This window comes from Chamaea fasciata, unplaced genomic scaffold, assembly GCF_029207755.1.
Source record: "Chamaea fasciata isolate MVZ Bird 193981 ecotype frontalis unplaced genomic scaffold, bChaFas1.0.hap1 SCAF_7, whole genome shotgun sequence".
Lineage (NCBI taxonomy): Eukaryota > Metazoa > Chordata > Aves > Passeriformes > Sylviidae > Chamaea > Chamaea fasciata.
Window position 1 is genome coordinate 55,009,743 of NW_027094092.1, and position 135,189 is coordinate 55,144,931.

Here is a 135,189-nt window from a genome sequence, read left to right on the forward strand (position 1 = left end):
TGAGATAGCTTGGAAAGCTCCTTCTTGTGGGCTTTGCTAAATGCCATGGTCTAACGAGCTCTTGTGTCTTCCTTTGTCCTGGGTGCACGTGCTGCATGCGCACTCTGACATGACATGGTGCTGTTTGCCCAGGCTGAAGGTTGGGCACCCACATTAAATCAGCACAGACTCGCTGAGCCTGTGAAAACAAGAGGTTCATAAACCACTTTCAGCTGTGCACCGAGTCACACGGGCATGGGTCCTCTTTGGGCTGCATTTGCCTTGGTTTCATAAAGTCATACAATCATTAAAGTTGGGAAAAACTTTTAAGATCACCAGGTCCAACCATTAATCCAGCACTGCCAAGGCCACCACTAAAATGTCCCCAACTGCCACATCTGCATGTCTTTTAAATTCCTTCAGGATGGTTACTCCACTGCTTCCCTGGGCAGCCTGTTCCAGTGCTTGACTGCCTTTTAAGTGAAGAAATTTTCCCTAATATCCAATCTAAACCTCCCGTGTGCAACTTGAGGCCGTGTCTTCTCATCCTACCACTTGTTAAATGGGAGAGGAGACTCTCTCCCCATCTACAACCTTTAAGGAACTGTAGACAGCAATAAGGTCCCCCTTTAGCCCTCTTTTCTCCAGGTTGAACCCCAGGTTCCTCAGCTGCTCCTCATCGGACTGGTGCTCCAACAGGTACAGTCTAGAGCTAAGCGTGCTATGAAGTACCAGAAAACCCTGTGATCACTGAAAAGGAGAGTGCTGATTTCCTTCAATAACTCAAGGAAAATCAGGCAGGTGAAACCCTATGATGAGATCCTAATTCATTAAAGTCCTATGGGTCCCACAGGTCACTATATGGTCTACCCTAAAATACCAATATCAGCCTGATAATGTGTCTAATGCTGTGTAAGAGCATTTTCCCAGCTCAGTGCCCATGCAAATGGACAGTCCCATGAGAAAACATCACTGAGATCTCTCCAGCCTTTCTTGTCCTGAGACAGGAGGGACTGCAGTGACAGAGCTTGATCCAGTTTGCCTGACAGGCTTTTTCATCCCTGGCAGCCAAGACAACAAAGCCCACAGCACACATGGAAACCTGCAGAGAGGTTTTCTGGACTAGGTGGTCAGGCCATAGTGGTTTGGAGCTACTCGGGATGGCTGGACCACCCCAATGGTGCACTCATGGCATCCCTGGTGGAACTGGGGAGAGCTGATGGAGTGAAGAACATTTGTGTTGCTGTGAGCCTCAACTCCCCTATGGCACCCAACTGCAAACCGCCTCTAGGCAAAGAGAAAGTGCTGCTGTGTAATCTTGGTTGCTTTTTGTCATACTTTCCACACTGGTTCACATCCTGTTCTCTTTTCACTGTAGCTCTCGTCTCCCTATCTCTTCCAAGCCTGATGCCTTGCCAGGATATTTCCACTGGAAATCTCCCTGCCTGAGTCCCTGAGTCTGCACCCTGCCCGGGATGAGGGTACTCAGTGACGTTTATTTGCCCCAGGGCAGCAGGGCTCTCGGCTCTGGTTTGCTCCTGCTTGCCTGCACATTCCCGCCTGGGATAACAGTATTGTCTCAAGGAGCGGCTGGCTGGCGTAGGTAGGGGATCAGGAAACTTGTTTGGTCATGCTGTAATCAGAGCAGGAACTCTGTTATCTGCCCTTATCATGCAGTGCTGCAGTGCAGCTTCCCCAGCACAGCGGATCCTCCGGCACCCAGCACAGCACTGCTACCCAGAAATGGACCAGGCTGTCCTCCCTGTGCTGACAGCCCAGTGTTCTGGTCCCCTGAGGATCCCACAAAACCATGGAGAGAAGGGAAAAGTGCAGGGGAAAACCTGTGCATTTGTTGCAACTCCAAATCTGAGGTCAGATACTCCCTTCAAACAGCGCTGCATACAAAAATTGGACCTGGTCATGTTGCAAACCCCAGAGAAGGGGGCTTTGACTACCCAGGAGCCTGCCCAGGGAGCATCAAAATGCCCTGGTATGGGACACTTTGGAGAGCACCCATCAGCCATGATCTGCCAGTGTTGCCTTATCCTACAGCCGGCCTTCCTGTGCTCATGTCATTTGCTTAGGAGTGATTTTGGAGAAAGCTGAGCCCAAGTTTTGGACTGCTTGAGGGATCCAAGATAAGATACAAACTTCCCCACAGTGTTTTCTACCCATCCAAATCCTGCCTGGTGCTGCTTGCCCAGTTTCTGATCAGGAGTGAAGACAAGTGCCAGGTCTGCTCTGTACTGCAGCCCTTGGCACAGAGGGTGGCCTGTTCCAGGCAGTGGCAACCAGGAGAGGCTAATTAACCCTGGCCATATTTGAAATAATTGCTGGGCAAAGTAGAGGCACACCAGGCTGGGCAATGCATGCCCCATTCTGTGGTCAGTTGTGTCCTGGTGCTCCTGTGCAGCCAGGGTTTGGTGGTTCTTCGTTTGGACCTCTCCTTTTCCATATGGAAGTGTGGTGAAGGTGAAAACTCCCACTCTGAGATATGCCCAGTGCTTCCCTGCTGTCAGCTCTGTGCACATGTGACATGATGAGGCAAGAAAATGAAACAGGTTGGGAATTTCTGATGACATTTGAGCAGAAGGAGAGGTTGGTCTTTAGAAACTTTGGGTTCAGGCTTGTTTCTGCACTGCCTCTTCAAAGGAAATGTTCCCAGATTTTTCCAAGCCTCTTAGAAAAAAAAACTGTTGAGCTCAGCAAATGTATTTCAGTGTTTTGCCTCAGACCTTTCTCACTGTGAAAATACTGTGATATTCAAAAATACAGGGACAAGTCAGCTGCTGCAAGCTTTGTGCTGGGTCCAAGTACAGGCAAACTGATGTGGGACTGTTGCTGTCATAGTACCAATTGTATCCTCCTCCCTTTGGCACCCCTGGGGCTGCTGTGGCTGACAGCATCCTTATGGACCTCCCCCAAACCCAAGAACAAACAGAGTTTTCCATCATGTGAGGACTGCTGTGATTCATTGCAGAATAATCTATTGAAAACGAGTGGAAGTACTGTCAGGATGGGGAGAGGGGGTCACAGTGTCCTGGGCAGGGACGGAAAACAAATGGGGCAGGAGGCTTTACTGCAGAGCTAGGACATGGAAACAGAACAGATGCAAGGAATAAACCTTAGGTTTAGCAAAGCAAGCTGCTGGCTTCAGGTTTGGGCTGCAGGATTGAACCCAGTAAGGCAAGTAAAACATTGCAGAGGAGCAAGTAAAGACTGTCATGGGAAGGAAAGCACCACTGCTTGTTTGCCTTCCCCTCAGTGTTCTCTAAGGAGCATCAACAGCTAAGCTGCATCTCATGGGCTGGTCCTGCATCTGAGGCATTGCCAGCATCCACAGGTCCATCCTGTCTACTATTTTACAAGAAATCACAGCACCTCTTCCCCTGATGGGAACTCCCTGTTTGCTCTTGGATTTAGGGGCAGAGGAAGGCTGGGGGCTGGCTGGGACAAGATTGAATGTGTTTGCACATTCCCTCCCCTTGTGGGATTGAATCCCTGTCAGCGCAGTGATGGATGCACTGCTGAGCCAGTGTATCTGATAACCACAATCATTAACTAAATTGTTGGAGGGTCAGGGGTTGGGGGACCAAACACCATCCCTGCTCCAGCTTTTGTAAGTCTCCTTTGTGGCATTGTGTGTGAGCACAAGCCATGTGGGCAGGGAAAGCCACTGCCAGGCCCTGCCATCGTGGCTGAGCCACAGGGGGACATGGTGAGCAAGGGACGAGCTGTTTGCGCAAGGATGGGGAGAAAATGGCAGGACTTGGGTCTCTCAGGCACTGGACCTGCCCTGTCTTTGGGAATGAATTCCCCACACTCACATCTTAGTTTGCCTTTCCTTTCTGCAGAAGGAGGAAGGGGACTGTGGTTGAACTGGCTTCCACTTCTCTTCTTAGCTGCCCTCCCCCTCCTCCGTCTCTGGAAAAGGTCATTCATGGGCCTCTCTCCTCACTTCATCAGGGCCTCCCTGCAATCTCTTTCTCTCACACACATGCCCAGGATCTTTTCTGGAGAATTGCCCTCCATTGACTTACATCTGATGCACAAACACGTGCAGATCCCAGGGAGGCAGTTACTTTCCCAGGCAGATGTCTCCAAGTGTTAAAAAAATAATCAGCTGCAAGCTGGGATGCTCCTATTCATCCTGGAGGGCAAACTGCAGCGGAAAGAAAGGGATGTGACTGTCCCCTGGCTCTTTATGGAGGGTCTGTTTCTTAAGAGGCTATTGAACCAGATTCAATGCACCACTGAGGCATCTAAGAGGGGATTTAGGGACTTAAAATTTGCCTGTGGGCACCAATACACACTTTCTGAACAAATGGCTGGGATCCTGAAAAGGTTATCAGGCTGACAAAAGAGGGGGAAGAAGCAATCAACTCACATTGGGGCAGAAAAGAGAGAATGAGAATAGGACAATATGGCAGCAGGATGCTCAGGTGGGCCCAAGACTGAGTGAAAAAAACTCTGTGATGAAATTCCAGAGCAGAGACATGTGCTGCCCAGCAGCTTTGGGAAATACACTGGAAAAAGTGTAGAGGGAAAATGTGTGATATTAAGTCCATCCACTTCAGTGACTAAAAATACTTTTGCTCATTCTTCAGTGTCACAAGAAGACATTTTTGTCATAGCTTATTTAGACAGCTGCCTGCAAATAATCAGGTTGAGTCCTATTCTGTCAGTACCATAAAAAAAAAAAAAAAAGCCATTCCTTAAATAAATTCAAACTTTCTGTGGGAACATGAAGCTTTCAACCAAAAGTGACTTTGCCAGGAGTTGCACTGGCACTTTCTTGCGAAGGTCAAGATATTCTCTCAGCCTTCCTAAGAGCCTTCTTCTTCTTCTTTTTTTTTTTTAACAACTTTTCATTAATTTTTAATGCATATTCTATTACAAACAGCAGTGTACTTCAGAAAACACTAAGTCTGGAATAAGAAGCATTGATTGTATTGATGGAAAATGTTCTTCTGACATCTGAAGTCCCACTTGTGCCTTTCCAAGGAGATTTCAAACTTTTTTTTTAATTATGTTTTGGTTTGGAAACAACATTTCAAACTCAGATAGGTTTCAAAATCATGTAAATTTGTGTTCCTCTACAGAGCCAGCCGAGGAAATTCTCATCCTGTGTAATTTTACTAATTTCTACCTGAGACCTGTGTAATTTTACTCATTTCTCTCCACAGAACTGTCATCACCAGCACTGCTGCCAGGCAGAGGGACAAGGAGTGGCAGAGCTGGCAGAAAGCCACTTATGAGCCATGAGGAATGGGAAATCCTGCAAGAAAAAAATATCACCCACCACCAACCATGAACATTCTTAAACTAAAAAGCCACAGGTATCCAAACTGAGGACACAGGGCCCTGCTGCAAATATATCAATGTCCATGTGACTTATCATCAATATGATTGCAGAGACAATTCCTCAGGGAACATGTGTGAGAAGAGTGGGAGGCGGCAGGGTGGGTGCAGAGACCCTGTGAGCATCCCTTGGTGAGGGGCCTGCTGCAGGCAGCACCTTCTCCAAGTTCTCTCCAAACAGTGCCGCAGGCTGTTTGTGGTCTGGGCTGTGGCTCAGGAGGGCTGTGCTACAGATCTGTGGCTGTATTAACCCTGCTGCTTGGTGACCTTTGACAGGAGACAACCTGGCTGCAGTCCCTGGGGAGGTGCAGGCAGAAATGGAAGCAGAAGATGGCTAGAGAGGGACCCAGGGGATATCAATTTTCATGGCACAACACAGCAGGGAGAAAAAAAAAAACTGCTGAAAAGCAGAATATTCAGAGGGACTTTTCTTCAGCTGCTCCTGGAGTGACTCCACTCCCAGAAATGTCAGACTGGCACTGGGAAGCCTCGCTGCAGGCAGTCCAGCACAGTCACAAACTGGAAGGAAGGAGACTCTGCAGAGAGGATAACAGCTGAAGAACTAGTACAGGCACACAGAGAAGACCAGATTAGAGGTGATCCAAATTCCTGGGCTGTGGAACACTTGCCAGACAAGTTCTCTCATTTGCACCTCCAAAATTTGGGGGCTTTCCATGAAGACAGCGTCTGCACACCACAATGTTTGTGGAGAGCGATGCCCGTGCCCAGAGCTGGTCCTCAGCAGCAGAGCTGGGGTGCTGGGCATGCTCTGAGGCCAAAGGCAGGCTGGCCATCCATCCCTGACAGCTGTCGCCAGACCCAAACATGAGCCCAGGCCTAGGGAACAAGCCCGGGAACGTTCCTGTGTATGGGCAGAAGCCAAGCAGGTGCTCTCAGAAGTTCTCATTAACACTCCATCAAGAACTCAGCTTCTGGATAAAATGGGGAAGGCAGAAGAAAGAGGCTGAACTAAAAGCTGGCCTTATGTGGTAACTTTTTAACACATGTTCCTCTCCTGTGCCTTTCTGTCCTGCACAAGGAGCCCTTCAGCCCTTACTCAGCAGCTGGATGGTGTCCCAGTCCCACTGCCGATGTGTGGGCTCCAGGTCCTCTGCACTTGACTCCTCATTTGGGAGACCACTCTGAGGTCACTTGGGAAGTTTGGTACCTGGAGGTTTCAAAACTGTGACTGACTCAGAGGTGCAGGAACTGCTGCCGTGAGCTTGGTTTGTGAGATGACTACACACAACATCTCTGACATGAGAGCTGATTAATGCCACCCAAGCCATTGCTGAAGTGTTTGCTGAATCACCTCTCTCCTTTTCCCAAGAAGGTTATTTTTCTTATTATTTATTACTCATAAGGAGAACAAGTTTGTCATGTTTGTAAGCCTTGGGCTGCTCTGTGGCATCCAAAGAGCTTTGCAGGAGAAGGCTTCTTGGTCACCTGTCCAGATCAAAAGCAACAAATATTAAATGTTTCTTCTTCTGAAGAACAAAGTATTCACAGCAAGGTAAGTGTGAGTATTCCTGTGCAAAGACTTTAAATTTTAAAGGAGAAATGATTTGACAACCCAGCAGACCTTACACAATGCCCCCTTTCAATGACATTATTTTGTGGATTGGTGGATGAAATGTTCCTCACTGGAGTCAGCCAGCTGTGGGCAGAAGATTCTTAAATTGTCACATGAGACCCAACACTGCGCAGAGGGCAACAAAACACTTCCAACCAAGCTAATAATTCCCAGGAAGGAATTTGTTTGGTGAATGTGAGCAAGGTGCCCAAGAATTCCTTGTAGTTATTGATTACGACCTTGGCTTTTTCTTGGCAAGTTGTGAGTGAAGAGTTTTGTTGGGGCTGGTTTTGGTGGTGTTTTTTTGTTTTGTTTTGTTTTGTTTTGTTTCTGTTTCTGTTTTGTTTTGTTTTGTTTTGTTTTTGTTAGTGTCAGAATTTCGGGTGCATTCTGATGAGAAATGCAGGATGTGGCCTAAGTTTGAAATGCATAAAACTTCACAAAGGACCTGCATTGAGACAGGACTTTCTGTAGCAGGAAGGACAATTCAGTGAGGATCAATAATTGTGTCCAGGGAATAGAAATGGGGGATGAGCTGAGCTGCTAATTTTTCTGTCCTAGCAGATACCAGGCCAGGCACTAGCTGGCCAGGGAGCAAGGGAGTTTTCTCCCTGTCCCTGGTGCAAACCACAAGTGTTCCTGGCTCTTCTCCACCCCGGGCAAAGCAAAAGGCACAGTGAGCTGAGTGTAGCATTTGGGTTTTCTTGGGAAGGAGGGGAGCTGGAAGGTGTCCCCTCACCCTGCACACCACACTGAACACAGAATGGAGGCTGCATGGGGAGCTTCCTTTTGGTGTTCAGCTAAGAAACTCATGGAAAGGAGACCTCTTTCTCCAGTGAGCAGTGCTGGCTGTCAAATCCTACACCTTGAACTTTCTCACCCCAGTCTTCTCTCAGAGATTTAGGCCCTAAAAGCACTGAGATAGCTATGCACAAATAGCCAGATTCTAGATGGCTAAACATTGTTCCTCCAGCATTCAAGTGCTGTTGGTGGTTTTGTTTTTTTCCTTTTAAATGGCATTAGAACAGCCCCTACCCTAATCTTAGAGCCTGCTCCACCTTCAGTGTTGAGGCAATACCCCTCCTTCCAGCATGGACTCAAAACACCACAGATTTCTCCCCACAGCACTGTCATCAGACCTGTCCTGGCTGGTCAGGGATAACGTCTGAGATGCCAACACCCATATCCAGTGCAGTACGTGGCCCTGAGTTGTTTCTCTGCCCCCATGTTGTATTTTCATCACATTTATCAACTCATGCCATCTCTGAACAGCACATGGGTGTTTTGTCAGGTTCCACATAGATAAAAAACTATCTTTTCTTTCCATCTTTTAAAATCTGCTGTTTGTTCTTTACTCATTTCCTTTTGCTGATTACATCTGCTGCAGAAATGAGCCGTTGCATGGTGGCTCCTCTGAGCTCCTGGAGGAACCCTGCACTTTGGCACCATCCCATAGAAACCATCAGCTCCTTATCCAGGGTGGCCACCTCCCCTGGAGATGCTTGCCCAGCACCTGCTGCCCATAGGATCTCAGCCACAGGAGGGTCTTATCCCAAAGTTTGGTCACAGGCCCTTTCCAGAACCTGAGGAAAGGATGAAACATCCTGAGTTTTGGAAATAATTTATGGGAGGCCAGGTTTCTGATGCTGATTGGCAGGGACATAAGCTATCCATCATGGAGGTAAGAGGCAGGGGAGAAAGGCGGACCTTAGAGGCTTAGAACCTCCTTAATTTTAGCAAAGAGGATTGAGAGACAGCCTGATACATATGATTTGAATATATTCAGCTCTTCTGGGATCTGCAGCATTACCAAGGCACAGATGGAAAAGGATTTTTGAACCAGAAGGAAAGCACATGAGTGAACAGTGATGGTGACCAGTTTCTGGGACAAAAAGAGTTGCCCCATCTCCCAGTGTCTGCAGAGCAACATGAGCTTCCAGTGAAACAAGATACTGGTTTCGAGGGACTGAGCTCAGTGATCTGTGTAAATCCAGATTTAGCAATTCCTCCTGGCCATAAACACTACGACCCTGCTGGTTCTCACAGTTTACCAGTGGGAAAGGGCCGAATTTGGTAAACTCAGACATAAATGTCACGTGCTATATTTATACAAACCAGTGCAGCTCTCTCCTTGTAGGGGAGCAGCCCTGTCCCCATGTGGCAGCAGTCACTCATCAAAGGCTAGCAGCAAGTCTGGGATGGGGGGGACAATCCCTGGGAGGGTGGCTGGAAGCTGTCCACAGCTGTCTGGTTGTAGTGGTGGTGCTGGCATCCCAGACTGGCCTCTCCACTCCCAAGGAAGCTCAGAGGCACAGAGGGAGGATTCTGTGCCCCCAGAAAGGCGCTTGCAAGAGGTCCAGTGTTGGCAGCAACCTGAAGCACCTGGCCAGGAGCCTAACACAGAGGGCAATGCTGTTTCTGAAGACAGTCAATAAACAGCATTCCCATGGCTGTGACCTGATTTGATGTTGCTCTGCTTCATCTCACATTTATATAAATGCAGTTCTTAGAAAGCCCAGAGAGACCTAAGCTTTACCAACCCACTGATCCCTGAAATAACAGAAAAATCCAAATGATGTAAAACCCTGCAAGAAATATAAACTTTGTAACTCCCTAAACCCACTTTGGTTCCAGACTGTTGCTCTTGCAAGACAGAAGAGAATTTCCAGCTTTTATCTGGAATTCACCTTCTGTGCAGAAACCCCAGGCACCAGCCCTCTCTCTGTTCCCTGCAGGTAACATACGTGCAGCCAGAAATGCTGCTAACCCACCTGAGTTTCAGCACTATTTTTTTTTTTTTTGTGAGACTTATGGTATTAACTAGGCCTCCTCTGAAAGGATCTGGAGCGTGGAGGGTAATGCAGGAGCAGTGTGAAACCCGTCGGGGGGGAGTAACCCGAGCAGCAGCATCGCTATGGAGATGGAGATAAGGGGCAGCTCTCACACCACAGCTGATGAGTGACATGGTTCCTAGCCCTTTCAATGCCTTGAAGTGTTTTCCTCCTTGACTCAGACTAGAAGTGCCACAGCTTAAAAACAATTAATGTCCTCTTGGAGGAAAAAACAAAAAGAAAAAGCGGCAATTTTTCCTTCTATTTTTAAGTCTCACTTCACCACAATAGCTCCAATATTTCACTCCTGACTCAAAGGCAAAGTCCGAGGGAGCAGGATATGCTGTAGGGTATCTCTCCAGCCACACTATTCGTGTTATTTTCAAGTTCCTCTCTCCAGGGTTGATCTTGGCAGCAGATCACAGTGCTGCTGCAGCACAATGTAAACTGGAGCCATTGTTACTCCATCTCCCACTCCTCATCGCTGCAACAACATTTCCCCACACGCCTCCCTGCAAATTGTTGCATGTCCCGTCCTGCTTCCCACCCCCCTCCAAAATCCATTAGGCTGCTGCAGTTCAGCTATTCATCCAGCCCCCTCGGAGGCACCAAAATAAAGTGGTTTCTCTCTGCTGGCTGACATTGCGCAGGGTTTTGAGAACGGGTCTCAGTGGCAGCAGTGGGTGACTGTGCTGCTGGCCTGCCCAATGTTTCATGTCATGTGCACCAAGCAGGCAGAGGAGGGTAGTAGGGAAGTGGGCAGCTGTCAAAATGGCCTTAAATTGCTTCATTTTGTTCCATCACATGATGAAGGCACAGTAGTGGGTCTGGTATGGGGCCGAGGAGGTGGCCCCTGCACATGGGATCGGCCTGTTGTGCTGTCCGAGGAGCGTGCCAGGGCTTGGATCAATACAGCCAGGGGGCTTTGGGGGATGGAGCCAGAACTCAGGATGAGCTGCAATGTCAACAGAGAGCTCAGGGCCTCAACCTTCATCACTGGGGACTGGTAAATGGCAGCTGTTGCTGGGGCTTTTCCTTATAACTTTGAGGCCCTGATTTACATAAATATGATGTCTATATGTGTGTGCTCACACTGCCAACAGCACAAAGCCAAAGGGCGCTGCAGAGAATCAGCACGGTGCTGAACCTCAGCTGACCCACGTGGCTTCACGTGGGTACTTGATACGCTGGCCCCAGCAGCTGCAGCAGGAGGAGGCTCCACCAGCAAACCCAGCCCCATCCCCACAGAACTCCTCACTGCCGCATTCTGCCCAGGCTGCTGGTGGATGGCACCCAAGATGGGCTGGAAGCAGCAATAAAAGTGACGTCTGTGGGAGTTCACCGCCAACTTCTGTGAAACAGGATCAAGTCTTTGGTCACTTGGCAACCTGCTTTATCAACTTGAACTTGTATCTCTCTCTGCTGCTGTTTTTCCAAGGGCTATTCATGGTTCAAAGCTGTAGACAATGCTGTTCCTTTCTTCACTCACTGCCACCTAGTTATCTCTGGCAGAGTGTGACTCTGGAGAGAAGCAATTCGAGAGAGGAAATACATTGGAGATGGAAATAGCATGGATGATACAACAAGGACTTGACTTTCTTGTTTCTATCTTATTCAAGATTATGTTTCTTGACTGAATCCCTGAAGACATTTGAGGTGTTCTAAAAATTATAAAAGGAACAAAAGAATTTTTTTCACGCACATTGCAGAGAATCCAGAATGAATCTGCTGATTTCCAAAGTGTAGAAGTGGGAAAGAAATGGGGGTTGGCACTTGGCCCTTGGCTAAAGCATGAAATATAGGGAAGGCCCAGGGGCCTGGAGGAAACAAATGTGTGTCCCAATCAGATATATACATGGGAACATTTGTGTCAGCATCCCAGTCTATAACCCTTTGGAAAATTCATCTTGGTCTCTGCAAACATTCCACTTCATAAAAATTCAGTCGGTGGACAGAAAGTTGTAGAAACGGATAATTCTACAAATAACACCATGACAGGACAGGGTTTTGTTGAAAGAAATGACTGATGAAACCCAAAGCCACAGGTTTCAAACCCTGGGTGTGCTCCTGTTCCTTGGAAGCTTGCTGGATCAGCTCATCTGCATTGTCAGGGCATTTGTCTTCTTGTCCTGGGCTTACCCTGAGTTTCCTACACCAGAATTTGGCTCAGGAGCTCTCACACGCTTCATTCATGGAAAGGTGCAGTAAAACAAGTGCACACAAACCCAACACAATCTTTTATAGCAAGGGTTTTGCAATCCTGGAAAAACTTTTCTTGAAAAACTAAAGTCACCCTCCCATGGGTGAATCTGATCAGATTGATTTGATATTCTGAAAAAAGGTATACACAGACATCAGTTATATGATGAGTTTGCAATGAATTAACAAAATTAATGAAGAATGAACAGAAAAAAAAATACAGGAAAGTTTTAAAAACAATAACCTTGAAAAAAAAATTCCTACTTTTCCCTACTTAGCTGACCTGCAGAAATTAAGGCTAAAAGGCCACATACACCCCAGTGGGATGGTCCAGTGGCTCTGTCTGGAGCAGTTCCCTGAGGATGGAGGGTGCTCAGGGAAACATCTCATGGACAGAGCTCCTGCCCTGCCTTACCTCCTGGGACACTTTCACTGGCCAGGACACTGGGGTACAAAGTGGAACCAGGACATGAACTTATCCCCTCCATGCCACCGGGGCTGTGTGTTGGAAAGCCTCGCTGAGAGTAGCTCTGAAGAGATCCAGAGCTGCCAAAATGCCCAAAGTGAAACTTTCTGTCTATTTTAATCTAATCCAGCATGATTGCAAAGCTTTTTCCTGCCTGATCCCAAATAGATTTTCAGGCAGGGAAATTTATGAGAAGTAAACAGCTAGAGTTAAATAAACACTTGCTGGCCTCTGGCTATCCTGGCAGGGGACAAACAAAAGAAACAACCCCAAAAAACAAAAAAAAAAAAAAAAAAAAAAAAGAAAAAAAAACCTGACAGCAAATATTAGCAACAGATTTTTAACAGGTGGAGGAACTATCGTATGTATCTAGGAAAGAAAACAAAACAGGCACTCCTAAATCACCAGCGCTGATTTAAACATGAGGTTTTAAATATAGTGTGTGAGCAGCAAATGAGTTCTAATTGAGGAAAGCTTGTAAACAAACAACAGCTTTCATCTGCAGCATCACACACGATAAGGGCTCTGTGCTGGGGCTGGACTATGCTGCCACAGCCCAGGCCTGGCAGTGGAGATGGGAATGAGCTCTGAGCTCCTTAAGGAATGTCAAGGCATCCAGGAGCAATGAGGAACAACAAATCTGGACTCATGCTTCTCAAGGTCTGGATGAGCAAGAGGAGCAGTGCCAGGTCAGTGGACCAGGCATGCACCAGGATCCTGGAGCTGCTCCTCATCCAGGTGCTGCAGGGACTCCGAACAACATTTGGGAACAGTCAGCCTACCATGAGGGTCACTTTTTAAAGCCACCTTTGAGAGACCAAATTTCTCTTGAAATAAGAGAGGTGAGGGCCCTTTCCAGCACCTGTGTGGGCATCTGCTCCATGCCACAGTCACTCGTCATCTCCTGCTCTGGAGTAAGACCTGCTCCAAGGTCTATCAAGCACCATGAAGTGTCTGAGGAGCAATCTGGGAGTCAGACAAAGGAGGGAACGTGGCTGGGGAGCAAGCCAAGGTGAAAGACAGCTGGGGCTGTGGTCAGAAAGGAAAGGTCTGCAGCAGCAAAGCATGCACAGTTAATGCTCAGCCTGTGATGCAAGAGTGGGGGAGATACAGCATGTCAGGAAACATCTACGCAGTGCAGATACAATCAGGCTGAAAACACACAGAGCATGCCAAGGAAGTAACCTTGAATGTCTGCTGGTATTTTTCTCTGGGAAGCAACAACAGGATATTACAAAAGGACAGAAGCATGGACATGGTTGCCAGTTTCTTACCAAGATACATAAATTACCTGCCCTGGAAATGAGCATGAAAGGGAAAAGTGTTTATGCCCAGTTACAGACCAGGGCTCCTTAAAAGGCCAGCCCCGGCTCCACTTGTAGCAGTGCCCCACTGAGCTGTCACAGTCGGCTGGAGGTTTTGGCAGCAGGTTGGTCACATTCAGCCTCAGAGCTCAGCCTTTCCACAGGGTGTGCAGGGAGCAGGCCCTGGAAAACGCTCCCCCTGCAAGAGGGATGTCCTGCACCAGCCACACTCTGTGTGTCAAGCATCTGCTGCTGGGAAGAAGCAGCCAGCCTGTACTCAGATTTTATTTCTAGAAGTTTTAATCTCTCTCTTCTCTGATAAACGATTAATCTCTCAGATGAGTCGAACCAGAAACTGGCAAATCAAAGCCAGTCTTGTTTTGAAAACACATTGCCCACAAACCCCAGCTTAGCACCATGCCCCACAGCAGGAGAAACACAAACCCCAGCAGAATATAGCACCCGCAGCTCCCAACCTTTAGTACCCAAATTTAGGCATGAAAGATAGAGCAGCTTAACCCCGAGGATTGCTGGGACCCATATAGACCACCAGAGTCAATGGAGGCAGCAGGTGCTTGGAAACACAGCGAATCAAAGCACCCGTTTAGGGCACTAAATATAGAGCAAAATTCAAACACCCAGGCTGGAAAATGTCGTCCATGTGCTCCCTCCACTGCCCTGTGGGTCCCACACACCCAGGCTGCTGCCACACAATGCCCCTAGAAGGTGCTGGGTCTCTGCTCCCACCACCACTGCCCATTAACAGGTTTTTATCCAGGCTGACACGCTGCAAAGAGGGTTCTCCCCCTCACTTTTTTGGAGGATATTGCTGCACTTGAGATAACCTCACTGGTTTATCTGCACTGAAAGCCATGTCAGCAGACTGTCAGAACTCCTCCCTGGGGTCCTGCCCTGTCCGTGGGGCCTTGGGACCATGCACGAGGGCTGTCTCTGTGCCACCAAACAGGGAGCCTCACCAGGGTGAGGGTGGCATTTGGGGACATCCCAGAGGCCCAGGAAGCCCTGGCAGCCCCCTTGTACTTCCCAGCGCATACTTCAAGAACGTCTTGACAGAGCAGAGCTCTTCACTGTTGAATTTTTTCCCTTCTTTCTTTTTTTGGTTATCAATTAATTTAAAAAAAAGGTTGAAGAGAAATAGGGAGGAGAGCCTGCTGATCCACACTCACATTTTAACTTGCCCAAGTGTTCAACTCCAGCAGTTTTACCTCCCATTGAGACGCTGCTGCGCTCACCATTTCCATTTTCTTTTGGGAAGCGGGGATGAGAAAATGCTGTGGCAGTTGAGCCTGTGGTGGCCTGTGGAGGGAACAGCCCAGTCTGGGGTTGTCCAACCCTACAGAAGGCAGAGCAGGTCAGGGATATCACCTCAGCCAGAAAAAGAGCTGGTTGGCACATTTCCTGCACAGGCCGACTGGGGGATTCAGCACTGAACAGCCCTTTCTCTCACCCCTCTGCACCTCCTTGTAAGTAACACATGGAGGGTTTTGGAGTGGAGCCCAGTCATGCAGACATACATCAGTGAGGAGACCACCAAAGAGGGAAGCACTTAGATAAGCCACATGGCAAAAGGAGAAACAGCTACAAATTGTCCCATAATTTCTAACCCATGGAGGGGTCAGGCCCAGGGTTCACAGCTGAAAAGGGTACATAAGGAGGGACAACTCCTTCTCCCCCACAGCTATCATAAACTATTGTGAAATGATGCTACACCTACATGTTTATTTAGCACTATAACTCCTAGATACACAAAACTGATTTTGAGCTGCTTTTTCCAGCATTTGCAGGTATCAGGACCTAGAAAACCCCTGCCAGAGGATTTCTTCTGCTCCTAAAACAACGGGCTGTCTGAAACAGTTGTCAGACACGGGTAAACTTTCCATAAGGGGCAGCCTGGTGATGAACCAGAGCTGATGCTGTCTGATAGATAATGGTGGGGAGAAGCCTCCTGGGCTGTTCTCCTCACAGTCTGAGCAGCCACACGTCTGCCCAGGACTGGGCACAGGGCAACGGCCACCAGCCACCCACTCCTTCCTCCTTCTCCCTTCTGCCTCTCCAGCAGCAAACCACAAGTGGTGGTGGTGAAGCATTAACGTGGCCGTTTCGGCCTCACCTGGAAGAGTGCAGGGCTGTGGATACACCAGTTTTGAGACAGACTGTTCCAGCTGGGACTTGTGGCACAGCTCTTCAGCAGCAGAGAAATCGAAGAGGGATGAACCAATGCAATGTGGTACCTACATAACCCTCCCCTCTAGATCTTACTGATGTACCATTCCCCAAAACAGAGTCTTCTTCCACACTCACTGATGCCCACATCCTTTTCAGCCTCCTCACTGCTGGGAAGGCTGCAGGGCTCGTTCCTGTACTGCCTGGTGTGCACAAAACCTTTTCATTGGCATATCCACCCACTCCAATCCTGCCCCAAATAAACGGGATCACAATGCTCAGGCCCACTGTGGACCCCCACACACCAGTGCTGCTCCTTGCAGACACTCATGGTAGAGTGAGCTTCTCAAGGGATCCCAGCACTCAGACAGTGGGATTCAGTCAGCTTTGCTCTAACAAGAACCAGGAGCGTGTACAGCCAACACATGAAGCCACCACCTCTTCTTTCTCATCAGTCTTGAAGCCAACAAAGAGAAAAGAGAAACCAGTGCACCAGGGATGGTCAAGAAAGAATCTGAACAGAGTATAGAACAGTGCTGGCATTGTTCATCCAGATGCTGTTCAGTTTGGTCAACCTGACTCCAAAGGGAGAGAATAATTTGGAAGGACACAGAAGTCATGTAGGAAAAACAGCTGGAGACCTGGAACGGGTCTGCAAGTGGAAAGAGAAGAGACTGTGACTTTGAACTCCAAGGCTTAGGGAGAAAATGGTGTCTGCACAGTAAATCCCAAATGTTGTGGAGATGGAGAGGGAACAACTGCTTGCTGTTTTTACATCACCATACTGAGGGGCAGGTTCACAACAAACAGAATGGCTTTCCCACCCAATCCATGGTGCAGTTGTGGAACTCATTGCCACATGATGTTGTGGTGGTCTAAAGCGTAAAAAGGATGATATGATGCTACAGAGGAGAGGTGCCTATCAAATATGACCCTAAACTGCTGACTGAAAGAGCTGGGTGGGTGTGAGAAGGGCTCATGCTGCAATTTGCTGCTGTCTTGCACTTTCTGTAAGCATCTTCCACCGGCCACTGCAGGACAGAGGATGCTGCAGTAGATGGACCTTTGATCTGCACCAGTACAGCTGTTGGCTGAGCAACTTCCACCCACAGGTGGGGCTTCATTAATGCATAGGTGGGGTTATGCCCAGAGTTATGCCTGCAGGCAGATGGCCAAGCCTTCAAAGGGCCTTCTGTAGGCCGCTGCCACAGCAGTTTCCAAACCTGCTCCACAGCTCCCTGCCCAATCTCCTTTCACAGCCTATCAGCACAGCAAATCTGCCACAGGGAGAAGTCCCCTCCAACCCAAGCCTCCTTCAGATGGGTGGGAGAAAAGATAGGATAGCAGCTGAGAAAGACCCACATGTTAACAAGTCTCTCCCTACCCAGCAGGGCTGAAGGATTTGCATTTGGTTGGGTGTGTGGTTCTTTTTTTTTTTTTTTTTTTTTTTTTTTTTGCCAGAACATTCTCATGTCTCTTGGGAACCCAAAGGTTAGGAAACATTGTCCCTCCCTAATCGTGGTGTTGCATCCTTAGAGAATGTCACATTTACACCTGCAAAGTGATCCTTCTGCCTTATCCACCACTGGAAACCAAGAATTCTTAGTTTGACTTCAGCAAAGCACATTAATTCCATGTGTCTCAGTGGTTATAAAGAGTAATACGGATGGAGTACAATAATATGAGCAAAAACACGACATCTCCTCAATATTGCAGAAGTTTTTGGTGACTTTCTTCCCATCTAGAAAAAAACTGAAGCAGCTTTGTTACCAGGAAAAAAAAAAGAAGTGGAGATTTTCTTCTGAGCTTCTAAAGACTGTCTCATTGGTCCCTAAAGGCAGTTGATTTATGTACTCCTTTCATACGGATAGTGCAAAGTATCCTTTGAGAAGGATTTCTACAAAATCATGCTGATTGTCTGCAGAAAACTCCAGATTATTAACTTTGAAGCAGGACAGGTGGGTCTCTGTTCATCTCATTTGTAATGTACACTGCCCTGTACATTATCTGTTTCTTCTTGCTCTAGAAATGGTAAACACAATATAAAAATGGGATCTGTATAAACCATCCAGATTTCCTAGACAGATGCAATCTAGCTTTTCCAAGGGAAAAGGTGACCCAATGAACCGTGAAACTTAATGATTCTCATAAAAAACCCCAAAACTTCCTACTTAGGAAAATTACCTCTGACATTCATTTATAAACCTTTGCAGGCACATGTTTACTATCAAGTGGTTGAAGAAGAGAAATTTTTGCACTTAGACTAAGTCCTTGTCACACTGAAAAAATATAGAGAGCATAACATATATACAGAGCAAAAGCAAAAAGTTCCACATATTCATACAGAAACAAGGATGGACTTGGGAAGGATTTAGTCATCCCTCATTGTCAAGGGGACCTTTAGCTCCTTTACTGTTTTATAAGCACATTCTTTATCCCACCACCTGTGATGCAATGAGAACACAGGGCTAATCAGGGACTGCTTTGCAGCACTGAACAGAGCAAATCAGAGAGTCACAATTTTTTCACAGCAAGAGCAATATTCTAAGCTTGATACAAGTACCAGCCTTAGTGTTGAGAATGGAGGAAGAGCAAAAACAACTTCTACTCCCCTCACCCACAAGAAACCTCCTAAAGGTTTGAAATGCCTTTCAACCCTTAGCTTGCTCTTGAAAAGGTATGGGCAGAGTGACTTATTTTGCTGGACACATTACCTTTCCATCCAAGCACAGTCTGATCTGAAGAGGAATAATTACGTGGCCTGCTGGAGAACAAACCAGACAACAGCAAATGGCCAAAAAACAACTGAGCTCAGCAGGTGTTTCAGGTTAAGATCAGGTCTTGGAAAGAGCATCAGGGAAGAAAAATTAACCCAGAACTACTCATTGCTTAGAAAAACCACAAGAGTCCATTTATTAGTTTGCCTCATCATGCAGTTCTTATAACAGAGAGGATTCTGGCAGCACCATAATGCTTAGCACATGTGCATCAGCAAGAAGTCAAGATGCAAGAGTTCATCATCTCCTGCAAAAATAAATCAAGAGGAAACAAAACTACTGAATAAGGTGAGATGAGGCATGTGGAGGCACACAAGTGTAAGAGTAGCATAGAAATAAGAGCTGCATAAAATCGATCAAGGTTAATTTGTGCAAGTCAAAAAGTTTATGTTTATGCTCCTAACCGTATTCATCTTGCTTCACGTATCTCAGTGCACATAACTCCCTCATCACATGAAGGAGGCATCAAATAATTCTTGGTTTTGGCAGGGAAAGAGCACTACAAAATTGAACATTTGCCTGTGGTGGATTTGTGAATCCACAGGGGAACAACTCCCAGACACAGGATCAGTCCCTTTGTTTAGAACAGAGGATGATGACCACTAGTATGCCCCCTTTACTTTCTATGCTACTTCCGTCCTGGGAAGAAGCAGAATTGGCACCTTTGGAAGCAGTGAGCCAGCTCAGGACTACTCTACTGAACAGCAGTGACCTTATTCCAAACATATATAAACCTATTATTTCTCCTTTTGAGAAAGGTAACAGAATTGGCTCAGTTGAGAGTTGCTTCTTTCACAATGAAGACAAGCAGAGTCCAAGAAAAGCAATAAAAAGTAGCTGTATGATGACTGGAATAAAAGCTCTGCTAGAACCTAGAACTCTGCCTCAGATGCTGATAGCTACCAGGAAAAATCCAACTTTGACAGGAATACGTTTTTTACTAGGTAAAATACCATCTACAAAAGAACTGTTACAGAAACAGCAATAGACCTCAACTGAGATTGGAGCATGACATGTAAAAGCTCTGAATGGCTGCAGAGCAGAGAAAGGTATTACCTCAAAATACAACTCAATTGGGAAAGGACATCTCCTCAGGCCCCTGCACGCTCAGCCAGCCCTCTTCTCACCCCAGGAAGACAAACTCAGCTCAGACAAGGCTTCCCTGAGCAGCCAGGAGGAGAACCACTGCAAAACAGGCACGTGGAACACAGAACATCCCTGGATGGGACCCACAGGGATCATCCACAGTCCAACTTCTGGCAGCTATACACAGCCCTGGTGCTTTGCAGGGAGAGCCCCAGAGCTTGGGACCTGGAGGTGTCTGTAAGGCACCTGTGGACAGCACCTCCTCTGCCAGTGCTGCATGCTCAGGGTCATGGGAAACACCAGGAATTAATCCTGGGCTTCCACTGCTCCTCTGCTCAGCCTGGCCACATCCCAGCTCCAGGCACTGAGAAAGCAAACAACAATCTGAAATATCTTACACACAATGAGGGAATCATTTTATTAGATTATGGAAGACAGCAGCATTACAGTACAAAAAGTTACAAGAGTAGCAGAAAAAAAGTGGTTTTGGTTTAAATACTCAGGATTATACTGGGGAACATGAGAAGGATAGTACCCTTTTCTAAACTAACTCCTAACCAGGTTATCAAAATAAGTTTTGAATATTTAGCACAAGTAAAAAAGTTACAACAAACATCATTATAAAATGCTTTAATAAATAGTTTCTTTTCTGAAAGGTTTCTTTTTTTTTTAAGAACATGTCAAAAAAATGTACTAAAACAGATGATCCTGCAAAGCAAATCCTGCATTCCTGTATAAAATAACTGGTTTCAAAACATTCATGTTTACATTGTTCATGGGCCAGAGTTTACACTCTCAGACATCTGTTCCTCTCAGTGGTAGGGTAACTAGGTGTATGTAGTGTTATGCTTCTTCAGTAATTAAAATAAACTGATAGTCTGCCCAGTTAACAGCAATAATAAAAGCCTTAAAAAAAAAAAAGCATAAGCCTTCCATAATATTTAACCATTTCTGCTGAGGTACTCCCATCCTCTGAGCTTGCCAGCCTTTTTCCTTTAGAGCGAAAGATGAATAAAGCACAACAGAAACAAGACTGAGGAAAATATTGTTCCCTTCATTAGGCCTGTATTTAAACGCAAAAAAAGTAATACCACATGTAATTAACATATTCACAAAAGAAAAAACAATGCCTCTCTATGTTGGTACTGTACAGTAGATGCACCCGTTAGTGTTCTTGAGATGGGCTGAACATGGGGATAAACAAACATTTCTGGATCTATTTACACATAAGTGGTTATGTTCCTATGTAAATACAAATGACCAACAGATTCCTAACATTGATTGTATTAACATTTTCTAATCTGGACATAATACCAAAAAAAGGTCTTATAAACTGCCATAGAACCTCCTTTTCTGCAACATAAATTAAAAGGAATGACATGTAAAAAAAAAAAAAAAAAGAACAAAATATTTAACTTATTAAATCAAATATACAGAGTGATTCATTTAATATGTACATATTTACAAAAAAGCACTTTCACTATTAGAAAATAAACTGTGTCAGTTGGGGAACCTAGAGTTCTCACAATTTTACTATATTGATATGGCAGTCTTTGACAGTTGCTATAGAAAAAGTTTAATCTCAAGGCACTTGTCACATGCTTCAATACTGCAATTCTAAAGTAATCAAACAGAAATAAAAAGGCCACTTTTAAACCACAGTTGAAAGATCTCTATATTTTTTTTTTTGTTCCTATTACAAAGTGTGTAAGGCAAATTTGGAAAAAATCTTACAGAAGCTACTAACGTAACAAGTGCAGTGAGCTGCCATTAATAGAGATTCAAAGTCAAGAAAGCAGTTTAAAGTTCACACAATTTCCTCAACCAGGAGGTTTTAAAGCCACCATTAAATTAGAGCAAGTAATAAAAAGAAATACATTCTGTAAACAGTGTACAGTCTTTTGTAATAAACTTTACACATATTGAAAATACAACCTCTCCTCTGCCACACAGCGAGTGTATTATAAGTAAACTTTACAAAAATAGCAACTATCAAAGATTACTCATTTTTTTTCATCTGACAGTCATTGAATAATTTATACAAGGCTAAAGAAACAAAATAAATTTTATTTATTATTTTTATTTATTTTTTTTACGCAAAATAAAGAAACTATGAACATTTGACTCCAGATATTTTTAGTCCTTGATGCAAAGTGGAGATGTCAATTTTTCCCCTCCCCAGCAAGCGCAGGCGCAGTCTGCCTACATCCCAAATACAGGTTAGTCTCTACTGCCTTCAAAGTTTGATGCATTCACATTTTTTACAGATCTGTTGTCCATTTTGCCTATTTGATGGGATTTCTTTACTGGACTGCTCTCTGACGTGTCAGACACCTTTGTCGGCAAAGGCTTTGTGAGTTTGTGAGATAGGAATTTGTCCATTTCCTCATCTCTTTCCTCCTCTTCATCCTCCTCTTCCTCATACTCAACGTACTCCTCTACTGCATCACAAGTTCTCTTTTGAGGAGATATGAAGTTTTTGCATTCGTAACGAATGTCTTTGTTACTGTAAGATCTGTCTATAGGATTTCTTATGGGATTTAAAGGCGCCCACTGGTTATTGGCACCCTCTTCTCTGGGAGGACGGCTTCTCTCTCTCTCTTTTCTTCTCTTCCGAGTCCACCACACGCAGATGATGATACAAGTCAGCCACACAATGCTAAATACCGCACAAAGAATTGGGACCAAATAATCTGGAGGGCAAATGGAAAGAAAGTCTCACGTTAACAGAACAAAATACATAGATAGCACTGGACATTTGCAAGAGAAGTATCCATATTTAGCTACAGGTGGATCCCCTGCACCATTTTCAGGAGAAAGTAAGATGTCTTTACAGCACAATAACAACTGCCTGAATGCACCAGGTTCATCTGAAAGTGCTCTTTGCTAGTTTAGTTTAACATGATTAATGATGAGGGAGGAAAGCTCCATTTGAGATCTTTTGTCCACTTCAACAGACAAACTGGTTTTGTTAAGTAGCATCTTTCTCAAGCATCTATGCAAAGTTGGCCCAGAAAACCTGAGTAGTCCTGCTAGGATAAGGTTTTTCTTAGGAGAAAAACCTTATCCTAGCAGGAGGGAGGCAGTGGAGTACTGTGCCTCTAAGTTGCTCTAGAAGTACTGGCATTTGCACCACAAATACGTCCTTCATTTATCATCAGAAAGAACAGTCCTTTACCATTAGTGCCTACAGACATTTATGTATCAATGATCACCAAAAACATTCAGGTTGGGGCTATATAACCAAATTGGTGGTGCAGTCTTCATCAAGTTCCTGTTCTACCTCAGGATGAAATACCAGAATTTGGCCCTAGAGAGAGGAGTCTTCACTGCACAATGAACAAACAAAAGTTGTTGAGGCAATTGCTTTTCTCCACTGTCCCAATCCAAACCACACTACAGTTTTCTCCCAGCCACAGAGACACAGATTATTTCTCTAGGAAAATACTTCTGAAAAATGTATTTATATTTGGATTTCTTCTGCCCCCTTCCTCAAGAGCTGTACAGCTAGGAAAGAATAACAACTTCTTTTTTTTATTTTTCTTGATAAGCAAAAACTCTCACATGGTAAGGGGCAACAAGAGATGAGGTGTTTTTATAGAGAGCAATGGGATTGTTCAACAGCTCTGAAGATAAATGCTGTCAAACCCACCACTCTAATGCCTGATCCAAACATGAATTGCCTCAGCAGTTTTACAACATCTGCTGACAGAATAACCTGGAAATGACTACACAAAAACAACCAATGTTTCAACACCACGGTTGTTCAAGTGCCTCCTGAGCACATTCTTATGCGGAATGTGACACATTCTCAAACATTTCCTTTTGGTAAAAGGAGGGTGAGTAAACTGCCAACATGGTTGGCCTCAAGGGATCTCAAAATTGTATTTTAACAGTTATGGAAGGATTGCACTCACATGAGTAACTGCTATTATCTCCTGGTTTTTCATAAGCAACCTAACATTAAATCATGAATGGCAGAAATACTTCAAAGAAAAAGGAGTTCTTCACAACACCTTCTCCAAGATTAGAATACAAAGCTTCCATTCTCACTGCTATCACATCTATTACTTCATCATATGACCAATGGATCCAAGTTTACTTAGTAACAGATTCTTTATACAGAATTTTTGGCATAGAGATTCCAAATTCAGACTACTTTCTCTTAAAGCTAGAGGAAGCCAGTGAAGCATCTGAATGATCATCTCTACCCAGACACTTCAGCATCCCACCAAAATGAGATTCTCAACACAAAGGGCTTTACATCACATTTTCTGAGACGTTTTCACCCACCTTAACCAATTAAAGGGCAGCAAATAAAATAAAAAAACCAGGTTACAGTTTGCTTCATAACAGCTCCTCTTAAAAAACTAAGGGCCAGTGGTCAACACTGAGCACACAAACTAAAATGAGGAGTCTGGAAACCATTTTGCAAAAGAACCCAAATTAATCTACTATTTTGGGAGAATCTTTAAATCTTACTGAGATGAGAGGCAAAGTAACCTGCAGCCCTTTAGCTCTAGAATTTAATATGAAATCAGAAAAGCCAGAGGCTGAGGTATGTCAAAATCCCAGCTAGATTCCTTATCTTCTACACAACTGCTGTTTAAGGCAAGCACAAAGCAGGCACACTCCTTCAGGAGAGCTTAGGAAACAGCACATTTGCCAAGACTTTAACAGATGAAAGGCATTTCCTAAAAGGAAAATGCATGGGAAGTAGAACCAGGCAATCTCCTAATTGTTTGGACTATGGATGGAAGATCTTCCAGCAGATTATGCTGGGGAGGTCCAGGAAAAAGTTGGGAGAGCCTCCTACCATTGTAAGATTTTCACTCTGGGGCTTAGTTGAACTTGAGCCTACCAGTGGTCTTCCACAAGCCCATCTCCTGCCTCCCCCAGGCAGGAACACAGGCATGCAAAACCTCCAATCACTTATTTTGGCACAGCTCTTGGAGAGCCAGCATTCAGAGATAAAGGTCTCCAATCACACTATATCCTCTTAAAGAGGAACAAATGCTACATTTTTAGCCAGCTGTGCACTAGTGAGAAACACATGTTGAAAGAGAGTGAAGTTTTACATCATGGCCAAGTATTGGAAGAAATCTTTAATTCTTGTTAAGGTAAATAAACAGCACATGAGCACTTCAGAAGAGATTGCTATCACACCACACCTTCCCTCTTCCCCATATTTTCATTTCCTTATAGCCTCAGTGCAGTAGCATCAAGGGCTGAGGTTGATTTAAGGTTAATGTAGGAGAATTGGACAGGATTGGAACTGCACACAAGAACAGCTCCTGATCTTTTGAAAGGTGTGCTTGTACTGGAGACCTGGGCTGGAAGTCAGAGCCAAACTGTGGCAAGAGTACCCGGGCATATCATGTTAGGAATGAGGTTGAGTTTAAACTAGCACGCAAGCACAGAATCTTGATCTCAAAGCTGCTTTCTCTTCAGTTAGTAACAGCAACTAAAGACACAATCTGGTGAATCATTTTCTCCAATGTGTAAAGAAAGATAAGAAGCCTGATATCAGGGGAACAGAAAACACACCACAGAGGAGGTATGCACTGGAACCTTACCTGATGATGAATTCCCAACGACGATGGTCTCGACTTTGACTTCAGTTACTGCCAACATAACCGTGCTGTTCTGTCGCTTGGTGATGGCATTTACTATTGTATTAGCAGCATTCTGAATGAGGCTGTTATCTTGTTCATCTCGGTGTGGGACAAAGGACTAAAGGGAGTGAAGAGGGAAAGCAAGAAATTATTGTAGTTACCTAACCATGGAAATGTTCTTTTTAAATCCAGCAACATCTTAATTGAGTTCACTCAGTTGCATTTGCCTGACAGTAGCTACAAACAGTTCACTAAAAGCTTACCACAGCAACAGCTCTCCCCAAACTGCAGATGCGGTGCCAGACTCGGTGGGTAGCACACCTACTTGTTAATTTAACATACCTCAAAGGAAAGGCAGTGACTTCCACGTTACTTAAACTGATGAACTAAACTTAGTCATAGTTTGGAGCAATTCAAGACATGTGGATTATCTAGATAGAAGCTTGAACTAATAACAGTCTGCTCTATTAATACCATACACTTTGCTCCCTGCATGGTGGCTCAGCATGCTCTTTACAGTACGAGCAGAGACAGACAGTCCAGCTTCTGCCTGGATAAATATTTACCATGAAAATTAACTCTTTCTTGAAAACTAAGCTATACACAGCGATTCAGCTGTAAATGCATCTAAAAAAAGTCTTTAGTTCATCCGGGCAACAGTCACCTTCATCTACTCAATTTGCACCTTCTTCCACTTCTCACTTGGTACCTTGCGTTTAAAGAACATGCCTGAAGCAGTCATGCACTAAATGCACAGCAGAATCCTCTTCACAAGAACAATCCAGCACCTGTAACCATATCTCCCTACTGAGGTCAAGAGCCCAAGATTTCTGACAGAACAAGTAGGCACCTGTTCACTTATTTGGGCTGAACTAGTCTTTAGAGTAATTTATCATGAGTTTGTAGTAGCCATCTGTCATTAACAAAACCTGCAGTTTCAGCTCTCTGACAGTGTTGGAAATCGTGAGATCACAAAATTGCTTTGCAGACAAGACTAAGCCACAGATTGCTCCACCTGCATTCAAGCGAAACAAGCTTGAACAACTTCTTCCCCAGAAAAACTAATAATAAAACACATTTGTATATATATATATATACACACATGTCTCATACTTACAATAGCAACTTCCACTGCGTTCTCTGTGGAGTAAGATGGATCACACAATATTATCAGAGTTCTGTCCCTAGAAACAGTCCTAGTAGCTGGTAAATACCGGATTTCAGAACAGATATTTTCTGTTGTAGTGCCCTGTTAGAAGCAAGGGAGACCCTGTCATTTTAGCTCAAGTGAAAAAAACAGCATGTAAAAATAAGGCTCTTCAGAGTTCTTGAAGCTGCTAAGAACTGATGAAGGCAGCAAAGAGTGGAGCAAGAAAGGGCAGAAATGTGAAGAATAGGGTTTTGGAATGAAGGGCAAAAAACTGAGCTTGCATGATTATGTTAGTACAGTCTGAGCCCATCTTGAAATGTAAATAGTTCTCCAAGACTCAAGAAGATAAAATACTCAGTACAAACCCAAATTTTGCCTCACTCTTTAGACAAAGAACAATTAAAAGAGACAAGGGAGTCTAGTAATAAAATTTGCAAGCTTATAAGACCAAGAAGTCATACTAGAAACCTTAATCTTGCATGCTGTGACATAGAATAGACCCCTACACATATTGCCACACTTCATTAAGAATTCCATTCTCACCTGGGGGACTTTGTCTCCATTAAAAATTAAAGTAATTCTAGCACAGTCATTGTCCAAGTACCCAGAATTAGGCAGACACTTGATATTGATAGGCAGAGGTTCAGAGGCACTGCATTCTCCCCAGTCTGTGCACGGTGGCTGAAAGCATTTCATATACTTCTCCTGGCATTCTTGACCCATTGGACACTGGTTATTGGAATTATCCCAGTATTTGTGTAACAGACAAGGCTTTTTTCCACACCAAACCTAGAAATTAAAAAGAACAAAGCACTGTTACAGGTAGTTGCTCTCATGCATCAATTCCAAATAACAATTCACATAGAAAAATATCTGTCTTTTGATACTGCTGTAGTCCTAGTAGCAGGTGGATCTGCTCTTCCACAAAATTAAGACATTTAGTACAGACACAAGAATAAAAATCTGTGCAAAGATAATCTGAGAAACCACTGACTGGGCATATCTCCTTAGAAGTTAATGGATTTGTTCCACTTAACTGAGTTATACAGAAATTTAAGTGTTTATTTTAATCTAGTCCTCTAGGCTTCTACAATATAGAAAGAGAAATATCACCACAAAGATTAATTTCTTCAGTATTCATACTGAGACCCCTGCCAGAGAATGCTGAATATGTTAAGAGCTGATGCACATTGGTGATAAGCACAACCACTCCAACCATGCTCCTAAAAGGTAACAGCTTGCTGGTACCCACAAATTACTGGGGTGCAGCAAATTTCCAAACACAGCTCCATTCCAGGAACTGGGCTTGGGTGATCCTTGTGGTTCCCTTCCAACTCAGGATATTCTATTATTCCACATAGCCTTTAAGATCCTACATAGCACTGTACAGCTATTAGGAACTCAGGGATTTCTTAAAGCACAATCGTCAGCAAGAAACTGCAAGTGTTCCATCACACATGGAAGAAGCCTAATACCACCCATGGACGAGTTGAATTTAAGGCAACATGTTTAATCTGTATTTAGGTCTTAGTTTTCCTCAGTCACAAAACCACCAGAATCTAGGCCATAATAAATACACAACGGTTGAAAGCTGTCAATTCATAAAGCTACTGAAGGACAATACAAAAAGGCAGTCAATGCCCAGTGAAAAATCTCTTCCTACATGTCCTCCACCTTGGAACTCACATTTCACAAAATTAGGAGTTCTAAAGCTGTGTTCGCAAAGCTTCAGCAGTGTGATTTATTTATCCCTTATTTCAGCTCATATTTCATTTTCTGCAACAAGTGGTCTAGACAGCCTCTTTTAGCAGGTAGACAGTAGGACAGTAACTCATGATACTAAAGACAACCCTTAACTACTTTTACAGGAAACCACTTTTTTTTTTTTTTTAACAAAGGAAATATAGAGGAGACAAAGACTAACTTGTGCATGAACAATGAATTTGATTCAGCCACAGGAATTTAAGGAAATAGGCCAAAATGCCTACCTTGGTGCAGTCAATACGTCCATCCAAACAGTGGCAGCTGTTGCACTCCTGTTCCCAGCGGCTGCCATGGGGAAAGGTCATTCCTTTAAGCCAGCAAGGCTTTCCAATTCCAATCACTAAAGAAAAAAAAGCGAACTCAAAAAGCACATTCAGACACTTCACCTCTTCAAGTTATAAATACTATACAAATTTAAATTAAAAAAAAATTAGCTACTGTTCCTTACATATCAGACTACTGCATATAAACTTTATACTGGCTACATTGTTCCCTGTTGTGTTTTGGGTAAAGGTTGATAGCAGATATAGGAATACCTTCTTGGCATCTAGGACCAATTCTTCCAGGGGGACAAGTGCATCGGTATCCATTTATTTCATCTATACAGGTGGCACCATATCCACAAGGAGAAGACTGGCATTCATCAATATCTGGACAGAAAATAGGTAAAACTCAGTGACAAGGACACAGGACATTGTAATTAATAATTTACTGAGGTGTAATCTAACAGTACCTCTTTTCTTTAAAGCAAAAGACAGCGTGGCTACAGAATGAATCTTGTAATTAAACAGTTCTGCCATTTCAGCAATAACCTGTAGCAGATTTCTCATAATTGCACCCTAATTGAAGTTCTGGTAATCAAAGCAGCAGTCATATGCTGACTCATCTCACAGAGCAGAGGTGTTGGACAGCTGAAAGTGTTAATGCCTTGTCCACATTCGGCTACAGAACAAATCGCACATCCTGTTCTGGCACTAATCTCAGTCATTTAGGCTTCATACAAAAGCATGGGCTTTCATAAAGTTATCAGAGTGCACAGGTTGAACAATGATCTTGCTCAACAACGCCCAAAGAAATGATTTGCTGCAATACAAGTGTCCATAAGGCAGAAGAGTAACACTTTAGTTTGTAACACACATTTGATGAACATGAATAACCTTGAAATTGTAAGTAGACTAATTTAATACATAGACACTTAGCATTAAAGCCTCTTTAAAAAAACCTTCAAAGATTCAGAGGCTTAGCCACAGAAACCAATGGAAAAAGGCAGGGAAGCATGGTCCATTTAGATGGACAGCAATGTGTCATCTGTTATCCTGGGAAAGAGATCAATACTGATTTATGCAACAGAAACCAACTTGGCAAGTTGTGAGCCACAGCCACCAACTGCTTCATTTTCACCCAGAACCTCTGTCTTCCAAAGCATCTTTTGAAAGGTTTCCCTCCACTGAGTATGAATGCCCTTTACAATCCCAGAGGAAACTGTCTGAACTCCAGTTCTTGTCCAATATACAGTATCAGCTCCTTTAAAGGACAAGACTTTGAAAGTAATGGCAGTAGTGAGAGTGTTACACTTGCAGGCAAAGCAAAACAATCCAATGGATATGGAAGGGCTTTTGGTTCTATTTTAGTTTCCTTCAAAAGTGCACTAAGATCTAAACTTCAACAGGGTTTAACTACTCTTTCCTCCTGTCTTCACACTATATAGGTTTGAGATTCTCCAGCTTCTCTATGCTGAAAAAGGTGACTTTGTTTCTGTATCAGCCATAAAAGGCATTTTTTTCAGACCTATTCCTTCCATCTATACCAGTCTAAACAAGTAAAAAAATGTCTGTATCTCCATTACAAATGAACACTATTTGTATTTGTGACATCTTAGCCTCAAGGGGAAGAACAGCAGGCAAGGAGAATTCAATATCCCTTTCTGGGAATCTGGATCCAGACACACAGTGATCAGCCATGCCTGGTTCTGCATTGAGACACCACCAAGCTGATGCTTCCACAAGTGCTGCAGCTGCCCTCCAACCAGAAGTGCTGGTTTGTTTTCTCTATGCCAGAATGAGGATGAAGTCTCAACTTGAAAAGCACATCACCACACTGATGGAGTGGAAGGACCAAGCCCAGAAGCCTTGAGGCTACAGAAGATTCAAAGCCTGATCTTCCAAAGCAGAAAGTAAAAATAAGGTATATATCCATTCAAGTCAAAATGGCAAAATTCCTTCAAAAAGACAAAAGCAAAGCAACCCAAAAACCAAACTAAACAACAAAAACCCCCTACACACACTTTTAGGATCTGTTTTCCTCCCTTCTTGGCCTCTACCCTTCAGAATAATTGTAGTGTAACAGCTTTGTTTTCTAGCTTTGAGGAACCTTTATCATACTTCTGTTATTCACGTGCCAGCATTCCACTCAAGGTTTTTGTTTCCATTTGGAATGTCTCAGTGCATTTTGGTTTCTTACATTAAGTGGAACACATTCAGATATATGTCATCTTTACCAACAAGATGTTTATCATCAGAGAATTATTTAAAATTTAAGCTTCTATGAAGCCAGCACCCCCAAAACGTCAGAATTATCCAAGAAAATCCAGCAATCAAGTCTTTAAGCATGATTTTAGTCAACTCATTTCAGTGCTATTTAATGAAATAAGTAACACAGACCACAACCTGCTACTGATTACAAGGTATCGGAACCTGGCTAACAGGTGGCTTCTGCTTCATTATTTGGAATTCAGCTGAGCTAATGCAAAAAGGGTCACCAGGTGTTCTTTCCAGTGTGTGCAGATTGGTACAACCACTCAGGTCTTTACCCATGCAGGTACTTACTGATTCTGCAGTCAGGACCAGCAAAGCCGGGGGCGCATTCACATCGGAACCAGTTCACTCCATCAACGCAGATCCCTCCGTTGTAACTGTAAATTAAAAAGTGTAGTTAACACCTCATCTACATTGTTTCATTGGTCAATTAAAGCTTTGTTAATTAAAGCTTCTGCTGCTCTTTAGGGGGACAATTTATTTCTATCAAGAACAAAAATATAATGCTAGATAAACAATACTGCTTAGCAAGTCAGCAGTTAAACAGCAACATCCTAGAGATGCATGAGGAAGCACATCCACAGAACTCAAGGAGGTGGAACAGCACTTCCCAGTGAATACAAAGAAAGCCCAAGATTTTTCCAATTTGGTTGTTTCTTTAATAAATGAAGCATGGATTATGGCATCAGCGTGGACAAATGAGAAAGGTAAGGTAGATTGCTTCATCCACACATCAATTTTTCCCCCTTCAACCATAAATATCAGCCCTCGTATTTAAAAAATTCCCATTTTATCTCCTAAAAATTCAGGGTTTTTTTAAACACGTTTTTGCATAGTAATTGGTTCAACAGGACATTTTTATATTACTTAAAATTATTTTCTGTAAACTAACAGGTTTTGATTTCTCATTTTTTACTCTATCCAATTACAAATGCTTCTTACGTGATTCACTTCATATCACTGTAATTTACTGGTCAGTTCCACCATGGAGACTACACTGAAATACTTTTATTTGTTCATACAAGAATCAACTAAAGATTGTTTTGTGGTCTTTGGTGCTGCCAAGGAATAGATATGGCATAGCAAAAAAAATGGTTGTAAGATATTTTACAGAGGCTGGCTTCAATTATTTTAGAGTAAAATTAGTTCTAATCTGTAATGTAAATCTATACTACTGTGCTCTATTTTATTTTCATAATAGGCACAGGACTGGAGTTTATGTACTTACCATGGATGAGGGTTGCAGTCATTGGTGTCTAGAAAGAAGAATATTGGCTAGTGTAAGTAGTTGCACAATTTATTTTCTAAAATATAAAACAGTAGTTCAGAAGCCACTATATTTGATAAGTAAAGAAAAATACACAGAACTGAATTTTTTCTTCCACTCTTGCAAAAAAAAGATTAATTATCATGTATATCAACAGTAGGCAGGGTAAAAACAAAACTCAAATATAGAGTTTCCCTCCCACTCCCAATGTTGCACCTTGGGGGAAAAAATAAAAATCCAAGTTGCAAGCTTTACTCCACCTAACCAATTCATTGTCTTGGTATGTCAAAGTAGTTAAACTGCTGTCCTCAGAGAAAATGGCTTATATGCTACTGCCTGCCTTTCCAAATACTCTTCATTATTAAAATTATTATTTCTGTGAGTATGTTTTCCTGCTCTACATACGTTTCCAAAAAATTAGTATTTTTATAGAAGGCCAAGAGTCTTATTTTGGCAGAGACTGGATGCAAAAAGCAGCATGACAAACTCCTCATTCATTACTCGAGCATCGTCTTCTTTACCTACCTCCCACTCTGAATGATTCAGATATTTTGGCACATGAACCCCATAAACTTGCTTTGTTTCAGTTAACAGCTCTCTGCCAGACACTCCCAATATCCCAGGGGGATGCAGGGGAAGAAAGGAGAAAAGCCTTACTCTGTGTGCATGTGCGTCCTTCCCATCCTTCTTTGCAGATGCACGAGAAGGAATCTCCGCTGCCAACACATGTTCCACCATTCATGCAAGGGTTTAGAATACAGCTGCTGTTTTTAGCTTTGAAAACAGAAAGAGTGTCTGTTAGCCCGGAAAACAAAAAGTCCCTATCGTCTGGATATGTCAGTATCACAGTCCTAAACGGTATTTAAATCAACAGTTAAAAACTTAGAAAAAGATCAAAAAACCTCCAGAAATACTCAATCACATGACAGACTCTCACCCACCTTCATCATCATCCCAATTTAATTGCTTAACTGAACCACGAAATTTTATTAAAAAAGAATTATCTCCTTTCTGCCCCATTTGTGTAAGCATTCTTCAAGTACTGCTAAATTATTACTTTGGCAGTGAGTTACCCAGGCCGTAAGGTGTTCTTTGCAATAAAATACTAGTATTTAAAGCTCAGGTTCTGATTAAAAGCTGCAATTGTATCTAAAAAGTAGAAAACCTGTACTAAATTATCTTCATTCAACTTCCTGATCATCATGGAAGCTTCGTTTTCAGAAAGATTTACCACAGATAGTACATACTCAGTCTCCAAAGGAGAAAAAAAAAAAAACCAAGTAGTGTCCTATAGCTGGCATCACTCTGCAAATCCCCCAGGAACAACCTCTTAATTTCCTTTTTCCTGGGTATGCCTGCTCATACACCTCATGATCACAAACCTTGTCACTCTGCAAGCTAAGCAGAGGACTAAGTTCCCAGGAAAACTTTTACACAGGGCCTCTAAAAACCAACAGAAAAGTCAAGACACAAGTCCAAGTTTCCTAAAACTCCTTAGGAGGGAAGCTATGAAAAAGACCATATAAGCAGTCAGAGCAGAACAGCTTCCTAAAAATCACTATCATATCAGGTGAGCGGAAGAAATTACTTAAATTTCAGTCACCACCCAACTGGAACAGCTTTGAACCAGCCAGCCAGAACAGTGTGTCTGTTTACTAAGCAGTTGATTATTTAAACACTTCTCTGCTTCTTCTGGCTTCATCTGGAGACAATTTTAAAAGCTTACCAGTGTTGCAAGTGCTTCCTATCCACTCTGGAGGACATGAGCAGCGGAACGTGTCTCCATCATCATAGCATGTCCCACCATTACTGCAAGTGTTTGCATCACACTGGTATTCACCTGCACACCACAAACAAAGCAGTCTTAATTTCCATTGGCCTTGCTGAATGCTAGAAACAGGTACTTGTTAATCACAAAATTAAAGAGATTTTGTATTTAAGTGTACCAGTATCAGAAACACATTTTTCCACTTGCTGTATTACAATAAGCAACCCAAAGAATGGAATCAAAGGACATCTCTCACGAAACTGTTTCATTACATCAAGGAATACATTTTTTAAAAGTTCCATTTTGTGACTGGGAAACTGGAAGGGGCAATGAAAGTGCACCTATTTTTTCACTGTGATTGTTTTACTTTAAATTTCAGGAACTCCAGTCCCACGAGAAGAAAATAAATCTTTGGGTAATCTAAAGATCAAAGCAAGGAACACTTACGTGAGTGACAAGTTTTGCCTTTCCAGTCATTCTTACACTCACAATAGAAGTCATTTACCAAATCAATGCATCGGCCACCATTGTGACATGGGTTAGGAGAACAGTCATTGAAATCTAAAAAACACAGTTATTCAAATTAGATGATCTAGCCCAGCCAAGGCCATGAGAAAACAAAAGATCTCTTTATAAAGAAAATAAATTCTGTACTACTTAGGAAGACAGCAATCCTAATTATTATGAGGTTATATTTATACAAGCAAGGAAAACACACTGATTTAATACAGAACAACATGAAGTATGACTTTCTGACAGCTTTGAAGGACCATTCATTATGACTTCTCAGTAAAGCATCAAAGTAGCTTTGTTTTCACAAACAGCTGTATTCTGAACTTCAGAAAGAGCTTTTTAGTAAGGACCACAATATCCTGAAAAGGAGCCCCAGCCCAGGACACCCTAGGAGATGAGAGAGACAGTTAAGGCTATCTTTTTCTGATCTGTTTTAAAACATACAGTTACAGCCATTAGAGGTGGCTTAACCACATACATATATATGTGCACACATTAAATATACTCACACAATCATGGATTTTAGAGAAAGCTCCTTTCACTTGAGACCAACATTTTAATAGGTGGAATGTAAGTATTCCAGAACAAACTTCATCTAGACCACACAAAAGACTCTTTTTAAAGCAATAGCTGCCAAAAGCTGCTTAGTCAGATGTATTTCACATCTTAATTGATGCATGTCCTGTAATAAGTCTCAGCAAGTCCTTGCCATCATGTTTCAGAAGGGGCTTCATTCAGAGCAGAAAAAGAAACAATTGCAGTTTCCTCTGAGGTGTCTTAACCATGAACTGGCCTAGTTCAGTTCCTGGCCAACACTTTTGCCTATCCCCAGGAGAAAAAGTTTTCTCCTCCTGAGATAAATGCTGAACTATACCAAAGAATCAAATTCTGCTCCTATTAAAGGAGCTGAGGCTTTTAGAGCAGCTACCTGAAATTATTTCTGAAAATACTTTTGCAAACAAGACTTAATTATAGAACAGAGAGACCACCCCATTATTAAGCACATACCCACCATCTCTGTTACTAACAAAGCTGCATCATTTGGCCCTGCAACACTGAGCAGTACTCACTTGTGTCACACAGCTCTCCTTCCCAGCCACTTGAACAGAAACATCTAAATGAATCAACTTCATCGATACATGTCCCACCGTTCTTGCAAGGTTTCCCAAGACAGTCATTGATATCTACAACAAAAAGCAGACAATTATTGCTCAAGGCTGTTTTCACCTACTCAGAGGAGTGATCTACACTTCTTTCTCTAGGAAAAGAAGCACAAAGTTATTACTGCATTTGTCCATGCAAAAGAAAAGCTCAAACATCTGTTTTCAAGTCTGTTTCTGGCTGTATTGTCTCTCATGTATCAAGTCCAACCAGAGCATTACGCTTACCTGGCAAGAATATCCAGGGGTTTAAAAACACCCAGACCAGCAATACAAGTTCTAGTCCCTCCTTTGTCATTCTCATGTTGGAGAAATCTGTGGCTCGTAAGATGTACATGAAGGTGGTGGGGTACAGACACATTTACACTGAAGCTGGACTAAAACCAGTTTTCTTTCACAGAGGAAGTGTAAACCACTACAAAGACTGCTACCAGGAGAAACAATTTCAAGCAGTACATCTAAAACAGCGCCTCATGCAACTTTACTGAAATCTAAGTGTTTTGTTTTATGTTGTAAAGCTTCATAACATCAACTTTAAAATAAATTCAGAGCAGAAAGAATAATCTTTTACAAGCTCCTACTTACTTTCATGACAGTATGTTCCAGTAAAACCTCTGTCACAGGCACAAGTGAAATTCCCTCCTGGCTGGCTAATACACCGTCCATGAGGCCCACAAACATTGGATGAAATGAAACGGATTCCTTCTTGTGTAGTGTTAGTGAAGACTTCTATTGTACAGCTGTCTATTACTGAAAAAGAAGTATAGTCTTTAGACCAATGATCTGTATCACCAATCAGATCTTGGTTTTAAAACAAGCTTTATAAAAATTAAAACTAATCACAATTTTGTGTTAGCTATACATCTACCTTTTCATAAATGAGGAGCATTTCCTTTCACTGCCTCACTATTTTATGAAGTCCAAGTGAGAAAAATAAAAACATTTCTGCGTTATATTATTCCCCAAAATTCCTTTTTTTTTTCTTTTTTTTTAAATATGTACCACCATCAAGACAGATTTATGGGCAACAGCAGGTATACCTTTACAAGAATTGTTCTTGCAGTGGTCCTTGAGATGAGAACAATTTTTTCCATCATAGTCATCAGGACAGGCACAGTAATAATCTCCTCCCAGATCATAACATTTAGCCCCATTCTGGCAAGGGTTAGGTTCGCAGAAATCAATATCCATCTGTAAGAGAGACCACAGTTAGCAGCAGCTGCTTCATTTCCCAGGAGTAAGCAGCATTATCTGCTTTGCCAGAGACACAGATGAAGCTAATGTACAAGGAACCTCAAGTTTTAAGAAGGTTTATGAATCATAAATATTGCATTCCACCCTGCAAGACAGAGAAACTTCAGCTTACTTTAGTCTATCCTACAAAGCATTTCTGAAACTGCTAAAAAAATACTCCTTTGGAGGAGGGTGAATAAGCACATTTGCAGTAACTCAGTAAATAATTACTTAAGCCATTGGGAGACATCTTACTGCAACTTCTCTGGATCATTTTAAGTCACTTCCCTGTCCTTCACACCCACGTACCAAGTGCCACAAGGCAAGTTAAATACTAGTGCACTTGTCAGCTTTGTGTCTGCAAGAGACTTAAAATACACAGAACCTGAACAAAATCTTATCCCCTAGAGCAAATTCTCTTCCCATCTCAATTAGCACATAGAATTTATTATAAAACCACACAGCTTGGAAGGCACCTCTAGAGGTCAGCTACTCCCCACCTCCTGCTCAAAGTAGGTCTAGTTAGACCCAGCTGCTCGGGGCCTTATTTTAACAAACACCATCACCATGCCAACTTAGACACAATTACACGAGATGCATTTTGAACTCTGACCATCCGATCCAGAGAGCATCATTTATACCTTGCCCTCATAGTACAAACTTTATTATAGACATTTCTGCAGCAAAAGAATTCTGCTGCTTTCTGCTTTGTTCTGATATGCAAGATCACTGATTCATGATGCCCTAAATTGGTTTCAAAATCCATAAAGCAGCATCAAAAGGGTTATTTTTACATCACAGTATCTTTCCTCCAAATTGTTTTTCTTAAGGATTGCTTTTCTCCCCTCAAGTCAGTTTTTCCTTCTTCAGATCTCTCTTGGGAGAAAGATAGCTTTCAGCTTTACAGACATGAAATTAAGTTCAATAGTGGTTTTGATCCCTATTTTTAGCAGTTCAGTAGCTAAATAGGAGAAAAAAGCAAAATTAGCCAAAGGAGAAGGAACACTAATGGTGTTAAGTATTTAATTCAGAGGAGAACATACAATTCCAGCTGCAACAGAAAATTTTTCAGCAAACCATTTCGTGCTCTCACACAGAACATTCATAGCAAGCTATAAAAAAATAGCTATGGTCTGAGAAAGATTCTCAGATCTCCTCTATCAGATGTCTCCATTTGTTTCCTTCCATTAGTGTAAATTTCCCCTTCCCAATGCAAGTTCAGTAGCTGGTACTTTAGCATCTGGAATCAATGGTAGATATTTCCTGCAGCACACAAGGCAAGCAGCCAACTCCCCCCCTATTATTCAAGCATATCTGCTAAAACTTTAATTACACAGTATTGTATGAATCAGCCCAGAGCAGAGCACTGAAGTTATGATCCTTATGCAGAAACAGTTCATGAGCTATTAGGTGCTACACCAGTTCTATTAAACTGGTTGATATCTGCAGTCCTTTTAAATTTTGAATAAAATGAGGGCACTACTTCTTTAATGATGCAAATAACATAGAATAAAATTACTTCAGTGTTTAAGAGAGATCACTCCAATATCCTCCACAAAAAACTTCTGGAGCAAATCCAACAAAATTCTAGCCTAATGCCTCCCGTTGATACTAAGCATAACACCCAGATGAATTTGACTATCAGCAAAAGCCAGAAAGCAAATACTTAATGCAAAATAATTTTACACAGAAAAGCCTAATGTCCTCCCTAGAAAAGAGGAATATCTTCTTTACCACGAAATACTTTAAGAATTACCACTATGACTTCAGTATTTCAGACCCGAATCCTTAAGCACTAGAACTCCATGTTCCTAGAATGATCTCAGACAAAGTTCTGAGAGCCAATACTCGCCTATCTGCCTGCCTTTAGCAATTATGTTAATTATCACCATAATATATTATAAATAACTGATACATAATTATTCTACTCCTACCAGTAGCAGTAGGATTACTTGGACGGTAATTCAATTATGTACCTCAGAGTTATTAGGATGAGAACCTAAAGCACTCCAGTGTTACAAAAGGACACAGGTCCTGAAAATTGCAAAGGAAAACATTTCAAGCTTAAGGAATACTTGCAACCTTAAAACCTCTAGGAAGGCCAACACCCATATACAACAACTTGCAGTTTATCAGGCTGCAAATTCAAGTGTTACAGCTACTATGACAGCACTGCACAACAAATTTGCTTATTCAGAGTATCAGGTAACAGCTATGATAGGCAGTGACGCTCCAGCCTTGGGTTACTCCCATTTAAACCCAGAGATATATTTCTTTCAAGAATTCAGTCCATGACAAGCATTGCAGTAATGTCTGTGCTGCCCTCACCTCACAGAAGACTCCTGAGAATCCCTGGGAACACAGGCAAGTGAATCCATTCACCAGGTCTTTGCAGCGGCCCCCATTCTGGCAGGGATTGCTCTCACACTCGTTGGTTTCTATCTCACAGTTTTTTCCTGTGAAACCACGAGGGCATAAGCAGTGGTAACCGTTCACTTCATCCTTTGCAGAGCAGGGAAAAGAAGAAAAAGTAGGAGGATTTGTTTATTGTCAAAACTTGTACACAAAAATTCAAGTTACTTCTGTATTCTGGATTTGCGGACAGCAGTAGCACCACAGAATTTAATTTTGTCAAATGGGTGCAAGAGTCTGCAAGTACAGTGTCACATTTTTAATATCTGAACTCATTTAACCAAACTGTAAGTGCAAACTATAAAACTCATAAGCAAGCAGAGAAAGATTAATTTTCAACATGGAATGTAATGAACAAGAGTTACCTTACAAGTCCCTCCATGCTGGCACTGTCCATGACAGTCATTTATATCTATGGATAAAATATGCAAAGCATTAGAACTTACACTGGAAGGCTAAGCTGTAAAGTATACGTTTAGCATAAAAACAGAGAACAAGTGATTTTCAAAAAGGTTCTTTTCCTAGATGTTTCAATGGAAAGGAAGGATTCTTGATGTCTTAAAAAAATCCCTATTCTTTAAAAATATCCAATGAAAAATTATTTCTGTATTTCTACTATAGAGTACTAAAAATGAGAAATCAATAGCAGTTGATTCCATATCTAACATTTTAACTTAAAAGTATTTTAAATTGAATCAGTATACATCATTCAGAAACACTTAAGAGTCAAGAGATTTATTAGTTATTTAAGTGTATATCTAAGCTCACTGTAATACCAATTACCTTTCAAAATAAATTTTTGAACAGTATTTTCAATTTACATTGCTAGAAGTTAGAAAAATCCGGACAACAGGTTGGTTTTTTTCTTATAAAAGTATGTATACTATCACTCATCATAATTATTTTTAAAGAACAAAGCATCCTACTGTCAACATATATACTAAAGAAATACTAACTGATATGACAATTTACTCCTGTCCATCCTGGAATGCAGTCACAGTAATATCCACCAATGAGATTTTTGCAAGAGTAAGCATTAACACAGGGTTTCCCCTCACACTCATTAGCATCTGTGAAAGAAGAGAAAATAAAGAATAGAATAAAGAACAAACCCAGAAACAGATTACCACAGCCCCAAGCAAAGTGTCCATGCAATCCAAGCATCAGAAGCCCATATTAAACATTGGTAGGGCACTGAAACCATTTACATACCACAGGATTTTAATGCACACTTGCCTATAGTAGCACATGCATGTTATCTTACTGTTTCCCTTGACCAAAACTCAAAAAGGCAATTTGTTAGTCAGGGCAAATCCCTCCCTGGCCTCCACAAAGCTCAGTCACTCTTCTGCCACCATGGAGGAGAAGTTACCATCACCAACACAGAAAAGTTACGGGGCATTCTAAAAGAACTATTATAAATAAGCTTAAGTTGGGGCTTGAATAGTTACAGATCCACTTGAAATGTCTGGCTTTGAGATCTACTCTCCTAAAGAGGAGCTAAAATACCAATACCAACACACATATTTCCATATTTTCTTCAATAAACACCATGCCAGAAACACAGAGTTATTCAGTGTTTAGGAATTATCTCCAGCGGTCTCCAAAGCTTTACAATTACTTACCAAGCTGGCAAGTTGCTCCAATCCACTGTTGTGGACAAATACACTCGAATGCATTGACACCATCAATGCAGGTCCCTCCTTGAGCACAGGGGTTTGATGCGCACTCGTCAATATCTGCAAAAGCAAAGGGGGACCTTCCATCATTTAGGACCTTCCTAAAGCTTGGCTTAACAGGTTCCACTTCAAAGTTAGTTTGAGATGAAGGGGGAGAATGTACAAACAAACAAGCTTAGGCACAGGCTAACATTTCTAACCTAGTTTTTACTTAGGCTTTTCTCACATCTTTGAGACAGAGTAGATAAGCTCAGCAAACAGCAAAGAAGAATCAGATGACCAGCTATGATTTGCATGTTCATTGAAATTCATGTCCCTAGATCATTACACAAATTTAGCCAGTTTTAGTTCTGTGGTTAGCAATTTTCAGGGTTTTGTGGTTTTGTTTTTGGGTTTTTTTTTTTTGAGGACAGTTGCTGTTTGAAGACAAGCCACCTGAGTTCCAAATCACAGCAACATGCAAATCAGTTACAATCCCACAATACATTTCAACCACTTCTCTGTCCTCTGAATCAGACACTTAAGCATTTAAGTGTGCAAATCTACTTTTCTACTTTTAAAGAAGGGGAGAACCTTTGACCTTCACATTTATATTTCTCAAAATGAAACTATTCTGCATTTTGCTTCAGGGTGGTTAAGGAGTCAGGAACTGTCAAACAAGCTTTGTTTGACAAACAAGGACATTTCTTTGGATATGGTCCAGCTATGTTTTTGATAACTTTTTGATAACCGAGCTCAACTTCATTGAGTCAATACTGTGGGCTGCACAGAGCCCTCCTCTTTTTACTCTGCCAATACTCAGCTGTTAAAAGACAGAAAAAGTAAAAGACTACCACCAAATTTCCAAACTCCAGATATTACCAGGTAAGCTGCATCAACCCTTCCAACCCAACAGGTCAGTCACCAGCAAAACCATACCCACCAATAGCACATGTTGGTCCACTCCACCCCGACGGGCAGTGACACTTGAAGCCTGATGAAATTTCGTGACAAATTCCACCATTAGCACAAGGATTAGATACACAAGCATGCTCAGCTGGGGAGAAAGAAGGAAAGAAATTCTTGCTAAATACTCTTCCAGTACCACATAAGGAGAACTTGCAGTTAAAAGTTGCACTGGCTAAAAAGTAACCAAGAGAAATAGAAGCACTGAAGTTTGGAGCCTCTCTCTCCCACCTGCAGAGAATTAAGATTTCCAGAAGGAAAATGAAGCAGGATTTCACTGATGATGTATCATCCTTCCCACCTAATGACTAGAAAGCCTAAGCACAGACAGCTTGCTCTATTTCAGTATCCCAGCAAAGTTCCCCATTAACACTCTGCTTCCAGCCATGCACTTCCACCTCCAGAGTGCTCCAGCACTTCTTTCAAACTCAGTGAGACAAAACAGATACACTGTATGCAGAGGTCTGAACAGTTATAGTAGTTTAAGTATCAAAGGTCTGTTTAGCTTCATTCTAGCACTGTTCCTTGGAAACAGCAGGGAACAGAGGTGCTTACAGACAGTGATGCTCCTTGTCACTCCATGTAGGGCTGTAGCAGTGGCAGAGGCTGCACTAAACAATCATCAGGTTGAGGAAGGACAAGCTTTTTATAGCTTCTTTTTGGTAACTTCCTCTCTCAGAAGACAAGGAAGTTTTTTAGTCCCAGTACCTAAAGCAGCTCACACACCAGCCTACTGTTAAAAATCACCATAGATCTCAGCATGTATATGGCTCCCTTTTTCACTGCCTCCTCACCTGAAAAGGCAAGCTACTTCCCCTCCCACAAATTTCCGGGCAAGCTGTGGCAAGATTTCATCCATTTTAGCCTAAACTTTACATCATGTTCTACCAGCTGAAGCAAAATTCAAGTTTTGATGGTATCTTTAATACCACAGAGAGCTTTATGAAGTTCAAAGATCTACATCCTTATTAACTCTGAAAACCTTCTGTTGATAATAGTTTAGTGAACTTAAAGCCAAGCACTGAAGTGGAAAAAAAAAAGGGTTTCTTTCCACCTAAAATTTTAACTATCAAGGAACAGCAAAATTCATAGTGAGAAGCTGTGAATATCAGATTTCAAAAAAGGATTTAACAGCGCATCACAACAAAGAAACAGAACACCCAACTAACCACTATATGAAGCAAATTATGAAAGAACTAGAAACTACACACTGCCATTTGCCTCCAAAGTGAGAATAACCAAGAAAAGTCTCCAGAGACCAAATCTGTCCCCAGAACACAAACGCTTTGATCTTTGTGTAACACACAGACAGAAAAAAGCAACGTGCTATCTTTGTACTGTGGTTGAGGTAGGAAGCAGTTTTTCAAGACACAGATCTGTTGAAGATTCAAGTCAAAGCCATGCTTCATCACAAATGTGGTTTAAACGCTCTCCTTCATTTTCCCAATAGGCACAAGGAAGACAGCTTTTTACAGATTGCTCAAGGTGACTCTGTAAGAGGGTTTGAGCACTTTTCCATAGTAGTTAACATTTCATTATTAATCCAATTATATTAGAAATCCCACATTAAAAGATGAAGCTACAGTTGATAAAAAAGGCTAGTCAACACAGTCAGCCAACTAAAAATTGGGCCAAAGCCCCACATCAGAGTAGAAACTGAAGTGCTCATCACTTCCACCTCTCTTAGTCCCCAGCTTGGAAAAGACGCATGCTTGCCAGCAAGCCAGAAGACAAGAAAATGGCCACCAGGGAATAAGGTAACAGGGAAAGCCACATGTGGAACCTATTTCATAAGACTGCAGCCCAACTGCAGATTTGGATTAAGGAAGAGAAGTCAAAGAGAAGAAAGAGTCTTATCTAAAGGGAAACTAGTGCAGCATTTCTGTTGTCTTTGGTGATGTTTTGAACAGCTCTAGGCTCAGGCAGTAGAAAGGAGAGCTGGAGCATATCCCCAGTGAAGTGCAGAAGGGCCTAAGGCAGGTGCAGATCCCCAAGGAGAGGTGCAGCATCCCCACATACCGATTTCGCAGTTCTTTCCCGAGTAGCCGTCGGGGCAGGCACAGCGATACTCGTCCGGCTCCGTGTTCATGCAGGTGCCGCCGTTCAGGCACGGGTGGTGATTCCCACAGTAGTTCAGATCTGCACAGAGAAAAGGCTCAGTCAGCAGGGAACACACATCCCACCATCTCAATCCCTAGTAAGACACACAGATGCCTTTCTGGCTTGAACATCCTTCACCCACATCATCCCCATATTCCAGTGGCTAGCCTGTGATTGGGTAACTATCCACAGAACAGGGAAGAACGGACAAGAGACAACTGCAGGAGTTAGAAGAGTCAGGACAATTCCAAGCCTTTTGTCTTGAACTTCCTACACTTCTGATGCCTAGGCACCATCTGCCACACAAGAATTAAGGCACAGAAACACTCTGGTAGTTGCACACTAGCAGAAAAAAAAGGGTTAGTGAGTTATCAGTTAATCATGCAACTTAACTTATTTTTCCTGTACATTAATGTTAAGTACCTTTGTTACAGAGCAGGCCACCCCAGTTGGTTTCACAATTACACTGCCATGGTTCATTACAGCTCCCATGAGCACAGCCTGGGTAGCGGACACACTCATCACAGAACTGTCCTTGCCAACCATAATGACACCTAAGATGTAAGTTCACATGTTAAAAGTTAGCAACATGACGCTTCATTATCAGCATTACATGTATTTACAACACTACACTTACCATTCTCAAGAACAAGGTCAACTGTTCAATGTGCAACAGATAACAAAACTTTATCCTGTTTAGAAGGGACACAACTAGTCCTGTTGAACATCCTTACAGGAACTCATCCTGCTCGAATGTGTTACACACCATGGCAACAAACACCACCAAGCACTACACGTTATGAGAACTGCACATGAATTAGTTGTTCCTTCACAAGAAGTCCCATCTTCACATAATCATCTCCCACTAGGACAAAACTTGTGATTGATACAAGAAAGCTGAAATTGATTTTCAGAAAGAGACTGCTGGCTAGCAGCATTGAGCACTATAGTGTTTTTCTGTGAAGAGAGATTTCAAGGTAACAGCCAATTTGCTTTAGAGTGCTACAACCTTAAAAGACCAGGGCAGCCAGAAAGGCAGCAGTCCTGACAATTTTCTCAAGAAAATCTTTTTTCACAGATTTATTCCATTATCTCCTCAGCATTCTCTACTGGCACTATGGAAAAAGTACTCTTTGGAGAGAGGAGCAAGAACAGAAACAAAAGCCATCAATAATTCATTTGGTTTAGAGTTGAAATTTTTCCCCAAGACTTCTTCTGAGACCAGTATCTTTATGCTAATCTGCAACAGAACTCTGCTGAAAGAAGCAACTGTTTATGGTACAGGAAAGTATTAAAACCTGAATTTATAAGGGGGAGGAAGGGCATGGGCTAATGATTTTTTAAAACATATATTTATTTTTCACACACATTTTAAGTACCAAGAAATAGGAGAAATAGAAACCTTGCTCTTTTGGGCCAACAAAAGAAATGTTCTGTCTGTTAAGAGCGTATTTCTTATATAGAATTCAAGAGACATACTAGCAACAAAGAGATGCATAAAATCACAGTGAATGAGAGTTGGGCACATGCACAATGGTGCAACCCTATTGCCTAGAAGAAAAAAACATTAGAAATGAAACTACCATTCTATAATCCACATAATCTGAATAGTATAAAAGAGCTGAAAATAATTTAAGTCTTTGGGGGGGTAGCAAGAGAAGACAAGGAAGAGAAGTATAAACGAGAAACCTTGGTTCCCTGTGAATCAATCCTCTTCCACTGTTTCAGTAAGCTGGATCAATCCCCAGAGGAACAGAACATGCTGTGCTGGCAGCACAGCATTTAAAACCTTACTATTTACATTGGCAGCAAGGAATCTAGATGCAGATCTCTGCAAGACCATTCTTTTCATAGGAAGTTCTAGAACTGCTTTGAGCTCCTGTCCCAGTATATGCTCCTGCTCTGAAAAGCTCCCAGCTGCAGATCTCCAAGGAGAGCCTCAGCTGAGTACCCAGCCCAGAGGCCTTCACTGCTCCTCTGAGCAGGGCTGGCAGAAGCCTGGAGAACACTCATATTTTAGAAGCCTCTTTCTTTGGCTACAGCAGCAGCAAGAGGAAACAAATACTGCTCCTGCTAAATTTGATCTCTTCCTTCCTCCTCAAGGACAGAAAAATCTTTTCAGAGGATGGTAATAAACAATAAAAAAAGCACTGCAACTCACTTTACTGGCCCCGACCCAAATCTTCATCCATGCCAAACCTGGCACTACTGCCAGTGATTCACCATGACTATCCCAGCCAGAGCCAACTCCCCACCCACATACAACAAGCATTTTCAAGAGCTGAAAGTCTGCATCACAAAGCAAATAATCACAGTAACTCAATTTATTCTCCATAGCCAATGGATAACATGTTTCTTTGTTTAACACTGCCGTGGTGCTTAAGAGAGCAAAGAAAAATACAGCCACCTTCTAGAACTTGAAGGCATCTTAAAGCACCTACTTGAGTTTGTAGGTATGCTTGGTGACATTAAAATTACTTCAGCAGAAAAAAAAGGTTGCTGCTTTTTCATGATACTCAACACAGTCAAAGTTGACTGTTAAAGTTACCACTAAGCCTGAGGGAAATAATTTCTAGAAGCTAAAAGCAGTCCAAAGGAACACAATGTTTACAAGTCAAAAGGTTACTATGTGGTAAGCTGATCAGCCTCCAGTTTACAAGGAAGAGTAAATTAGGATTTCCTCTTGAACAGGAAGTCTGGTTGCATCCTACATTAACAGGTGCTAGAGCAGTGTTAATTCCACTTCCTTCTAAAAAGAAAATGCTTACATGCATCTCAGCCCACCCTGAGAGCAAGATGGGATCAATAAGAGTAAACCAACCCAGAAATGGGTATGCCGTATGTCATTTATGGGTATGGGTATGTCGTTTATGACAAAAATATCAAGACAAAAAACAAAGATGAAAATGATTATGATTCACTATGAGAAGCCTAAATGGTACAAACACAAATTCAACATCATTTAGGAATAAAAAACCCCCCAAAACCAAACCAGAATTCCTTTCCAAGTACCAACCATTTGTGCAAAAGCCAAAAGGAAACTGCCAGTGCAGCTAATAGTGGGCTAAAGTTACTTGTTCCCTGCCCTCCCATCCTAGTCAAGAATCAACTAAATTGCAATTCTAAATTTTTCACATCTGACAAAATAAGAAAGCCAAATATAGAGAATCTATAAGGATTCTCATTGTTCAACAGACAAAGAAAATTCTTATTGGAATCAAGATTCTACTTCCTTTGTCCTTCCCCTCTGCTGACTTCATCAGCTCAAACTTGTCTTCACAATCCAGCACATGCAAAACAAAATCAGACCTGGCTTAATCTTAGCCCTTGCTGGGTTATTAGCATTACAAAGAACCATAAATAGATTGTTACAGTTTAGTAACTTCCTGATGGAAGGCTGAAGCACAGGCATCTGCTCCCAGACTAAAGCAACCCTTTGGGTCACAGTTAACACAGAGTGCAATAGGGACACAAGAACAACTGTTGGTTATCTTGAAACCAACAACTTGGAGAACAGATCTGTTAATTCTACAAGGCACACTTCGCAGCTTCCATTTTTCTTAGATGAGAGTCTGGTGGCAGTAAAAAAGTGAGAGTTCAAACAAAAGGCTAGAGGTGGGGGTGGCAGGAGTTGACATTAGCAAGAATTCTAGACAACCCTTCAATCGTCAGATTAGAAAAACTGCAACTGTGCAGAAAAAACACTGCTGTCACTGACAAGCAGAAAAAGCCACAATATTTCAGCTCAGTGGGGCTTCAAACAGCTAAATTTCAGGATCAATGACTTTCTACAGTAAATCTCAGTAGTAACTTTAACATCAGGGAACCCTACAAAAGCACTCATCACTACACACAGTTCAAAGGAACATATATACTCAGAGGCAGGGGAAAGTGAGAAAAAAAGCATGAAACAGAACATTTGGGGTTTTTATTTTTCCTGGGGTCATCCAAAAACTGAATTTATCAAGTCCAATAAAAGATTTTTCTACAGAAATATTCTTTCCTTATGTTCTTCTAAAAGAGATATAATGAAGGAGAAAGCTGACAGTGGCCTTTGCTTTCCTCTGAGGAAGTTTGTTACAATTATTAGTAAGAGCTAGGTTGAAACGAAACATTTCCAAATCAGATGGAACTAACTAGATGGGTCTAACTATCTTTGCCCCTTGGGCAAAAAGGGGACTAGATGACCCTGGAAATGTGGTCCAGATTCCATTAAGTTTATGTCAAATCCTACAGTGACAATTACAGAAGTGATGTGGAAAGGTGAAGAGATGTACCCAGATCCTGATGGCCGGTAAGCCACGGCCCCTCAGCATCTTGAATGACTAACTCCTGCTTATCCAAAAAGAGGATGCCTCTCCCAACACAGCAGAAAGTCAGGGGGCCCTCGATGGTCAGCTTGAACTCAGCTCTTTTGTACCATCTTTACACATTGTTTATTCTCCTGGTTCAATCACTTCTGGTTATTTGAGAGTCCTGATCCTTCTGTGCAGAAAGTTCAGCTGAGAAACTTCATATCCATATTCATCTCATCCAATCACTAATCTGTGCTGGTTAACCTTCAGAAAAAGCTCTATAATTCTTGAGAATGAGAGGATACCTAAATAAATTCTGTTCTACACCTACTTACAGAGCTTTGTCAGCACCTCATGCATAAATACACCTAAACCATCAAACTGAAGTCTATTCCTGAAGTTAATGCAAGAATATGGGGCCTAAAAATAAATATTAAAAAAAAAATCTTAGGGAGGATGTAGGCAATGTGGTATGATCCTTTAAATAGCACAGCTTACACCTTACTGATTTATTGCACATCATACAAAGAGTGAAGAGAACATCACTGTGAGATATTCATACACCTTTTTATAAGCAGACTTTTTGGAAGGAGCCTCTCCCAATCATGCTTCAAGTGGAAGATGGGGCCAAAGCACTCAATACAGGAAAACAAAGCAAAACAGTGACATTAAGAGCAGAAGCAAAATGCATCATCCAGGGGTGGGGGAGAAATAACCCTCTTAAAGAGAAAACCACTAAATTTTCTAGTGACGTGAACAGGATGGTGTTGCATAGGCCAGAACAATAGCTTTATATTAGTTATTTACTTAAAATAACCATAAGAAAGCCTGTTTAAACTTTTAGGAGATTACTTGTTACACAGCAGGCAGCAATATTGTCCAGCTGTTAGATCCTACAATTCTGAGCATCTGGAGTCAATGTTAACAAGCAGTACAGTACTCATTCACTAATACTTGTCACAGAAACACTTTGCTCACGGTCCTACCTTCGAAATAGGCAAGATAATTTTGTGAATAGCAAAGGAAAACATACTCCTTAATAAGCTCAAATAATTTAATTACCTGAAAGCTTGTTATCTTTACCTCTCACCCCTAGTACTGTTATCACACCAAAAATTACAAACCTTTCCCTACAAACTTTTTTTTCCTCTAATAAAGGAAGTTATTGAAAGCTCACAGTCTCACTCCAGTACTAAGCAGAGTTTTGAGAACAACTTAAAAGAGGGGATGGTTCAAAAGTTTTTAGGCAAAACCTTGCTCAGTTAACTTACATAAGGGGCTCTAAGGGCGTGCCTGTACTTGCATTAGTTCACATCAGGAACATGCTTTTTAAGTGAACTGCCTGATCATTCCTGTTGATGGTGTGTTAGTTCACATCACAGAGCTGTTTTGGAACAAAGGAATTGGATTTCTCTTAGGTTAAACTAAGGTAACATCAGACAATGTACGCCAGGAGCACACCCAGTGCGTTCCAGCTGCAAACAGGCGTTCAGGCCACAAGAACAGACTGGAGAGTCTAAAATTTAAAGTCCTGAAGTGTTTGGAGTATGATATTGAGTTCTCTGTGCTGCTTTGATCTCCTGTTCTAGTTCAGCTGCACTCCCCACACTGCTGTAGACACAAGTTCAAGCACTACACGTTTTTACTTCCTGCACACCCACTCACATCTCCTGGATGCAGATCCACCTTTAGGACATGTTCTATACCCTCTAACTCGCTCATGCAGAACATGCCTCAGTTCCTTGACCAATCAAGACACAAAATATGAGATTCTTTGTCTAACTTGTCTACTTGTGAAACGCTTGCCAACATTCCCTAAGGGCTCACCACTAGGACATTAAAAAAAAAAAAAAAAAGCACACTCGTTATAACAACAGGCAAGAGAATTCAACATGATGAAAGACACAGCAATGGTAAGAATTTTACAAGACCTTTGAGACCTGAAACTGTAATAAGATCTCTTACACCAAAGAGGAGACAGGAGATGTCCCAGTCCCGGTACCAAGTGCATTCCTGCGGGGCCAAACAGAAGCCTCACACTTTTTAGGGACCATGGGCAGTCCAGTGTTGCTGGAATTGAACTGGACAGATGCCAAAGCAGCTAAGCACACTGCCCAAACTAGAGTTTTTTCTAGTTTACTGCTCAGAGCAGCCTATGAGATTTCTCATAATTCTGTTCTGGAACACCCATGGAAGATCCCCACCTCTTACCTTCTCCCAGGTTTTAGACGCAGGAATTTTATTTCTTTCTTTTTTTCGGTTGTCTATGACTTTTGCTAGTCCTCTACAGTCTTTCAATAACAACCTGTTTTGAAAAGCCTTACCAGATCACCTTATACCCAAGAATGAGTTCATAAGAATCCAGCTGGTGGATTTTTTTTTTTTTTTTAAGTTTAGACAGAGTTCCTCAGTGCTGATGTTAAACATGTTATCCACCCAACCATCACAAAACCACAACTGAGATATCAGTGATATTGGATAGTCTCTGAGAAGTCTCATATTTAACAAAGACTCTCTAGGACACTTTTTACGCCACAAATACTCCAGGTTGGTTGCAGCTCATTTTGCAGCTCCGGCTTTTTCTGCATCTCTAATAAAAGTACTGGATAACAGTTGAGCAGGGGTCTGGCCTGTAAAGTGACAGATGAAGGGAACAAAATCACTTGGGAGATGCCCATAGAGCTTGCAGGCACTGCATGACTGCTGAAGGGGAACACAGTGATTACAAAAGGCATGGCACTGGACAGAGAGCTTGAGAAAGCTTTTTCAATGGGGCAAAGATAAGGTACATGTTTAAACAACACCAAACAAACATAAAATCACCAAAACTGTAAAACTAAAACTGTCGTGAATAGTTCTAGAACAAGTCACTTCAAAGCACGCAAACCTTAATTTATTTTAAAAATTCTTCAAAAGAAGTATGTTTGCTTTTTCCACCTTGCACAGAATTCACATTAGAGTGCTATTAATGATTCCACTTCTAATTCATTTCAGTTAGTCTGCACATTCTAAAGAGATTTTTGTATCAGTTGTGGAAAGTAAGACTGGCATTTCCCAGGACAAAACCTGGCTCTTACCATGGCTCCAGAATGCAAGACGAGCAGTGTTAGGGATTCAACTCCTTTTGTTTAGCTTTAGATGAGAAAGAAACATTCAAAGGCAATGGGAAAAGTAGAAAGACTTCTGAAAATACCATCATCCTGGCAGGGCTATGACAATGTAAGCCAGATATGAGGCATATCTGGACCTCAACCAAAGCCATACCACTCTGGATAACAAGGAAGTGAAAGATTGAGCTGTTAAGCCTAGTGACAGTTTATGAGTAGTACCAAACATACCCAGGGTCAGCAGTTTTAATCAAGGAAAGAAACTTTCACTGGTGGTTTCTCTATATTCAACTTCGCTAATTCCATGAGGTCATTGAACCCAAGCCAGATACGAGCCATTAGATCAAACTTCATTCTCCTCTAGACAGCTTAATGGAATTTAACAAAGTACTTGAAGTGATGTAAAAACACACAAAGTACCAGCATCAAGGCTCTGCAATGTTGTGTCTTTGATAATCCCTCCTACTACTTTGGCCTGGTGAAGTCAATAAAAAAAGACCACTTAGCCTGCTACTACAGACCAAAGTTTATTGTCTTTCTCTATGCACTGTGGATAAAGACTGGATCGTTTTCTCTTTAGGATGGTGGCATGTTTCCATCCTTGCAATACTTAGCTAAGTTGCTTTTGCTTTCCTCAAGGATGTATTTTTCATCTTTATTCATGAAATTTTTATTTTTGCTGAATTGCCTCCACAATGACAAAACACATCACCTAGACTCAGCCAAACCGCAAAACCATTTCCTACATCAGGTTATTTTGACATATCTGGTCATCCCTACATGTTTTTCATTTTGATGGAAACTCAGAAGAAATGGAAAAACATCTCAATACTGTAGCTTTTTCAAAGCAAATGTATGCATGAACTTGACCAACAGATGATGCACATTCAGAGCCAATGACATAACCTTTATTTACAGTTGGAGGTAATTTTAGCGTTACTTTTAATCCAAGAACTGCTCTAAATTACATTGGAACATAAAAAATGGAGGATAGATTTTTTTTCTTGAGACCTTGGTTGAAGTCTTGGAGCCTCTGCCTAAGTTACCTCCACGTTCATGCAACTTGAAGATGGAAACCATTTTCCAGCTTTTCTATTTACTAACAGCACTGCAAGTTTTGGCAATTAAGTAGCTTTTGGCACCAGCTGGTTCCCAATTACCTCACACCCATATTTTTTCTCACATTTTCATTTTCTTTCTGAATTAAAAAAGGACATTGTTTTCACCTGTTAAATTGCAGTGGCAGCTGTCCAGAAACCAGGATGAAGGAATCTAGATTAAAATTCAATAGCACCAAACATAGCAGTTTCTTTTAAATAACAGCTTCCTTTGTACTGCTGAAGATAAAGGTCATGTCTGTAAGCCTTGATTATTTTTAGGCCAGCATAATTTTTCTACAGAAGGTATTATCCATTTTGGTTAAAAGCAACATTTCCAATATAGTCTAATAACTATGACAGAATACAATTTAAAGACACAATTTAAAGTTTGTGTGTGAACACACTCAAGCTACCAAATCATCATTGAAGAGATAGCTAAGAGCTTTCTGCAATACTACAGTGGCCACACAGAGAAAAGCCACTGTTCCCCTTCAGCTTGCTGATGACAGATCTGACTCGAGCAGACAGGCATCAAGAAACAAGGTAAACTGCACACAGTCCATCATTCCTTCCCTCAGTGCTTTCTTCAAAGTGAGAGAATCCACTCATCACAACAGTGAGATACCTGGACAGAGTCCTTCAGTAGACTCAGGATTATTTTTGAGGGCTCAGTTTAGCTGGGTAGGTTGCAAGGGAACACCTGGATTTACAACCCCAGATGCTTCTTCACATTATCTCCAGGCTGCAAGGAAAGGCTTTGCCAGGCGAGATCACCTGTGGACAGCCACCTTGAAAAAGGTAACAGCACCCAGCCTCTCAGATTGAAAGGTTTTATATTCCCTTCTTGAAACTTCCCTCCCCCTCTTCAGCTTCTGCCTTCTCAGATACAGCTGGTATCACAGAGAAAGGGAAGCTGAAAAGGAAACTGCACCAACCCCTCTCACCCACCCACTCCCAACCAGAAAAAAAACCCCAAAAAAACCAAAAAAACCCACAAATAAACAAAAAAAAACCCACAAAAAACAAACAAAAAACCCAGCCAAAAGGTACTGCTTTGTATTTTCTTAAATCTGTTTCTTTTATACATTTAGTTAAAGATTTCTTGCATTCAAAAAGCAAATATTCACAGGCTCCTAGGATGCTGCTTTGACATCTACAGGACACCAGAAACCCTCACATGAATCAAAATTCATTGAAATAGGCTCTCAAGGGGAACAAATGTATTCTTGAAAGGCTCAAGCGAAGGAATGTTTCCTCTTCAGGCAGAAATGATACTGGCCCAGCTCCCAACCACAACCTCTACTTATAACAAAAAATGCCCAACAGCAGTACGAGTACCCAATACTTGAAATCACAAGGAAGATATTTAGTGATATAGAAAAAAATCAGAAATAACTTCATTAATAAATGTTTTTTCTTACACAAAAAGGAATCCCCCATTTAAACATCTTCCTTGAAAAAATCTTTAAAAGGCATTTTTATAGCTTGAGAAGTGAAACCACACACAAACTGAAGTGCTGTTTCAATTTTACTTCAAATTTACAGTTTTCAGTCAGATCAGAGGGCTACTACACAACAAACCTTCCAAGAAGTCAGCAGTATCTGATGGAAGTTTCAGGGCAGTAAGAAACCACTCTGTGCTGCAATGATTTAAGGTTTGCTTTGTTATCCGCCATCCCCCAGTGTTAAAAGCACGAGGCTCTGCAGCAGGATGGCACTTGTCTGCATGTCACCTACCACAGCTCATGAACTGGCACCTCAACCCCAGATCAACTCTAAGCCCAGCTAGGACGGACTGTCTGCATCCCATTTCTGCCACTTCTGTGGAGGCTGTAGTAGTCAGAAGGATGAAGCCAAACTGCCCTAAACTGTCACAGCTTGCCACAAAGTGGTATTTGTCAGCTCTCAGGGGTTCTGGCAGCCACAGCTCAGTTTCACATCATTCCAATCAAGCAGGTTCAACACAGCTCAGTAAGGAACCACCGTGTGAATCCACCCTTACAATGGTGGATACCACTCTGACTACAAATATACTCAACAACTTACACAGAATCCCAAACTTGCAAGTAGACCTGTCCCATTTCTTCAACAGCCAGTGTAAAAATAACACCCATTTCCCCTTGACCTGCTACATTGAATGCCTGAACCTTTACAGGAAAACAATCAACTGCCCTTGCTATCACAGTCTACTTCAGCTACATCAGAGTTAGGGGAACATTGCACTCTGTTCTCTTATATTTAGGGACCAAAAAAATTAACCTGAGGTAGAAAGTTTAAGTTGGTGTTGCTACTGTATCTCTATTATTACCAAAACCCTTTTTTTTTTTTCTTGGAACAGCAGAGTTTACTGGATTTTGGTGCTCAAAACGCATATTGAGTGCTCAAGGACTGTGAGCACTTCCACATCTGACAGTCCAAAGGGCAACTGCCCTTTTCATTTGAGAGAAACAAATATACAGAGATTAAAACTCTGAAAGATTTTGAAAATAATAAAATATATATTTTCTCATTTGATAAAGGCACAGTTTTGAACTACACAAAGCAAACCTGTTTAGTCCTAAAAAGGCAAAAAACAGAAGAGCATCACAAAACAGTTCAGAGTATATGCAGTTCTTACACACGACATCTACTTCAAATCCATTTCCATCCATGTTCTTGTACAGAATTTTTCCATTTTAAAGCAGACTTTTTAAAAATAGGAATATACATTTAGAACACTTGAGAGATCAGTGCTCAACCCACCCCCCACCCACCCCCCCCTCAAAAAAAAAAAAAAAAAAAAAAAGAAGAGAGAATATAGTCAAGCATGCAGACTTACTTGCATTCCCCAGGTACACTGCAGCCCCCATGGAGCAAATTACATCCTTGTTTACACACAGCTGTAGACACAAAAAGATTTGGGCATCAGCCTGGGCAGCCAGGTATCCATTAGTACAGCAGCAGTCTGGAGCTCTTCAGGCAGGGCTCCTGTAATTTAGCCTGTCTGTTTGTGTGCAAAGCAGATTGCCTTCTGGCATGTTCCAATAGTTGGTCCTTCCAGCCAGGTATTTCACAGAACACAGCACCATTACAGCCAAAAAACTTTGCAGAAAGTGTCACCACTGAAACTTTTATAAAATACAGTTGTTTTTAAAAACTGGTGTAAGACTGGTACTATGCTGGAAATTCCAAACTTTAAGTTATACATGACTTTGAGTAAGCCCTAAAAATGGTCCTCCCCATCACTGACAAGCTTTTTACTGAAAAGGAAGAGAAAACAAAACCAAAAAGCCCTCAGCAGAAAGCAGAGTATGTGAAATAATTTTAGCACTAAAATTACTTACTGAAGGCAAAATCCAGAGAGATTTGACTGAGTGGAACATTAAAAGAGACAACTACACTTGAATTTCTGTTCCCATTAAGAGCTATCAAAAAGCTTTCTGCTTTGCACACTTTACACTTAAAACTGTTTCATTTGCAGAAGCAGAGTTATGGGTGCATTTTTACAGGATTAAAGTCTACTGTGTAAGTGATGATATCACTTCAATAAAACCTTACGTTAACAGATGTAATGCATCATTTTGCTTTGAAGGAACACCACCATTGAATAAAGCCAATTAGTAAAAGGATGTTTCCCTGAATACTAAATTTGTTTAGGTAGATTCACAGCACACACCAGAAGCAACACTGTATCCTGTGCTCCACTTTTCAGAGAGGATGTTTTATTTAAAGATTCATATTGAAAGGACAATGCCTTTAAGTGCTAAAATTAATATGCTACAGCACTGACACCACAGAAACGCCTGCTGCAGTTTACACCTATTCTACATACAGCAAGGCTAATCCAAGACAAAGGAAACATACTACCTTGTTTGCATTCTTCTCCCATCCAACCTTCCATGCAGGCTTTGTTTCCATTTTGATCACATGTGTAGTGACCAACAAAGTCATCTCGAGGGCCACAGAACTTGTTGCACAGAGCACTGTAGTAATTTTCATCACACTTCACCCTTATTTGCACTTCAAAGTGGGCAACAGGACCATTAATTTGTAGGGTCTTCCATCGATCTTCTGGGTTGATCATGCCAGCATGTGCCACTCGCTCTATTAACAAGTTTTCACCTTTTTGGAAAGAAAGGTAAATTCAACAGTGGGTTAAGTTTGATAGCGCACAAGGACATACGGAATCCAATCAGAAATACTCAACTGGTTAAGGGAAAATCAAGTAAAGAAAATGTTAAGATGATAAAGATCTACTGTATAACTGAATTTTCCTTTGCCTTGCAAAGTTCATTACAGGAAGGCCAATTTAAAAAAGTGTCCCAAAGGAAATATTAAAAAACCCTGGAACATAATCCATAGGAAATAGCTTATTTTTCAAGGCAGCCAAACATACCACACCCACATGCTGACAACTAGCAGCTTTATCTTGATCTGAGGCTCTTCTTGACTCCTTTTTGTTCTTATAAAATTGCAAGATCTGCACAATCTCATAGCTGAGATAAAGTTCTCTGCTGCTAGTTTAATTTTAAAAATAAAGCAAAACACAGTGTATTCATTTTGCTGCAAAATTACTGAGCAATAGTGAATGCTCTGGTAGTCTTGCATTATACACATAAACTAGCTTGTTTCCATTTTATCATTCTCTCTAAAATAAAGGCAAAATATCTTTAACAACCATTCTTTAGAACACTGCACAGCTAGTGTTTGACATCTTGAGAAGAAATAAACAAGTGAACCCAGGACTGCCAAGGGCCATTCTCAGCTCTGTATCCTCCTTATCCTCATCCCCAGTGAAACTCCTGATAACTGTGATCCCTGTTGCAGCACACTCTGTGAGCATCCTGCCTTGTCCCCATGGAAAGCAGCAGCTCTGCTACTGCCAGACTCCACTCACTGACGCCAAACACACAAAGAATTACATATCCCAGGGGACAAGAGGATTCTAGGCTGTAACATTACAGAAACTGCCAACACAAAGTATTTTCATTGACATGAATATCCATTTTGTATCTTTATCCATGTAATTCTTTGTGTAGAAGCTTCAATACCAGGAGGTGAGACAATTATAGCCAAGTACAATAAAATTATACAATTGTTTCAGCAAATATTGAGAATAAGTAAAGCTCAGTGAGGGGGGTAAGGGCAGACAGTGAGCAATACCAGTGACAAAAGTTTTCTAATGGGTTCACCATTCAAATCTGATACCACGCTACTGGACAGATTTTCTAGGTGACTGCAAGTTGCATCTGGAACAGCAAACACTATTTAAGGATGAGAAGAAGGTACAGAAGCTTCACTTCAACATATTAATTTCATACACATTTCTGAAATAGCTATGATATTGTCAGCTCAGAGCTTCAGCACCCATTTTCTTTAAATAAAGATGTAAAGTACACGTTAAAAGAAATTAATAACCAAAACCTTGCACACAGCAAGAGGCTGAGATGAGAGTGAGATAAAGCCTGAAATTAAAATTATTTTATAATGTAAAATATGCCAAGCTGGTAGCAAGCGATACTAAGCTACCACCTTTAGCAAACGCATTTTACCTACCCCAGCTGCTTTCCAGAACTCATTAGCCTCAAATGTTTAGAACACAAAACCCAAGGAATGACTGTTTCTCAGCCAGAATGTTACTGACAGTTTAGAGGAATCCTGTGCATCTCTTAGCAAAGTGGCATTTTCCTCTCGGCACATAAAAGGACTAAAGTGATAATTTTCAGCCCCTCCAGTATTAAGAGAAAAGAATAGTTACAGAAGCATCAGGTTCTCCAAAGTATCTTGCTCTCTTGGCATCTTTTATTCAAGCTTTCTTCTATAAAAATGTTTCCTCTTGAAACGAAAAAGTACTGAACTTAAAAAGAACCCCTTTTTAACTAAGCATTGAAAAGTACTCCAGTTATTAAGACCTCACAGTATCTCTCTGCTTTATTATTAAAAGTGGTATTGCCATGTATATGCTGTAAGTCATGCTTGCTTAGACTACACTGCATAAAACATTTCATGGCTGGCCAGGACACATTGAAGCCTATTCCTTCTCTTTAACTCTCATTCCTGTGCATGAGCTCCTCCATAATCCAGGAGCACTTGCAAGATAGAAAAGGCTGCCTACATTTTATTTTTGACCAACACAATATTTATCACACCAGCCACCATTGAAAGTTTAATGATTAGATAGAATCACAGGGTTTTTTAGGTTGGAAAAGACCTTTAAGGTCATCAAAACCCAACCATTAACCCTGTACTGCCAAGGCCACCACTAAACCATGTCCCCAAGTGCCACATCTACATGTCTTTCAAATACCTCCAGGGATGGTGACACCACCACTTCCCTGGGGCAGATCTCAGCATCCTTTAATAATCTTATTTTCCTCCAGTGACTATTGATCTGAAAAACAAAACATGCTGAATCACCGGATGGTCAAGGAAAAGTGAACAAATAGCAAATACACATTACAGAGCTGCTTTCCTACTATAAGCATCACAGGCTCCTTATAAAAATTTGCAGTAGCCACTGCTGTGGAAGCGTTTCCTCCAAGTGCATCAGATGGACTGAAGAACAGGTCCCGAGATTAAAAGAGCAGCTTATATAATAAAATACTTATCAGGCATCTTCAGGCTAATGGAGATTCATCAGACCCAGCTAACTGGAACAAGCATTACAGGTACTGCAAATATACCCATGCAGAACAGACCTCTTGATACCACGGGTCAAGAACAGGAGAAATAACCCAAGAGTGGTCTTTTTATCTTTTTGAGCACTCAAACTTTATCTTCACAAGCTCTTCCAGAAAGGAATGTATTCAGAATCTTAAGGGTTTTTCCTCAAGCTTTTATCAGTATAAGTAGGGCTTAACAGCCTACATAAGCAAGCCAAGTAATTTACCCTGAGCCACAAACAGCATGAGGGAAGCAGCTCCAAGCCATTTCATTTCTAATATTAAGTTCTTAAGTACCAGAGCAAGTATGAGAGTTCTGTTTAACTTCATATTTAACACTGATCCTATGTAGAAGGTGCATCTTCCAGGGAGATCTGAAAACACAGGGAACGTGCTTGTCAAGATTTCTCTTTCCACCCCCACAATACCAAAGTGTGTCTGAAGATATTCAGACTCTCTCACCTGTTTTGATGAGACAGGTTTGCTCCCTGCATCTGTCTTTGCCATAGAAGTTCAACTTAGGGATTCACACTTATTATTTTTAGCCCTAAGTAAAGGCATAACTGAATTTCTCTGGTTATTGGTAAAATAGCATCATTCATCACTCAAACTTAGATACACGCAAACAGCCTCCCAGCAATTTCCCTGATTAATGGGTTTTCTACAAGCAGCTCTAGAAAAGCAGATAGTGGAACAGATGCTTGCACAAAAGGAGAAGATGGCTAAAAGGCAGTCCTTTAATGAATGTTCCCAGAGCATTTGATTTTTGGAAGAGAAAACCTTATCTGAAGAGTATTCAATTTCACAATATACAAATAAGAACACTTCCCATCAGCACCCTGACCCTTGGCAGAGGTCAGGCATTCCCAACAAGCCAACACAGCTGTACAAAAGGTGATTCTGGTAGGTGTTTGTGAGGGAACACATCACATGAACTTCACAGCCAAAGGAGCAGGAGGTGCCCATCTCAGGAAGCATGTTCTCTTCAGAATGTTTTCGAGCACGATGGACAGATTAGACTCATACAGGTTAATGGGAAGGAGGAAAGTAACCACTGCATCCCTGCAGTAGACACAGAGTCAAATGGAAAGTTACTTCGCACGTGAAGATGCCAGCTTGCTCTGTCAAGGCAGGGCTGGCTTGGGCATTGCCAAGAACTCTGCTGAAGTCTGCCCAGCCAAGTGACTTACCTGGAAAGTGCAACTGCTTTGACAGATGACAGCCAGCAGGCCCTTTGCAGTGACTTTGTATCCAAGCCAGTTTCCTCTCCCCCTCTTCCACCCTCCCAAAGCAAACAAGTGGTAACACTACACGGCCACAAGCTTACCCCCGAGCCAACCCTGCTGCCCACAGGAGGAAGAAAAGGCAGGAGTAGCTCAGGAATCAGGGCTGAAGGATCCTCTAAGAATTTGTACAGGGGAAACATTTGCCATGGCAGATTTGGTCTTGAGATAGTACTTCACAGGGCAGCTCCGAGTCCCCCTGCCTTCACTGAGTGCAAGAAGAATGCAGGATGCTTGGACACAGAGGGAGGGAACAACGACAAATGTTCTAGAACCTTCAAGTTGTACACTGGAAGCCTCTCTTTCTAGGTTTTAGGTGAGGACTTTTGTTTGCCTGTTGTTTTGTTTGGGTTTTGTTGTTTATATCTGTTGTTGCTATTGTTTTGTTTTTATTTTGTTGGGGAGGTTTTTTTGTTTTGGATGGGGGGTTTTGGGTTTTAATACCCACTTGAGAGTCCAAGCTGGAACACAGACCCTACATTTAACTTACAGCCTTACTCATCCCCATTAAAGGAAAGCAAAACCTGACTCTAGAACTAATTAATCAGCTTATAAACAGACTCTGGCAATTACTTTGATTAATCTATCTTACAGTAGCAACATAAGATACATGAAACCTGATCCCCAGATCAGCACAGTGCTCAGGATGGACAGGGAGTCACGCTTTCCACAGACATTCACTTCACCCCTCCAAGACCAGATACTGTCTTTTCTCTGGAGGAGCTGCTGAATTCCCTTTCCTCTTTCTCTAACATGTGAAATTTTTACTGATCTGTCCCTGTCTGGCAGTTCAGTGATGCTTGCAAAAATACAAGAGAAGCATCTGTGTATCTTGACAGCTTCACAAGGCAAAACTTACTGGAGGACTTGCCACCATGATCACTCAAAAAAGAGAGAGAAAACCTTCAGCATTAAGGAATTCTCCCTACGAATCCTATATCCAAAATCTCAACTGAAGCATGGCAAAGCAACACATCCCTACCACAGAATCAGAAAACAGACTACAGAAACATTTAACCAAGACAAGCACTTAGCTAGTCTTCTGCCAAATTACAGGCCAAGAAAGCCTTCCTAAATTCACCCAACAAACCTTCGAGGTTTCAGCTGCAATATAGCTTTGCAGTACCTCTCTGGCAGACTAAATTAAAGGGAAGTTCACTTTCCATCAGCAGTTTCTCATAGAACTTAACTGTAATCTGACACTTACATACTCTCCCACAGTTCATAGAAACTGTTAATTTAAGGAGATGGCACACTGGGCCTCCAGAAGACACTCTATATCCTGTTTGCCTGAAGTTCAGGGGAAAAAAAAAAAAAGAACGCAAGTAAAAAGATTTGTTAGATCTTGTTAAACTAAAAAGCGTAACAAAGACCTAACACAAGCCTGAGGTGACTGTCCTCTCATCAAGTGTATTTAAAAGAAATCTGGGGCTTAAAGCTACAGATTTGCAAGAGGATTCTGCAAATTCTAAGAAATAAAGTTAAAATATTATTATTTATTAAAAAGCTAATCAAAAAATGAAGTCCAGCACTTGAATGCATACAGATGACTTGCAGAATAGGCTGTCTCTTCATGTTCAGTCCTTTCTACACCATCTCATGAGTTGATTTCCCCTCTGTAACTAGGGCACGAATATTCTAATATTTGCTGTACTAGCTGCCCCTAAGCTGTACTAGATAAATTAGTCCCAAGCTGGAAACCATTTAAAATAATCAACATCACATGGTATATTTTAAACAAAGCATTCAAGAGGACTCCTCCAATCTGTTACTATGTAGGGTATCTAAACTTATTCAAGCTTACTCTGCTCAGCACATAAGACCACATTTTGAATACTACACCCAGCTTTAGGAAGTGCCACTCAAGAAGGCTGTGGACAAACTCAACTGAAGGGTTGCACCAGCATTAATATCAGAGATGTAAAAAACACAGTCAATAGAAAAAGGTTAAAGGAGCTGTTAAACAAGACAAAATAAGCTTAATTCTAACAGAAGAAGGGTTCAGGAACAAAGTAAAACCTCATCATTACTGAAAGAGAATCTGATGATGATTCAGGACATATATAACCTCTTCACTATCTTCACGTTCAAACACTTACCCTTCCTCTACACTGATCCCAACCAAAATGAAATAGTCCATCAATAACCACAATGCAAGTCTGAGGATCATTATTTCTTGTAGTCATAAGCATTGGTCATTTTAGGACATATTTGTACACCATTTACAAAGAGCAGGTTCAAGCTGGAGTCCTGCTTTAGCAGCATTATAGCAATCAGCACCTTGATATGATTTTGAGGTATTGATAAAATAATCTTGCTTTTACTTCAGATCAATAACCCTGTCTTGACACAAAGCATTAGCATTTACAGACTGAAAACATAAGGTAAGTTCCAGTACTTGAGGAGAAACAGAGAAGGGATTATACCATGATTTAGAACAATTTCATCAAAAAAATGAAGTACACTTTCCTTATGGGGAGCAAGAACGTTTAATTGTTCACATGATCACAGAAATCATTGCATAGCATGAGCACACGCAGACTGAGGAGAATTTGAAGTGCAGCACTACAGATTATCTTCCTTTTTTTAAAAAAAGGGGGTAGCATGATTTGTAAACATTTCTTAAAGTTAATTATCAGGAGTCATGTGTTAATTACAACTTTTATTTACAACTGTCCATTCTGTTTCCTATATAGCAATAATTTTTCACAGTTCCTAATCCAATACTCACTGTTTGGATTTGTATATATCCTTTACTCAGACAACAGGTTTGCCTAGTGCTGATTTGGAGGGATGGCTGATTGCAGCAGAATACCATCTTCCCCCTCCCCAGTTTGCACACATAGAGCACAGAATAAGTACAAACTCCAAGCTTTACATAAATACTCACCAGCTTTTGTATCATTATCCCAATCCCATGCTTCTAATATTAATGTGAACGACCTCTGAAAAAAAACAAGACACCAATTAGACAGTAATAAAAAACTGTTATAACCAGACAAACTGATTTGAAATAAGCAGATATTACTGCTACAAGAAAACCAACAGAAGGCAGTTTAAAGTTTCACTTCTCTGTTGTCATGTGAAAGCCCTTGAAGGCATCTTCTCAAAAGCATGAAATACAACAGCATTAAAAATTGTGGGACAAGCCACACTAACAGCAAAGCAAAAACATTCCATACACACACACATTGAGGACTGAATTATTATTACTCTCCTCCCACTGCATCTATTTCTCAGCTTTGCTTAGCCACAGAAATCCTTCTCAGAAGCAGCCCTAAAAGGTTTAAATGAAATGAGGTTCAGAACCTTGGGAAACAGCTAGAATATTTAAGACTTAAACAACTGAACCACCTCCCCTAAAAAGAAATGAGAGCCATCGTTTAGAAAGTGCATGCAAGGTAAGTCTATACCAGATCTGTTTTACAGAAAAACATATCTAAAGAAGAAATACACAATTCATCCTGCATCTATCAAAAATTTACACTTTCTCATGAAAGGGTAGCATAAAAACCAGATCTACAAAAGACACAGCAGAAACAATTATTACAGTAAGCACACCTGGTACTATACTTTCCCCTGAGGAAAGAAAAAGCCCACTATTTCAGACAGTTCCTAAATGATTTAGAAAAAAGATGAAGGCTTTACTTCACTAAACCAAGGCTTCAGGCATTTTCCTTAGTTTATGATCAAATATGTAGGACAGATGTTGATATTCAAATACTAAACTTATTTTGAAAAAAGTTATGCATACAGGTAATTTTTAACTGCTTTGAGTTGAAAAAGAATAGCTGTGAAGCCACTAACTTTGATAGTTTCCAAGTGCTGCAAGTAACATCAAGAGATTCTCACATACATTCAAAATCAAGGAAAAACCATCAAGAACAGAAAAGAGTTATTGCACCACTATTCTGAAATCCTCCCATACACATCTTCATGCAGAGAGCCATACCCTAATGTGTGCACAGTTCACAGCCTAAAGATCTATAAATTCGCATGGGTATGGGGACACTCAGCCAAGAAATTGCAAGGACCCTCTTTGGAAAAGGATTATGTAAGAATTCAGCCATCTTTCACAGGAGCATTAGGACTATTTTACTGTTGCAGCAAGAGATGTGTATTTTCGAGATAGCTCCTTATGTGCTCTACACACCCCTCAACTCCACACCAAGGAGGGTTGATCGTAACATTGAGACCTCCCCATTTTAGAGCAGCAGCAACAATAGGATCAGTGCAGCACCCCAAGCAGAAGGGCTCTCTGTCTGAGGTCTTCCATTACTACAGCAGAGATCGTTCTACTCAGAAATACACTTGAGTGCTTATTTTCCTACTGCTCAGTTACATTAACACACAAACCACAACTCAGCCTTTGAAAATAAGCCCTTCTACTGCATTTTCAGCTTCAGACATACACTAGGGAAGATGATTTTACATCACTGAAACAGAAACAGGTTTAGGGGTGACTATTTAGATTAGACTAAAGAAAGGAAAGAAGTGGTGACCATACTGGACAGGACATACTTGGGTTTGTACTGCCCTTGGAAATGGAAAACTCAGAGAGATCAGTTGAGAAAGCAAAGGGCTCTTACCTCTGAGGTATGACAGCACAGCTCAGTTCCACCCATTTTTTACAGACAAACATTAGTGGAGCTTTTCGGTAGCTTCACCCTCCAACTCCTTGCACTCCCCGATCTCAGCACTTAGGGAAGCAGATAGGATTCTACTCTATTCTGAAAACACTACCTGCAACCCCTCTTCCTAACTGAAAAAAACCCCCATACATTGAATAGCTGAGAAAATAAGTTCTATATAATACTGCCCTAACACCACCTTCTGGCAAATTCTATCTCCTTACTTTGCATCAAAATTATGAACTAATCTAGGCAGAATTCTGCCAATCAGTGCAAAGTCCAAAGTTATCCACATCTTCCACTTTTAACTACTTCCCGTCTAACATATCCCTTAGCTTTCCTGTGTTCCATTGATTTGCGTTAGAAGTATAGACCACTGTTAAAGTGCTTATGTAAAGGCTGGTCTTTCCTACTGCAAATTGGCTGTTGCATCTGACTGCCCACATAAGGCAGCAAAAAACTTAAGATGGACTTGCTGTCTTAGGAAACAGACCTAGCAGTCATCTATGCTTTCCCATCACATCATTTGAAAGCAGATTTGTATCTACACTCAGGATGCTAGGGAATTTTTGTGGGTAAAGACTTCCATGCAATGCATTGTTCAGTGTGATCATGCTGGACAGTGTGAATGGGAATAAAAAGGCATTCTACCCACTTCAAGATGCTTAAAACAAGAAAACTCACAGCTCTGGTGGCAAACCTCATGGCCTAAGTTGGCGTAGCCTCTGGAGCAGAAAATATTGCTTTACAATCTTATAAACACTTCATAGTACATTATGAGCAACTATGACCCTGGTGGAGAGCTGCTCCTCCAAAACGTGGAGGAGCCCTCACAGCTCATATTGCCTCCTCCTGGCTTTGCAACCCCCAGGTCCCACAGGCCTGGTCTCCAGCATTTGCTTTGACCATCCTCCCACTGGTCACCATCAAGAATCACAGCCCACCTGTAGTAAGTTAAAGAACCTACACAACAAAGACAAGACAAAGACTTTTAAATCCTTTCACTTCCCTGTGTCTACTTTTATAGCTGACCAGGCTGGCACTTGGCAGCTCACACATGAACAAGCATTTGGAGTGTAACCTTTCAGGAGGGCTTGCAGGAGATTAGAGATGTTAATCAAATGGCACTACACAGTATTGATAGACAAATGTGTATTTACTGGACTGTCAGTTTTCAGCTGGGACAGTTCTCAGTTGTGCAACTTCTGCTCTCTGCCGAGTTACACAGTCAGCCTTTAAAAACCCCAAACAGACACAGCAAGAATGCAACTGTAAAACTGATTTTTATGGCTATTTTACCTCTAGAGAAGATAGTTAAGGTTACCAAGCCAACCTGTCACCCTTCCTCATCTCCAGCTGGCCAATAAGTTGAAAGAGGAATTCCTCCCTGCAGTAGTGCAACAGATCATCACATCACAACTACTACATCTCAAAAGAGAAAACTGGTCCTTAACCCACTTGTTCATAAAAACACAGTCCTGCCCACTACCACATGTATCAAGTCTTGCACCAGATCTGCTTACATGTCTTTGAATTTTATACTTCACTTTAAAATGACAGCTGAAAACTTAAAAAAAGCATCTGTGTTACTAAATATGTTCATAATATGTAGCACTGAGAGCTTTCCAGTTACGGCTCAATTATCAGAAGCACATTTTACTACCAAAATGATTTATTGGTGGAAGTTTTAACAGCCTTACAATCACCCTGAGCCCAACTTTACCTAACAACCAGAGTAAGTACTGAAGTTTAATAACACTAATGAATATAAATTTTAAAGGGTATTTTCAGCTTCATACTGGCCCTACTCATTTTATGAAAACTCTGCCATCAGTTGACATTAGTCACACCTGCACTCTTCTGCAGAAAGTCTTAACACAGATTAACCAACACATCTACTGGCACCAGCTGCAAGTAACTCATCTATAGCAGAGACATTGACACTAGACATCATTCTTAAATTGTGCTTACAGAAAACAGCAACAGAACTTGCATCAATTTAGCTCTTGTCCAGAACCTAAGGACTACCCATACAGCAAATCTTTAACCTCTTCACATCATCCAGCAGTATCTTGGCTTTCTGATGCATCTTTAATATCAACAGACTCGCACAAAAGTTATTTAAGAACATGTTCTCCACAGAGACTGTTGATTTAAGTGTGCTCATGTTCATGCATAAATCTAACAAAAAACACTACACAAGTATCCTAAGAACGCCACAAAATCATGCACCTGACACATAATACACAGACACATCACCACATCTGCTTCTTTAACTTGCACACAACTCTTGCTGTAGGCTAATAGAACAGCAGGACATGCATATTCCAGTCTGCTCTGATATATACAAAAAGCTTTGTGAAGTAGTATCTGTTGTTCATTTCAAACAGTACCAGCAAAATATTTAGAACTAGTCCTAGGAAAATATTTAGAAAATATTGTTAAAGTGACCATGGCACAGGTTTGAGGGGGAGGGGATGGAGGAATGGAACATACAGCACTGGAAACAGACTTGATTCTAGTGACTCTGGTGATTAGGTTTATTTTTTGGAAAGAATTAAACACACACCATCATCATTTGTGCTCATCAAATCAAATCTCAGAAGATGTTAAAGGCTATGAGTGAGAGGAGCATCAGTGCACTTCTGCAGAAGAGCACAGCTTACGCAAGAGCCACTTCGTAGGAGTTAACTAAACAGATATGCCAAGTAGCTTGGAAAGATAGAAATTAAGTCTGTTTATCCTGGTGATGCTGCCTCAGTTGTGTTTTTTTCCTCAGGATTGGTGTTGACACAAGCAACTTCAAAGCATTATTCCACTGTTTACACTAAACAAAACACTCCCCATACTATCCCAGCGACCTCCTTTCTGGGGAGGGGGAAACAAGACCTGTAATATTGGTTTGGCACTGTCTTTTCATGAACTATTCCTGTCACCTTGATATCTGCAAATCAACATTCAAAAGGTAGGGTTTTTTTTGCAAACCAGCCATGCCAGAATTTTCATCCCAAAAGAGATGATCAATCTGATGGCAGCATTTTCAGTCAGATATAGAACTTAGATTCTCCAACTCAAGAGTCTGAAAAATGCCAAAGGTGAAGTCTGAGCTAAAATCAATACTTGAAGTTTTCTGCATTAATAACATTCTATTGTGACTTCTATGCTAACAGACAAAAAATTATTAACTTCATGTGAGTAAAAGGACTGACTGGATTTTCTACTTTGCAAAATGTTTTAAGAATCAGCTATGAATTAGAAAAAAGTGGCTTCTAAACAAATCCCAAGTCCACCTTATCCTCCTGTTCTACAGTCACATAGTAAATGCAGGGTGTCACATCTCCAGTAAATACTGTTTCTTTTCAAACCTCAATCAAGCACAGGAAACATTTGTACTCAAATATTCCAACTGTCCAAACACTGGATAGCGTATCACTAGTCTCTTTGCAGGTTAATTTTTGTAACTTCTGGAACAAGTTACCACCAGTATTTCTTGCAGCCAAGTCCACCAAGTCTTGATCAGCACAGTCAATTCTCATACTTACTTTCATAAGAAACTTTGAGTCAAGTAAGACAAGCACAGGTCTGAGGGCTTGCCCCCTCCTTTTTTTGTTTCAGCACCTCTCCCCCTCCCCCAGGCAGCCTGCTTGCCATGGAAAAAGCTGACTTCAAGGCAAGCATATTCCATTTCCTTCCCCAGGAACTCTGCAGCAAGTTCATATAACTTCCTCATGAATAACCCAGAGGTGGAAAGTGAATAAGGAAGAAACTAAGAAAGATTCTGAGAAGATCTAGGACTCAGTCAATACAATTTTAAGGGCAGACAGACAGTCCTGCAGGTTTATCTTTTAGAAACAGACATTATAAAGTCATAATAGGGACCTTTACTGAAGGAGTAAATCATCCACATTTGGGGGGCACATGAGGGCAGGGACAGGGTAAGGGGCTTTTTCTGAAACTTGAAGGATATTTCAGCCACTTGCATGCAAGAAGCTTATCTGCTGAATTCAGAGGCCATCCACCACGCAAAATCAAAGATGACCATCCTCTACATCTTCATTTTTCATTTAAGGAGCAAGCATGGTGAGTCCTAAACAAAGCCTTCCCTTTGGAAACCAGGGTCAAACAACCCCATTTTGTTAGGAGTGGAAGGCTGGGTTAGAGTCCTGCAAACATCAGCAGCAGAAAGCAGTTGAGCAAGTCCAAGTTTTCTATTTGAGAGCAATTACTGCAGTTATACTCCTCTTGGCCCAGTCACAAAAGCAAGATGATGTTTACAAACTCTGGAGCCCTACTGTTGTGTGAGGGGAACTCTGTGAATTAGCCCCACCTGACAATCTTTAGGAAGTCTGCAAAACCAGGGAGGGGTGAGAGGGGGCTTATTTCTGCCATGGTTAATAGACAACAGGCTGATATCTCCACCTACATGAGTCTGAACACTCATTCCACTCCTCCACCAAACTAAGCAAAACCTAAGCTGGAGGGGTGTGTAAGTGTGTATGCATATGGGGGTGGCAGAGGGAAATCTAGACTATTAAGATCATTTCATTGCAAAAAGAGCACAAATGAAAACAACAGGTGAATAAGAGTCAGTCCTGGAGTTAATATATCCAATTTAACACCCAGGTAGAGACTCACTTCAGGTAAAGAAAATTACCCAACAACTAGGTGGAAGAATCCTACCAACAACCAGCTGCATCTGAAAGATAAAACAACTTAAAGGAGGAACTCAAAGGGGTATTACAACACCTATTTGGCAGTGCCTAGTGTTTTACAAAACAGGAGCAGCGTGCTTCTCTCCAGAGTGATCAAACTACCAGGATCCTGACATACCTTACCAGAGAACACATTTGCAGTAAGGACTTCAGGTGAAAGTCTGAAGATATTCTGATCCTCCTACAGTGGCAGAATGCAACAGGAGTTTTTCAGCGTGAAGGGGTCTTTATATATCATGGGACAGCAACCATTTCAGCTGTGGAGCTCCTAAAATCATCTCAAGTCACATACTAGCTTTAGCTAATGCCTGTAGGAAACAGTGACCCATTTTCACAAAACCCCAAAATGCCATGCAAGACTAGAACTCCTCAAGGCAGGACGTTAATACAGTCAACCTCAGACCACATAAAAGCAAAGTGAGAGCCCTCTGGAGATCCATCTACATATGAGAAGCTAAACCATGGGAATGAAGACTCCACAACTTTCTTGTAACTTAGCAGCCTAGACAGACACTCAAAGCACATCTCAGCCAAGTCAACCTTGTGACAAACGGCAAGTCAGAGATGGCACATTTGGTTCAGCACTGGCCCTGACCTCTCACAGCACCTGTCAGACAGCTGCTGCAGCTAGGGCAGCAGCATCCCTGAGGAAAAAGGAAACAGGCACCCCAGGAACAGTTTTCACAGCAACAGGAGCAAGTCATTAGCTTCTCATTTAAAAAACCTGCAGGAGATGTGACCAGACAGCAGTCACGTGAGAATTTCATCTGAAAAAGAACTCATCTGCTCAACTGCTCTCGGCCCCTAGAAGATCCCCTCCCTATTTTAAAGGGGTGCCTTTCACCATTACACACATAGCAGTAATGCTAGTCCAAGGGAACAGAAGTAATGCTTGCCTCTGCTTTTTATAGCTGTCTGCTATTCATCCCCACCCTATCCATCCCCCTTCCCCTGATTCCAGCATCTACACATCTCTGCTGTGTTCAGGGAGATTAAGTTCCAACTGTGAAGTCTGAGCTGCCAACTGTGGCCACTTAAATTTCAGCAAATACCACAGGATTGACTTAGAAATCATCTGTTTTTCATATACTTTCAGAACCAAACAAAAAAAAAAATCAATGAAAATTCAACTATTCAGGACTCTCATGATAACATCCCTTTCTTGAGATTTTCCAGCAAGGAACAAGAATATCAGTGTTTAATACCAATCCATGCTACAGGCTGTCAGCTTTCTTGAAACATTTCTATTTTACTGCAAATGCCTTCTGCCTATACCATTCCTAGGCACCTCCTCTGTGACACAAGTCTCAACAAAAGTATTGCCTTATAAAAATAATCAATACATCAAAGAGGAAAGATTATTTTTTGCCAACCGAATAAGCAAGTTTAATGCTTATGAAAAAATAATCAAATTCATCTTAGATGAATGACCAGTAACTTTATTCTAGTTACTAGAACAGTTACATTTTAGGTGGTCATTAAACAACTTCTGATCCTTTTCTCTTTCCATGGTATCTTTCAGAATTCTTTGGTCCAACTGTTGTAGTAGAAGTACAGCGCTGCAAATCTCATTTTAACTTCCAACCTTGTTGAATATAAACTAATTTTCACAGAGCCTGTCACAACCCTAGGTTAATGACACCTGTGACTTTGTTGTTCTGTGTAAATCTGTATTGATTAGCAAGGTTTCACTAAATACATCTTTTGATAACCATAACCAGCTACTCCTTCAATCCACCAAAGCCATGTAGCTTCTTCCAGCTAAGCAAGTTCCCTTCACAAACTCAACACAAGTTCTTTGATCACAATAAGAGATCTGCCTCCCACTCTTACCCATGCCTTGACTACTCTATATTCAGAAGTCTGTTGAAAAGAGCCTCCTGGATAGGAAAAGCAGTTAGAGAAAAACAAAAATCTTCCAGAAGTGGCACTTTAGAAGTCAAAGGTACAGAGAAACGCAAGAAGAAAGAGCAAAGGATCAAGTTATTTCCATGAGAGAAAAGAAAGAATTGACCAAAACTCCTCAGCCTGGAAACTCCCATAACAGGAGTATGTGACAGAAGCCTAAATGCTTCAAAAGATCCTGGGCAGCCCAAGGGAAAAGTGGTTTTAAGAGTTTTGTGGGTCCAAGGGCAAACTGGAACAAACACTTTGGAGAGACCAACCACAACTGTTTCCAGAGCCTCTCAGGTTGAAAACAAAGCTAGGGACAATGACGAGCAGTTTTATATATTCTTGCCCTTAACCTCCAATGAACATTTGTTTACATTCCCCAAACTCCAGTTCCAGTAAAGGTGTGGTTCTGAAGCAAGTATTTCAATTTTCTCATGGCTGACATTAAAACAAGACAGTGCTAAAATTAATAAAACAATTACACTGTAGAGTCTTGCACACCTGCCTGAACCATTACCATCTATCCCAGGATAACCGAAATTGTGACCACGGAGTGTTTGAAGAAGAAAATGAAGCCAGGAAAAACAAAGCAAAATTCTAAAATAGATTTATAATTATATCATAACTCCTCTTTGAAAGCCATGACAGAAGAAGACATAATTGAAAAATCTAATCAAGATTCTCCATTCTGCAACACTGAAATGTCACATGAAAAAGAACAAATGCAGAAATCACCAGCCCATGCATGCTATCCAGTCAGGTACCTGTTGCAGTAAATGCAACAAATGCCAATTCAGATAAAAAAGACAAGCTGAGCTAAAGCTACTAACTGGAAGATATTATTCAGAATAAAGGTTTAGAGGACTGTAGGCTTCTGAAACTTCCCCTGAGGACAAAGTAATCCAGACAGCCTTTTAATAGTGATTAAGTCAGGTGACACAAAGCAGAACATACTGTCATTCAAGGCAAGACAACAGAAATGCTCAAATACAGCAAGCACTTATTTCAATAGAAGATGATTGACAAGTGTCAAGTGAAACACAAAGCTTAATGATTTCATAGCAATTTTTCACACAAAAAATCATCAGCGCATTTGTGACAAAAAACCCTGGTTTGACTATAAGAAAATCACTCCTTGCTTTGGAGAAGACTGGTAAACCAAGGTTTACACAGAAAAAAATAACAAATAATTTCACAATTCATCTCCAAACTTTAGCTATTCCATTTACACTAGCTAAAACCAACTCCTACAGGCTTCCATGATGAAGGCACAGATGAAGGCTAGTGTTATTCCTAATTAACCTTCCTCCACTAAGAAAGTGATTCTGCACCATCTACGTGTGTCACTGAGCCAAGTGCCACACCAGCCACACATGTTATTCCATACCAGCTGAAGAGTAAGCAAGAAATACTTCCCCTGTTAAAAGTGTGGCCTCTCAGCCACTCAGGAACCAGCCTAAGGAACAAAACAGCTTTCAAAACATCATCTTTATTCTCCAGGGAGAATTAGAGGAAGAAAAGAATAGGAAAGGCGAAGATTAGTTTAGCATGACTGGCACAGAAAGCTGTGAAGGCAAGAGCATCTGTGACAGCCTGGAAATAACAGCTAAAAAAAAAATGTTAGGATTTAAAAGCTGAAAGGGAATAAAAAGTGAAAAACAGTCACAAACTTGCTAGAGGACTTTCCCTAGTTGATTGAACCACCCCAAATGCAACACTACTCTCCATAAAGCACAACTTGAAATCACATAAGGAATCCATGACAGTCATTACACAAGATCCCAGACACAAAGTGCAGGAACAACCAGTCTCTTCAGAGCAAACCAGGTCAATTAGCTAGATTTCCAAAAGATGCTTCTAGATACTCTGCATGGACCCCTGGAGTACTCCTGAAAAATGGAAACAGTAGATACATCCTTTTAGCCATTTGGGTGTGCCTCAAAATCTGTGTGCCTGACAGTTGCTACAGGCTCAGCCCAAGCCTCAGACAACACAGATTCAGAACTTGAGCAGAGATCAGAATCCTTAGTGACCTCAAGAAACACATTTTAGACCAAAATAAACAGGAGTAGAGAAGCAGGAATTAAGACATCACAGGCCTTCTGGAGCCATACCTATATAGAGGTAAACCGATTGCTGGAAATGTTTTTCATTTGAACTTTTTCACACTCCCCAGTAAGGAAAAAAATGTCCTTAAGCTTTTGTCAGTAGGCACACAAGACCTTCTGTAGGTCTCCAACATGTTCTGGGAAAAGACTTGCAGAAACTCAATACCCTTCAAGAGCTCTGTGAAACTGCTTTTCTCCCAGGTAAAGGAAGCCCAACTCACCAATTCTAGTCTAATCTGCAACGAAAAACATGGCAAAAGCATCTTGGAGCTGACCCTCAGATCTGCAGGGTAGAGGCCTAGCATCCCATAAGAAGCTTTAGGCATGTGGAAAAGAAGCCTCAAAAAAGGACAGCTTGTCCCAGCAGCCTGAGCACAGCAATGCTTTGTTTATACACAACACTGTGAAAGAAAAATCGACACCATAAAGAATGACATGCACACAAGGTAAAATCCACCTGAAAACAGTCTTTAACCACCCTGTTTATCACTTTGCTTCAAGTAGTTGATGAGAGCTAATGATGAGCACAGAATATGAAACAGTTATAGAAGAACCATTAGTCATCCCTTCTACAGGCACAGCTTCTCTGCTAATTTACCAAAGATAGCTATATACATTAAACTTTTATGTAGTCTGACTAAAAGTTAACAAATATTTGCATATCCTTTGATACGGGTGTTACTGTGCCTGTCCCAGTGAGGTTTCTTGAAAGTATACTGGAATATAAAATAGCATTAGGAAGATATTCTTCTACACCATAGAAGAAATAAAGTAGTAGAGAAGCCAGTCAATTACCAACACTATTTTAAGTATAACAGCTATCAACTAGAGCAATAGGATTTGGTATGGAACACTACAACCATACAATAGGAAGAGACAGCATCCTAGTAGTCTACCTGACAGCTGTCAAACAAGTATCAATTTGTATTCTGCCTCTCTCAAGCAGGAGAGCCTAGTTAACATCCCCCAGTTACACCCTCCTTTTTGTGAGTTCTAGAGCAAAAGCAACAGAAAGGAAAATGAAATTAACCCCATGTGCATCAATTGTGAAAACACGCTTGAACCTTAAATCACAGCCTTCCATCCTACTCAGGGAGAACACAAGGTGTTGATTTTTGAGATTAGAAATTGAAATTAAATCAGAAATTATATACAAGATCAGAGTAGCAATTCCAGTAGATATTTCTTTGCTAGTATCCAGTTTTAGTGGCCAAAAAAAAAAAAAAAACCAAACCCCAAAACAGAATCCACTGGTTTATTTAGAGGATTTTAGGATTAAGTGTCAACACACATTTTGCCCAATCATTATGTTACAGGAAATAAACCAGCTACATCTTAAGATACCTTTGTGACTTCACAGCTAATAAGTTCCAGTCCTCTCAACCACAGGTGGAGCTGGCTCTAGGAGTTTCCAGAAATCCACCCAGCTAATCCAACAGCAAAGAACAGAAGAAAGTACTGATGAAATTAGGGAACAGAGAAAAAAGACTCTTAGATAAAGAGACATGTACAAGTACAGTACCAGGCAGACAGTGGGGGACCATCTGAACATCACTCTATTAGATTCAAGCAGAAGCTTTCAGCCTTGCTACCACCTTTGAACTGTTTCAGACAAACTTGATATTAACCAAGTATCCTAGTCCTATTCTTTTCCTAAAGTTTTGGAAGAAGTCCAAGATAAATTAAGCCCATTAAACACACACTTTCTTGTTGCATTAATGAAAGTATAGCTAGATTGTCTCTTTTGAAGTATATGTAACAACCATGAAGACCCATTAATGGTTAGTGCAAGACTTGTTTTATGCTAATATTTAGAATTCAAAGATGAACTAGTAATTAATACTGCTCTTCCCCTCCCCTCTGCACTCCATGTGGCATGGATATTAGTGTCCTCTGGGCACTTGAAGCCATGCATCATTATAATTTCAACTTGAAGTCAAGAGGGAATTAAACTAACTATGTAATAACATACTTTAATTATTGTTCTAAACACAGAACACCTGCATGCACTCTCTTTTGTATTGGAAATATGCATACTAAGAAGGTAAGCAAATATATAAAAAAACAGATATGCCCCCAAGTTCTATGCATGCAAAGGCCCCAGGAATACAGAGTAGTGTTTTAATCTTAACCCTTTCAAATAACGTTAGCTGTTGATAGCACTGCAATCTCTCCCTTTGTCTTTGAAAAACCAAATGCCCACAAAACCAATTCCAGCTAATGAGCTCTAGATGTCTTGCCTTAGGAAGAGGAGAGGCCCACACGCAACCACTGTTCCTAAGGGAGCAGGGATTGTGGCACTGCTGTTCTAAGTCCAATTCCCTCACCAGTCCTACCCAACTGAGTCATCTCTAGAGCTCCTTGGGCAGCAGCAGCCACAGCTGAAAGGGAACATGAAACAAAGACTCCACTAGCCACAGTGATGGCAGCAGCTGATGGATCAAACGCTCATGGAAGCCCAAACAAAATCCATTATTTTTCTCCCATGGCTTTGTTTCTGAGCACAGGTATCACCACAGGCCTTTTCAACAATAAGAAACACAAATGTCTCTGGTTTATTGCTACACTGAGTCGCACAATAGTTTCAGCCAATTTGAACTTCACATTTCCACAGGAGACTTATCAAACACAGTGTAGACCTGCTCATGGCTAGTAACAGAAAAGTCATTAATTCAAAAGAAAGGGACAACACGCCTAAGCTGTCCTTCGTTTCAGCCCCCAGCAAAACACCAGCTCGGTTTTCAATTCTGCACATGCTAAAGAGGCTGGCAGGGAAGCAATTAGAAATAAAACACCTTCTTTCAGTTCTCTGTAAATTTACAGGAGTAAGTTGAGCAGAAAAATAAGAGTCACCACTCCAAGAGGGGGTGCAAGTTCTTTCATGTAGATCAACACAGGCAAGGAACTTGAATAAAGGATTAAACAGGGATTATGCACACAGTTAAATATACAGGATAGAGACAGAGTTTAGCTGTGAAAAAACTAAGTTTATAAACACATTCCTGAAAGAAATGCTTCAATCGTATTCCAGCAGCAGGGCTGAATCTTCTGAACAGCACTTTGTGGCTACAGTAAACCTTTATCACATGTGCAGCATCAACCACCACATTGGACTAATTACTATTAAAAATTAATTGCTTACAGTAGCAACGAAACACAGCATAAAACAGCATAATGTAACCCACAATTCCAACGTATTTGAATATATGACAACCAAGATGTGACCAATCCCACTGTAACAAAGCAGCATCAGAACTTCAATATCCAATCATCTCTTTCAGATTCACATAAACTGGAGGGGATCTGATATAGCTTTACATTATTACAAATCAGACAAAAACCACATGTGGGCACACCTTTGGAAGAAAAACTTTGTAACAAAGATAGCAAAGTACATGAAACAGCCTTTGAAAGTAAGCACACACCCCATAAATTTACTCTTAGCATGTAAATTCAGAATGCTTCTCTATTTTTTTCCCCCTTCTCCTCCCACTGACATGGATCTGGAAGCTACGAAAGGGAGATTATGTCAGCAAGTCTTCAAATTTATTTCATTGCTGACCCCTAGTAACTCCTCTGGTGAGTAACATTGTTACAGCTTTCCTCATAAGGACGAGTATCAATAGAGAACATAACAAAGCCATGGAAAGTGGGCCAACACTAAAAAAAGCCAGAGTAATTTTGTTAGTCCAAAGCTGGAGCCATAACTGAAAAATATGTCCCAGTGACTACTTCACAGTTTCAGCACTTCATTTGCCACCGACTCCCTGCTGTTCCAACTTTCTCCAGATTCCTTGGCAAGCCTAAGGTTCACAGAGAATCAAATCTTTACAATCCATCCTAACGGCTTAGGGACAAACAAATGATAGCAAGCTGCCACAAGCCAGGACTGTCTTTGCTGTCAGCCAAAGCTTATTTTGTTTACCTTACATTTGCAGTGATCTGGGAGTAGATATGAGCAGCTTAGGAAGCTCTGGTGATACACCAGTCTGTACTTCTGCCTAAGCCCTGTGACAATTAACATTCTGACAGCCCTCAGCCCTAGTCCAGGACACAGTGTTAGACAAAGGGAATCTGAATTCTGGAAATTAACCTCTGAAGAATTGCCACCAGCTGGGTTTGGGCAGCCACATTATACCTTCATTTCCTCCAGAACAAGAGATGTGTGGTTTATAGTTTGGTAGTCTCTCCACAACCCTGAAGTTATCACAGCTGAACAGCAAACATCAGAGCACTGCAGGAGCACTAAATATTTAACAGCCAACACCTTACATGTCTGTGCAAGTCCAAACACTTCATTTTCCCTACTTCCTTCCCTTCCCCACTTTCTGATAGGAGAAAGCACCAATATGTGTGGATGAATCATGGAAAAATACTCCGTCCTACAAAGGTATCCAACAGCCAAACACAACACTAAAATACTCTTGCCCTCTATATAAACACATGATTTAAACAACAGTTAATAACCAACACAGGGGTGCTATCAGGTCATTGTGGGGTGCAAAAAACAGTCATTGCTGAGGGGCAGCACATGGATATACCTGCCCTTAGCAGTCCAAATAAGCATGGTCTGACTTTTAGACTTTGCTGATTACATGTAGCCAGTTACAGTAGAAATTCCATGTTGTGATACAAGGAGAATCATGTCATTGTACCATAAAAGAGTCAGAACTATCAAAATCACCACTACTTAAAAAAAAGAGAGAAAGGAACAGTAACTAAAACTATTAAGCAGTAGCACAGGTTACCAGACCAGTATTGTTAAAATTGTCCTCAGTCAGTAGGAAGAATACTAAATAGTTTCAAAAATCGCACACCCTAAAAAAAAAATCTACTTCAGTAGATTAATTGAAGATCAATAATTAAGCTGTTTAAATATTTCTCAACTTACTGCTTAAAAGCATGTGTCAATCAAGTCTTCCAAGTACGAACAAGTTCCCTAATTAGATCTTAAGTTCTCCAGCTGGAATCCAGGACCTATTACATTAAAAGCATAGATTCTGTCTTAAAGAAGACTGTTGAACTTTGCAATGCTATAAACAGAATCATACATATTCAGGGGGGAAAAAAAAAAAGGAAGAAAGAAGGAAAGAACCCTATTTGATGCTTTAGTTAACTGTTGGCTCATACAATAATTCTCTCCAATTTGCATGAAGGGGTAAGGACATTTTTCTACCTACCACAGGATACTGCATCAGTATTAAGATTCATTTAGAGTCTGAAAATGTAAAATTTATCCAATTTGAATATTAAATGCTTAAAGTTATTTAAGAGGGTATGTTCACAGTGCTAGAAAGTACTGGAGAGATTAGAGACACAGTGGACTATGTGGAACTAGAAGAGGCACTGCAACAATAATTTAAATGTTATAATAATCAAATTGTAACATATTAAACAAAGCCCACCAGGACACATCCTGCTGGGAGCAAGATATATATAATCAGGACTTTCAAGTCCAAAGCAGGATGTAAACAGATTGCAGTTTGTGTACTAATACTCCGGCCTTATCTCAGATTTAAAAAAATAAACCCAACAACAACAACAACAAAAAAAAACAACTTCAGAGAATGAGCACCTGTGCATCTGTCCTAGGGGCATATAATTGGTTACTCAAGGACTATTAGGCTGTTTCTTAGCAACCCCTGCAAGCTCTAATCAAGTAAGACTAAGATTGTCATTTAGCCTTGAAATGCCTTGCCCCTTCCATCTAATGTAGCTTTCTATTGAGGAGCAGTCATTGCAACCACAGATAAAATCCAGGCTCACTACATGATTCAGCTCAGAGTTCTTGTTATCAGAAGATCCTCACGTTAAATATGCTTTTCCCACTTTATTTAAAGTCTGAAACAGTAAAAATAAAATAACTATTTAATTTTTCTCCTTTATATACAAATTAAAGGATTTTAATTTGTATAGAAATTAAAGCTACAACTATGAAGAACATCCTTGGGAATGGTTTAACAAAAACGCATAAGGTATAGCTCCACTCTTAAACAACATTTTATAACTATAAATCATTCCCCAACTATAATTACAAGAAAAATGGTTAACATCAAAAGCAGTAGTAGAGACAGTTAAGGTAAATAGCAAGGATTGCTCTCAGAGCTCAATGGTATTTAAATCTTTGGTGATGCCGAAATGTGTCGCCTATGTTGCACACATTGGACTTCTAAAATTAACTATCTTGGAGCAGTCTGGCCATCAGACCAGAAAAGAAAAAAAAAAAATGCAAAAGCATTGGAGTAATCAAAAAATAAACTCATCTGTTCAGTCCTAGCCTGGCATCATTGCTTGTCTGTAGTATCAATGGGCACATGACAGACTCCGCTCATCTGTCACATGAAGACAGCACTCAATCATTTTTATAGAGTATTTTTTCCTGTACAGTAAGCAAAGGCACCAAAATACTGGTCACGTCAGGGATGGCCAACCCTCCCTGACTCGAGGTGATCTACACCAGAGCCATCACACTGCTCTCCTCAGCTCTGTCCCTTTCCTCCCTGCGTGCACAGGGGGGAAGGAGCAGCTCCAGGGGAGCCCCACCATTCCATGGGAGGCAGATCAGTGGTGTCTCACATGAGCAGACAGGGATGCTGCTCTCAGCTACCCACACTGGTTCATTTCCTAGCCCTGGGAGCAGGGTGGGGTGGGGTCAGGCTACACCTCCTGCTCCTGTAAGAGCTGAGCAGCTCAAAAGCATTGAATGGACTCAGCAAATGACTGCCAGCAGTCACCTCTGACCGGAGATTGACCTGTTTTAGACACCCACCATCCAAAGCCAGAGCAGATTTCTAGCAAAAAGCCCATCAAAGGTTTATCACAGAGGGAGAGGGAGGGAATGGTGGAGTTACTGCCAAGGAACAGCAGCAACTCTCCTTCAGGTAAGCAAACGGATGAGCATCCAGGAGTCAGAAGCACTGCCAGTATACCCTTATTCCTCACTTCTTGAAGCAGCCTCTCCAAACCGATGCTCTCAAGCTCCTTCCAGATCAGAGGATTACTGCAGGTACAACTGGAGAGGAACAAGGGAAAGCAAATGGGTGTCCTGGCAGAAAAGGCAGGGTAACTTTCTAGTCTCTTCAGCAGGTTGAGCAGCTCTGAAATAGAGCAGGCAATGCAAGCAGGACCCACACAGAGTTGACAAAACATTGGGCTTGTTTTCAGAAGAGCAGGGAGGGTAGCTTTCTGGCACACAATAACCTACAGCTCCCGCAGATGACTAAGTATACAATGTGATTATAGCTGCTTTATGAACTTAGGGTAGTTTTTAAAGTATGTTCATAGCATGTATTTCATAGCCAACACAAAGCAACACCTAAAGGAAAAACAAGCGAAGGAGTCAGACTACACAAAAAAGGATGAATTCCACTCATCTCACCTACACAAAGTGACTTGAAGGCATTACTCAACAGAGGGGCCAGATAGCTACTGTCCCACAGGGACAAGACAAAAGTAGTTTTCAAGGTTAAAAACCAAAATCATAATTTACCTTACACATCTGTCTCAAATCGCATACAATAAAAGCTTTGGAGCAAAAACACATATTAACAAACATACTAAAAATTCATTACACAATTTTTGGCATTTTTTAAATCCAGAAATTGTAGTTGTTACACACTATTATTTGTTTGAAAAAAAGCTTAATTTTTTGCAGCTTTTTTGCTGAAAAACAGTGAACCCCCAATAGTTCTCACTGCCAGCTGCATTTGCACAAGAAATATAAGCAGTAGCCATAAACACAGAAAACAGCTTCTGCCACAGAAAGCTCCTCATCATCTACACTAACACTTGAACCTCACAGGATCAGTCAAGCCACCTAAAATACAGCGGGAACACAGCCTAATTAAACCAAATCTCACAAATCTGATATAAAACAAACCAATTACAATTTCACCCCAGCTACGTTCAACACAAACTTGATTGTTTAAAGATTAAAGTTACAAGTGGTCATGCCTCCAGCAAACCCTTCCCATGCAGACTTTTTTTTTATTGAGAAAACAGCATTTGGAATATCTTTAAACAGCCCAGAGACAGCGCTACAAAGCCTCTACTGCACTGCAGTGCATCAAACATGCTCTGCTTCTACCTCACATCCTCTCATGTAATCCTGACTGCTTTAATACCTATTCCATTTTCAGTCAAAGATTTAATGCCCACACCAGCTGTGTGGCTAGGAGTGTAGCATTTCACAGATAGGCTGGCTGGAGCACCTTCTGGAATAAAGATTAGAAAGCTGACAAGAGGTGTGCAAGCACATTGTCAGTGGCTGGGAGGTGAGGGAATTCGTCTGCAAGTTTTGACTTCAGCCTCAGTGTTTCCAATAAATAAGCACATGTTTATTTAAGGAAACTTTCAAGGAGTATAAATAGAAGTGTTCTTTACTATCTGACCATCTCTGTGACATTCAAAAAACCCCCAGAACTTCAAGGTATAAAGTTTAAATAGTTAGCAGAATATTGTCCTTTGAGGCATATTTGTTTCAAAGACATAAGAAATTCTAGATTTAATGACATGAATGCATGAAAGATTAAGAGTGCAAAGAGCACTTCTGCTTAAAATTAGAAGATAGATTTCCTATAGTTACATGAAACTTAAGTCTTTAGACTTTCTATTCTGGGCAAGCTGCAAATAGTTGCTGGCACACACAGCATGCCAATAATAAATCCCTTTTTCAAAGAGTGGTTCTGAAGTGGTCACCATTAAGGCCTTGGTTCTTTTTTAGAGGTGACACCTGCAGCTGCTATTGAAATCAACTGGAGTTGTCACTTCCCAGCATTGCTGAAGTCACTCTCTAAAACATCACCCCATTATCTTCTTTTAGGAAAGGGAAAAACAAAACCTGAAAACTACCCTTTGCGTTTGTGTCACTTGAGACCGAAGGGATATCATTTTTATAATACACCATTTCCTCAACCTTTCAATTCTGATCAAAAAGGCTTTGAGGCAAATACAGTACTGAGCAGGTGAAAGCATGTAAATTCCACGATATGTCTCCCAAAAAGTGAGGAAACATGGATCCATGTTTTCTGATTCACAATGTATTAGTTCATGATTTGCAACAAGCAGGTGAAGGCTTTATGAGCACAAGGACTGCAAGTGTTTTGGCAAAACAAGAAATATTTTGGCATGGCAGTTCCACAGGAGTCCCAGAGTCTGCTGACAAGCCCACCAGGCAGAGGCAGTAAGCATGCACTTAAATTTGGGGAGGGAATGTCAAGTAGAGCCAGAAAAGCCTTCCACCCCGGGAAAAAAAGGCTACTGGTAAATAAGACATTGAACATTTATGTAGATCATCAATATACACCTATCAACTAGATTTTTTTCCCCATGCTTATTTCCTGTGCTAACAAGGTGCATTATAGCCCATCACTACCAGGTGAATTTTACATTTTGGCATAAGGTCATGCTCTCACTTCTCATTCCCTGCCCTCAGGTCTTGCTTGGAACTGGGCTTGTGCAAGCACTTTCCTTAAGAAGGAGTTTCAAAGGAACAAAGAACAACTAATTACAGGTAAAGCTTGCTGTGTGTCTCCCCTGATGTTTCATTTGTCAAATTGTAATCTTTTTCGTAAGAAAAAAAAACAACATACCTACTGTTTCTCTAGTACAGCCATGCACAAGTTCCTTTTCCAGTGCTAAATGGCCTAACTTTAACCTGCCTAATTTAAGCATATCTGTCCCAATGGGTTGTCATCCAAGATGACAGGATGCATGTTTACTCTATCAGGGAGCAGAGAGTAATCTAATCCAGGATATTTTCATTACAAAGCCTGAAGATCCTCATCAGAGAGCAGTGATGGCTGTGTTCAGACAGGAGGTAGACCAAATGTGGATCTACCAGCCAAACAAAAATAGACAAGAGCATTTCCTACAGCCAGGCTATCTAGTTCCCTAGAGGCACCAGGGATCCCAGATAATGAGCTTGAAGGCTAGATGTCTTCCAGGGCCCTAACCACCTTCATCTCCCAAATGAAAAGAACAGGGAGAGCTTGATGCAGAATCCTACAGTTAACCAAGCAACAGCAGAATGCTGTACCCATTAAACAGTAAAAGCTGCAAGGTCAAGTATTCCTGCTCGGGTTTTGGCAGGGGAGGGGACAGGTTGCTTTCTAAGAAATCTAACATTTACTGCTGCAGCCAAGCTGTCTTCTCAACAGCTTTACATATCGGTTCACACTCCTATGTATGCTTTAGATGAAGACTGAACTCCTCCAGGCATTTGGGTAAGACCCACACATGGAGTGCATACAGATGAAACTCACACACAGCCTGGACATTAAAATCATAGGCATTTTTTATCTACCTGAGAGTTAACATTACTTCAGGTTAGAGAGAGGTGCTACAATCACACTCTAAATAGGAATAAACACTAAGACACTGCCTAAAAAAAAAAAAAATAAATCAATTAGTTGCCTAATCTTAGTGGGGAAGGCACCTATTATCCAAGAAACTTCCAAGGGCTGCCTGAACTTCTACCATCTCTCCTTCAGACTGGTTACTAAGCACGAAGGAAAAGGAGAGGTGAAAATGCTTGTTTCTGCTACTTACCTCCAAGACCCTGAAAGCTGAAGTTCACCTGGGGAGTTCAGAGTATACACCACCCACGGGTGCACTGTCAGCCACAGCAGGATCTCAAAAACAGAGGGGATGAGAGGAGCTAATGATGCATACTGTAATACATGATTTCAACATCCACAACTAGTCAGAACAATTCCTCTATATGACTAATTAACTGAAGTAATGGATGCCATACCAATATTTACAGTACAGGAAAAACTCTGAATTCCCTGAGGGAAAGAACAGGGTGGGGGGAAAAACCACACACAACTCCATTTCATGCCATCTTGCAAAGGAGTACAAGAAATGGTTCCACGTAACCCATCCTGCAGAATAACTAACTTTAAAACACCATCTTCAGAAGCAACCTTCAATTAACCCCAAATCTAAAATTCTGTCAATGGCTATTGATAAATATTAATGTGCCAGGTATGTGTGAAGCGTCAGTGTCTGAACAAAAAGCATTGTGCAAGGGAAAAAAAAAAGCTCAAGACTAACAAGCCTGAACTGTAACTGATCAGAATCAATTTCAAAGCTACTTAAATTCTTCTGTCTTCTTTGTTTTAAAGTCTCACATAAATTTTAATAGCATCATTTGTTTGTTAACAATCTCAAACAGGCATTAAGCTTCAAGTTTTACAGCAGGAGGCAAAGAAAAAAATGTGAGGTAGGTGGGTGAAGAAGACAGCTGTATTGTTCTAGCTGTTCCTCAGCCTCTCCCACTGCCAGATTTCTGTGGATGATGTATCCCAAGGTAGCAATTTTAAGAACTTTCTGGCACTATCCCAAGCTCCCTCTTGCAAATCAGAGATCAGACTAATGATATCAAAAAAAAAGGACAGGAAATAGGAATAAGCTGGATAACTGACACTGTTTCAAACACTGGAAGTCACTGAACTCTGGTACTGCAGCTCTACAGAAGAGACAGTTGTTCAAACTGAAAAATTTTACCTCACAAAATTAAAAAGGAAAATCAGTAAAATAAAACAAATCACTTTTCAAGAAATTTCTTGCTTTAGAGCTACAGCTGGCTTGGAACGCTGTAGTATCACACACAGTTCAAGAAACCCCCCCCCGGCCCCCCTTCTCCCAGCAGTTTATACATTACTGCATCAGTCTCTAAGTGAGGGACTTATTCAGATGAGGCTCACCAAGAAGCCTGGATATACTCATGTTGGCTTTCATCAGTGTGGAGCTTAAAAATTCAAGCTAGAGCTACAGAAATAAATCCTTTGCTCACTGCCAACACCAAAGCAAATTTGTTTCATAAGAGAAGGACACAATTTCCAATGCTCTTTACTCTTGCTCCTTCCCATCATATTAAAGAAACAGTAATTTCATTACTGTTGTACAGCAAAAATAAATGTCATATGAAAAGACTATGCCCATATTGTTGCTTCTCATTTCCAGACCTAAATAAAGAAAGAATACTATTTAAGAATAATTCTGAAATTACCCCAGGGTGTTGAAACATAACCCAGGAACTCGATCTACTCCAAAACCCCCTCATGATAAACTAGCACTACAATTAAGCCCCTCCTTGCAAAGCCTACACAGCTTTTACACAGCTCTGACAAAGATGCCACGCTCCCCATCAACAGACTGAGCACACAAGGTTCAAGACCTAACTACAATACAATACAATAATACAGGAGAGACTTCTTTCCACAGGTGCATCCACAGACTGTTGTAAGTAAAACTACTCCATAGCTTATTTTTAGATCTCAGGGTGGGCTGGGAGAGCATTCAGTAAACCATCCAAAAATCAGCTAACCACCCACTAGACTGCAGCGGCACTGTTCAAATAAATTACAGCCCGCTTTGCAACACCTGCAGGAAAAAATGGTGGAAAAAAGAAATACCCTGAGTACTTAAATTCTCTTCAAATGCTGGAGGCAATGGTACAAGAAACAGCAGCAGCCAGGGCAGTGTGGGCTGGAGACACTGCATTAATTCACCTGCAAGAGGCAGGTCAAACAGGCCTGACTGAGGACTGGGTGAGCACAGAGCAACAATATCCGGCAGCTGCAAGGTAAGAATGTGCTTATTCCAACAGAGAAAAATTCAAAGAAGGCTGGGCTTAGGGACCTACAGTGCAAGGATTATCAAACTCTCCTTGTGTTTCAAGTGGCAATACTAGAAACTGGCAAAATAAAAGCATGAGTTAAGTTACCTTTACTTCCTCATGCAGATAACATACAAAGTTTGAGGTGCTAACGTTACTGAAATCTCCTGCTGAAGAGTTTATGATTTCATCAAGTCTGTATTAAATGGCCAATAAAGAAGGGAAAATCTTAATTTTCACTTTGATCTTATAACTTAAGAACACAGTTCAAAACACCCTGGGCTAATGGTATCGACTACACTCATTAAGAGGAACATTTCCAAGTTCAAGAGGGCACAGGACCAACAAAGGCCATCAAAACACCCCAACCTGGCAAACAGAACTTAAGTGCCTCTGCATGGAAAAATTCATCAGGTGTACCCTTTTTTATTTTTAAACGCTTAACTGCAGCAAACCCAGTCAGTCCTTAATTTGCAGAGCATGAGCATCAGGTTGCAGGGTCCCTGGTGGCACTGAAAGTGAAATGATTTACATAGACTGGCCTCCTTCAGCTTGAAATGCAAATGAAGCATTTTTGTCCCTAACCATTCCTAGCAGGCATTCTCCAAATAATCAAGATCCCACGAGCTACGAACTGAGAGGTCAGCAAAGGCCATTTCATCTGTTAGTCACCAGGTGCCAAACGCAATCCGCAGGTACCGAGCCTTCCGATACGCATCTCCCCGCCGAGCTGGGGCACTGCACCAGCCCCATTCCTCAGCACCTCGCAACTTGCCAGCTTCCACCCCGTGGCCCACTTGGAAAGGCTGAGGGCAACAGCTGTGAAACTCCCTGAAACTCCCTGCAGGATCCTACCTGCCTGCAGCCGGGCAGGGAGCCCAGCCTTCCCTCCCTCCCTCCCGCCGCTCCCCAGCGCCGGGCACTCTCTGCACCCAGCACCGCTAAAAGCACAAGGATGCATCCAGTCTCCAAGGACTAGTATTAGCCTGCAGCCCCCGCTGATGCTCCACCCCTGGAAGCACTCAAAGCCAGGCTGGACAGAGCTTTGAGCACCCTGGGCTAGCAGAAGGCAACCCCGCACACGGCAGCGGCGTTGGAACGAGACGGCCTCTAAGGCCCCTTCCAACCCGCGCTATTCTGTGCGCGGCGCACAAGGCGGCGGGGGCTGAGGTAACAGCGCGCTGCGGGGGCGAGACAGGAAAGCCCCGAGCCGCGGAGGGCAGGGCCCAGCGGGGGCGGCCGCGGGGTCCTGTACACACGGACGCGCAGAGCGCGCCGGCGGGGCCGAGGCCGGGCTCGGAGGGGCGGCGCCATGGCGGGCGGTGCCGCGGGCCCGGCCCAGGTGCGGCGGCCCCGCCCCGCGCAGGTGTGGGGACCCCCCGGCGCGCGCCCCGCCCCGCCCCCGCCGCGGCACGCGCCCCGGCCCGCGCGGTGCGCCCGCCGCCAGCGCCCCCTGCCGGGGGCAGCCCCGCGCCGCGGCCGCGCCGTCGGGCTCCGCTGCGCGGGTGGGGACGGGGGGTGGGTTCTCCCCGTTATTGTGATTTTCCTGCTCGCGGCCTCTCGCGGCCCCGCCGCGGCTCTTCCCCGCGGCGGTTCTCCGGAGCTCCCGCAGCAGCCACCGGCCGCGGTGGCCCCCGCCGTGCAGCCGCCTCCGCTTCCCCGCGCCGCCGGCCGTGCCCCGCAGCCCCGGGAAGCGGCGGCCGCGCCCAAGGCAGCGCCCCGGCAGCTGGCCCCGCTCAATAACGGGAGAGCGGGAGCGGCACCGACGGGAGCGGGCGCGGGAGGAACACCACGCAAAAAAAGGGTGATAACGAGAGCGCGATTAAAAACCTACCGGCCACGCGAACTGGAAGGGAATAACAATCCTGCCCGTCTCGGGGGTTCTGCCTTGGTGGGAGTATTTGTTGCTGTTCAAATAGAAAATATTTCCACCGAGAACGGGGGTAGATCCGAATCCATAGTTGCAGGGTCCGACCGGGGTGATCTTGGCCTGATATTCCTTGAGGCAGACTTTCACGTAAGTGTCGCACTCGTCCCGGGAGCAGTCCAGGTTCTCGGGGCTTTTCATGCCATCGCAGCATTCCCCATTGAACAACTCGCCGTTTACATTCCGCACCGAGTTAAGCTGCAGCTCGAAATAGCCCGTGGACCGGGACACCTAAAAATAAAAAACCGAAGGGGAGACAGCCTCGTTACTACCGCGGCCGGGGGCAGCACCGGCGGCGCGGTGCTGCGGGTCCCCGGCTCCCCACGACAACTTTCGCTGGCTGCGGGATTAACCCCGCCGCGGCAATATACACAGGCGTACATATACATACACACATACGCGGATAGCGTTACGGACATAAATATAAATAAGAAATGAGCAAGGTGCAAAGGGAGCAGAGAGAAGGCAGCCGCGACGCCCCGCGGCCGGAGCGGAGCCCCCCGCGCCCCGTCCCTACCTGCACGCAGGAGGCGAGGAGCAGCGCCAGGCCGAGCGCGGCGGCGCGGGGGGCCCGGCTCGGCCGGCCGGCGCCCCGCATGCCTCCTGCTCCCGCTGCTGCTCCGCGCCGCCGCCTCAGAGGAGCCCGCCGAGCCCACCGGCCACGGACCGGCGGCCGCTCGCGGCATGGGCGGTGGGGGAGCCGCCCGCAGCGCGCCGGGGGGCGCAGGGCATGGGCTGCCGGCGGGGCCGCCCGGAGCGCTCCGCCGCCGCTCCCCTCCCGCGGGCTCCGCTCGCCCTCTGTGCGCCTCGGCTCCGCGGACACCCAACAAGTAGGTGCCGGAGTGACAGCTTCATTACCCATTCGCCGCCGCGGCCGCCGCCTTCATATTAATGAGGGGGACGGCCCGGCCCCGCGGCCAGCGGGTGGGGCCAGCGCCGCTCCCGCCGCGGCTCTTAAAGGGCGGCGGGCGGCTCTCGCTCCGCCCTGCCCTGACCGCAGCGGGGTCCGTCAGCAGGGGGATGAGATGCGGGACGCCCGCGGGCGCGGAGGAGCGCGGGTGGGGGACGCGCACCCGCGTGTCGGTGCTTGTGGGATGGAGGAGTAGCCACGGGACGCGTGCGGCCGTGGAGGAGGAGGGCGGCGTAGGGTGGGTGCACCTCTGCTTGTGAGGGGGCAAGGCGGTGTGTGCGCCTACGCTCGTGTGAAACTGCCCAGGGAACGTGCAGACAGGCATGGAAGAGCACATCACATACAGCAGGGAATGCTTGGAGTACCCCAATAATGCAGGAATTGGCACTGCTGTGCAGGAGTGCTGGGGGGGAAATCGCCTACAGCTGGGCAGGAGTGCTCGGGGTGGGATTACTGATAGCTCTAAGGGAGTGCTCAAGCAAAGATCACCTACAGCTGTGGAGGGGTGCTCGGGGGATCACCTACAGCTGTGGAGGGGTGCTCGGGGGGATTACCTACAGCTGAGGAGGAACAGTGTGCACTCAGTCATGGATGACGGCCCTGGTTGCTGTGCCTGCAGTCATGTTAGGTATATGGTATGTGTAGATGAAGCCATGGAGGAGAACTGAGCATGGGATCATCCATGCTACTGAGAGAACATGCCTAGTGTGTGTAGCCACAGCTGTGAAGGAGTGCATGGGGTGGCTGCACCCGTGGTTCCAGAGGAGCACTGAGGCTGGGGACACCCACGGCCCCGGAGAGCACCCACAGCTGTGCAGAACCGCATATGGCATAGTGGGATCGTGTATGGGGTGTGTGCACCCACACTCATGTGGAGCCACAAAGGGTGTGTGAACCCACAGCCCCACAAAAGCTCACACAGGAGGGCTTGTAGAGTGACACGTGCGGCACACAGAACAGATGGCCAAGTGGTGGATCGTGTCCTCCTCCAGTGGTGGCTCAAGCAAATATGAGGGTAACTGCGCGGAGATTTCTCCTTTTCTCTAAGCACCCTGTGATTTTGATCCCCGCTGACAACTATGAAAGCTATACACGCAGACAACTGCATGCTAGGGATACAGTATCAAAGCCCAGATCTGTATTTAGGACCTAAGTTTTCCTACTGTTTCTCTCCCTCCCCCCCTCTCCCCATTTAACTCTTTCGTACTGATCATCCACCGGAGTGGACAATCGGAGAACAAACAGCTCAGAAATCAAAGGGCTGTCAAGTTCCCCTGCGCAGAAAAGCTTTCAGAGAGCCTCCCCCTGCCTTTTCAGCGCCCCGCTGCCCCCGTCCCTCCAGCAGCCAGCCGGCGCGCTGCTCCTCTGCTATTCATGGCCAGCGTGCAGCTGCAGCTACTCTCCTAGGCTGACACAGCAGCAGCTGCTATATATGTGCCAGCTGGCTAGCCGCTCTCCAAAATCCTCTTGTCCGCCCCGCTCCCTTTGCTTTCCTGCTTCCCCACCTACAAACCTGCTTCTCCTTCCCCACCACGTCTCCCACTTGCCACAATCTGCTCCAGTTTCCCATCTTCCCCACTGTCCTGAGCCTACCCCTCTGCTGTCCTGGTTCACCTCACTTGCTCTCCAGGAAGCATCCCCTACTTTCCCTCTTATCCCTCTGGAGCTAAAACAGGAGCTCTCTGAAGTGGAGAGGTGAATATTGCTTTTAATTACTTTATGTGTCCTCTCTTTGAAACTGTGCCTCCCAAGATAACTGCATTCAAGCATTTTTTTGGTTAAGATAACCTCTGGGATAACCACCTTTAGAAGGCGGCAGAGGGAAAGTGGGGAGGGCTGGGGGAGGGTTGTTATGGTGGGTTGAGGTCTCATATTAAAGTTGCTACATTTTGTTAATCAGAAACTCCACTAAGCCCGTGCTCTTTGCCCAGCTGAGCTGCTCACTGCCTTCCAAATGGACACGCAAATGCTTTTTAGTTTTTTTAATTACTCTTTCTGGTGGCTGAAGGGAAGGAGTTTCTTAGAGGAGCTTGCTGCCTAAAGATTATTTTGTGGTGGATGGCAGCCAAAATATTTTGCAAGACAGGTATTTTGTTTGCATCTATCATGATAAACAAACATAAAACCTCACAATCTACCTTCAGCACTATGCGGTCAATATGCCTGTGGAGGAAGACATATATTTCTATCACTGAGCTAAGCAAATGTAATACAGAAGAAAGATGATCCAGTAGATACAGCATATGCTCAGTCTCTACAGAGCCAAGCTCGGTTACCTGCTGTATCACAGAATTTCTTTGTTACCTTGAGCACACTGTGTGCTCTTTCTTTGCTTTGGTTTTGCCTTTGTAAATATTCCACAGTACTCAGAAACTCTGGTGCCATTTAAAAATGTCTTTTCTCACTGTAACCTGACTTCACAGGAGCAGACAGGGAAGGTGCAGCTATTTCCGGCCATTCTCTCGGCTTGGGGAAATTTTCATTTTATTCTTCTCCATGCTGCAGCCCCATTTTCAGCCTGAACTCCTTAGTTCTCTTGCTGTGGTTATTATTTTTTGAGTGCTGTAGAATTTCACTCTGTTCGCCTTTAGGTATGGAAAGCTGTTTCATTACAATTACACACAGATAGTGATGATTTTTAGGTAATGCAGCAAGATTATTTCTTAGCAAATTACCTTTGAGCTTTTAAAAAAGCCTAGTGGCCAGAACTGGAGGTGAATGCTGAGCAAGGTTAAGAGGAGACTTTCCTCACAGCTTGGACAATGTGCATCAGATGACCCATGAGTGACCAGCCCTGGAGGAGGGCAGTGCAGCCTTTGGCACTGTCCCTCCCTTCCCACCAGGGCTGCATCCTTCTAGCTTTTGGAGAGGGATGAAGTTAGGTGAGATGAAAAGCAAAATGCCCTGTGCAGCCTTTGGGTGCCTTGATCACTTCCAACAGGCCACCAAACTCCTGCATCCAGGAGTGCAGTAGCAGGATTTACCCCTTTTCCTCCAGCATTTCCTGGGCTTTGGGCCCCTGCTGCAGGACAGATCTCAGGACTGGGCTTCCCCAGCTCTGAGCAAGCATGCCGGAGGCGGCTGGCTCCATAACTCATTCCCAATCAGCTGCACGCTCCCAGGCCTGCTCTGAGGCCCCGGCTGCCAAGTGTAAGCAAGTGTCTCCTCTTACACCCACACCTGCAGCCCAGCCTGCTGTCACCCAACCCGATGCCTCCCTCGGCCATCCTGCATCTGGCTGCACCCTGTGCCAGCAGCCATCCTTTTTCCAGTGGGTGAGGCCAAGACCTTTCCTTCCCCTCTGCAGGGTCATTATCCCCTCACCTTCCCCAGAGAAAGGGCCCTGCACCTTTGTATTGGGTCACGGTGCTGTCCATGTAGTCCCATGCATGCAGACACCTGCCTACTGCTTTGGGGGAATTGATATAAACTTCTCTATGCTGAGCACAAGCTTTGAGGTGCTGTTCTCTTGCCCCCTCCTCACCAAAACAATGGCTGCCAAGATCCAGATTAAAAAAAAAAAACATAAATATCCTCCCATTGCTGCTCCCTTGCTTCCTCCTGCTGCTGCTCCTTCTCTTTTCTCTGGCAATTCCTGATGATGGTAGCAAGTGGGAACTAGGGGCTGTGCATGACAGAGGGGTGAAAATAAGGCCGAGAAAACTCTTGGTTGACTTTAACTGGAGTTTGAGCGTGCAGCCAGCAGTTACTCATCCTGCACAGGGGACAGGACTGGAGAACATTGGTCCCTCTGGCAGGGGAGGGATGCACTCACCACCAGCCCCAGGCAGGGTGGAGTACCGGCATCCTGCACCTCCTCATTCCCAGCCCTCTGGGCCAGGATTTTTAGCTTTTGTGCTCTAGATGTGCACTTGTGCTAAGGCTATGCCTGCATGCAAATCCTTTGGAAGTATGCTTATTAAATCATTTACATAAAATATCCCTGGAGGATCTCAGCAGCTCGGAAGTGGTAGGGTTTTTCCATGTGCCTTAGAGGTACGGGAATGTCATTTATCTGTGTGCATATGGGTATACATCTCACTTACCCAGGCCAGAATGTGTCCACTTGGGAAAGTTAAAGGCAGGAAGATCACTTTGGATGCTATCCATCTGAAAATTGGCAGAGTAGGAGTTAACCCTCCCTTTGTGGCCAGAAGGGCTACAGCTGCCTGTCCTTGAGAGCAAGGCATTGCAGGACAGAACCAGCTGTGAAGAATTAATTTCTCTCCTTCTTTCTCCATGTGAAGCCTTGTGGGCCAGGGTTAAGGATATGGATGGGGAATACTGTTCAGGGACAGAGGTAGAGGATAACCAGCAGAGAAGAGTTTTCTTTCTCTCTTCTTTGTGTAACTTGATTGGAGCAAGATATTTTGAGTTTTGTTGTGGGCTTGGCAGGGTAAGACCCATCTTGTCCCTTGACTTTGACCAAAGAGTCCTGTTGGGTTTGTATGGCTTGTGTAATGTCATTTATAAGGGTGTACATACACGTGCTTGCTCTTCATGGAAGCAAACCAGATCTAAACTGCAAAGATGTTGATTTAAAATATCATCCAGTGCAAGACCTAAGAGTGGTTTCTCTTAATTAGGATAGAGCTGCTTGTACAGCCCAAGAGATGACCAGGTGGAGAAGGCATAAGATAGTGCTTATACTTGTCTTCCTTCCTGACTATTACTAGGAAAGAAAAGTTATGCCTGATGGAAGTTGTGCCAGGAAGGGAGCTGAGATCTTGGCAGCACCCTTTTCTATTTCAGTGGTTGCCCAGCTCTGATCTGGCACTGGTCTCCATGGGCTTTAGAGCAGAAAAGAGGTGGTTTCCTATCCTTTTAACTTTGCAGCCTGGCGTGCTTTCTGCTTTTGGGGCCTGGTCTCCTGCCAGCAGAAGCATATGTTGAGTCTGGCCCAAGAAGACAGTTAGACACAGTTTGTGCAGCTGGGTACTAAAGGCCAGCAACACTGATATAGTGAAGGAGAACCACCGAACACAGCCTTCGAGAGTTACTCCCAACTCATCACCACCTGTGTGTGAGCCCTGCTTAAAACAGGAACAGCTGGGGTGAGGGTGGAGGTGTTAACTGGTCACTTGGGAGAGCAAAAGTAGAAAACCAGCTCAGCTCACTTCTGAGCCACAATCCACTCTCTGCAAAGTGAAGTTCTTGCTCTCCTAGTGGTCTATCTTCTCTATGGGTTTTCAGGAAACAGCCCATAGAGAAGCCTTTTCAAAACTGGCTGAACCATGCTGTGTGGTGTGACTGCTACCCACACCCAGCCTTTGCTCCTCAGGCTCATTGCAGTCATCCTCAAAGAAACACCTGCCCATGGTGCATGAATCACAGAGAGCAAGGGATCCTCAGAAGGGATATCCAGAGGTTGTCTAGTTTATCCCATTCCACAAGGAAGGAAAAACAGTGCCTGCTTCTTGCATAACAGGTGATTAAAAAACCTCCTCAGATAGAAATTTCTTAGCTGTAACAATGTGTTCTAATGGTTAGCCTTCAGGAAATGCATGTTGCTGCACCACTACATTTTGATCCTGCTTCTTGACCTTGTTGCAATAGATGTGGAACTCAGTAAATTCCCTTCCTCTCTGCTGCTACCCTTTATGTAGTTGAAGACTAGTTTTGTGCCTGTCCCTTTCTTACAATTGAAAAAAAAAAATTTGGGGTCTTACATGGTTGTTGACCATATTTTCTAGACCCTTCATCATTTGTGTGGTCCTACTTTAGTCTCTCTGCCCTGGTTCCTCAATTAACTTAAAACCCAGTGCCCCAGACTGGACATAGAGTCCCACTGAGATCTTTGCAGCACTGGATGAGATGAGAGGAACACATCACAGACCAGGCAGAAATCACTCCTGACTGCATACACCACATGAAGTTTGCTTAAATAATTTTTTCCTTCTCTTTTTTTTCTTGCAACAGCGTAGTGCTGTTGACTTCAGTTTGGTTTGCCATCCATTAAGCATCTTTTTAGTTTTGGAGCTTTAGGAAAATTATCTAGGTAATCTAACGAATTTATGTTAGACATTACTCAATTCCTTGTTATTTTACAGATGTTTAAAAAATGTTTCTTTATTCTAATTCTCTCTGGAAATTCCAATGGTGTTGGCTTGTGCCATATTCTTAAGCTGCTCCCTTTTCCAAAAAGGAGTTACATCTCACTTGTGCAGTATTCTGACACCTTGTTGGTTCTCTGTGTCATCCCAGAGAGCTGTTAACAGCCTTGAGATTGCTTTAACAAGCAGTCTAAACACTTTATATGTAATCAAGGCAAGTATTCTTTACTTATTCTTTCTTCCTTCTAGACTGACATCTTTTCCTGTCATCCATGGCACCAACTGTGCAAACCATTTGGGTACAAGTGGTCTTTTTACTGAAAGCTGTGGTGAAGAAGGCAGGTGCTTTTCTTCCCTGTTGCACAGTTCTTCTGATAGATGGCCTTTATGTCCCTGATTATGTATTTTACGTTTTCTTGATGTGCTCTTGAACCTGTTGGTTGTATTTCTTTTTGCACCTTGATTTTTCTTGTTTGGTTCCTACATTTTCAGCCTATACATTTAGATTCCCATGCCAGTGAATCTCTTTTCCATTTTCTGAATAAACAATTTCTTTTATTATTGGTCACTGGAGTGGTCACGTTTTAAGAAAATAATTCGTTTCTTACGAAAGCTGCTTTCCCTGCTCTGCTGGGATTCTTTGAATTGATGTACTTACCATTGTTTCTTTAAGGTGCTGCAAACCTTCCTGAATTCTCTTTTCTCTGAGACTTTTTATCAGTACTGTGAGGTTTTTGAAATATGGTTTCTGGAAGTCCATTGTATTTATTTTGCTGTTTTCCTTTTTTCCTTTCCTATGGCTTGTGAACTATGTTGTTTCATGGTCATTTTCACCCAAGCTGCATTCCTCTTGAATGATATAAGTGGTTCCTCTCTTTGATAAAACTTAGTTCTCATTTTGATTATGTATCAAGATTCTAATCTCTTTTTATTTATTCCTTATGCTCTTTTTATGATTCCATCAGGTGATCCCTTATCCTCTTCAGCAGCCCTCCAATGATTTTCTAATGAGTAAGGTATTTCCCCTCATTTATAATGGCTTTACCCAAATACTTGATGCTTGTATTTACCTGCTCAGCTCTGAAATCAGTCCTTGTGAATCCTGCTTTCATTAATTCAGCAGGTCAGGGCACAGAGATGCTCTTCCTGTCTTCCACTGAATGCTAGCTAGTTCTGATCACCAGCTCTTTTTCTTGGAACATCCACCCAGGTTCAAGCAAGCCAAAACCACCTGCACAGCCATGCATTCATTTCCAGGAATAGAGTTATAAGTAGCTGATGCCACTCGTGACCAAAATAGCTAGTGCTTTATTCATGGAAGGAATTTTCCTTTCCTCCTTTAATCCATGAATTAGCCTGGCCAATGCTAAGAAAACCACTCTGGATATGCTGAGTCTAGACAACTGTCAACACATCAGATTTCTGATTCCCACGGAAAAATCATAGGAAATTACCCAAGATGCAGTTAGCAGTTTCTCCTGTTGAAACATAATGGAGATTTAGACTAAGCCACTGGCATCTTTGATGATCTGCTGTGAGACCAGGGAGGTCTGACATCTCTCTCCTGTGTCTGGAACACTTGTCAGAGCAGAAGCTCTTTCTGACCAGAAGGTGCTGTTTTCCTGCTAAGAGGTGGTGCCAGAATTCAGGAAAATGGAATAAAATGTTTGTGTCTGTGGTAAGGACATATTCAGTGAGTAGGGAGGAAAGCAGACATCTGTCTATGCAATAAATTGCTATGGTGCAACGTATTGCGGTGTATTTGCAAGGTAATTTTCTCTTCATACAAAGGCATTCTTTTCTCCACATTAGCCATGTGGCTGGGTTTGACCAACTTACACCTTGCTAAACTTAAATGTAAGATGGAGAGTATGGTAGATGAGGGAATAAAAAATATGAGTTAATTAAAATTATGATTCCATCTTCTTTGAGAGCATCCTACTCACTGTCAGTAGAGCAGGGTTCATGCACTCCTCACTGATATTAGGCTCTTTCACTGATAATGTTAGCAGCTGATAATGTTATTTCTGATGACCTGGAAAACCTACCCAGCACTGGAGGAGGAATTACTTTTTGTTAGCATCCTCTGTCTTGTAAAGACAGCTGTAAGACAATTTGTGGTAGAGCAGTCAGATCTAAGGAAATGCAGATCTGTACCTGCCCCTGCTGAACATGACCTGGTGTGGTCATGGATGGTCACTGGGATGTCCTAGTGTGAGCATCCTGCCAGTCCAGAGAGGCTCAAGAGGAGCTCTCCCCAGTGCAAAGATCTGTTAGTGCACTTACACAGTGACACTAATTTAAAGAAGAGAAAAAACAAACAAACAAACAACAACAAAAAAACCCCCCACCACAATAACTATGATTTTCTTATAGGTATTTTTTTCCAGTTACCAATGAATTTATTTGAATTGCTCTTCAATTTGCAATTTGATCTGATTACATGTTCATGCAATCCTCCATTTCTATCACTGACACCTCCGGCCATTTATGTTTTGCAAAATTAACTTCATGAAAGTTTTCTTTTTGGGCTTCTCTATGGCTGAGATTGTCAGAGAAGTGACTGTCCTTATCATAGCTCTTAAACTAAAATACTTGTGCCCCTGTCTCCATTAACACTGGGATCTCAGTGAGTTCCCTTCAGCCAGTGCCTTCCAGCACTTTCCATAAGAAAGTGATGTGCAGGAGCAGACCTCAAGCTTGCAGAAGACAGCTCAATTCATTTGAGATGAGTGGCTGGGAGGTAGGACCATGCCATCCATGGGGATGGATCAGATTAACATCCACAATTCATCTATTTATCCCCCAATTAACCATTCAAATAAATTTTTTTTATCACTCCTAGTTAAAAGCACACATAACTGGAGCTTCCTCTTCTGAACAGGAAACTTTTCTCCAAAACAGGATTCCTTCTTCCTGAAACCAGGCAAAATAACCAAGAGGGGTGAGAGATGATTCATCTACCACCACTCTCCATCAAAAACTGTAGCTAAAACAAGATTACTAAGAAGAAGAGTGCTATTAAAGGAGGAAACTGCTGCTGTAATTTTGTTAAGGAACATGAGATTATTTAAAAGCCTTTTAGAAAGTGTTTTTGTTCCGGAAGAGGGAGGATTTTAGAGGAAGGGAGAAAGATTATTAGTCTTTCTTGCCTATAAAATTCATGCTGCTTCCCTTGCCCTAGCCAGGGATTTCAGGAACCATTGTAAGTCATTACTCCAGCCCTAATGAACAGAGGACAATCTGCACTTTATCTTTGCAGAGGCTGAAAGCATAGGGGAAAAAAAGGTTGTGGGCTGTAGAGGATTTGGTGCACAGTACTGCACGTAATTACAGGTTAAGATTTTGCTTCCAGGAGTATTTGCTCCTGGTGGTGATGATCCCTAGAATACTCACACAGCAGCAGTCTCATATTGTTCAGGGTTGCTTTATAAAACTCTCAGAGCCATGAACAAGTGATCCTCAAACCCTATGCCTTGCTTCCCTCACCAATAACCAGGTTTGCACCTGCTCAGCACACACAGCAGTGATGAAGCAGGGAGTGAAACAAGCTGCCACCGCTTCCAGCAACCTCTCCTGCGTTGTTCACAGCAAACTGCACAGCACACACGTGGCAGTGTAGTGACCCTGTACCAGGGGCTGCAGGGCAGAATCCCAGAGCTGCAGGGGCAGAGACTGCGGTGATTCTGTGGGTGATGATGTGGTGCTGGCTGCACACCTTAGCCAGGGACTAGATTTGGTCTGTCTGTGGTGCACAGGGTCTGCTATCAAGCAAAGCCAGCACAGCCGTCCCTGGGATTGAGGGCCAAATCTTAGCTTGGGAAGCTGGAGATCCTATTCTGCTTCTGAAAGTGGCTTCTTTGCATACCAAATAGGCATACTATCAGTATTACTGGGAGAGCTAGGAAGAGGATTTGTGCAGATGCAGATCACTGGCCAGGAGTTACATGCAGTCTCTCCAAACAGGATTCTGTGTAGAGAAAGCTGAGGGACTGAAGGGATCCATTAAACCAGGACTGCAGCCATACAAAAAGCATTTTGTGTACAGTGTCAACTTGCAGCCAGAGCTGTGCATTTTTATCAGGTTTTCAAGGTCAGTCAGGAACTTGATGGTGGTCTCGTCTGACCTCAACTGGTTTTCAGGCTTCCATTCTGCTTGCTGTCACTAAACGAGAGGCTCTGCAGCAGATCTCCCCAGGATTGGATCAGGACAGGCTGCTCGTGGGGCAGAATGTGGCCCAGGGGATGCCAAAAATATTGAGAAAACACTGCTGAGCAGCAGAAAGCTCCAGGAGCCAGCATGGGTTGTGTCTATGCATTTCTCCCAGAGAAGGGAAGAGTGCTCAGGAGCAGAGCTGATACCTGTTTGTTCATTGTGAATTGAGGGCATGTTTTACATGCAGAGCTCCACTGAGGGGAATGGCATAAAACTTTGGCTTTGTGATGTGTCAGGATGGGGGGCTTGGGGGAACTGCAGCAATTCTGGATTTCAAAAGGAGAAATGCTACACAAAGGAACTTGGAAGTAAAGAGACGTTCCAGTAATGAACAATTTTGAATAAAAAAATTGAATTTATGCTGGAAAAAAAGAAGTTCAGGATGTGGCTTGTATTCTGTGGTTAATTCCCTCTAAATATTTAAGGAGGAGAAAAAAGAGGGAATGGAAATAGTGCTTTGTTTAAAAATAGGATCAGAGGTTCTGCTAAACACATGAAGAAATGCTTCAACATATTGTACCCTGGGATCCTTCCCCTCAAACAGGGAACTCAATGCATCCTGGAAGAGTAAAAAATGATCTTGCATTTTTAAAATCTACATCTAGGATTTGTTAGCCTTCAGATTTGGGTTCGGCCCTCAAAGCATGCGTCTAAAGCATATGTCACACACGAGCCATGTTGCCTTCATGCAAAGAAACGAGGAATCAGACCTGTTGTCACTGAAATGTGCAAACTGACCTAGGGCTGGAGAGTGAACCTCCAGCTGTGGCATCAGACTCTCCGTACGCCTGGCACAGCCTCCCCTCACTGTCCTGCCTTGTGAAACCTCTCTGCAGGTCAGCAATGTGCCCAAGGCCTCTGAGCCCTGGATCCATCCAGCATGGACCAAAACACACAGAGCTGGCTGCACGCCCGAATGCAGGGGGTTGTGGGTGTATTGTGCCCTTGCATACATTTCCAGGGAAAACATATTACACCTGGCTTCGGATGCCAAACTTCTCTAATTATGAGAGAACAGTAATTCACCAAGGAGTAAGTATTTCTTCAATTTCCTTTCCTTGGAAATGATTCTGAGAATCTGTTCTGAATGGAGGCAGATGAAAAATGCTACATGTTAATGCAGATTCTGGGTTAGCTGTCTTTGTTAAATTAGAATGAATGCTGCTCATTTTCCATCTGGTCCTCTTTGACATTACTTCCAGAATATATTCACAGCTCTTATTTGTACAGTACAAATGGCTGGCTGTAGTACCAACTTTACCTTTTATAGGCTTCTAAAATGTTGGTGCCAGATCACAAAATAACGTTCTACTTCTAGGAAGCATCTGTGGGCATTGCTTGCTCCAACAGCTTTCTTTTTTTCTTCCTCTTATTTTCTTTAAGCGTAACCATGTATGTGAAATGAGTTTGTTGTCAAACCAAGTGAAAGTTGACGGCTTGACAGCCCCGGAGCCTGCAATCTTCCTGGAGCAGCGAGGATGCAGCAGGCAGATCAAGCGAAGTGCTATCAGCCCTCTCATCTCTTCAGCACAGCCTTCCCTGAGGGCTGAAAGCACAGAGATTTCTCCATCTGCATCTGCTGGTTGGTGCCTTTGCTGACTGCTGTGCCCAGGGATTTTGTGCTCTGGATCCCCACATGCTCCAGGTTGCCCTGAAAAATACCAATGCAACAGCAACTGAGCAGCTCTGAGCCAGCGCTGAATCCGGTGCTGCTGACCTGAGCTGGTTTTCTGATTATTCCTGAATCTTCCCATCCATGAGTGTTTGTTTCTGGCAGTTTCCTTAGCAGGCTTCCCGTTCCAGCAGCCTCCACCCCTGCCCTGCTATGTGTTTCAGAGCTACCTTGGTAAACAGAGTGTTGTGATCCGAAACGCCCACGTTTTTCTGCCTGGAGTGACCAAGGGTTGCAGCGTCGTGCTGGGAATTCTCACCATAGCAACTACCAGCATTGACAGAATTTGGTACTCATTAAATAGGCTGTTTGTTTACCTCTTGGGCAGCAAGAGTAGACTACAACCAGAGCTGAAACACTGCCAGCTGAACAATGCTGGGCTGCCATCGTAACTTCACGTGTGGAACACATAATTACTGTGTTCTGTAAGTGAAACAGATACAGAAAGCCTGTGTGGGATGGGAGTGTTGAAGATGCAGGGTGACATGGTATTATTATCAGAAGATCAGCAAGCGTGCTTGTCAGACACTGCTACGTGCTCTCGATGGATCCAGCAAAAAGCGAGTCCTGAGTCACATCCCCTCGACAGATGATCTAAATGACTGTGTTCACAGAGGTCAGTACATGGACTTATCAAGCAGCAAATGCACAGGGCAGGGGAAGAAATTATTGGTACCCCAGCAGAAAATGATGAAGCTTGCAAATAGAGGCTCAGTGCTCAGCCTCTCAGGGATCAAATGTGTGGGAGTGGCTTTTAAGATGTTTGTCACTGCCCAAAATGTACAACAACCTAACAGTGCAAAAGTGACTTTCAGAAAATACATCACATCATCTGTGCAGCCTTTTCAGTTCCAGGAGTGTGGCATCTGCCAGCCTCTGGGCAGCCCTGTGCCCCCAGTGGGACATCACCTGTTGCAGAGCTGCTGTCAGCTCTTCAGCAAGGGATACCGGTGACAAAAATAAGGGGAAGCACCGCAGCTGAACCTCTTCTGACCACCACAGAGCTGCCCAGAGCTCTGCTGGGGTGATGGCTTTCAACACCTTCACAGGGGTGCTGCTGGGTACCCACCACTGCTCAGGCAGGAGCAGGCTGATGCTCAGCCTCAGCACAAGATCTCCAAGCTGTGGTGTCCTGTGGGTGCTGCACCCACTTCAGGCACCCCTGTAAAATCAACTAATGAGTTCTAAGCACAGCCAAATCCATGGGGAAGGAGCACGTGCAGGCATGGCCAGAGCATGGACTGGGAGCCTTGAGCACTGAGCATCCAGCATCCCATGGCACACAACTGGAGTTTCTGTCCAGCACGGGACTGCATTGACCACTCTTCTACACACCCCCTGCCTCCAATCTGGATAGACTTCCTGCTTGCCCCTGCCTCCTGCCAGAGCACCACTGAGGTGTAGGATGCTGTTGGTAGTGAGGACCCCAGTCCAGGCAGAAGCTGCAGCATGTGGCTGTAAGATGCTGAAAGAGGAAAGAGAAGTCCTAGTGCACACTCCTCATTTGGCATTCCCTTTAAAAGGGGCCAGGACTGCTGCTCGGGTCCCTGCCCCAGGCGGGGAGGGGGCAGGAGGTGGACTGAAGTCACTCTCTGCAGTCACCTAATTAGAGCATTTCAGAAGAGGGACAGGCCCAAACACCATCCCATCTGCCCCTTAGGGAGCACAATAGGTGTCCGGTCACAGCTGGCACACTCAGGACTTTGTGCAGGCAGGGGCTTGTAGGAAGGGAGGGCAAAGGGGAGAAATACCTCCAAGACAAAGGTGAGCCTGGGAGCCAGGCTCCCTAGCTCTGCTGACTGCAAAAGGCTGAGGATTCTGCATGCTGTTATTAACACCTTTCCTCAGGTCTTGCCTTGAACTAACCTTTCTCCCTTCCTCAGGCAGTAATTTTTACCTTTTTTTTCCCCCTAACCTTATCACCTTGTTAACAGTCCTCCTTTCTATGCAGGTGCTAACCCTTCTTTTCACTCACCTTGAGTGAATTACTCAAGGTAATTAACAAAATTAAAGTCCATAGGTTGTGCTCAGGTATACCTAGGCTGGAACTGCTCCTTCTTTTTCAAACCCAAAGAAGGGATTTTAGAGCTCTAAACTTGCCTGTTTTCTCTAACCATGTGAGTTTGTCCAATGTGGGTCACTATACTTCCATACAACCCTGACCTTGCTTAATGGCAAGGAGAAGAAAGCCCTGTGCTCTTGTCCCTGTTCCCCCAAATCTTTCCACATCTGTTCAGTTTTAAATGCTGGGGGCTTTCCTTAGGGGTACCTTGAGTATGGGGCCAGGGAGTTGTTTCCGCTCCCCACTTCCTGGCACAGTTATCTTTGTTTTGACATCAGTTGGAGAAGGAATGGGGAACACCACTGCATCCCAGCCTGATGTGGATGGCCTCCTGGGGCTGTCAGTGAGTTTGGCTCCTCATCTGAGTGTGCCACCATGGCAGCCAGGGAGTCTGATCCACACTGCTGGCTCCTCCCTATCCAAAGCAGCAAGGAGAGATCCCAGAAGGCAGTGGAGAATAAATTCTACTGCAGCAATGGGTTCAGCTGCCAGGACATTGGGAAAGCCTGTGCAGGCTGGGCCTCCACAGCTTTGCTGCCACCACCCAGGCACAGCTCTGAGCCCTGCTGATCTCACCCAGACCCAGACTTTGATGTAGGGGGTACCACTGTGATCCACTTGAGCATCACAGCCCCTCACAGCTTCAGTATTCTCTGCTTCTGGATGCTCGACTTTAGCTAGCATAGATCTCATTTTCTGAGGCGCCAGACTCTCCTCACTCCAGCTGCAATGAGGCCACTGTAGAAGCATCAAACTAAAGTCTCCAGTTTGTACAGAGAGTGGGGATAGCAGCAGCAGCATGCCCGGAGGGGAGAGGTTATGACTCTGCTTTGAAAGGACAAGGATGGAGTGCAGTGAAGGCATGAGGATTAGGCAAATGCTAATGTCGAGCAGGTAAATGGGCGATCAGATTAGAGGGAGAGCTGCAGGCCCTTGCATGTGGGGACAGGCAGAATTGTGGGGCAGCTGCTGGCCACGGGGCTCTTCCTGGGACTGCTGCTGCCTCTCACAGCCGTGCTGCTGTGCCTCCTTTCCAGGCTGCTCGTGGCAGGTTACTGTGTTGCTCTTGTTCCAGCCCTACCACTTACTATGAAAAGGCACATTTTGCATTTCAAAGTATTTTTCTACTGACTGTGATATAAGCAAGATGACAAAATGTGGTCATGAATATTTCAGGGTGATCATAGGAAGACCTTCGATAGCTAAAATTTCTTTAGTGTCAGACATTTGGTGGGGCTTGAAGATACAGAGTTGTTGAAAGATGGTTCCCTGCCATTCAGTTCTGCAAGGAGAGGGGTGATGGCATGTGTCAGGCTCTGAGAGAATGGTAATTTCCCAGTTTCCCAGGAGACCTTTCAGTCATCCTTGTGTGGAGCTTCCTCAATACAGGGGAAAATTGTGGTCCCTTAGAAATTCATCCCGTGGGCAAAAGGAGACTTGGAAATAATATTTTTGCTCAACAAATAAGCAGTATGCAAAATTAATTACATAAAACTGAAAAAAAAAATCTGTCATACCCAGGACAATTAGATTTTGTACATTACTTACTTAGCGAAGAGGGAAGATATTTTTCCACTGGAGAATTTTTTTCTGCTTTCCAACATCTATGATTTCTCATGAGCAACAATTTTTCAACTGCACTTCCAAACATTGAAGGGAGCAATTGAGGACATTGTGGAATTGAACACTGGAAGGAAACCAGAAGACTGTTTTTCTCAATCCCTAGGGGTGTCCCAACCTGAGTCTTTTGCTGAACTCAAACCATCCTTGAAGATCAGCAGTTGTTTCTGGTTACTGCTTTAGAATAACACCAGTGGCTTTCCTGGGGCCCTGTTCACAGTAGGGACAGCTTTGGATTTCTCCAGAGGGAGGGAATGATGTGACTTGGTGCACATTAACCCTGCTAGACCCTTCCTCCCTGGCCCCTGAGCTGGGCTGCCAGACATCGGGAGCTGAGCCTCTCCCTTCCTGTGCCCTGAGCTGTGGGACTGCGGGCACATCCTACTTGGAATATGCTCCTTCCCACTGTGAAGCTGCACGTCCATGTTTTGGGGCTAAATTGAAGCTGGGTTTCAGGGGCAGCTAAGCCCAAATCAGACCTGAACCCCCAAATTTATCCTGGTTCAAACACCTGGGAGACAACTGCTGTGAATTAGACAATAAGTTGTTTTTTTTCCCATTTCTGACTCATCCTCTTTTACTGCCTCACGTTTTCAGTAATGAATGAGTCCAACTGCCAGTTTGGAGAATTATTTCTGTGGCAGAGCATGCCTGATGGAAGAGACAACCATTGCTACCCATTTCCATTAGCAGCCTGTCAATAGAAATTCAATTACATGAATAAGGCACTATCAGTGCCAACATCACTGCAGGAAAACATTAATTAATCCTCATTTACATTAGTCAGTGCTACCATCAAATAGACTCTTCTGTTGCTACCAAAGACATTTCCACAAATGATTGTTGCTGTCTGATAAACAGATTCACAGAACCTCACTGACTCACTTGTTGGGCACTCGCCATCATATTCGGGGTCTGAATGAAGCAAATGCTTTGTAGGATCCTATTCAAAACCCAGGTTTGACATTGGGCCTCCCAGTCATATTCAAACCAACACAGACCCCAGAGAGGTGAGGCTTTGGGCTGTAAAGAAAATAACCCCCCAACTAACTTTTAACAGCCATAGCAGATTAATTTTTGTGAGGAGCTCAAGTTGTGCCCGTCATCAGTGTATCTAAACATCCCCGAGGATCTGATGATCTTTCAGAGGGGACTGGTCCTTGCCTTCTGGCTTGTGGAGGAAGGATTAAAAGCTAAACTCTTTTCTGAGAGAACATTTATGTCAGACATGCCCTATTTAAACCACACGATGCCTTTACTCATGACTTTTTGAGCCCTGCTGAAATCCAGATTTTCAAACAGGCTCTGCCTTCACTGCAGGCTGAAGGAACAGACATCTAAACTCCAGTGCTCTCTGAGGGCCTCCAAGCCTGGCTCTGCAGCCTATCCCCATCTGCCAGCCTTCTGTCCCAGGAAAGGGTAGCAAGGAGCACTGCTGCTGCACCAGGAGAGCTGTCTTTTGCACACACCATGTGGGAGATAACAAAACCATGGTACATGGTGAGATTCACAGCTGGGGCTCACCCAGTGCTGGAGAAGTGACAATAGTGAGACCATAAAGAGTCATCATTACTCCAAAGGCTTCTCCCTAATGCTCTCACCATTCCATTCACCCCTGGAGCTGGCACACCTGACTTAACCACCAAACAACATGGACATGTATCTGTAACATAAGCAATGCAAACCCTTGGCTTCCTTCTGGGGACCTCCTGGGAAGGCAGGGTCTGCAAGACGGGATGGTTCAGAAAGCACTTTGGAGAGGTATTGTGCCTGATTTGGGACTGTAAGCCTTGTTCCCAGATCTGAATACTGGACACAGCAATTTCCAAGTCCTCCCATGACTGCGGAGAAAGCACTGTGACCTGATGGAGCAAGTTGCTGCTCCAAAAGCTGTGCAGGTGTCGGCTCAGGCTGAGCCACACACAAAATAGAGCTGGTCACTACAGGTGCCTCTGCCTGTGGTGGAAACCAGAAATTATGACAGCAGTCCTTGTGGCAAAAAAAAAGAGGAATGAAGAAGGATGAATGAGGAAGAAGCAAAGAAATACCAGAACATCTCAAAATCATGGCAATAACTTACTTAGAAAGTTGCACTGCAGGGCTTGCTTTGCTGGCCACTGAGGTGACTTTGTTTCAGCATCACAAATACATTATTCTGCTTTGCTGCAGGAGACAAAATGGCCTAGAAGAAGGTGGGAATGGGTGGAAATGGAAATTACAATCAGCAGCAGCTTTTGCCAAGAGATAAGAAATGCCATTAGCAGCTCTTCTCTGTGGCAGACTGCTGGGTCATGGGTGCTGCTCCTCCTCCCTGAGCATTTCCTCCAGCCACCAGCATTGTCAGCGACCTGCTTGGAAGCACAGACCTGCAAATTCACATCTCCACTGGAGACCTGTGCACTTGTGCTCGTGGTCTTTCTTTTAACTCATATGCAAAAGTAGCACTGGTACAGGCCTATACACTGAAAAGTACTATTTTGAGCTAATAATGGTGAATAGAGAAATAACAGAAAAAATCTGCCTGGAATATCTGGATTTTGGTAGGTTTTGAAATCCTTTTCGATGCTTTGGCTATATAGTTTCTGACAGAAACTGCTGTTTACTGTAATAGGTCTTTAAATCTGCTTTAAGTGCCCTTCCACTCTTTTTCTTTCTTTCACAAGGCTTGTGTTCAGCATCCAAATGACTACTTGGGAATGTATTAAGCAATAAACAGTAGAGTCCAGATAAAAAAGCTTAGCTGGGATAAAGCTAAGGCAGTATCCACACAGCCAGTGCATGTACTGGCAAAAGCAAAAGCAGGAAATGTAGGATGCACCTCAGGAACACAGCATATGAAAACCAAATATACCTCATAACCCTCCTGAGATCTACAGTGAGGAAGTGGAGATGTAAACAGCATCTATTTCTTGGTCCTGTTCCAGCATGAGCTGTCCTGGGAGGACAGGGATGGGCAACAGTTCCCACCCTGGGTAGGAGATGCTGAAATGGGTCTTTGGAGCTCTGCTTGGTACATGGAGGGGTTGCTCCCTGCAGAGCCCAGCTTGTTCCTGCTGGATGTGGGTGTGCAGGCATCAACCTCCTGCTCCATCTCTCTCTCCATCCCTCCATCTAATGAGGAGGAAAGTGTGTTGGTGAATATTCCCCCGACCCTGATGCCTGAAAAGGTCTCTGTGGGAGATAATGGTGAGCAGCCCTTGAAGAAAGCGTGAGTTAAATCTGACTCACAGTGATTGCTTGAAACGTGTTCCCCAGTCACCTGCTACCTTGTGCCGAGTGCCAGATTAATATAATGAACCCCTGATCCTTCACTTAATAGCTACACTGTGGCTCAAAAGCTGGGGACTCCTACACCATGTAAATTTGCCTAGATTTGATACGCCTACTGGTGACCTCCAACCCTTTTAAAAAATGGTTTCATTCCTCAGAATAGAATGGATTTATTCTTTTTTTTTTTTTTTTTTTTTTTAAGTGAGATAAATAGAACAGGAGTCAGGTCCCTAATGTTATGTTAAACTGCACTGAGGCAGAAAAACCTCAACGCAGGTAAAATGTCAGATATTTAGGATTTTTAAATGCTTATCTCTAGCTTTCCTTGCATGAGCTGTTTTGTTTCTTTGTTTGGTTTTTCACAGTAAATAAGTTTTTCTCACTTTTCCAGATAATTAACCTTTCTGCTTCAAAGCCAAGGGTGAGGATGTGAGGGCTGATACTCCAGGGGGACAAGTAAAATTAGAATCATAGAATAACAGAACTGTTTGGGTTGGAGGGACCTTAAAGTTCATCCTATTCCATTCCCCCCGTCATGGGCAGGGACACCTGATTACAGGAGTAATCAGATAAAAATAATATGGCACCAGGAAAGCCTGATAGTGCCAAAATCAGGGAAGAAAATGTGGATAGTCTTACCTTGATGTGCTTAAAGAGCAGGGAGTCAAAGAAGTGAACTCCAGTATGTGCTGAGACATCAAAGGCAAAAATCACCTTCAAATTACTCATCACCTTAGAAAACGCACATTTAATTGAAAACAATCTCCTTAACTAAACTCAAAGACTTGTTTTCATCAAGCCCCGGTTCCATCTGGCCAAGGCTGTATTCAGCAGCTGGGATGTCTCCCACATGGCCAGTATTCCTATGGCATGTGAACAACTTGGTATCCATGCACCATGCACTCCCTGGTTTCTCCCACGGCCTGGGGATGGGCACCCAAACGGGGTGCAAAGGGCAAACCCTGCTCTGTGGCAGTGGCAGAGGTGATTTCCTTCTGTTTTGCTCCTGGACACAAGGTGAATCCAGCTGTAAGAGAAGATGGGGCACTTCTCATGTGCTGTGTGCCACTTCCCTCCAGCTCTCAGTCTTTGCACTCCAGGAGGGGCTGGGGGCTCACTGGGAGCACACAGGGCTCTGGGGGGCTCTTTCAGTGACTGCTGAAGAAAGCAGACAGTGGGTTAGATGAGGGAGAACAGATGGTCTGAGGAGAGTGTTCCTACACCCTGAAGAAATCATCACTTCCCTGCACCTCCCTCATGCAAGCTGCACAAAGTACGTGGCAATCTACTCACATGCAGTTTTTTGGTGTATTCCTCATTTTTTCTGTGCACAGTATGAGACTCTCATTTATTTTACTGATACACATTGCCACCACACTCTATAGCACCTGAGTGCCTCCCACATGAAGAGACAAAGTGAAGACCCTGGAGAGAAATGATCATTTGCTTTTTGCATTTGTGTCTCTCCAGTCCCTTCATGGGTCAGCTGAACAGGTGTGTACAGGTGCACCTCAGGTGGGAAGAGAGGGGAGAGGTCGGAGATACCCACTGACTTGGCTGTGCTGCAGCAGGGATGTAAGGGCACAAGCTCTGCATTAATACTTCAGATGTTCTGGTGTCTGAGTGCTCACAGGCAGTGCAAAGTCTTTATGTTCAAACCACAAAGTCTGTTTGGTGCTTTGAAACATGGAACATCCAGAAAAATCTCAAGGTGAGCACTCTTAGTAATTGGTAAAGTAGCAATTTTGACCTTAATGTCCTAGTTTCTCATTTCTTCAGCTTTCCAAAAGAGGTAATGTCACCAGGTCTCTCAGGGAGTCATGCAGGTGGGCTCCTCAATGCTGGCAACCGGATGAGCTGCTGCAAGAGCAATTGGTCTGAATGAGTCATGAAAACTGAGGTGTTGATGTAGTTGAAGGATCCTTAATGCTGCTGATTTACCTGTGCAGTACTTGGTTTTCCAGTCCTAATTATATTTTCAAAGATATAAGCTGTTCCTTACCAGTCCACGAGAAGTAAGAGGTAAAGAAAAAGATCATTCCCAGATTGCAGTTTCATGGCTTGATCCTGAGATGGCTGTACATTGACTCAGTTAAAGTAACTTGAAAGATTTTCTATCTTTAATGTCAGTTACATCTCAAATGAGACATGGCAGAATGGTGGGCTGAAAGCTTCTGTAGAAAGGAGATGGAGAATGGCCAGGATGGTGAGATATCAAGTCCATTTGGCTACACACACTTCTTATTTGTGTTGCTGTAATACTTGTAGGCCCAGCTGTGGACCAGCAGCTCAGTTTGGAAAGTTCTTGTTGGTTCTTCTCCTCTGTTGCACATTTGCTTTGAGATAACAGGTAATTGCATGGGAAATAGAAGTTGGGCAAGAGACCAGGACATGCTTTGGTTCTCAAAGGCTGCCCAGAAAAAGTGAAGCATTTCTATGGATAAGTACATGCCAGACATCCCATCAGGAACATGTTTAATCAGTCAACAGTGATGACCCCCCTAAAAATTGCCATTTGCCTTAGATAAGACATATCTCTCTGATAACCTCAATATTTGCCTTATTCAAGATAATTCCCATAACAAGTACAATGAACTTGGTGCTATTTGTTTAAGCAAAATTATTTATGAAGGGAATGGCTGGTGCTTTAACTCTCACAATTGCAGGTGTTCTCGGCTTTCGGGTAGGAGATGGTCACAGCCATGTCCATCCTGGGGCAGTGAGCACGGCACCTCAGGGCTCTTCCCACTCACTGTCCCTGGGAAGCTCATCCAGATGTCTGCCACAGCCCAGCTGGCCATGGCAAGACTGAGCAAAGCTGCTGATGCAATTTTAGTCAGTGTTTCCAGCATCCTTTATCAGTTTTCAGCCAAGGTCCTTCCTGGTTTCCAGGTGCTTTAGTGGCTGTGACCAGGAGAAGGTGGCAGGTTGGGAAGGGCAGTGGGTGAGGATGTGGCTGGGTCCATTGCCTGAGGGACATGGAGGTGGACTAGATCTCACACAGATGGGAAGGACAACGTTGTGTCCCCAGCCAGGGATGATGTGTTTCTTACCGGTGAAGCAAAATGTTGAATGTAAGAGATAATTCAATGCAAGCCAAGAAATAGAGAAAATGCTACAGAAGGGAAATGGAAAAAAAAATTCTCCTGAAAGCAAGGCAAATTTTCACCATCAAGGCACTTTTGCAAAAGAAACAGCAGAGATTTTAACTTTTTCACAGTAGTTTATATATATATGTGTGTGTGTGTGTGTGTGTGTGCGTGTGTGTGTGTGTGTCAATGTCAAATCCCTCAGTCCAAGACTGGTATGCTGACCACTCAATTGAACCTGTGAGGAACATTATACAGACCTACAGACCCAGGAATGACAAGGATTTTACAATGGGCATATACACACACAGGACCCTGAAGCCTAATAAGGAAACTCTTTACCATTTGTTTAAAGACTACATAATTTATGTTTTTCATCATCTCACAGGGGAGAGAAGGTTGTTTACTTTGATTTGTTGATGCAGCAATTTTAAACATACGGTATGGTATGTGGAGTCTATCTGGAAAAAAACACACCTTATTGATCATGGCATAACCAACCCAAAAGCCATGGCAGGTAAAGAAGGAAATTGTGTATAGCACAGAGAGTGCACCACTCTCACTCATATTATACACCAGAACCCTTTATGTGATGTTTGTGATCAAAAGCACCTTGCATGAGAGAAAAATTAAAAAGAAAAGTTTAAAATGCCAGATCTGAGTTGTGCCTTGAGGGCAGAAGGAGGGAGAGGTACCCACAATGTCACCACATGCTGCACAGCTTCCAGAAGCCATGGGTTGAGGGTTGAGCTCTAGGGGGCAGGTAGCTGTGGAACCAGAGAAACAGTGAGGCAACTCCACGGAAAATCCACAGTGATAAATTGTTTGCTCTTAATATAAGCAGGTTCATAAACCAATCTGATCCCTGAAGCTTGATAGAGACCAGATACCAGAAAGCACATTTTCAGCTGCAGAGCTGGCAGAAACTATACCTGGGATCCTGACCCAGGTGTAGCATTACACGCTGCTTCGGTGGGTTGGATTACTCATCATGCCCTCACTTGGTTACCCAGTGCTGGGCTGTACAGCGAGGCTCCTAGAGCTAAAACAAGCTTGGATTGTGTCATCACAGGCAGAGTGCTCTGCCTTGGGTCTGTCTGATGGTGTTGCCAAGCAAAGCATCATCAGGCATGGGGCTGAGCATGGCCCATCACTGACACCAGCAGCACAGAGGTGGGAAACCTGGACAAGCCCCTGGCATGGGTCTCTCCTCGCAGCTGCCCTGGCCAGAAGGTCCCCCTTGGCTGCAGAGCTGGTGCAGCAGTGATACTGACCCCAGCTCAGCCATGGGAACCATGCTGGAGCACAGGTGGCCCCATCATTTCCATCTCTGCAGGTCTCATCACCCCATCCTCCCCTCAGTCCCAGCAGCCAGCCCCTCCTTTCACTCCCGTATCCTCACATCTCCTCTTGTTTTCATTCCCAGTACACAAGCGCGCTGACGGTCATAAGTGGGGAGAGCAGACCTTCGATTCCTCAAACTTTTTACAAGAAAAGAGTGCACTTTGCCTAATATGGGCTGCTCCCTGGGCTCTTTGCTTACATCTATGATTTTAAACAGAAGGAGTGGGTTTTGCTGGTGGCTTTTATCCCCTCCTTGTTCCCGTTTGTTTTACTGTAAGGAAAATGTAGCCACATAGTCTTACTTCTTCGTGCCAAGGGCTTGCATTCAGGCAAGAGATAAGAAGTAGCAATTTAAGTTTGATAGCACATTTTCATAGACCTGATTATCAAACGGTAGGTGTACACTGAAAAGGCCAGATTCTGCCTTCAGTTCCTGAGCCAGATCAAAGTAGCTGGACTAACAAAACCAAAGATCTAACTCAAACCTCTAGCTTTGTTTACACCAACATTTTTTTTTATTCTGAATGCTCTTAACATAAATTGTTATTTTTTTTTTTAATACTTGTCTTTTATGTTTATATCTTAATGCAGCTGGGGATTTATTGACAGTATCTCTTATCAGAACTTCTTGCATTGTGCCAAACATCTTCTGAAGCATTTTGTAGAGAGAGAAAAAAAATAATTTTATCATGCAGGGACTCGTCCTGTAGCTTAACTTTTTATTAGATGTCATGAAATCAAGATATCAATCTGCAAAGTGGTTAATGGCTAGAGCAGACTAAGAAAATCCTCTCCTTATCTCTTTTTGCCCTTTTCCCACTGAGATTTTTTTTGGCAAAATGAAGTTTTAGCTGCAGTGAAGCATTTTGGCTTTCCTCAGGAAAACCTAATTTCTCTTATAGAATATAGAAAAAAATCTGTATAGTAAAAATTCCAATTTCTTGCAGCAAAAACATCTCAGAAGAAATGTTTCGACTAATTTTACTAATAGCAGTGTGCCTTTGTTCCTATCTATTACTAGAATATATTCCAGACAGAACTTGAAATGAAGTAGACAGCTATTAAATACAACTTCTTTCAGCTTCTGAATTCTCATGTTCACATGATTCCCTCTCAATTTTCTTTGTTCATGCAATAATCCTTCCTTCCCTGTTCAGTACCTGCACTTGGTTTACCTTCAATGTTCATTTTGCACTGATGTTGCCGAATGTGAACAGTACCAACATCAAATGCTTTTCAGCACCTCATCCCTCTGCTGCCTTGGTCTGTCAAGGCACTGAGGTTGCCATTATAAATATAAATATGACCTGCTGTTATGACAAACAGCAGTAGCTAAAGGAGCATCAGGCAGTGCAAGGGAGGGGAGGCCACCCCTGTGTTGTCTCTTTTGGAGCCTTTGGAGGCCTCAAGGTGATGCCCACATGGATGAGCATGGTGAGCCAGGTACAGGGTGGTGGGACAACATGCCTCTCTGAGTTCATTAGCTCTGGCCATGCTGAGTTTCAGCCAAAAAATCCCTTCCCACTCCTCCCTCTCAGCAACTTGCTCCATCCTCTTGGCCATGCTTCTGGAAGGATACTGGGGTCTGGTGAGGACAACGTCAGAGATCAGAGTTGGTTGTGGGGGAAATGTGGGGTTTTTTCTCCTTCCCTGTGTTATTTTCCAGCTGGATCAGTTTCCTAGGCTGGCTCACAGACATGCTCTATGGGCAGGTATGTGTCAGGAGGGATTTTCCCCGGTGCTGGCGCAGGATGAGGTGTGGAGAGATGCAGGAATGTCAAGAACCAGCCATACCCTTGAACAAGACCCCCTCATCTCGACATCTTGGCCCAGGTGGCTGGAGCAGCCTCTGGTTGAAATGGAACCCAAATGCCTCCAACAGGCTCTTGATTAAGCCATTATGTTTGTGACTAATTTCTTAAATATCTGCTTTCCTTCTTGTGTTCTCTCAAGAGCCTCCCACCCTGCGGTTGACTCACACGTGAGCAGGTGCTGCTGGCACGTGCCAGTCCCTGCGCCCCTGCCCCCATGCCAAGCCCCAGCACTGCTCCTCTGCTATCCCCCATCCCCAGCACTGGGGATGGATTCTGCCCAGACCTGTCCTGCCGCTGGTGGGGTCAGGGAAATTACACTGTGATGTAGCTCACAACATCCAAAGACCCATCTAGGCGGGGGGGAAAAAAAGCAATTTTCCTGTTTGCTTTCCCTCTCAGTGAGGAAGAAGAGGGTTTGCAGTGCACAAGGTGGGTTCTGGCATAAGAAATCAAAGCATTTTCCATCCAGAAACTGTGTCATCATTTCTGTGATGCACCCACATTGCAGAAATCACTGTTTTTAGTGTTAAGTACTGCAGGGACCAGGCAATGGCATCGTGGCTGGGGGATCAAGGCAGGCCTGTGAACAAGCTGGTCAGCTGCAGAGTGGGAATGAGAACTGTGTTTAACTGCAGCTGTTACACCACTGACAAATGAACCTGCTCTCCTCCTGAGTCAGTCTTTCTAAAGCTAATGACAGGAGGGGCCAACTCACACAATGCTGTAAGGAAAAAATCACCAGAGCACTAGTTCAAAAATTGCAGCTCAAGCATTGCCTGAGAGTAAAGTAATCCAGCAGCCTCAGCCCTGTCAGTAGAGCTCACTATGCCTCTAGTCAAGGCATGGACACCAGAGCTGGACCTCACTTTGCATTTATGGGAAGGTCAAGCAGGAAGGAAGCCAAGGTAAGGAGTTGCATTACCTTGAGTCAGGCATGGGTGAGAGGATTTTCACAGCCTGGCTGATGCTGAAGGTCTCCTCTGTCTTCTGGCAAAACCCTGCCATGATTCAAGGCATGATGTAGGGAGCTGTGGGCTTCTGGAGGAAAGAAGGCACCTGCGTGTTGAACACCCTTTTTCCATTGAGGCTACCTTGGTGGCCCATAGGTCACATCCAGGTGCAGCAGCTCCATCCATCCAGAGGAGGCAAAGAAGGATTGTGCAAGCAGTGAATGCTGCTGAAACAGCTTGAGAATCACTCTGTATGGATGTGGGTTTGGCCCAAAATGGCATGATTCGCTTATTTTGGCAGCTATAGATCCCCCTTTGCTCCTGCAAGCCTTTTGCCAGCCATGCTCTGCTCCCTGCACTGCTAAAGGCCCTTCAGGGTGTCAGGGAGGGCCAAGACAACCAGCCAGGCAGGCAGCAGCAAGAAATGTCACCACACAGCTCTGCAGCGAGGAGAGAAAGGGCAGCAGACACCTGTCTCCAAAAACTCTCACAAAACATCATTAAGCTCTGGTAGCAGGAAAAACATCACTGGGAAAGATGTTCCTGTGCAGAGCTGGGGCAGGGCCGATGTCTGCACTGAGACTGCGCTGAGCCAGCTGGTGGATCTATACAATTGCCAGACCCCTTCCTCCCTCGTCCTTAGCTTGGGAGAGCAGATGCAGCACCACTGAGCTCATTCCTGCTTTTTCTTCCATATTAGGTAGACCCCTAAGTGTTGTGCCCTTCGCAGAGCTCACATCATCTCCAGACAGCAGCAGATGGCACTCGATGGCCTGTGTGGTGTCCGCAGCTCCTTCCGCCTGCCTCGCCCTTCTGCAGGCTCCAATTCCCTCCCGCAGCATCGTGCCCCATCACATCATCTCTTGGCGGTGCCACCACTGGAGCACGCCCTTTCAAATCCTGTTTAAAGATATCCAGGTGCCACCAGCGCCTGTGAGCTCTTAACCAGTGGGCTCCGCTTGCACCAAACTTCTGGTGCTGCGCAGACAGCGCCGCTTTCCCAAAGAGGTGGCAAAGATGTCTCTGCTTTTGCCAGTGGCCTCCTGAAGGTTGTATGAAACCTGGGGCTTTGTGACAAATGCGGGGCCCTTGTATCAAACTTGGGGCCTTGCATCGAACTTGAGGCTTTGTATCAAAGGCCCAAACGCACCCTCACAAGCACAGGCATCGGCACCAAGGGAAACAATCCCATCTCCTCGCAGGGGATGTCAAGGAGCAAAGCATCCCTGGGTCACATTATGCAGTTTCATATTTGACAAGGTTTCATGGGGGCTTCACCCTGTTTTGGAAGGAAAGACTTGGGTGCCCAACCTGGAGTGGCAGGTCTGCGTTTTGTGGGTGTCAGGGCTGTGGTTGCTCCAGACCAGTGTGAGGGGCTGAGCTGGGGTGGGACAAAGGACAGGGCTGGCCTGCCTATGATGTCCTTTGTACCATTGCCATGACAAGGGGCAGCAAAATGTGAGGCACCTAATAAAGAGCAGTAACAGGCAACGCTGCCCCAGACCAGCCTGGGCAAACATTGAGTGCACACAGGCTGGAGGCTGTGCTGGACAAGAGCCAGAGCACAAATTCGGGCACCCAAGAGAGTACCTCCCCTCCTGCACCCAGCGCCCAGTCCCTCGCAGGAGGTTCTTGGGCACAGCACAGGATGGCTGATGCTGCTGCTGCTGCTGTGGCTGCGGCAGCAGCTGGGCTTTGGTGCCTGCCACCTGCCTGGTTCCCTCTCCTTCCTGCCCCCACTTCCCAGAGGATCCTATCCCCACTTCTCCTCCTCCTTTATCCCTCAGAGTCTTCTTCATCACTTGTGTCCCTCGTCCTGTAGGTCATGGCAGCCGTCATCTTCCTGGTCTGGCTTGTGCACAGCCTTTTCCAGCACCCACAGGTGGCTGGAGATAGGCTGGAGAAGGAGACACGTTTTTTGTCTGTACATGGAAGTGCATGCCAATCGTCAGGAACAGCAGAGGATTCGGCTGCTGTGGGAGCTGGAACAGTCAACCCTGGAGCAGAGTGGGAGCTCCTGGAGAGTCATGCTCTGGGCTGCCTTGCAGCAATGGCCATTCTGGGCTGCTGCTGCCATCTTGGTCCTGCTCGTGGTTCCTGCTTTCTCCTCCAGAAAAGGAGATGTGAGCCAGAGAGCAGTGGCCAGGACAAGGACTCCAGCAGCAATGTGGATGAGACTGCAAACGATAAAGGAAACAATGCTGTGGCAAAGCAAGTCCTGGAGATGAGTCCTAACACACAGAGCTGAGCTTGTGGGGGCTCACACCTGATGAGGGACTTGGTATATACTAGTAGTTCATGTTTAAGTAGTTAATATGCAGATAGTGCACTTATCCCTCAACAGTTGATAAGAAGTTACTATGTAGTTAGTGGAGATAGGCTCGGTAGGGAGAGTTAGTGTATTTACCCCTGCTCTCCTGTTTTCTCATTAAAACATAGATCCAGAATCTGGATTGTGCAAGTTCTTGTTGTAGTCCACCAGCCCTATTGTGCTGAATTGCTTCTAATCAGAAATTCAGCCTAATTGCACCCTACCCATCTTATCTCACATGATGACCTGCAACTCATGAGGGTTTAATTTCTGCTGAATTTCTCTACCTTTATTGCATCAGTCACCCTATAGCCTTGCCAGGGGTCTGGAGCCACCTAAGTGGGCATGTGGATACAGAGGTTGGGCTGCTGTATCAGCAGTAGGGTTTGCTGCTGCACCTTTCCTCCAGATGCAGAAGCAGACTATTGATTCAGAGTTGATTTAGCTGAGAAGCCTGTGGAAGGTAACTTCAGTGTGGACACTGTGCATGGAGAAGCAACTTGAAGTTTTTTCAGATATTTTATGTGTTCACTTTCCATCACAGAGCAGTCTTGGCAGCCAAGGGGAGAAGGTGTGCACTTAGCTGATAAAAATAAACAGTGTTCTCAGCTGCATTCCTGGATTTAATGTTTGCAGATCTGATATTCACTCGTGTTGCTCCAGCAAGCGTTAGTACGCTCAAATACTAAATATTTACATAGTGCATGTCACGTGTAGATGGGGAGGAGGGAAAGCATCATCCCTCCCACTTACAGGGGAGTTAAGTAACTTTTCCATGCTTGATCTGGACCCTAACAGGGCCTGATCTCCATCAGAGCTCTTGGGGCACAGGGTTGCTCTCCTTCCCTGGGACTTTGGGAGCCATGCTTTTGGCAAATGGTGTCCCTTGCCAGGGGTAAAGGAGCAATAGGGGATTTGGCATAGGCAGTTGGGTAAAGTTTTGGGTGCCCCACCAAAAAAATCAGGCCCTTGTGTGCACTGTGATAGCATCAGTGAGACAGGAGGCTGTACCTCATGCACGGCTTAATTTCACACAGGAGACCATGCCAGAGACTTTAAAGAAGCAGCTGCCCCCTAATTCCAAAAATCACCCAGACTTCTGAGAAAATTCATCTCTTCCAGTCTGTGCAGCAGACAAATTGTTGCTCTTTCTGTTGACAACAAGCCATAAATTACCCCCTTAAAAAAGGGAACAGCAGCCAGAGGAGATGTGCTCAAACCAGCTAGCAGGCATTTTGTTTAAGCAGGGAAAGACAAAACCCTTGTGTTTAAAGGAGATGCCTCCCAGTTTACCCAAGGTGCCCAGCAGCCTGCTGGCTTCTATAGGTTCCTACCACAAAGGTCACATAGATGGCTTGGGAATAATGCATTCCCCTTGCTCATGTCAGGCGGATGAAGCTGAAAGTCTCTCAGGACTGGTTGTCTCCTGCATGTTTATTTTACTCAGTGGTATCATGTCAGTGTGTCTGCCTAAATATAGCTTCTGTGAAGAGCATTTCTAAGTTTCCTGTTACAGTTTCACTCGCAGTTACCTTACAGTAAATGGAGGAAAATCAATGTAATCTCAATTACACACTGCCTTTAAATGTGCCTTGCTGGAAATTCTGCCCAGATTGATTCTCCTCTCATGGAAACTGCCCGTCCTCTCTTCCTTTCTCCCTCTCTATCTCTCCTTTCTGTTGTAATAAACCACAATTTTATAATTTAAAACCCACTCACTCTCCTTTTTCTGATGTGCCCTGCAGATAAGGCTTTCACAGGAACCGACAGTGCAGAAACCATGGAGTCCCTGGCCAGAGCTGCAACTGTGAAGTTGGGATTAATTGACTCTGTGGCATTAGGAGATGACAATTTCAGCAGCTTCAACAAAGTAAACTGAACAGAAGGGTCAAAGTCAAGGTAATCTCTGAACAGCAAACATGAGTATAGAGATCCCTTCTTTTGTCTTTTGCAGGCAAGACAATCCTACAAGTAGCAAGAAAATGATTGATTTAAAAATTTATTCCCTTTGCTGTGGTGTTCAAGTACAGCTCATTCACCCATCCCCACTGCCTTCCAGTAACACATATCCACAGATACACAGAAAAACTACTATTATCAAATCCCTGCAGTGTCAGTGGCAGCCGGTCACCAGTAAACAATCGCAGCTATAAAATGATCCAACAGATGTTATGCTAGAGATGAGTAGTCCAAAATAGAAATCCTAAAAATAGATCTCCAGGGCCAAATCGCACCCTCTTTTTTATGCTGCGCTCTGCCGTTTTTGGCCCACAATTGGCACTTTGATTCCAAATGGAGGTAGTCCCACAGCCACAAGTGCACTCTGGGATGGGACAGGATGGGAGGGTGTTGTCATGGGGGGCTCTGACTGCAGTGACCACCCACAGATTAGTCATTATCCTAAACAAGTTTATTGGATACTATTATTATTATTATTACTATTATTTACCCCTCAAATATCTCCGTAATCCAACACCAGGGACTTTGCTGATGCAAGCAGGCTCTCAGAAATGATGCACACTGATACGTATTTTTAAAAACTCAGACCTGAGGTAGGATCTAATACCCAGCATGGTTGTGTTGGCATGTGCAAAAATCAAAGCACCAAAGCTTCAGCTGCCACAGGAAAGTGGAGTTATGGCAGAGAGAGATCAAGTCACCATAGAGGATGACACCACTGTGCTGTCCAAACCAAAATGGGGCTGGGTGTCCTGCATTCCCATAATGGGTCCCCAGTTCCTCAGTCCAGCAGGGATTTTTCATCAGGAGATTTTGGTTTTATCTTGTTTTCACATCCCAAGACTGAGCCAAAAGGAGAGCACAGATTCCTCAGGGGCTGAGCAGCTGCTTTGCATTACAATGTCTATTAAAGCCTGGAGATAAATGCAGGGTTACTCTCTGCTCTTTTGGAAGGAGGGACCTAGAAGGTGTGTTGAAAACATCCTCTCTGCAGAGAAGGATGTTGGAGCCAGAGGTACCCTAAAGAGGGATCTTACAGACCTGTCACCATCAGGTCTCAGAGAGCTTGTTCCTACAAGCAAGGAGCAGGTGACACCAGTCATTTTGGCCTATCAGGGTACTATCTCAGACGCTGATCCTATCAGACCTTGTGAGCCAAACAAGACAAGGCCGCAGCAGCAGCTGGCTGGGAAATTTCCAGGAAAAAGAAGCAAGCAAGCAGACTTTTCAAATCTGACCCTCTTCTCAGTTCAGGGCCCCTGCAAGGAGACTGGAACATAAGCCAGGATGGGGCATTAAAGCCTCAAATTCGAGGTCAGTTCAAAGACCTAACTCCCAGCCCAGCTCTGTGACATGGCCTGGGCAGGAGGCTGCATTTCCCAGCTCTCATTTTGATAGAGTTTATTTGGCTCTTTAAACAATGTGTGTTTAGCTTGGGTGACCATTGAATGGAGGTGGATGGGCACAACATAAGGCCTGAGCAGAAATGGAACTCACCCAACCTGAAAGGGGGTATGGGATCAGAGGAAGGTTGGAAAGTAGAAAAGCTCCTGGAAGAGTGTAATATGTTCCACTCTCACCCCTGAAGGCGAAGTGACTAACTCTAGCCACGGCTGGAAAAGTCCTGACAGCTTCCATCAGTGCCAGCCTCTGGGGCAGGAGGGATGATCCAGAGGACACAGAGAGGACACACGGGGTATCCCAGTGCCCAGGGATGGGTCTGGCTGCCCCCGCACTCTGCTTGGCAGGACTGGTGTTCAGTGGGCCTGACCCACCAGGCACATTTCTCATGCCAGTGTGGCACAGCCTTTAGCCATGCATCCCTGGGGCAGCTACCCTGTGCCAGCTTACACTGGGAATGCCCATGGGATGGGCTGAAAGGAGTTCTTCATGATCATCCTCCCCGACCAGGAGCCTGTTTGCTGCCTCTCTTGGCTGCTCTGGTCAGAGAGGAGCCCCTCTTGAACTTCCAGGTGAACTGTCCTGCAAAGAGCCCTACAAATTGTCCTGCAATCTGTGCCAAAAACTGCTGGACCAACAGTGAGACGAACTGCCAAGCCATGTGCCACGCCTCTTCACCCATTAGCGCATTTCTTGCCTGTTTGCCCATTACTGCATTTCTGCCCGTTTGCCCGTTAGCTGTTTGCCCATTTTTTGTCCATTTTTGCCGTTTGCTGCTCCCCGGTGCTGTTTGAGCCTCCCTCGGGTGCTCCTGGCGCTGCCCCTCCTCGTCTGGCTCGCTGCTGGCCCTGCCGGGGCCCGGGGTTGTCCCCGGGCTGGGGAACCACCCCTACAGCTCGGTGTAATCCTCACCCCCACCTTGCCTCAGCCACCGCCTGATGCTGTCACTGTTGTTCCTTCCCTCTCTGCAGTGGCGCAAAGACAACTCCCACATGCCCAAGGAGATGGGGATGAGATCGGAGGGGATGAAGGCCAGAGGCTTAGCAGCAGTCTGCAGGCATTGCCCCAGAAAGTGCTGATTCCTCATTCCACAGCATGAATAGAGAATTTCATGTGATCTCAGCATCTCCCCTTCCCCAGTGATGAACATGCTTGTGCCGGGTCAGATTCAGTGACTGAACCATGGGACACCACCTCCCTGTGGCACTTACAGAAGCTTCCAAAGACATGGAGGTGGCTTTGTAATGGAAATGAAATGAGATGTCTCCTAAAACATGTTTTCTGGAAGGGTCCTGGCTCAGTTCCAGGAGAGGCAATGGCCTTTCGGTTCTGCCTGGCACATGCTTTACACAAGTTCTCCCTGCCCAAAGGACAGTGGATAGTGAGCTTTGGCTGCCTGCATCCCTCATCCAGCTGGAGCACATAGCATTAGTGATGATGCTCATATTTCTTGGTGAAAGAAAATAGTAAAACCAGAGCAAGTGCTAAGGGATGCCCAGCCTGTGTTTATTTTATCCTGGCGTGCTCACACATTTCCAGTTTTTCACAGATTAATTCTTACTCCCTGTGTTGTAGCTTTTTTCAATTTTACAGAGACTTGAAGCTGAACTCATTTACACTAGAAAGAATATTTCTTGCCTCAGCTTCCCAACATGGGTTAAAATCAATAACATTAAAGTTTATTTTAAACACTTTAGTTTAGCAAAGCAATTTTCTCAGCATTCCAGCCTGCTGTCAGTTTTTTCACTGCTATTTGCAATGCATTAGGTGTAGTAAAGGAGTGTTTCACAATCCCATCTGCTTTCAAAGACCTTTCTAACAAACCCTGCAATGAGGATATAATTCATGTGATGACCTTGGTCAAAAACAAACACAGGCCCCAAGGTGCAGCATGTGCAAGGGGATTGATACACTCACAGGTTTTGTTATGAAAGAGGTTTTATGTATCACTGTCTTGCAAAGCTGGCTGGCCCTGTGTGCACCCTGCAGCATCACTGCTGCTGGGCAGGGAGCTATTTTGTTGGCTCATTTGGAAGGCCTGAAATACTTTTTATGGTTTTAAATAGACCCCACAGCCTGGGAAATGCCCAGGAGCTGATGTTTGCAAATACACAATGCCATTAGCTCGTCAGCAGAATAAACCTCTGTGCCATATTGTTCAACAGCAGAACTTAGAAAGGATGATTAGATATTTTTGTGAGTGAGAAGGGGTTGGAGGAGGCAAAGTGGGTGAATAAATTTGTCATAGATGACACAGCTCTGCAGGTAGGTCCCCGAGGGAGAGGGCAGTTGGGTTTTCTGTGCTGCAGACCTGTCTGACTTCCACAGACCAGGCTTTAAGCAGCTGATCTGGAGCAGTTGCAGACTCAGCTGCTGTCATGGAGCATCGAGCCATACATGGACCAGGCTTTGACATTTCCCCCCACTTCTGAAAAACAGGTAACCTCTCAGGTGCTGGCAGTGGCATTAAAAGTCTAATTTTAGGCCCCTGACTGCAGCAAGCATCCCTGTAAATGTTCAGTTTCTCTGACAAGCTTCTGAAGGCTGGAGTGGAAATTTGCATCAGGAAGGCTTTACTGTCTGCACTCTGAATGGAAATAAGAAAAAAAATACTCAGGAAGATCATCTGAACAGAGTTACCTCTAAGAGGGCAACACAAGCAATAGAGAAAGAATTAGTTATTTTGTTTTTCAGCACAGTTTTAGGGCCCAGCTTGTGACTTTCCCCATCTTTCCACCCTCCCTGTATGAGCTGCTGGCAGTTGCAGGCTGCCACCACACAGACTGTCCCTTGGAGCCCCTGGAATGGTCCATGCCCAGCACCAGTTACATGTAGAAACAAAACTGGACCAGAAGGTAGCTGTGAGCAGTTTGAGATGCTGTTGGCTCTGTTGTCCCATCTCACATCCGCTGCACACGGGAAGGAAGGTGGGGGCTGCAGAAAACTTGGCATTTTATGGGAAGGAGGTGGGAGCAGGAAGGGGTGGTGGAGGCTTTGAGGAAGGAGGGGACTGGATACTTTCCACCCTGTCTCCATGGTTCCACACACATAACTAATATTCTGGGATGACCCCTGGGTTATCTGAGGATGCAGATCAGCTAAGGCCTTGTCTGAAAAGACCGTTTTTTTACAGTGCTGTGAGTTATCTGAGATGCAGGCTACATGCATGAAAGCACAATACTTGGAGCTTCTCAATTCAAAGCATTGTGATGTGATAATGAGATACATATTATAGGGCCTTAAATCATGTCTACAGCACTGATTACGAATTCACATAGTCCTGTCTCAGCATGCACCAGGATAACAGTCAGACCTGGAAAAAATTCAGGATGGACTATTCAAGTGCTCCAAATTCCTGCTCAGTCTCTGGGAGAGGATACTGATTCAGGGCTACCTTTGTTTCCTCAGCCTTTCATCTTGGAGAAAGCCTGTGCCACTTGCAGAGAAGGTCCTGCAGATATTTGGGGCACAGCAGTTACATCCAGCCACTGCCACTCTCCTAACACAGGAGTACAGACACAGGCCAGCTGGCAGAGTGCCAAATCCTGGCCCTACAAAAACGTGGATTTTCTGGCACAGGCCAAGGTTTCACCAGACACATTCCTGCTCAACTTCATACCTTTTATCCTTGTTCATTAGAACTTAAAATCCAACTGATCAGACCACCCAGGCGCTGGTCAGAGAAATGCATTCTCCAGTGTCTGGAGGAACAAGGAGGTTGGCCATGTCCCTTTGTCCTGGGTCTCTTGTGCCCATTTACCAGGCAGAATCTGTTGTATTGTTAACTACAGCACTAACTGCCCTCCAGCTGCTTATTCCACATTTTACAGGATCTGGACCACTCCTGCATTTGCTCTCTCTTAGGGTCTTGTGCCTTTCCAAGGACTCTGGAGGATGAACCTGCAATTAAATGACCTGGTATGAATGGGGGGGCTCGTTTCCAGGGCACTTTTTAAATTTATTTTTTAAAATATTATCTTTATATTTAAATGGCAGTATCAAACTTCTGCCATAAGTTCTGGTCCAATGTATCATATCCAAGGATGAAACCCCTGAGGCAACCACTCTGGCAGAGGATCCAGAGACAGCAGGTAAGGAAGGTGCTGTAGGCACAGGGAGAGAAGTTAAACATCCATCCTGACCCCTCCTCTGTGTAAGCCAGTACAGACCCTGCACTGGAACTGCTTTTGGCAGCTGTGTTTTCCAGGCTATATTTCTAAAGGAGAGAAAAGCACTCAAATATGTGACTTAAGGGCAAAAACACTTCACCTCCTCAAGCCTCTCTGAAAAAACTCTAAACTGTGTGAGGCCCAGTGCTGGTAATGATGCCCTTTTTAAATGAGCCTTACTTAAAGAAGGCCCAGTTGATATGCTGAAGATGACTTCAGATAGGGGAGCTAATTACTTTGCAATCCCCAGCTGCGAATATCAAACACTGGAAAAAGCTTCTTGTTTCACCCAACTCTGCAACTCTGCAGAGGAAATAATGGCCATTCACTGCTGAGGTAGCCTCAAGCCAGGGCTGCTGATAAGCAGCAGAAGCAGTAGACAGGCAGACAACATCTTGGGGAGCTACAGGGCAAGACTGCCCTGGGAGCAGCCACTGACAGATGCTGGAGACCTTTTCCTAACTAGAAAAAGTCCTGTAGGGAGCTCAGAGGCAGGTATGGCTCTGGAGGGAGGGAAGAGTGGTTTCTCTTCACATTTCTATCCCTATCCCCTTTTTCTGGTAGGGTCTGTGGTCAGAAGGCCTGGAAATGCAGCAAGTGCTCATTTTACTCAGTAGCAGATCTGGATTTTGGTGTTGACAGTTCTTAGTAAGCTGTTGCACCCGGAGCTGTGCCAAAACAATCAAGGCAAAAAAAAAGTCATTCTATCTTTCTGTGTAGGGTAAGCCAACAGAGACCTTCTCTGGAAACAACAGGGCTGTATTTATTTGCATCCAACCTGGTTTGGCCCTGATTTGGCAAATAAAACCATGTAATTTCCATCAGTGAGCAGCTGAAAATTCCCCTCTGCTTTTGAAGTGGGGATGCCTCAAATTTCTTAGAAAATTGATGAAACCTGAAATATTAAACCACAGTTCTCTATCACTACAGTGTGGGACACCTGGACTTCTTTAGGAGGTGGCAGAAAAAGGTTCCATGTAGTTTGAGGCGATCAGAAATGTGACCGTGGTTGGTAAGGTCACACACTTGCTGCATCAGAGGTGTGGGGACAAGTCTGCACCTGACTAAGGCTCCTCAGGCTGATGCCACTGAACCTGTGGCCATGTCTGTGCTGGGCTGGGGGGATTCACCAGCCCCATGGTTGCCCCAGCCTGGGCACCTCCATTTTGCAGATGCCACCCTGGCATATTCTTCACTGTGAGAGTGGAGAGGCATTGGCACAGGTTGCCAAGAAATCTGTGGATGCCACATCCCTGTAAGTGTTCAAGGCCAGGTTGGACAGGGCTGGGAGCAACCTGATCTAGTGGAACATGTCCCTGTCCATGGCAGGGGGGTTTGAACTTGTTGATCATGAAGGTCCCTTCCAACATAAACCATTCTAGGATTCTGTGATGATATGAGGGTGGAGGAAAGGTTTTTGTGCTGGATACTTAAGGAGTTATGATCCTTTTTGGGGCCCTCAGGGGTGGGGGGTGCTCTGTTTGTGCTGTGGCACAAGCCCATCTCCTGGGCCCGGCAGAGTGACAATGACAGAGCTGTGTGCCTCTGAGAACTTCCCTCCCATCCCTGCTTGAGCGGACCTGACCCCTTGGGATGCGGTGTCTTCTTCTGTAATGATTTTCCTCAGTGCTAAAAAGAAGCTTTTCAATGAATTCAGTGCAAAAACATCCCCTTAGATGGGTAGCAACACACAACTCACTGGGGAAAACACCTTCCTTAGAAAGAGCCTCCATTCAGCTGTGTGGCAGAAAAACTCCCACTGATGGCTGTTGAGCAAAATTAAGAGCTTTTGGCTTGTGCATCTATAATTAGACTGAGCAGAAGGCAAAATATTCCGTTATGACAACTTCAGAGTTGAAAGAAATAGGTCTGAGCAGATGTTGATTTGCAGGATAAACAAATTAATTCAATTTAATTTAGCCCCCTCTACAGTTACAGTCCTTTGTTCCTCGATTTAAAGTGTCAAATACAGGGCTCATGCTGTATGCATGACAAAAAACACATGCCTGGACAGGCACATAAATCTGAAAATGGAAAATATAACGAGTATCCTTGAGCTCTGCTGTATTTCCATATCATCCCTTAACCTTCAGGACCTTGGCTGTTACCCAGGCCTGGTCTTCCACAAACACCCACTTGATTTACAAAGCCTTCGCAGCTTGCCAGTGCAAGGATTGCCTTTGATGCAGACACCTCTAGGACTACAGGGCTGCATTAGGTTGTTCATTAGGTTAGAGACTGAGCCTCCAAGTGTCCAGATTTTCTGGTGAAAACAATGCTGTTGTAAAAGGCTGTTTGGTGGCTTGATGATGGGAGGGAGTCAAATGACTACAAGCATGGGGTTGGTGTTGAATTCTTCCCTGCACATCCATCTATTCTCACCTGGGATGGCACAATCCTTTGGAATGGGACCTTCCTTGAAGCTCTGGGAAAGCCCAAGCCCATAAAGGGTGTCAAAGCAACTCGCTTGAGAATAAGCTTGGTTGGAGACAAACAAGCAAGCAAACAAACAAGGGATCCTTCCTGGAGTGAAATGCTCTTTCTGAAAAGCAGAGCTGGGCTTTAAAGGGTTTTATTTCCTTCAGAGGTCTTGGAGAGGTCTGTGGCTTCTCTGACTTCCAAGTTTAGACTGAGACATAATTCAGCCCTTTTAATAACTGAGAGGCATTGAGTCTTCTTAGTCCACAGGAGCAGATAAGCAGCTTTCTGAGTACCCAAACTCAGGCTGGTTTTATAGCATTAGTGCAATACTCTTTCTGTGCTTAATAATGTGTTTTGTATCCTATCAGGAATATCAGTGTACACACAGGCTTAGAACAATTGTCTAATATTTTTATTTTTTGGCATTCACTTTTCTGAAGTGTTAGAAGAATTTATTTGATCTAGAGCACTCATGATCTGTGCACAAGTGGCTGGTGGGAGGGCTGAGCACTGCATAATGACCTGGAATACAGTTGAGCTGCTCTGTGTTGGATGCTGCTGCACGGGATCTGACATCTCCAGGTGGCACAAAGAGACAGGCACTCTTCCTTGTACCTCAGGATGACCCAGCCGGCCCAAAACTGGTTAAAGGGAAGGAAACAGCTCCTAACCTGCACAGATGGCTCCCATTAACTCCCCTGTGTCACCCCTATGGCTCAGTCTGGAGTTTTCACGGCAGTGTGTGCAGTTTGCTGGCAAAACAAGAGGGGCTCTGAAATGACTCCACCTGCCTTTGATTGCTGTCCTGCAGACAAGAGCTTTGCTTTTGTTTTGAACTGTAAATAGGATGGATATTTGCAGCTGGAGCATGGCTGTAGCAGTAGGGCATGTCAAAAGTCACCAGACTGCTGCCCCAACAGCCTTGTGGGCTTTTTCCAAGCACTGAAGGCTTCCTCATGCCATGGAAGTCTTGGCTGGAGATGGATCCTGAGCCTCCTGAAATATTTAGAGTGGTCCTGCCTAGCTCCAGACTCCCCTGCTCCCAGGGGTTCAGTAGTCTCTACTTTCCTTGAAGAGACAACCCAAACTCTTATTCCACACGAACGATCTAAATATAGTACCCGAGGGAAAAAAGTTCCTCTTTTTTGTATTAAGTGTAAATGCTCTGGGTAAATTCTGCAGTGCTCTGTGCACGTCCTGGATGTGCTTTATGAAGTCAGTGAGGCAAAACCAGCCCAGGGAGCACCAGCTCTGCAATGCCAAACTACCACTCTCAGCTCCAACCCTCTCCCATCTTGTCCAGAACTAAGACGTGTTTTGTAAGCAAACTACTTCACTCCACAAAAATGAGTAATTTTGTTCAATGTTATCCTAGTTGCATTTCATGTTTCCATCTCCCCTCTCCTTGCCAGGCAGCCCAGAGTGGGTGCTCAGGTACAGGTGGCAGAAGAAACACTGGGAGAAATTCATCACCCTGCCAGTGGCAGAGCTCATGGTCCAGCTCTGTGGGATGCTTGTGTTGGAATTCCGTGGTCTTGCCCTCTCCAGCAGCATTGTTAAACTCATCCTGGAGCAACTATCCCATCCAAGAGGTGGGGGTTACGTGATGAGCAGTAGCCAGAGCCCTTGCACTTGCAGACAGATTGCATAAGCCTTGTTTCTCTGGAAAAGCAGCTAAAAATAGCCACGGGGGATGTGCCACAGGCTGCAGGCTCCTGCTGCCAGGTTTGTTTTATATTGCAGCAGCTCTGGGACTGAGTCCCAGGCCATGCACCGTGCCTGGAACCAGGGCTGGGGAAGGGAGGGCCAGGGCTGGGCTGCCACGAGCCAGCACCACAGCTGGGCTGAGGCCACAGGACTCCTGCAGCACTCCTGTGCCCTGCCCTCGGAGCCACAGTCCTCACTGGGAGCCTGCCCAGCTCCTGTGGGACCCCCATTGCCTGACCCACACCAAGAGCTGCTCAGGAGGATCGTTAATGAGGAGGATGGAGGTGGTCTCAGTTTCTCTATCCCTTATAAGAAGGTTTTCACTATAAGGTGATACCTTTCTCCAGAGCAGCCTGGTCAAGTGGAAATCAACACTAGCTAAGTAAATGCCGATCATCCTGCTTAGAGACTTGAATTAAAAAGCTTTGCCAATCAGCCTTGATTGATAGAAAAAGGACGGGGCATTAGGATCAGTCATAAAGCTTTAGAAGGCAAGACATTCACTTCGATCTTTTTGTTTCCCCATTCAACCAGGAACAGACCTGTGTCATTTACAGCAGAATATTTACTCATTGCTTTTGCCAGTGAGAAAAAAAACAAATGTACATATTAGAGTCCACCTAGGAGCGAAATCCTGTGCTAGAGAGAGCTGCTGCTCTGCTGTGATCAATAAGCCTGTTAGCCTTCACTCACTGCCTTGGCTCCCAGAGAGCCCCTGCAATCAGATCTGATTATGGTGATGTATTGGTGTGATTTTGACTGTGCTCATCTGAGAGGCTAGGATCAGGCTGTGTGGAAGAGCAATAAAACAAAGAGAAAAAATAGTAGTAAAAAAATTACCCTGATCAAAGACATCAGAGGTAAAACAAAATCATTTGGAAAAATGAAGCTGGCAGCATGACTGGGAAGATGCAGCAGGCAAGAACATTTGGTACAAAGTTGGTACCTGGCTTGGCCATGTCCTGCTCCAACTCTGGGCAGCCCAAAAGGTACTGAGCATGATGCTGCAGCTGCAGAAGGGACAGTCTCCAGCCTTACAAAATCAGATGGTCGGGGATCTAAAGGATTGTGGCTGCTTTGGAGGCCAGCCTGAGGCTGTGCAATTTTCCGATTCACCCTGCCCCAGCCTAACCCTGTTCCCTTTTTCCCCTGGCAACCTGTTGCAAGCCCCTCTCCTCGCTCTTTACAGATACTGCATAAATGTCAGACAAAAGGTTGCTCACTCCAGCAAATGGGGTTTTCTGAAGCACTTCCATGACTAAGCACAAATCTTGAATGTGATCTTGGCTATTTTGCCCTGATGCTGCACACCAACTACCCCAATCATGGTAGAAAGAGACAGGACAGATCCTGATGCCAGTCCCAAAGACCAAGGAGATTTGTTGTGGACGTGGAAGGTCCCAGCTCTGTGGCTGGATTCAGGCCCCACAGGCTCAGGGCTCCCCTGTGCTGCTGACACCCTGCTAAGCTGCCATAGGAGGAGCAACCGGCCTGCAAACCTGCCCTGGGGCTCCCCCATGATTGATAGCAGGAGAGCAGTGGGGCTGGCAAGTGGATGAGCAGCTGATGGATTGCTGTAACTCAAGCCTTCACATCCCTGCTGCAGCGCCAGCTCCAGGGCAGCAGCACCCGAGCTGTGGCACAAACCCAGCCAGGCCACCAAGCTTCCACTGAGAGCCTGAAACTAGGAATCTGTGGAGCAGCAAAACCCAAGTTCTGCCTCCAGGGAGACCCACGGGGAGTGCTGAAATCCTCCCAAAGTCCCTTGCTTTAACAGTGACTAGAAACGAGGCACTGGAGCAAGTGTGGCATGGACTTGTGATAACTCTTGTTTTGTTTTCCTAATTTTATTGCAAAAGGAGGACCTCCAAACGCCAGGGTGTGAGCGGGGGGAGCCTGAAGGACCAAAGGCAGGAGGTTACAAAAGGAGCGTGCGGGTTATCGGCGCAAGTGCATTCCTGCGGGGCCGGGCGGGCCGGCGGCCGGGGCCCCTCGCACAAACCACGGGGAGCTGTTTGCACAGCGCCCGCCGCTCGTCCCAAGAACATTTCTTAAATTGTTTCTAGCACTCTCAAGAGTGTGATTGTGCCTTGAACAGTTACTTTAGCGATTGCTGCACGAGCAAGTGTTGACCCCCTCCCCACAAAACAGGGCAGGGCTCTGGAGGGACCCACACGCTGGACAGGAGATGGAGGCACCTTTTATTCACCGGTCCAGCCAGACAGGTTGGAAGGACCATTAGTAACTCCGGTCCCAAAGCCTGACCCCATCCACAGTAGGAGCAGCTGGAGCAGCTGCAGCTCTGGAGGGGACCAGCAGGCTGGAGCACAGCGATTCTCGGCCCCGGCCCTGCCCGCAGTCCCCGGGAGGCTCCGGAGGAGGTGACTGTGCTGTGCCACAGCCAGAGCACGGCACCATCTGTGCCCACCATCACCTGCTGAGGGCTTTGGAAAGGGCTGGGGATGGGGCCAGTGCTGTGCCAGGCACCCCAAAGCACTGGGACAAGGCTCATCAGGCATGTTTCCATGGCACCTAGGGCCAGGTGAGATATCCTTCTGGGCTTATTGTCAGGGAATTAACAAACTGATTTTTTTGTTGTTGTTGTTGTTTCCAAGCCCCTCTCCACAAGCCCCAGGGCACAGGTTTAAAACCAGGCTGTGTTCACAGTGTGATGGACATGCACTCGGATGGCATCGTTGGGAGGGGTCAGTCTCTCACACCTGTGGCTTCAACCCCAGGGGCTTCCCACACACAGCAACATTTTGCTTTCATAAAAGGATCAAATCACGCTTTTCTTACTGTTGAATGCTCTACCCATCAACTCCTACCCTGAGAACTGTGCACAGGTGGGCACAGGAGGAACCCAGGGATTTTTCTGTTAACGAGGCTGGGGCACGAGGGCCGCTGTTAATGACGACGGTTGACAGACATTCCCACATTTCCCATTCCCAGCCCATTTTCCTCCCAACCAAGGGTCCAAAAGGGGTTTCACTGAGCATCACTGCTCTTGAATGTTTTATTAGAGGCTGAAGCCAGTACAGGATATTGAGCACTTCAGCAGCAGAGCAATACAGAGCGTGGTTGGCTGGGTTTAATATGTATCTGATTGTATTTCCAATTACGAGAAATGCACCGAAGCCAGTCGTGAGGCAGGCCAGAGAGCTCCAAGCGCCACAAATCTGGGCCATTTAGCTGCTATGAATTCTTCCTCTCTTCCCTCATGATTCATCTTGAGAGCATTTAAGTCCTTGGAAAAATGCATTGCCAATTAAAATGTGAGAGTGGCTCTGAAGGATTACACAAATGGAGAAGTACCTTTTGCAGCAGGGTGGGATTAGAGCATCCCTTTTTTCATTTGTATCAAGTAAAATCCTGCACGACCCAGTGGGAATGAAAACTCCTGCTGAAAACCTACGTCAAAGTCCATGGCATCCTTCCTTAAATGAAAGTCGTCTGGATTGGGGCTGAGGTCTTGGAGCTCCACCTTAATGCTGTGCTGTGTGAGATGTAGCATCCCAAAGCAAAGCAAGCAAAACTCTTTTTGGGGAGGCTGAGCCCAAAAAGGGCTCGTTGCAAATCATTGGTGCCTGATGCCAGAGCCACCGGGCAGCATCCCTGGGGCTGCAGACGCAGGAACCTGCTGTATCATAGAATCACTGAGCTGGTAGAGACCTTAAAGATCATCTGATCCCGACCCCCCTGCCACGGGCAGGGACACCTCCCATCTGAGACCAGGTTGCTCTCATCCCCTGTCCCTGCTCAGGCAGCAGCCCTGCATTGCCTGTTACCTCCACCCCGGGGCAGCCACCAGGACAGAAGCAGCAAATCCGTCCTGTGTGCACAGGCCTCGCTCTGGTCCCCCCCGAAGCCTCTTCAAGCTTCAGGCGGTGGCTCCCAGCAGCTTCAAACAGCCGCATTAATGTGTGACAGCCTCCCCTGCCCAGAGCGCGGGGAGCGCAGCAGGGGCGGCCCAGACAGACTTTTATGGCCACAAAGGCCACGTCGCACCTGCTGACGGTTGTGAATAGACTTGCAGACAGCACCAGGTGTGCCATTGCAACAGATTGCACAACTGGGTGTGCCTTTCATCTATGTATAGAGCCCCGGCGAGGGGATGGAGCGCGCTCGGCAATTGTCCTAATTTAGCAAAAATCCTGTTTGTCCAGCGGGTCGCCCTGCGCGGTCGGCACGTGTATTTCAGGAGCAATTATCTCGGTTGCCCTTGGCCTGGCCCCGGCCCTGGCCCTGCGGGGAGTCGGGAGCGCCGCTTTTATGGCTGGCGGCGAGGGATGGTAATGAGGGAGGGGAAGGGCGAGCGGTGCCTGCCGGGGAGCGCTTCCAGCGGCGCGGGAGCATCCCCGCGCCCAGGGAATCCCGCAGCCCGCCAAGCCCACGGGACAGCTCAGCTCGCTCATTTACAGTGACAGTGACAGTGACAGCCTTTTAGAGAAGGCGTTTTAATCTCACATCTCTGCTCGGGAGAGCTGGGAGTAGCTCAGGGCTTGCAGCCACTTCACAAATAGGGTCACAAAGAGCAGCAACAGACGAGGTCCATGGTCTTGCAAGGTGCTGCTGCCTTCTCTTCTGCCACTCAATAGTGAGCCCGACAGCGACACTGCATTGAAGATTTTATCATTCCAGGCTTCATTAGAGGTCTGAGTCATAACTTCAGGTTCACTAGATTATTTCTACATCTCAAAGTCACATCGGAAAGACAGCAGAGATTCTAAGACTTGTGTTATAAATGTGGACTGCTCAATTGTACTCAATAAAAGATGCTGATCTCATGGGGGTGGGTGGGATGAGATCAGATCAGAGTTCTGCAGGCTGGAGCCAGTATTCATTAGCAGCAAATGGGAACCCTGCTTTATGCTAACTGTCCACCCTCCATGGATGTATGTGTGGTGGCACGTCCAAAGGATGCATCTAAAACACAGCTGTGATTGCGAGATTCCATTAGAAGAACTTTCTCCCTGCCTAGCTTGGCCAATGTATATTGGATTTGCTCTAATCAGGATCTTTGAAATGTGCCCTGATGAGTGAAGTGACATCTGAATGGTTCTGGTTTTATTTTTATAAATATGAATCATCTTCTCTGTAAGAAAAAACATCCAACAAGGTCAAGCCCTTTGTCCCACATTTTCAAACCTTCGTAATTGCTTATAAAATCTCCCACCAAAATTAACATGGAAAAAGGAAGAGGTTAAAGACACGTTTTTATTTAATATTGCAGATTCAAACTCCAGTTCCCCCATTGCTTTGTGCACAGCTTTCAGAATACCGCCATTTCTGTGGAAAATTCCCAAACTATGGAAGCAAATTAAAGTAATCCTGTGACTGTTTTGTGTGTTTGCACATTACGGGGATGTGAGACAGAGCACAGGGATGGAGTCCAGCATCCCTTGAGGTGTAAAGGCTTCAGAGCCACTGCAGTCCCCCAGGAGTTTGTAGGTGTGTGTCCAGCAGACCCCTGGGCAGGAGCAGACTGGGACGTGGGGCCACGCTTCTTGTCTGGCTGCCTACATCATGGAGAAGTGCTGAGAGAATGCCCAGATGGTGCCACTGCCCTCCATCACCATTATCCACGAGAACCAACTGCCCAAGAACACCCTGAAGCCTGAACGTTGTGTTGGTGAGGCCACCTCAGAGCAAGCAGAGCACTGATGCCACCCTGCCAGCCCTGTGGCTTCCCTCCCTACAGTCCCTCCACACTGTCACATGTCCCCCTCTATCCCACGCTGTGACCTCCAGCTCTCACCCCACCCCTGGGAAGCCTCTGCTGCTGCTCTGGTGGTGGTGGCTCCTCGGTGTCACCCTGCATGGCCCCAGCAGACACCTCCTGCAAGCCCCCCCAGGCTGCCAAGTGATGGGAAACAGCCTTCTGCTGACCAGCAGCAGGAGCTGGGGCCAGATTTTGGCAAGCCTGGCACTGCCCCTGGGGAGGTTTGGTATGTTAAGAGGCACAGTCACAGCCCTTAGAGGCTGTGTCCCCTTAGAGGGGG

The 135,189-nt window shown here is 44.0% G+C and overlaps 1 protein-coding gene across 1 annotated transcript; it reads right to left on the reverse strand.

Moving 5' to 3' along the window:
* Window positions 1-20,150: 20,150 nt before the first annotated feature.
* On the reverse strand, window positions 20,151-89,081 carry JAG2 (jagged canonical Notch ligand 2). Its single transcript, XM_066188968.1, has 26 exons — window positions 88,737-89,081; window positions 88,127-88,450; window positions 63,217-63,271; window positions 56,249-56,503; window positions 55,221-55,281; window positions 44,324-44,454; window positions 43,820-43,939; window positions 41,778-41,891; window positions 40,802-40,915; window positions 40,133-40,246; window positions 39,542-39,588; window positions 39,093-39,266; window positions 36,572-36,722; window positions 36,117-36,281; window positions 35,442-35,555; window positions 34,306-34,419; window positions 33,817-33,930; window positions 32,748-32,864; window positions 32,052-32,079; window positions 31,115-31,200; window positions 28,826-28,939; window positions 28,514-28,629; window positions 27,069-27,314; window positions 26,493-26,624; window positions 25,337-25,493; window positions 20,151-22,453 (listed from the first exon to the last, which is right to left on the reverse strand). The coding sequence occupies exons 1-26, from the start codon at window positions 89,079-89,081 to the stop codon at window positions 21,981-21,983; spliced, it is 3,981 nt and encodes a 1,326-aa protein (XP_066045065.1). The 3' UTR covers window positions 20,151-21,980.
* Between the last annotated feature and the right edge of the window lie 46,108 nt (window positions 89,082-135,189).

Coding starts and splice junctions, on each gene's coding strand:
- JAG2 (XM_066188968.1), bottom strand. CDS start 89,081: ATGGGTAATGAAGCTGTCACTCCGGCACCTACTTGTTGGGTGTCCGCG. Junction 40,247..40,801: donor TGGAGCAACTTGCCAGCTTG/GTAAGTAATTGT, acceptor CTTCTTTCACAG/ATGCTAATGAGTGTGAGGGG. Junction 26,625..27,068: donor ATGGAGACAAAGTCCCCCAG/GTGAGAATGGAA, acceptor TGCTTCTAACAG/GGCACTACAACAGAAAATAT.